Source organism: Euphorbia lathyris, chromosome 8 (assembly GCF_963576675.1).
Source record: "Euphorbia lathyris chromosome 8, ddEupLath1.1, whole genome shotgun sequence".
NCBI classification, from domain to species: Eukaryota; Viridiplantae; Streptophyta; class Magnoliopsida; order Malpighiales; family Euphorbiaceae; genus Euphorbia; species Euphorbia lathyris.
Genome location: NC_088917.1, coordinates 52,249,913 through 52,371,954, shown reverse-complemented (window position 1 = coordinate 52,371,954; position 122,042 = coordinate 52,249,913). Strand labels below are relative to the sequence as shown.

Here is a 122,042-nt window from a genome sequence, read left to right as displayed (position 1 = left end):
CAGACTGATATTGTTGAGGCCCGTTCTGGACACAGACATACAAGGTCACGTGTTGTGACTGCCTCTGTCCGAAGGCCACAGACGGAGCAGATATTGATGGCGGATGCCCAGAGGGCACAGACTGAGGAGATGGCGGATGCTGTGGAGATGGACGGAGATGACTCTATGCCTCCTCAGAGTGCGTCTTCTGTGCGAGTACCTCCTCATACCATACCGAGGGGTCGTGACGGACGTTTTACTTCTACAGCAGGGTCGTCTTCGGGTGAGAAATTTAAATTTAGTTATTATTATGTGATTTATTCGTGATTATTAGAAAATATACGAATATTCTGAAATGAGTTTATTGTAATTTCAGGTAGCAGCAAGCGCTCGAGGAGTGCTGGAGAGGATGACTGGATCGTGAAGACCCCGGTTCCTGGGGGTCCATCTGATGGTCTTGTGATCCCGAGCTTTCTGGGACATATTGCCCATGCTATCTGGAGCGGGCAGGATAGGGGGCCTCCTCAGGTGTCAGACACGCTCAGTATATTATGGGAAGCTGTGTGTATGGTACGGTGGTGCTTCTAAGCAGATCCAGACGCGTACAGAGTCATCTGGATTGTCCCATTTACTAGGTATCATGTATGCCCACATCGATGCGCCCCTGATTACGGCTTTTGTGGAGCGGTGGCAGCTAGACACGTCATCATTCCACATGCCGTTTGGTGAGATGAGCATTATGTTGCATGATGTGTGGCAGATTTTGCGCATCCCCATCGATGGGGCTATGGTGACTGCTGAGGCGAGTATTGAGGAGCTTCAGTCTTGTGTGATGGAGTTGTTTGGTATGACTCGGGAGGAGTTGCAGAAGGGTCACTACTTTAACGGCGATATACGAGCGGCTTCCGTCCTGGAGTATTGTTAAGGAGATCGGATTCCTGATGCACATGTTACAGCTTGGACATTTCTTATGCTCGGTTGCACATTGTTTGTGGACAAGAGTGGTGACCGCATTCGACCTTTCTGTCTGTTGGAGGTACAGGACTCGGTAGCTGGAGCCATTGGTCTCTTGTGGGGCTTAGCTGCACTAGCATATCTATACCGTCATCTAGGTATTTCTAGCAGAGGAGACTGTGGGCAGATCATGGGTTGTCTGACACTGCTTCAGGCATGGATTTATGAGTACTTCCTGTGCTTCAGGCCTCAGCGGGAGGGAGTCACATTGGATCCGAAGCTTCCTAGGGCTTGCATGTGGCCATCTATACCGTTGGAGAAGAGTGATGATCGACTGAGATCATATCGCGTCCAGCTTGATAGATTGACTGCTGATGAGGTACAATTTCAATTTAATTAAATAAACCAAATTCATTACTTGTATTACTTGTATGTTAATGTTGTTGTATACGTCTGTAGGTGATGTGGATGCCGTATGGTCCTGATGCCATTACGGATACCCATAGGACGACATACACCGGATGGATACATGCCGGGGAGATGCCTTCGCCAGCTAGGTTACATGCAGACCATACCCAGACCGATCTTGAGGCCATTGAAGTCCGTACGTCCTTGGTCCAGCTTGAAGTATCGGGTAGAAGTGCCCGCAAACATAGCGGAGGATATTTGGACCTCGTTTCCCGAGGCGGTCGTGCTTGTATTGTCTTGGTTCACTCTAGCACGGACTCATTCGGACTGTGAGGAGCAGTACATGCCGTGGTACTACCTGCATTCACACCCTCAGCTACTGCAGGATATGCCTGCACCCGGACCGACTATTCATACTCGCTCGAACAGCGAAGTGGTAAGTAATTTAAGTTTTAATCAACTTATTTACAATTAGCAAATTATATTAAATGAAATGATATTTATTCATTTTGGGTTATTTCTTTTGCCAGTGGGTTAGCCGTTTCGCTAACTAGGGAGAAGGTGCATTGGAGGCGATGAACCTTCTTGATGAGGATGTTGCGACTGAGTGGAGACAGTCGTACGACCAGATTTTGGATGCTTGGCATTCGGCCAAGTGATTTGTGGTTGTGTTTTAGTACTTTTTATTATAGTTGGACGGTTATGCCTATCTGTATTATGTACTTGGTATTTTAGTACTTTAATTATATAAGTATGTCGTTTATTATTGTTTTTTATCCAGAACATTACAGAATTCAATCAAAATCAACCTGTAACATATATAGAGCTAACTGGATCAATCCAGAACATTACAGAATTCAAACAGAATCAATTCAGACTCAATATGTAACTCGACTCAATAAAACTGTATCAAAACTGTAACAGTAACAATCCAGAACATTACAGAATTCAATCAGAATCAAATTGTAACCTATATAGAGCTAACTGGATCAATCTAGAACATTACAGAATTCAAACAAAATCAATTTAAACTCAACATGTAACTCGACTCAATAAAACTGTATCAAAATTGTAACAGTAACAATCCAGAACATTACAGAATTCAATCAAAATCAACCTGTAACATATATAGAGCTAACTTGATCAATCCAGAACATTACAGAATTCAAACAGAATCAATTCAAACTCAACCTGTAACTCGACTCAACAAAATTGTATCAAAAATGTAATAGTAACAATCCAGAACATTACAGAATTCAATCAGAATCAACCTGTAACATATATAGAGCTAACTGGATCAATCTAAAACATTACAGAATTCAAACAGAATCAATTCAGACTCAACCTGTAACTCGACTCAACAAAACTGTATCAAAACTGTAATAGCAACAATCGAAAACATTAGAAAATTCAATCAGAATCAACCTGTAACATATATAGAGCTAACTAGATCAATCCAGATCATTACAAAATTCAAACAGAATCAATTCAGACTCAACCCGTAACTCGACTCAACAAAATTGTATCAAAACTGTAATAGTAACAATCTAGAACATTACAAAATTCAATCAGAATCAACCTGTAACATATATAGAGCTAACTGGATCAATCTATAATATTACAGAATTCAAACAGAATCAATTCAGCCTCAACTTGTAACTCGACTCAACAAAACTGTATCAAAACTGTAACAGTAACAATCTAGAACATTACAGAATTAAATCGAAATCAACCTGTAACATATATAGAGCTAACTGGATCAATCCAAAACATTACAGAATTCAAACAGAATCAATTCAGACTCAACCTGTAACTCGACTCAACAAAATTGTATCAGTAACAGTCCAGAACATTACAGAATTCAATCAGAATCAAAATGTAACATGTATAGAGCTAACTGGATCAATCCAAAATATTACAGAATTCAAACAGAATCAATTCAGACTCAACCTGTAACTCGACTCAACAAAACTGTAACAGTAACAATCTAGAACATTCTAGAATTCAATCAAAATCAACTTGTAACATATATAGAGCTAACTGGATCAATCCAGAACATTACAGAATTCAATCAGAATCAATTCAGACGCTAAGTGCACCTAAGTTTAACCAATCTTGTCCATTATGCTCTCCTATCAGCATAAATGCGATCCCACCCTTCAATGCTACGATCATGGTGTTGAGTCCAACATTCCAATATAGGGGGACTGGAAAATTAGGAGATAAATTTAAATGAATATACTGGCGACAGTGATTACCCAAATGAGCTATGCAGATCTCTTGTTCTGGTCTTGTAGCAGTGGATGCGGTATATAATGGTAACACAGTACCATAATAGCTAGGTGTAATTCCACCCATGAAATCGAAAAACATTACAGCAGCATTGTACAATGTAGCAATCGGAAACAAGTCATCATAAACGAGCATCCAATGCTCCTACGGACAAGCTCCACCATCCCAACTTATCCTATTAATTGCTGCATCAACACCGTCAACTAACAGATTTTCATACCGAAAACGGTTATCAATTACTTCATTCCTAAGGTTATGCCTAATTGATTGCCACTTATCTTCGGTGCCAAAAATGTAGGTAGAAACAACATGGAAGCCACAATTTCCATCACCGATTACGTCGCAATATGTTTCAACGTAGGGCTTAATGATCCTAATTATTTTGTCAGAATGTACGAAATCATTAACTTCATACGTATTTCCATCTGCATTGAGTGAAATAAGATATTGTAAACCGCACAGAACTTATGTTAAGTGTAAATGAATTAGATATTGCAAAACTATATTACCCTGAGGATGCAAAATTATGGACAGATGATGAAGAGCTTCTCCTACCACTTCTACCACGTCTCATAGACGAACTAATAGAACGAGCACATCCACACCGAGTTTCATTGTACTCTCAGGCACTAGGCATACATTTTGTGGATTTACTTGCCTTGGGTCATCCTCGAACGTTAATTTTTACATCAGGTTCGGTGTAATATGCTTCATCAGGGTGTAGTTGATCATGTATAAGTATTGAAATGTTCCGCAGCAAGGTTGGATCACCTTTAGAGACCTAGTCGACTAAGGATTTAAAATATCTCTGATCCTCCGTCTGACCATGACACCTTTCAGTTTTATGAGTATGACCATAATTAATCAAAAGTGTTCTCCAGAACACATGAACCCTCTCAATACTGATCATCTCGCTAGACTGATAAGCTTGTTTGATCTCGCATGCACATGGTATCGGATGAGAGGTTCTCAATACACAACCACAGAACGCATTCACTTCATGACTCAAACTTCTCATGCGATCTAACTCAACATTGAGCAGTTGCATGCAGTAGTGGGAGACTTTTCATACCATGTAGTTAAAGGGGAATCCGGAGTAAAAGACTCCTTTACGAAGCCTAGACTGCTCAAGCATGTACCTAATAAGAAGATAAACATACTATCAGTTGACTGAGATTACAAATACATGATAAGAATATAAACATCTGCCAGTAGAACATATTGAAAATACCTGATATTAGTTGCCTGGGCTTCTATCTGCTTGTGAACCTTCTGCCATACCATATCCAGGGATCTTGTTGCTGTATTGAGCCATTGCTTCAGACTCGCATGTTCGCTCTCCACACGACAAGAAGTTGTGTTGCCAAATTGTAGGAAATTTTTCATCCAAGCAACAACAAACTTCTCCTTATGCACCAACCACGTCTCCTCAACGTATGAGATAAGAGTTTGGTACCTGCTCATCGAATCCTTCATCTTGCTCAGATTTTCCTCGTACTCCGCAATGGATAAAGATTGAATTATTGTTCTCCATTTTCCATTCTTGAATTTACCGGCAATTGATTTGTCTCCCGTAATTCTGTACACCCAATCTTTTACATCCTTGTTTATATGCCAGGTGCATAGCAAGTGTGATATATGTGGGAAAACCTCCAGAATTGGCATCAACAACCCCAACTCCCTATCACTGACGATAATAGTCGGGTTGAGATCAAACCCAATCAAAACCCTCAGCCGCTGTAGGACCCAACGGTAGCTTCCTTCAGTCTCATCTTTAATGATGGCATATGCGATCTTGAAATTATTATTGCAAGGCATCATCCTAACAATTTCAACAAATGGCATTTTGTACTTGTTGGTTTTGTACGTTGAATCAATGTCGATGTACCAGTAATAAGTCCTGAATAAATCTACTGATTCTGGATGTGCCATAAACACATGTGTAATCACGCCAGAATGAGGATCAGCTTGCCAAGTCTCTACCTTCGAACCCATCATTCCTCATCTTATCCCTATAGTTGTAGACGTGTTTAATTGTTAGGTTGTCTTCGAGATGCTTTTCTTTAACGACTGCTAAAATAGCACAAGGCTTTGCTTGAGCCGAACTCATATCACGAACAATTAATTTAGATGCGGTACTGAGTCCCCTCATCTGCCGACTTTTCTCTGGATACACACGTAACGAATGATTGTGTTGACCAGTTAATCCAGCCTTAGCCTTTATCCCCCAACCAGTAAGGTCTGACCGTTGATAGGCTTTAATCTCAAATTTACACCTACACGCTTTAGTTTTAGTTTTTCGTATTAACCCTGCCTCATCTGTTCTCCCTCTGTAGCGTTCACCCCGTGAACATCTCAATTGCTTTTGCTTTCCACCATGTTTATGCGAAGATATTATAATCTCAAATCCAATTCGAATAGCTACCTGTTTTGCCCAAGTAACAGCATCTTCACACGAAGGGAAAACGGTGTCCGTTATAAAACAGAAACTGTAATCAATGTCGTCAGGTTGCCAATCTTCTAACGGTTCCTGAATATATAAAAAATGCATAATATGTATTAACAATACATGCAAAAATCTTAAAAAATGGAATTCGGGTGCATAATATGTATTAACAATACACGTAAAAATTAAAAAATATAAATTTGGGGCTTATTCGGGCAGCCTGCATGTTAAAAATTACAATTTCGAGCTTATTCGGGCCTCGTATAGGCTAAACGGACAGGCTGCCCCATTAAAAAGCAAAAAACGGGCTAAATTAGGCCTAAACGGGCAGCCTGCCTGTTCCATCATTGGTTGGAACGGGTAGGTCACTCTGCTCGTTCCACGACGGAATGAGCGCAGCGTGCCGCCCACGGGCGGCGCACGCAGCTTGTTTCGCTGGTGGAACGAGCGGCGCATGCCGCTCGTACCGTAGGTCGAACAAGCGGCGCATGCCGCTCGTCCGCAGGCCGAACGGGTAGTTCATCCACTCGGCCTGCGCCGCCCGTTTAGCCTAAATCCTAAAAAAAAAATCAAAATTTAAAAAACGAATTTTTAATTTAAATTTATATCGTAAGATTACCTCGTGTTCGAAATCATGTTCTTCGGGAATGCTCGGGTCCATTTTTGCCAAATTCGGGTTTTTAGGTTTGGGAGAGAACGAGAGAAAAAAAATTTGAGTTTTTGAAAAAAATTAATGAGGAGGGCATAAATGTCCAAAGGGTGCGGTGGATGAAAAAAAAGTTGCGGTATATAGCAATACCCTTTCTTTTCTGTTCTTTTTATACTCTAGTTTCATCCAATCCTTACAAAAAAAAATAAACCCTTCTTATTTATTTGATTTTGGTGATATGATTGATTTGTAAGAGCATCTAGGGCGCCCAAAAGAGTATCAGCTGAGGTGACATGAGGTTTGACAACTTTTAAAAAGTACCTACTATTGGAGTGATTGTGGGTACCAAAGAAAGTTGCCAATTTTTCTTTCTCTCACCTATCTTTTCTAAATACTCTCTCCCTCTTGAAACTCTCCTCTCTCACCTATCTCCTCCATTAACAACTTATCCAAGGCTGCCAACTTCATATTCATAGCTTGAAGTCGCGATACCTCTATCATTGTTTTTCTCTACACCTATATAACCAAAGAAGAATTGAAATTCAAGTAATTAGTTGAGAAGAAGAGTTGAAAATCAAAATAGATTCTCGAATCAAATTTTGATCTGTTTAGGCTGAATGTTATAAAGAATAGGACATTCCCGTATCAACTGTAATTTATGCAATATTGGTTTCAATTTTAAGTGTTATATACGAGATTTCTTGGTTTTTACTTTCTACATGTTAGAGATAGTGCAAACTATTTCTTCCCCTTTTCCCCGACTATTTTAATTTTTAAATTTATATATATGATGTGATTCGATTTGAACACATTCGAATATGATAACATGGAAAATATCATCAGTACACGTGTCGTCATCCTAGACGGTTAGGAATGCGTGGAATATTGGAAGCTATCAGTTTCAACCAACCAACCAACAAGGAATACCATATTTCCTTTGACACGTGGACCAATAGAAAGATCTCCACATCCAACTCGAACTATATCCTGCTAGATTCGTCTAGAATCAAGAAAGTTCAGAACGAATATGATATGAGACTCCTAGGATGGTAATTCCCTATAAATATACCTAAATATCAGATAGTCAATGTACATACCCACATTCTATGCAATTACACTCAATTGCTTAATACTTCATCCTATACATCTCTAACTTAGGCATCGAAGTGGCGTTGGCAGTCAATGGTCCCGTCCTGACCACCTTTATTGTTTAATCTCAGTCACTAGAGAGAACCCTTTAGTCACCGGAGTGTTAGTTCATAGAACCACGAGTAACAAATTGGTGTGGTGAGCGTGGATCGAACTACAAAACAACCATGTCCCAACAATATGAAAACAACTCCATTCATGCTTCCTCCTAACAACCTGACCTCCTTCACAATGCTAGTAATGATCCCATTCCTTTCATTCAGATCATACTAGAGATCGTACGACAAATCAGTATTGTCCTAGGTTCCATTAAGCCTGCTAATAGGGAATGTTTATGGACCGGATCACCAAGAATCTATTTTATACCATGAATGTTATACAATGTCACCAATGAGCAGGCCGAAAATGGTATTTGAGTTGTAGGATAAGTTGGCCACTGCCTAAGAGGCCATCAAGCTGGAAAAAAAAAACAAAGCTCCACTAGGCAGGACATGTACCACATTTGTCCAATAAAAAGTAATATATCTCGGGAATATATTAGAGATGGGGTGAGAGAGAAGCCCCCATAATATACGTCCTCCTACCCCTAAAGAGCCAACTGAATCGATCTCTATCATTCTCATCTTCATACAGAGAAAGTAGTTTGAATGAGTCTTCGGGGATGACCACTCCCCCCTAACGCTTGCATAGGAAAAAGTGGGGAACAAGAAAAAAACCCCATATGGGGGAAAAGAGTTGGGAACTTTCTCCCTTTCCTAATGCACCAAAATGAAAACGTATAATCTCAACGACTTCAAATGATTAAGAATCTCCCCACCACCATAAAACAACAACCAAAAGATCCGACTCCATCGAACGGCCTAGCTAGGAAAAAAACATCATCTCCCAAATCTCATAAAAATCAATGAGAAAACCCCAAGGGAATCCTCCAGCAGTGAAGACCCCAAAGAAAAAAATAAATCCATAGTTGATCTTATCCGAAGAGAAATATGGAGCGCTTTACAAGGCTTGACACTAGGTTTTTTTATACAAGCAGTGACAAACAAAACCACCCATTCTATCCATGCCTTCATAATGAGATAATGACCTAGGGAATAAAATACCCCTCTCTGGAAAGCATGAAAGTCTGACTCCACAAGCCATCTTAAAAGTTACTAGAGACCTCTAGAAACTATTAATACCACTGATGTAGTCACGTGTCATCTTTTCCCAACTACTTTAAGGAAGGTGGCATCACAATGGTATGAGAAAGTTGCTCCCACTGGTGATTGTAGAAACTGGTTCGACATCGACCCACTTAGAGAGGTGATCGATAACTATAATTAGATGTTTCCTACACTATTGTGCCCCGGGGAAGGGGCCAACTATATCAATTCTCCAAGTTGCAAATGGACAAGTTGGGTGAATAATCTTTTTTATGCAGCGGGGATGTTGATATCAGACAAGTATACTTGTCATGGTTTTCTTCTGTTGACAAATTTGGCGGCATCTTCCTTCATTTTAGGCCAGTAGAAAGCACAAAAAATAAAGTTAAAATGAAGAATTCACCTTTAGCGATATCGTAATAGTGACCTTCTCATTCTAAATGAAAGACTCCCTCTTCATCAAGCACTAGAGAGAGAGAGAGAGTATTGGAGTGAATCAAATGTAGCATCTCTATAACCGACCAGTAATTGGGGAAGGACAATATCACATCCACAGACCTCTCATCCTATTCGGTCAAAAAGCAAGGGTCTTCCTAGATTTGGTCTTTCCCAGGATATAAATTCCAATTAGTTTTGAAGTTGAAGCCCTGAGGGTAGGGAATGTTAGGATATTTCAAATTTGGCCGCATCAAGAACCATTTATCATTGAAACCCTTGATGCTATTTAACTTCCCCGTCAGAAGGAAGGACATAAAAAAGGACCTGCTAATATTAGTTTTGGCTTTTTAAACCCCAGTAACAGAAATCCTTGTGCTCCCGGATAACATGCCTCCACTCAACACATTAATGATGGTTTTTGCACAAGGATGCCAATGATTTTGTTGGTATTTATACTCAATACATGTCTTATGGTTTGATCTTTTCACTTGTCGGACCTATTATGGTGGTGCTGGAAAGAGTTTCCATCTAAGCCCTTGTCAGCTGTCACCAAACATTTGGCTGGAGCTATTGGGCCTTCACAAACTCTACTTGGACTCTGATCCCATGCTTTGATGTTTAGTTTCTTTTCACCGTGAACCTTCTTCCTTTTATAGGTTCCCATTTGTCGGGCTTTCGTGGATCCATTTTCTCTGTATCACTTGAAGAAGAATAGAGGTTTGAAGGAATTCTTCTGTCTCAAAGATTCATGAAATTGAAATAAAAAAGAACTTAATATTGCTAAGAAAGTTGTTCAAACTCTTAACTTAGGAGGAAATGACAGGAATCTCGAAAAGAAACAATGAACTACCATAAACAACCCTTTAATAGGCATTCAGATAGGCGAAAGGTTGCCATCAATGAAAGCAATTAAACTCTGACACAACTTGAGAATCGCTAAATCTTCCGCCTACCATTGCTTAGCTTGAAATGTTACACTTACATATTCAAGCTACAAATAGAGTCAAAAGGATGGGCATAATGATGCCTATTAGGGAGACAGTTACATGCCCACCTGCAGTTATGATGTCATCTTGTGTAATGGTCCACCAATTGGAGATCATGCAATACACACCAAAAGACAATATCGTTTTCTTTTCTCTTATGGGGAATAAATGATTAGGTCTTGCAGACACTTCCAAAATGGACGAAGCCCTTAAAAAGCTTTTGTAGCTAGGGGGATCTGATAACATGAGAAATAATATCAATACACATGTCGCCATCATAGATGGTCAGAGACGTCCGAAGCATTGGAAGTCACCAGATTTAACCAACAAGGGATACCGTCTTTTCCTTGACACATGGACTAATAGAACGATCTCCATATCCAACTCAGACTATATCACGTCATATTCGCCTAGAATTAAGGAAGTCGAGAACGGATAAGATACAGCTTACTTAAATTGTCTTCTGATGACTTCTAAGATGACAATTCCCTATAAATACATCTAAATATCACACAGTCAATGTATATATTCACATTCTCTACAATTACTCTTAATTGCTTAATACTTTATTCTATACGTCTCTAAATTATCATCGTGAGATTGCTAGTTAACAGTCTCGTCCTAATCACATTTTCTGTCGTATTCCAGACATTAAAAAAACACTTCAATCACCAAAATATTAGTTTAAAGAACCGTACATATTGGAATCACTCGGTTAAATTAATTGACTTTCGATCCAATTATCAAATCGATTCTGCTTCCAATTTGATTTTTAAAACATTGCTCTTAATACACTTCGAAGGTAGGAACAAATGGTCGGACCCGCGAACGAAATCAAGTTCCAATCTGTCACTGTATTGATACATTAGAACAAATTCCGAAAGCACAACATATTATTATTCGATTTAATGGTTCAGCGATATTCTTTTACGTATTCCATCCAATCATTTCAGCCCACGTACCACTCCACATAAATTAAATGTACACGCCAATGCAGGTGATTCTCCCACCAACTAGAGTATTTCTATTTCACCGTTTTTAAAAGTAGAAAAATTATTCCATGAAAAAAAAGTTGAAAAATTATTAAATCAACTGTTCCACGAAACCGAACATTTCTTTGTGTGAGAAAAGGAAGAGGGCGGAGAATTTTTGGTTTCTAGAGAGATAAAATAAGGCAGCGAGAGGGGGGAAGGAGATGAAGATCACGGCGCTTTTGGTTTTGAAGTGCACGCCGGAGGGATCGGATCCGGTTATTTTAGCAAACGCCTCTGATGTCAGCCATTTCGGATATTTTCAGAGGTCAAGCGTTAAAGAATTCGTTGTTTTTGTCGGTCGTACCGTCGCCAGGCGCACCCCACCCGGCCAACGGCAGTCCGTACAACATGAAGGTGTTCTCTTCTTTTTCTAGTTTTTCCTTTAGGATATTTTACATTTGCTATTTCGAGCTGAATTTCAATTTTTTTTTTTTGTTCTGATTTGTGATGAATATTTGATTCATTGTAACCTTTTTTTGGTAATTTAAAGGATCTAATATTTTGGAGAACTGAATTGCGGTATTTTGCAATGAAAATTGATACTGAAACTGCTGCCTCTTTTTATTTATGCAGAGTACAAAGTCCATGCTTACAACAGAAATGGCCTCTGTGCAGTGGGCTTCATGGATGATCACTATCCTGTGAGGAGTTCATTTTCTCTTCTCAATCAGGTAATTCATTTTTCTCTTGTCCATGGATGCTACTTTTATAGCTTCAGCTATAAGGAATAATATGATATGGTTGAAACGTTGTACTAACTTGACAAAGATACTATTTTCACCATGTAGTTTTTAGTTTCACGTTCCATCGTTGATATTGTAATGGACCTAAAATGTAATGTTTTCAGGTAATAGATGAGTATCAGAAGAACTTTGGTGATTCATGGAAGACATCCCAGACAGATGGAACTCAACCGTGGCCCTATTTGAATGAGGCTTTGACCAAGTTCCAAGTAAGTTGGCCTTATTTTCTCCTCTCGTGGCATTAAGTTTTTGGGAATTGTTATTTGATGTTTTTAGTTAATTTTCTAATTATTGGCTATCAAGTATCCCTTTCCTTAAAGAAATTCTCTTACCATCTCACTCCTTAATTTTCAGGATCCTGCAGAGGCTGATAAATTATTGAAAATTCAGAGGGAATTGGATGAGACAAAGATTATTCTTGTAAGTTTCGTATTGCCGTAATGACATGTAACTTTACACAATTGCATATCTGATTAGTTTTAGGCCTCTACTAAGTTTTAATTGGTTGACCCTCACCATTCACATTTATAGCTAGAAAAACATCTCAATCCCTTGTCTTGATTCTTCTATTATACCTGAATTGCTACTATTAGCGAATTTCTGATTTATGCTGTGGAATAGTAACTTCCTTTATATATATATATATATATATATATATTCCTCTACAAATTCAGATCAATGTTTGAATGGGGAAGCGTTTCAGGTTGTAGATAGTTGATGCTTTGCCATTAAGCTACATGCCAAATGTTAATAGAAAGTTCAGATTTGATCATGTGAATAGCAACATGTTTGAGGCTGTAGATAATTATTGATGCTTTATAGTTCATAGTTACACTAAACCTCGAATATTCTTTACTCTCAAATAAATGAAATATTATGATGACACTAAATGTTTGCTTCCTTATGGATAATATTTTCAATTCGCCGTGTTATTCTATGAAGCACGGACACGGGTGCGGACACGGCAAACGTCATTTTTAGAAAATATGAGACACGGGTGCGGCGGGGACACGACAAATTTCATATAATTAATTATATATATATTAGATATAAAAATATATAAAAAACATGCTAAATCACAAATCGGAATCGTGATGTTAGGAGAAGAACCTAGGAGAAGAATCGCAGCGCATGAGAAGGAAGAGCCCAGTAGAGAAGAAATTGTTTCTGATTATTCCCAAACAAAAACGAAATCGTGATGTTAGGAGAACTGCGATGTACGCATCACAGGGGTTGAAATCGCGATTTAAGCAGGAAAGAGAGAAGACCTAATTCTAATTCGTGCGATAGAGATTATAATTTAGGATTTTTGACAAATTGCATAATTGATCCTTAAATTTTATAAAAAAATTTAAAAAAAAACCCTAATTTTTAACTTTTTTTTACCCTAGCCGTGTCCCCACGTGTCCCCATCCGTGTCCCATTTTCCGGCCGTGTCACCGCCGTGTCCCGCCGTGTCCCCACCGAGTCCGGCGAGTCCGACTCGGCCACGGCGACCCCGGGGAAGAGTCCGTGCTTCATAGGTGTTATTGTTATTGTTATTTCTCTTGTGGGGGTTGAATAACAAGTATTAAGCTAGTCACTCTTGGGTCTAGGATTAGTTTTTTTTCAGATTTATTAGGAAGATGATCTGTTTTGGGATCATATGACGTACATATGCAATTTTTACCTATTTGACAAGCAAAATTGGTGGAAGACGCTGGAGCTAATTTTTTGCAGGCGTATGCTGTTTTCTGAAGAAACGATAATGATAATGATATGAACGCATAATATTCATTTTTTGCAGATTGGTGAGCGTCATATAACACAACACATCCATTGATATGACTAGAGATAAAAGAATTTTTTGTCCTCTCTGATGCTGGGTGTCCATAGATGCTAGCTGCTACTGTGAATAAAAAACTTTTTGATAGATAGCTCTTCTAAGCTTTAACTAGCCTGCTACTGCTCTTCTTTTTTGCTATGAAGTGCATAATATTTGGAATCATTATCTGTAGTTTGCACATTGTCTACTTTTACTTAGCTATTGGTTTTACATGTGCACCACATTAGCCCGTTCGACTATGTTAAGATGATTTATTCTATTGTGTATTTTATTTTTAATGAATTGTTAGGAATGCTGGTGAAATATTTAACTTCAGCTACATGATACAAACTCAGCCATGATTGTCTGAAAACCTTGTTAAAGCCCATTATTAGTATCTAGGTCTGTGATCTCTCTTGGAATTCTTGTCCCATATTTATTGGCTGCTTTTTTTTTGGTTCTTAGATGCATGCTTACCATTATGCCCTCAAATTGTTCATACACCTTGATTTTTTTCTTTTTATTAATTTTTTTTCTGTTGTTTTTTTGGACATCTTGGATGGAAATTTTGGGATACAAGAAGCTATCTGAAATATTTGGGGAGCTTTTTACTTATGTTTCTTTTTTAGCAAATACGCTGAAGCTGCAATAAGTTTTTGCATACATGTATTCTTCTGTATCTATCTGCAGATTGATCAATGTGTTACATATGCCATTTAATAGAATGAGCTTTGGAAATTGGTGCCCTGAAAATTTAGTTATACGGTTTATAAAGTGGAAGGCAGTACTTGTAGTATAATTATTGGAATGCTGCACTCAAATTTGAATGGTTTTTTTTCTTAGTATGAAATTGGGTGTTGTTGAGCCAAAACCCCAGTGTTTCCTTTGGAAATTGGGTTCATCTTCCAATCCATGTGATGATGGATTGTTATTGAAAGGGTCTTTTTGAGTGACTGGCTGCTATGTCTAAAATTAGCTGCTTTGATATGATGCATGGAAGAAGGAAATCAAATCTCAAGCTGAAGGAGTTAATTTAGTTTTAGTTTTTCCTAATTGCTCATATCTGTACTCAGTATTCTAATAAGTTGTTTAGGCTTCAATCCTGTTATGCTTTGTCTCCTGTTTTATCTCTCTAACGTACGTACCCTTTTGTTTGCTATAGCATAAAACAATTGACAGCGTGCTTGCACGAGGCGAGAAACTGGACAGTCTAGTTGAGAAGAGTTCAGATCTGAGTGCTGCATCGCAGGTATCACAACAACTTATGTCTTGCCATTGTTCTTTTAATATTGTAACTTCATCTGAGTGCTGCATCGTACTCATATTTACTTCTTTAGAATCTTCCTTAAGCGTAATGCTGCATTAAATTTGATATATGTTTTACTTGGCCTTATCATCTGTCCATATGCTTTGAGCACATTAGAATTGCTAGGATAGAGAAGTTAATGATGTGCTGAGGTTGTTATTGCTAGAATCTCTGAAAATAATACAACTTCAAGGAGGATATGATAGTGAGTGTTTGAGCATTTACGAAAATCAGAAACATGTCAACTCAATTTGAGTTAAGGTCTGAGTGCTACATCATAGGGTATAAATATTATCTTTATGAAAAAGTTTTGAGAAGTGATAATATAAAATATTTTATGAGTATAAATGAGCTTTGTAGAAAATTATAATATTTTGTTGTAATATATTAAGCTATTCTTTTAAGTTTATCAATTTGAAGAGTCGAGTGAGGTTATCAAACAGCAAGATTGTTGGAAGAAAACATATATGATTCGGAGGGAATGTATGCACGTATATGATATATGTTAATTCGAAGCGGAGGGAGGGATGTTGCTAACACAGCTTGTGGTGGTTGTTTGAATACAGATGTTTTACAAACAGGCGAAGAAAACTAATCAATGTTGTACCATACTGTAATCTGTGATAGCGTGGCGGGTGTGAAGAAGGCGGAGGATAACCAAGTGATTGTAATATGATTTGTCTATGAAAATATCTGTTGTTTTTGGATCAGAACAACCAAAAATGATACACGAATGAATGAATGAATGTCAGCACTGGAGTTCCTAAGTATACTACCATTATTCACTTTAAACGAGAGCATACGTACATGTTTGTTCTATTTGTTCCATTCATTGTGAATACAAGCTAGATGTCGCTTTTAAATAAGTTTTATGCCAAACTTTACAATTGCTCACTTCTTATATAGAGATTTTGATAAATGTCTTCATTTTCCAGTTTGCTGAGCTGCCACTCATGTCCCTACCCAGCTAACAAATAAATTTGAATTTATTCAAATTTAAGTTCTTTTGTGTTTAGTACAATTGGGATATAAATTTTTATATGTTACACTAAAAACAATGGTAAATACTCGTTTGCATGTTAACGACTTGATCTGACTTCATAAGCCGTTTATGTTCGCGCTCTTTGAGACTAAGGTAAGCAGTCACGATGTTCAGGGAATTATTGATAAATACTACTCCGTTCGTTTCATAATAATTGTTGTTTTGAGGAAAAAATTTTGTTTCAAATTATTTGACGTTTTACACTTTTCAATGAGCATTAAATGTGTTTTTTCTAACTTTGTCCTCATATAATAAGAGGAAAGAAATTTGTAGAGAAATTTAAACATTAATTGCAAGAGGTAGTGTTTAACTACTTTTTAAGCTAATTAATAGGTTTCTTAATATTTGTGTAGAAACCTTAAAAGACAATTAAAATGAAACAGATGGAGTATTCCTGAGGTACAGAACAGGAGGGATATGCTTAAGATATCACAAATCGAAATCTTTGTTGGGCTAACTCATAACATCCATATATTATCTTTGGGGCAAATACATAAAAATCCATAAGTAAAAAGACTAATTGGTAACAAAGCTCTGCCACAAGTTAAGATCTGCCAAGTCAAGCCATGTGGATACGCCTCGGAAAAGGTCATACGCCATAAAGGACCTGAGTCTGCCAGGCTGGCATAGACACATCATCCAAGGTAGATTCGCCCATAGCGTCACCAAGCCGTTACCTGCCTCAATCCAAATGAGAGGATAATCCCAAAGCTCATACAAGGTAATATAGAGAGCTGATGGACATCTACGGTTCCTATGAAAGAATCCTTTGTAGAATGTTCTCAACAACCATGAAAGGATCGACATATGACTGGTTCCAATCACTTGTTGTTGGATCTATAGATAGTTGGGAACCGCTGAGTCGGGAGTTTTGTGCAAAATTTGCGGGAAGTATCCCATCCGTCGTATCTAGCCGAAAGTTGTATGACCTTAGGCAAAAAGAAGGTGAATCTCTCCGGGAGTATATTAAAAAGTTCAACAAACCCAGATCACTAATGTTGATGTCAACACAGCTGTAGAGGCCGTGATAAAAAATACAAAATGCGAGAGATTACGAGAAAAGCTGGTAATGCACAAACTTCAAAGCCTCATAGAGTTGATGGGACGATGTAAGAGATTCATGGAGATTGATGACATCAAATGAATCCCGCATTCGTCGGAGAAGAATGAAAAGGGCGAATCCAAAAAGAAGAAAAAAGAAAAAGCTTCTGATCTGCCATCTAGAAAAAAGAGAAATTCAAGAGGAAAACCAACATACACGTCTCTGAACATTCCTAACAAGAGATTCTCTTATGGCTGGAAAAAAACAAGCTTTTTTTTATGATTTAACGGGCAATTTTTTGACTTTATGGTTACTAAAATTGAGTTACTAGAATGGGATTTTATTGCAAAAAAAAGTGTTTACTACTTTACTAATAACAAACAAAAATATTATAGTTATCGGAATCGAATGAAATATGTATTGACAGTATTGTTACTCTTTAGTAGTACGTCATTAATGAACTTACGATTTTTTTTTATTCATTTTATATTGGAGAGTTTTTTTAACAAAAATCAAATACAAGAGAGGAGTTTCATCGCAAATAAAATCAAATTACATTTTTTTTTATCATATACTATAAAATTGAATAAGTTTATGAATTTAATTGCAAAATATTGATATTAAACCCAAATATATATGATAATATCAATTAATGTTGAATTGAGGTTAGATATGCATTAGGATTTTAGACCATTAAGATTATTTTTTGAAGGGATTTTAATTTTTAATATATTTTTTTTATGTAATTAGCCTTAATACTTCTATGATAAATTAATATATATTTTCAAATTCAATAATATTCGATAAAATATTATATATCATGTGCAACGTGTGAATCTTCAACAGGTAGTAATATGCTTGCATGTAATTATAATCTATTAATAGAAAAATAATGTGTCAAAAATTAAAAAAAACTAGAGAGTTAATCAAATTAAAATCCAAAGAGTAAGTCTAGTTAGTCATTTAAGTTGGTAAAATGTACTAAAAAAAAGTCATAAAAGCTTCAACTTAAAGGAAGGGTTTTGGGTATGAACAATTTTTGTTTTGGTTACATGTGTATATGAATAATTGAAGAGATAAACGACAGGAATGGAATGGCCGCTCCAATCCTTGGATTCCATATCCATAGCCATATCCATACAACTAATTCATATATAATTAATTAACAAATATGGTGTGGATCACCTTTCTTCAACTTTTAATTAGGATATGCAAGCACCATTGTTAGACCATGTCTCTCCTTTAAAGCTATATGCAATCACCATATAATAAAACACAAGGTACTTTTATTTTCATAATGATATGATATTATCAACACAAACACATATAGAGTTCATAGAAGCAACCTACATCACAAACAAAGGATAATATATATATATATATATTTACTTTCCAAAAAGTGATTTGATCCACCATTTTCCTTTGGTATCCTTAGGACCTTCTTCTCCTTGTGGCGGTGGATCACTCTGCGGTGTCTTATGCAGCTTGCTCACATCATACCCTTCTTCTTTAGCCTTCTCCACCAGCTGATTATAAATCTCCTCATCCATATGAGTATGCCTGCACAATATCTGACCCAGCAAAACACACCCAATTTATACATTTATATATCACCTGATTTCAGTGTTAAACATAGAGAGTGAGAGAGTGAGGTATATACTTACCCAAAGATAGCTCCTGGTAGGGTTCCCAATCAAAGCATAGCTATAATCATCATCAATATACAAGACCCAATAATCACCAGTGACAGGAATGATGGGTAAAAAAGGAGGAACATAGAATTTGACTTTGAGCTTGGCCTCATCACTTTTAGGATCAGCTTTATATGCAATTCCTTCAATAGAATCTCTTTTCCCATTAGACCATGTCTCGTTAAGAACATCAACAGTAGCACCATCATCTTTTAAGGTATAGGTAGCTCTTGTATTCTCTCCTTTCTTTGGCTGAAAAAATGATGGAAATGAAGCTATTTCATACCATCTTCCCATATACCTCTTTATATCTAATCCCTTTACCACTTCCATTATTCCAAGCTAGTTTTAGTATTATCTTATGTTTTTCACCTGTTGTTGTGTTGAGGATTATATATATATATATATATATGTGCAATAATGTTTGGGTAAGGCGTGGAAGGCTGTGAGCCATACATGTTGTGAATGTGAATTGTAAGATGGAAACAAGACTTAATAATTATATTATGACTGGTGATATATCGCACCATCTGTGATATGATAGCTTTTGGTGATATTCGTTTGCTTGCAAGAGACTAACTTCAAAATCATATGTCGGGTGGTCGACTTCTATAGTGTGGAAAATATAACTTAAATACCATTTATTTGCCGGCTTATAATCAAGTCGAGTTTTGCCCTGTTTAGATTCGGCTTTTCACAAAATTGACGAGTTTAAATTCAACATTATGTTTGTGAACTGTTCACGTGCTTTGTTCGCGAGCAACTCATTAATTCAGTTCATGAAATGAGTTGAAGAAAGTTCTTCCACAACCTATTAATTAATTAAAATATGAATGGATGAAGATTAATTAGTTTTAGTACAATGAAGGAGTTGGATTGGAGGGCATTCCATTTCTAATTAGAGTAAACCCGACTCGAGGTAAACATATTCATTCATTTTTACATTAAGTTTATATTACAGCTTTGTTTACTAATTGTGATTATCCTCAAGTCTTCTCTACAAATTGACTTAGAAATTAGAGCGGGTTCATCGTATAAATTGTCTCCCTTTGACCTTGCTTCTATTCAATTGCAAGTTGACACATGGACTTTTAGGATCCAACCACTTCACATGATAAATGGAGTATATTCTCTAGTGGGACCATTGAAATTTGACATATACCAACTCTATCGTGTATATTTTAGGATGACAGTTCTAGTGAATTAGCACGCCTTCCATATTGGTCCATAGATCTGAGACAGTTATCTTCATTATTACCTGTATTGATTAGTCCATAAATATGTTTTTTTTTATTTATCTGGTATCAACATTCATTGTCAAATATGGTTCTTTATATATATCTGTTATCGACATATTCATTATCAAATTCGAACTGTTTTTTATTTTTTAAGGCGTGGTATAATTATCATATTTTAGCCAAAGATAATAAAAATAATTAAATAGAATAATTATGACAAATAAAGGGATAAAGAAATGGAAGTAGTAGATTTTGTTCTATCAAATTCATCATCAAAGTTTGAATATAACAAAAAAAAATGATGATTAAAGAATAGGCCAAATATAAACATAGTTACAAGTAATTAGAGTTCAAATTTGAGAAATGGAGAATTAAAAATTAACTATAATAGTCTCGTAGTGATTCCTCAAATCATTAAGAACCTCTCCATAATCTCTCATCACCTCTTAGTGTCTCCTTAATTCATTTTTTATTAATAATTTATTATTAAGGAGTCTCTCCTAAATATAACAATAAAAAAAAAGGGCGGCCCGGTCGCATTACGCGTCCCCGCTGAGCGAGGGTCCGGGGAGGGGTCCCACCACAAGGGTGTATTGGGGGCAAGCCTTCCCTTGCCAATTTAATTGGCAAGAGGCCGCTCCTAAGACTCGAACCCGTGACCTCTTAAATATAACAATAATTAATAATTTTAATGATAAACTAATAACAAATAAAAAGTGAATATAAAAAGTATTGTTGAAAATGATAATATTTTAATCACTCTTAAATCACTAATAATAACTATTTATTTATATTATTTTTAATGAGTACACTAACAATCTATTATTTATATTATTCTAACAATCCATTATATTTATAAATGAATTTATATTATTTTTTAAAAAGTACACTAACAATCTCTTAGAAATGCAAAAAAAACTAGAGTTAAGAGTATCTCAATGGAACACGATGACAATCAATGGTCGGAGGTGACTTCACATTGTACAGTGAATTTTAAAACTCGCAACTCCTCTATTTATAGTTATCATGGATTATAATGGATTTGTATGAGTATGAGATAAAATACACATTATATATTTAGTGTTGTTTGATCTTTGCTTAAGTGAAATTCTCTTGGTCTTTTCTTAAAATTGCACCTACTTTGAAGTTAAACTGGAATGCTTTTTGTACATTATTTGACTCAGTTGTGCATCAAATTTATTGTGTTGCTCTTTATTCTTGCTACTGAGATTGCCAAAATCCCATCCATAAACTCATCACAGAAATCAGTAGACAGACAGGTCCTTGGACTCCTCCTTAATATACAGCTGCAATGCAATCACATTGTACAGTTTCGGAGTTAATAGCTTCAAAGTTGTTCTCTCCATTTGGTTGTGTCAAGAATAGAAGTCCAGCACTGATTCTCTATTCTTCTTCATATGCCTCTCCTCTCCTTTGCTGCTATATTTCAGAAATGGACTGATTCACAGCTTGTTATATTATCATTCTTCATTTTGATACCTATAATTGATGTTTAAACATCCACTGCATTGCATTTCAGCTACAACTAAGTAATTGAAGACATCAAGAACCCACAATTTTGCAATTCTATTCTCAAAATTAGACAATAATCAACAATAGACTGCAAAAAATAAAAACAAGCTGACTAGAAACTAACAATAGCAAAACTCCATTACAACTATGGATAAAGCTCTCATTTTTCTTAGGGTACCAAATATTGAATCTTCAGGAGACTAGCTATTACACAAAGCTTAGCTATTCATGTTTTACATTGGATTGGAGTACTATTTTCCCAGAAGTGATTTGATCCACCATATTCCTTTAGTATCCTTAGGACCTTCGTCTCCTTGTGGAGGTGGATCGGTATGTGGAGTCTTATGCAGCTTGCTCACATCATACCCTTCTTCTTTAGCCTTCTCAACCATCTCCTTATAAATCTCTTCATCCATATGATTCTGCCTGCACAATATCTGACCCAACAAAACACAACAAAATTCATCACTATAAATACTTCAACTTTCATAAATATACCCCAATTTTATAAAATTCATTCAACATACCCAAAGATAGCTCCTGCTAGGTTGGCCAATCAAAGCATAGCTATAATCCTGATCAATATACAAGACCCAGTAATCACCAGTGACAGGAATAATGGGTAAAAAAGGAGGAACATAGAATTTAACTTTGAGCTTAGCCTCATCACTATTAGGATCAGCTTTATATGCAGTTCCTTCAATAAACCCTCTTTTACCTGAAGACCATGTCTCATTCAAGACATGGACAGTGCCATCTTCATTTAATGTGTAGGTTGCTCGCGTATTAACTCCATCTTTGGGCTGAAATCTAGATTGAAAGGAAGCTATTTCGTACCATCTTCCCATGTATCGCTTTACATCTAAACACTTCACCACTTCCATTCCCTTCTTCGCTGCCATTTTTTCTGTTTTGATTTGGATTTCTGTAATTAATTGAGGATATGGGTGAGATATATATCCGAGATTTTAGGTGAGACGTGGAAGCCTGTGAGCCTTACATGTTATAGTAAGATGGGAAGTAGGTAGGGGGGTTTCTAGCATCTTCTCATTATGTGATTCCGAAGCAAAAATGCTTGTTAACGAAGAAATGTTTCTTTTTTCTAAATACAATCGAATCAATAGCTTAATGATGTCTCTCTTTCAATTCTTTTATTGAATTTTGACCTAATAAATTCGTCCAAATTACATTAATTCATGTATTTATTTTTAGGAATAAAATTTAAATTATGTACAATGTATTTATATTAAATAAAAAAAAAAATTCTCACTCCGTCTCGTGTGATTTGAATCTATAACCTCCCTAATTATAAGTAAATTCTCAACCATAAGCTAAGAGTTTCATCACAAACCAAAAAAATGAAGGTTGGAACAAAAGTTTAGATTTCTCTTCATCATATTAAAATAATATAAATTTAGGGTTAGACTATACTTATTTTGTTTTTAACAAAATAAGTTTTACTTTGGTTTTTCTACCATTGGATAGTGATGAACTTTGACAAAGTAAGTTCATCCAATGATTGGTAGAAAAAAACAAAGAAAGCATAGAAGGCACCATAAATTTATCTCTATTACTTTCAAGAAAAAATTTATTTTATTTTTACATAATTGAAAATTTAAAGATTTAATTATTATATATTATTCATATAACATTTTAAACAATAATTATGTTTAAAATATTCAACACAATTATAACCAATTTATAAAAATGTCATCAAATAAATCGGTTACATATAAATTAATTATAAATTTTTATTATCAAATTGTCTAAATTATATATTGTGTTCTTAATACAGTCACTAATAACTAGCCAAAAGATATAAATCTGCAATAATTATCAAATCAGTTCATTCAAATATTTCCTCAGGTAGAGGTAACATTAATCTTTTTTGAAAATGTGATGAGGACATTAATCCGTTCATCCCGTCCCATGGGATCGAGTAAGCATTGGAACATTCAAGAGGACCCTATTGTTGAAACACCTTTCCACATGATTTTGATTTGACAAAATTATTTAAGTAAAATTAAATATATTCTAAACACACTAAGTTTAAATACTTTGATTTATTATACTAATGTGTTTGTTCAATGTTGAGTTAAATTGTTTATAAGATATAAAGACTAAAAGGCTTAAAGCCCAAGTCAAACAGATCAAGACCACTCGGCCCGCGTATGCAAAACGCTGCCGTTGTGTACAAAACGCAGCTTAGCAAAAGAAGGATCTAGAAGACCTTCGTTGAACAACTTCGGAACGAAGCTGCTGAGTTGTATCGACAAAGAGTACAAGACAGCAGCTGAGCAAGAACAACTTCCAGACAAAGTATTTCTACTTTGGGTAAAGTTCAGAAGACACAGAAAGCTGTCTAGTTGACCTTACCATAAATGGAGAGACATTCTGCCGGACTGACTAAAAGCTGCTCAGCTCTGATCGAAGACAGAAGATACTTGAATCTGATTGGCCAAGAGCACTGAGCAGGACTGAGTGACAACGACAGGAAGCCGTTTCCCTCCAACGGTTATTTCGAAATTCGAAATGACTGATGCCTCAGACGTCTCTATAAATAGGGCCTTTCAGTTGCTTCATTGCATGCAGAACTTTATCAAGCCATTACGCTGACCAAAATTCTACTCAAAGTTCTGTGAGAAAAAGCAAAGCAAATACTTACACCAAATTCTATATCTTTCATGTAAAAGTCTAGAGTGATTATTCAATCATCTAAGGTGTCTTAGCAATTGTTGTTTAGGACAAATCTTTATCATTTCTAGAGATTAGAAAGGAGAGGTTGAGTACTCGGTTATAGTACTCAGCGAGAGATTAGGAGTGAGTAGAGGTATAGAGGAAGGTACTCTTGTTATACTCAGCTTCTAAGTTGTAAAAGGTTTGATGCTCTACCGTTAAAGAGCTCAGTAGAGAATTCGAAAGCTCGGAACGTGTTCCGGGGACAGGACGTAGGCTTAGAGGCCGAACCTGGATAAATCTGCTGAGTAACATCTCTCTAACCTTAAACTCCTTAATATATATATTGCTTGCTTAAACAAAACTGACCAAGTAAAGAGGTCACGCTGAGTTGTGTTGTATTGAGTATCTGAGTTCAGGAATAGACTCAAGTGCTATCTCCTGACTCAAAGAAAGAAGCTGACTTAGTCACCAGTTGACTAAGCTAGTGTCTTAATTTACTCAGCGCGCTGTGTAATCCTTTTTCAAAGAAAAAGAAGTCAGCCTTAACGTACTAAAATTTTAAATAGTTCCTATCCCCCCCCTTGGAACTAACTTGTTACGTTATAAGGGACCAACAAGTGGTATCAGAGCTTAAAAGCTCACTGTGAAAGGTTTAACTACCTTGAGCTGATCCCCACTATGGCTGAAAATAGCACTCGGTTTCTCCCAGGAAATCTGACAACTCAGATTCTACCTGAGGGTCTGTCCATAACTCGGCCTCCCCTATTCTTCTGGTCTAACTATACCTTCTGGAAGAATAGGATGAAAAATTTCATTCAGGCTACAAATATGAGTGCCTGGCTATCTATAGTCCAAGGCCCATTTGTTCCTGTTGAAACTGTTGATGGCCAAACAGTTGTCAAAGCTGAGGTCAAATGGACAGAAGATGATCTCAAGAAGCTACAAAATCACGCTTCGGCTATAAACATGCTTCATTGTGCGCTAGATGCTGCAGAATATAACAAGATTTCAGGTTGTGAGTCGGCGCAAGAGATCTGGAAGAAGCTGGAGGTCACCTACGAAGGAACCAACAAGGTGAAAGAATCCAAGGTGAACCAGCATATGAGATTGTACGAGCTGTTCGAAATGAACGATGATGAAGGGATCTCAGACATGAATGCAAGATTCACAAACATCATCAACGAGCTCAAGAGACTTGGAAAGATCTTCACTGAGGAAGAACAAGTCAAGAAGATTCTCAGGAGTCTTCCTAAAAGCTGGCAAGCAAAGAAGACAACTGTTGAGGAAGCTCAAGACTTAACCACCTATAAGTATGATGAACTCATCGGCTCACTGCTGACCCATGAGATCTCGATGAAGAATTTCGAGGTAAAGGAAAAGTCTGAAGACAAGAAGCAAAAGTCTCTTGTCATGAAAGCTGACTCCACTGATGGGAGCTCAACAGACGATGAAGAGATGGCTATGTTTACCAGAAAGATGAAAAGGCTGTTCAAAAAGAATGACAAATATTCTAAGAAGCCTTATAAGAAGTTTGATAAGTACAAAGCTGACTCCAGCGACAGCAAGTACAAGAAGGACAGCTCAAAGCCCATAACCTGCTTTGAATGTCATCAAACTGGCCATATCAAGTCAAGATGTCCCTCGCTGAGGAAAGAAAGAAAGAACGGCAAGAAGGCAATGGTGGCAACCTGGAGTGATAGTGATGATTCATCATCATCTGAAGCTGATGCCACTGAGTCAACGAAGATTTGTTTCATGGCTGACGAACTTGCTGAGCCATGTGTTTCTGAGCATGCTGACCCTTCCATTGCATCTGACGATGAGGAACATTCAACTGAGGTAATATCACTACCTTTGCTCAGAAATGAAATGGTTAATGCCCTGAGTGATCTCTACACACTTGTTAAAAAGTGTAATAAAAAGGTTAGAGCACTCAGCAGGCGATGTGACGAGGTTGAGGAGGTAAAACTGAGTGACCTTCGATACCTTCTTCAGGACAACTCAGATTTGCATAGTAACATTGGAATTATGCAAAAGCTTATTTCTGAGGTCCAATCAGATTCTAAGAAACTGAGAAAGGACGTCACATCTATTCAGAACCAACTAAAGGTTCCAAACAAAAGAAATATTCCTCTGAATACTCAGTACCGAAGTACTGGTCAGCAGAGATGGAATCCTCAGCGGAATGTCTAGTGTGACTTCTGTGGGAAGAAAGGACACACCACAAAGGTGTGCTGGCATGCTCAGCACTGGGGTGCTGACCAGTCAGTGAGATATCCTAAACAGAAAGTCAGTTGTGACTTCTGTGGAAATAATGGCCATATTGTCCAAGTATGTCGCCATAAAATAAAATATGATGCTTTACCTGTTGAACCTAATAAGCAAGGACCCAAAAAGAATTGGGTACCTAAAAGCAACTAGTTACATTGCAGGTAAGCCTGAGGTGTGCTGAGAAGTAAAAAATGTGGTATATTGACAGCACATGCTCAAGGCATATGACTGGTGATGAAACTCAGTTCATCACATTTGAGCGTAAACGAGGAGGAAGCGTAAGTTTTGGAGACAACAAAAAGGGTAAGATAGTAGGGTCAGGAACCGTTGGAGGTAATCCTACTATTGAGTCTGTCTCCCTAGTCAGCGGACTCAAATATAACTTACTCAGCGTAGCTCAGCTATGTGATAATGGGAGAAAAGTTATATTTGATGACACTGGATGTAAAATATTCGAGGGTAAGACTAATGAGTTAATCTTAACTGCCCCTCGCATTGATAATGTCTTCATGCTAAACTTAGAGAAAAAGTTTTCAAAAACTGTATGCTTAGTATCAAAGGAAGAAAATTCCTGGCTATGGCACAGGAGACTTGGTTATGTAAGCATGGACCTCCTGGCCAAATTAGCAAGAAAGCAATTGGTTGAGGGACTGCTAGAACTTAAATTTGAAAAAGATCAACTATGCCACGCTTGCCAAGCTGGAAAACAAACCAAACAATCTTTTCATAGCAAAAACATTGTCTCAACTAAGCGTCCATTAGAGTTACTACACTTGGATCTCTTTGGTCCAGTCCAGCCGCTGAGTCTGGGTGGAAGAAGATTTTCCTTGGTCATTGTAGATGACTTTTCTCGGTACACTTGGATCATCTTGCTGAGTAACAAGGATGAGACCTTTGAGACATTTTCAAATTTGGTTAGAAACCTTGAAAATGATAAAGACCTAAAATTGGCTCACATCCGAAGTGATAATGGTGGAGAATTAAAAAACCAACAGTTTGTTGAATTCTGTGAAGCCAGCGGCATTGACCATAATTTTTCTGCTCCTATGACGCCTCAACAAAATGGGGTTGTTGAAAGGAAGAACAGAACCTTGGTTGAAATAGCCAGGACAATGCTGAGTGAGCATAGGCTTCCAAAATACTTTTGGGGAGAAGCTGTTAACACAGCGTGCTATATTCTTAATAGGGCTCTTGTTAGACCTATACTAAAGAAAACCCCCTACGAACTTTGGAAAGGACGAAAGCCCAACATTGGATACTTTCGAGCCTTTGGCTGTAAATGTTTTATTTTAAACACCAAAGATAGCTTAGCTAAGTTTGACTCAAAAGCTGATGAGGCTATCTTTTTAGGCTACGCAACAAACAGCAAAGCATACAGAGTTTTCAATAAACGAACTCAAGTCTTAGAAGAGTCAGTACATGTTGAGTTCGACGAAACTAACCCTGCAGGAAGATATCTGCCGCTGACCGAGGATGATCCACACTCAGTACCCGCTGATCAAGATACAGCTGATGAGTCACTACCTCAAGGGCTGACCAAAGGTAAAAGTGAACCTCAAATTGTTTTCACTGACCAGTCTACACCTGCAGAGATTGTTGAAACACAGACAGCACAAGACATCAATCTACCAAAGGAGATAAGGATACCAAGAGGACACTCAGAGAGTGATATTCTTGATGCCGCTGAGAATACCCTGATGACAAGAAACCAACTCAGGAGATACCTCAGCAATGTAGCCTTCGTCTCAGTTCAGGAACCAAAGAACTTCGTTGATGCTGAGCACGATGAATTATGGATGAGCGCAATGCAAGAGGAACTTGATCAATTCAGAAGAAACGATGTATGGGAGTTAGTGCCACATCCAAGGAGTCAGAAGACCATTGGAACAAGATGGGTCTTCCGCAACAAGCTGGATGAACAAGGAAATGTAGTCAGGAACAAAGCAAGGCTTGTAGCTCAGGGCTACAGTCAGCAAGAAGGTATTGACTACGATGAGACCTTTGCCCCAGTGGCAAGGCTAGAGGCTATTAGAATGTTATGCGCTTATGCAAGTTATATGAACTTTAAGCTGTTTCAAATGGATGTTAAGAGTGCATTCCTTAATGGAGTTATAAACGAGGAAGTTTATGTTAATCAACCTCTAGGGTTTGAGGATCCTAAATTCCCAAACCACGTTTATAAACTCAAAAAGGCTCTGTACGGCCTCAAGCAAGCACCACGTGCTTGGTATGAGAGGCTGACCAGTTTCCTGCTGACTAGAAACTATGTCAGAGGCAAAGCTGATACAACCTTATTCATTAAGAGAAAGGGTAAAGATATCCTGCTGGCTCAAATATATGTTGATGATATTATTTTCGGTGCTACTAATGAGTCAATGTGCAAGGAATTTAGCAAGCAAATGCAGACTGGGTTTGAAATGTCAATGATGGGAGAACTCAACTTCTTCCTTGGACTTCAAATCAAACAAGGGAAAAATGGAATCTTAATCAGTCAAGCTAAATATGCCAAGGAGATATTGAAGAAATATGATCTTGAAAATTGCAAGCCAATATCTAATCCTATGGGCACTGACACTGTCCTTTGTGCTGACGAGAATGGTAAGTCGGTAGACAGCAAATTGTATCGAGGTATGATAGGCTCTCTACTTTACTTAACAGCGAGTAGACCGGACATTCAGTTCTCAGTATGCTACTGTGCTAGATATCAATCTAACCCTAAGGAATCTTATTACATAGCTGTAAAAAGAATCCTTAGATATTTGCAAAGCTCAGTGAACGCAGGTTTATGGTATCCCAACACTCATGATTTTACACTCGTTGGATACACTGACGCTGACTATGGACAAGACAAGCTTGAACGGAAAAGCACCTCTAGAGGATGCCACTTCCTAGGAAGTTGTCTTGTATCCTGGTTCAGCAAGAAGCAGGCGTCAGTAGCCTTGTCTACCACTGAAGCTGAGTACATTGCTGCTGGACACTGTGTTGCTCAAGTCCTATGGATTAAGCAACAGCTTGAAAACTATGGTGTTCAAACAAAGACAATTGAGGTCAAATGTGACAACAAAAGTGCAATTGATCTATCAAAGAACCCAATTCAGCATAGTAGGATGAAGCATGTCAGCATCAGACATCACTTCATTAGAGACCATGTACTCTAGGGTGAGATAAAACTGACCTATGTCCCAACGGATGAGCAGCTAGCGGATATCTTCACAAAGCCACTGGCTCGTGAGCAGTTCAGCATACTGAGAGAAGCCATTGGTATGTTTAATCCTCTTCAGTAAATTCCAGCTCTTAATATATATTCATGCTGAGTGAATTACCATGCTGAATGACTTATGCTATTACTTGCTGAGTGGATAGAAGTATGCTGAGTATTTAATGCTAAATGAATGAATATCATATACTGAGCAAATATTGGCACCGAGTAGTTATCTCAAACCAAGAAATCAATTACTTAATTCATCCGTTTGTGAAAAACTGACCACTCAGAATATAAAACGTTTAGAATTCAAAACGCTGAGTATAAGATCCGTTGTATTTATTGCTAAAGCACGCGAATAGCCACCTAGGATGACGTATGCGCCGAATATGTCATAAAAGCCTGGATCATTGTCGGTTGACAATCCCAAGGTAAAACTGACACATGGATTCGATAAGATCCACCTTTCACAGCTATAAATAATGGGAAAATCCCCATTTTTATCTCTTTACACTTACCGAATTCTCTAGCATAAGCACTTTCTCTCTAAAAACTCTCAAAACTTCCAAACCCCTCTCTGAAACTATGACTAAGATTTCAGTGAACATCTCCGGTGCCGGTCACCCTAAGACCAGTTCCGATGAACCTTCCAGGCACTCTACTCCGCCTGGAACGATTGAGGCCACTACACCAAGCAAAGGCAAAGCTGGCCAAGCCACCTCCTCTAAAGGAAAGTCGACCAAAGTCAGAACCTATTCTAAGGTCTTCGAAAACGTTAGAGAGTGGAAGATTGACCACTCAAGGTGGTTCTCTGAGGCTTTCGTAGAAACCGAGCAACCATTTTGTGAATGGATATCGAAGAATGGGTGGACTGAGCTGTTCTCAATCAGAGATCCAACTTACCCTGACTTAGTAAGGGAATTCTACCATAATCCGAGGGTTGCTGACGATAACCAGGACTACCTAGCAACTGTGGTAAAAGAGAAAACAATTTTTGTCAATCCTACCTACCTTGCCAACTTGCTGAAACTGAAGAATGAAGGAACAAAACTGAGGAGGACTGGTGATCATGAAGGAACTGGGTACTCTGCCACCTTTTGCAAGCCCGCTGGCCACTCTGGAGAAATCTCCAGTTCCTCAATGGGCCAGAATCAAAAGATGGCACACTACCTGCTGACCAATTATATATTCCCAAAGATAAATTGCACCAGCTCAGCAACCAACTTTGAGCAATGCTTCATATGGCATATGCTGACCTACAAGCCCATCAACATGCAAGTTTTCTTAATTGTCGGCTTCCAAAGGAGCACTGGAACTCTAAGGCTGGGCTCACTCATTACCAGAATCCTCATAGACCATCAGATTGACCTATCCGAGGAAACTAAGGCCCAAGGCTCTGAGATCACAGCTGCTGCGCTGTGTGCCCTGAAGTTTAACCAACCGATTAAGAAAGCCAAAGGTGGTGATCAGCCTGCTGAGGAGACTGTCCCAAAGAAGGACATAAGAACAAAGGCTCCAGCTGCCCGTAAAAGGAAAGCTGTTGGGACTCCTTCAAAAGATGCTGAGTCTCCGGCCAAGAAGCTGAAGTCAGTTGCTCAAAAAGGTCAGGAGAGACCTAAGTCAGCTGAGAAGAGAAGCAGGCAAGATGAGCCTGATACAGAAGAAAGAATGGATACTGATGAGCAACCTCTGAAGAAGAAGAAGTCTTCAGAACTGACCCCTATTGATGTTATCCCCACTGACTTCCTTGTTCCTGGTGATTCTCACTTCACACAATGTCAGGGAACTGAAGCTGAGCATCAAGAAGACGATGTGCAACTGGATGATCACTTCATCACACAGGTTGAAGAAGAGCTAGAAGAAGAGGAAGGGAATGATCAACAGGAGGAAGAAGAAAGTGGTCAGGATGACACTGAGGAGACTGCCAGTGAAGAGGAAACTGTTAACCCAACTAATACTGAGTTGGCTGCAGATGAAGAACAAGAACAAACTGACCAGCTCAATGCTGATCAAGAAGAAATTAATTCTCCTCACTCAGTAGAGTCTATCCCAGCTGACACTACACCTCCTCGAAGAAGAAGACTAGTAAATGCAAGTCAAACAACTGTCATTGACCTTCCTGTCCAGAAGCCGGCCAAAGACCCTTCTACACTTAAGCTAAAATTTTTTAGCAAACAAACTTCTTCTTCTCTGCCAACTTCTCTTGAAAAGCAAGCCTCTGTTTCTTCACCACAGGAACAAGCCGACTTGAATGCTTCTGCCAACCCTACAAGCCAAACCGAGCAAGTTCTCGATAATGTTGCTGCTCCAAGCACTGTGCTGACTTAGGAAATTTCTGCCCCTGTCAGCACTGAACCCATTCCGCTTACTTCTGCACAAACAATCATTCCTGTCGATCAATCATCTCTATAAGAGAACCAAGTGCAGATTGAAAACCCCCTTCCAGTCACTGACCATGTCGTCACGGAGAAAAATTCAACTCCTCCATCAACTGGTCACACTGAGGAAACTCGGCAACCTGATGAAGGATCACTCAGCTATCTGCATGCCACCGAGTCTGGTAGACAACTCATCAACTCGGTGCAGTCATTAATCAAAAATCTTCATCAAAATGCTGAACCCTCTGCTGGGTCTACCAACAATGAGTCAACTCAGCTGTCCCAAGTCACTCAGCTTTTGAATGAAGTTAAAGGACTAAAGGATCAGCTAAGTGATATGATCTCAATTCAATCACAACAGCCCAAGCAGGACTCAATAACGAAGCTGGCTGAGCTCCAACTGACAACGGTTCAACATCTCAACACTCTTCAGGGACAATTCCAGACCTTGTCAGCTGCGAACACTCAATATGCAACTTCTGCTGAAGTTAAGATGCTCTTTGACCAGCTTCACACTGAGCAAAACAAGACCAATGATCAGCTGGCTTCCTACTCTCAATGCTCGGTGGAGCAAATTAGCGAAGCAGTTCGTTTACTGAACTTGAATAAGCAAGAGATGGACACTGACCAAATGAAGTAGAATGAGATACTGGTCACTACCCAAAAGACTTTCACCCATGTGCGTCATTACAATATCCAGCGTCAATATTATGACTCAGCCTTGCTGAAGACATTTCATCAAGTTTTTACTGCACTGTCAGATACAATTACTTGGGTGGGTAAGTCTCAAGCCTACATACTGAGCATGCTCAGCGCAGCTGAACTCGGTATACCTCAAGAGGTATTGGATGAAGGCATTGTTGTCTTCGACGGCATAATGAAAGTGCCGACAAGCTTAAGGAGTTGTCCGCCACACTGACCAACGCGGTCTTAACCGACTCCTTTAGAATTCCTCCTCCTCCCGATGCTGACAAAACGGGGGAGAAAGAACAAGCTAGAACTCAGCAGGAGGCTGCTAGAAGTAGTCAGTCTAAGCATAAGAAGAAGAAATAGAAATAGGCTAACTCAGTCTTGTTCTTTACTTTGTAGTTTCTATGTTTCTTTTTGCTTATCTTTTTGCTGAATATGCTGACTACTTTATTTCAATACAATACTTGCATCTTTTATCCAAACTTGAGTTATTTTATATGATGCTGAGTATTATGTTATTATGTATCTTCAAATACATCAACTGTGTTTACTGTTTATAATACTTGTTGATTGTATCCTATGCTGATAAAATGTTTGACACTATCTTGTATGTTTATAAAACACTGTCTCATAAGACCCATTGAACAATAAAATGCTCAGCGCTCTCTGAATGTTAAATCTTCCGCTTAACTCTGAGTAAAATAGAATATATTCCTTGAGCTGACCTATATCTGAAAACTGACCTTAGACTTACTCGATTAAACCTTAAAATGTTTAGAGTAAAACTAAGTCAGTAGCTCAACCCTGACGGGGGAGTCTGCTAAGTAATATTAGGTCAACTATCATGGGGGAGCTCAACACTGAGTTCTTCGCTGAATAGTTTTGCCAACATCAAAATGGGGGAGTTTGTTGAAACACCTTTCCACATGATTTTGATTTGACAAAATTATTTAAGTAAAATTAAATATATTCTAAACACACTAAGTTTAAATGCTTTGATTTATTATACTAATGTGTTTGTTCAATGTTGAGTTAAATTGTTTATAAGACATAAAGACTAAAAGGCTTAAAGCCCAATACGGAAGTCAAAGCCCAAGTCAAACAGATCAAGACCACTCGGCCCGCGTATGCAAAACGCTGCCGTTGTGTACAAAACGCAGCTTAGCAAAAGAAGGATCTAGAAGACCTTCGTTGAACAACTTCGGAATGAAGCTGCTGAGTTGTATCGACAAAGAGTACAAGACAGCAGCTGAGCAAGAACAACTTCCAGACAAAGTATTTCTACTTTGGGTAAAGTTCAGAAGACACAGAAAGCTGTCTAGTTGACCTTACCATAAATGGAGAGACATTCTGCCGGACTGACTAAAAGCTGCTCAGCTCTGATCGAAGACAGAAGATACTTGAATCTGATTGGCCAAGAGCACTGAGCAGGACTGAGTGACAACGACAGGAAGCCGTTTCCCTCCAACGGTTATTTCGAAATTCGAAATGACTGATGCCTCAGACGTCTCTATAAATAGGGCCTTTCAGTTGCTTCATTGCATGCAGAACTTTATCAAGCCATTACGCTGACCAAAATTCTACTCAAAGTTCTGTGAGAAAAAGCAAAGCAAATGCTTACACCAAATTCTATATCTTTCGTGTAAAAGTCTAGAGTGATTATTCAATCATCTAAGGTGTCTTAGCAATTGTTGTTTAGGACAAATCTTTATCATTTCTAGAGATTAGAAAGGAGAGGCTGAGTACTCGGTTATAGTACTCAGTGAGAGATTAGGAGTGAGTAGAGGTATAGAGGAAGGTACTCTTGTTATACTCAGCTTCTAAGTTGTAAAAGGTTTGATGCTCTACCGTTAAAGAGCTTAGTAGAGAATTCGAAAGCTCGGAACGTGTTCCGGGGACAGGACGTAGGCTTAGAGGCCGAACCTGGATAAATCTGCTGAGTAACATCTCTCTAACCTTAAACTCCTTAATATATATATTGCTTGCTTAAACAAAACTGACCAAGTAAAGAGGTCACGCTGAGTTGTGTTGTATTGAGTATCTGAGTTCAGGAATAGACTCAAGTGCTATCTCCTAACTCAAAGAAAGAAGCTGACTTAGTCACCAGTTGACTAAGCTAGTGTCTTAATTTACTCAGCGCGCTGTGTAATCCTTTTTCAAAGAAAAAGAAGTCATCCTTAACGTACTAAAATTTTAAATAGTTCCTATCCCCCCCCCCCCCTTGGAACTAACTTGTTACGTTATAAGGGACCAACACCTATAAGGTTTCGAACGAGTCAGCATGCCTCGGAATAGTGAGATCACCAAACCTATGTCGGAGGTCCCAAGTCTAAAAGGGCCACAAACTGAATAAAGAAGTAATAGGGCTCATACGACGTGTCATGTTATTGACATATGTCGTGTGGGAGGCATCACATCCATGAAGGATAATGATATCTCAATGGAATATGACCCACACGACGTGTGCTTCGAAAGGGAGTTGTAAAGAGAAAGAAAAGAACCCCCCACACGACGTGTGGATGGAAAGATTAGCTCCTGTATCTTTTTTGTTAATTTACACGACGTGTGGCTTATTCAACATGTCGTATGGCTCATCTGGGTTTCAACCTACACGACGTGTCAAACACACAACGTGCCTTGTGTTCAAACTTCGCCAGCAAGTTCTACAAATTCCGCATTAAGTTCTATTTGCTATTTTGCCACTACTTATTTCATGTTTTTCAATTTAGTCTAATTACTAGCTTGCCATTAGATTATTGTAACTATTTTACTCCTAATGCTTTAAGTTATGTTAGTGGTGCATTATAGAGTATTATGTCATTTCTATCCTTGTAGAGGTATAAAGACCTCAATCTTTGTAAAGGATGTAACTTTTATGAATTAAATACATTTTCTCCATTGGAGGCTAAGATTTCAAACCTTCTTAAGTAAATTTCCTTAGCTAGAGAAGAGTTACTTATTTATTAGTTTAAGATTTAAAACTATCAACATCGATTCGAATCCGTATCAAAATGTTAGATGTAAATTTGTACAATTTTTTACATCAGGGGTAAATTTAGACTTCCAAAAAACGATATAATCACACCATTTTTCACGAATACACTTGGATCAATGAGACACTCTCGCTTTCAAATGTAACCGTCGGAGCTAGTGCTCCAATCAAAAGAGGTTTTAAATCCCATGCACATTTTGACCCACATCTTACGTCGTGATTAGCACAATCACATGTGTAGCTTTTGTAACTGTTATTGACTTGTCCATTAAATGATTGTCATGTGGTTCTCTACTCACATTGAGAGAACACAACCTAGGTCTTCTATAAATACAAGGTACACATTACTCAAAAAGTACTCAATTCATTCTATTTGCTAACTTAAGTTAACATACTACTTAATATATCCTTTCTTATCAGTGACATAAGCATCAGAGAGGGGTTACCGATTTCTGACCCCTCTTTGACCACTATCTTATCTTAGACACCTTAATGACTCATCAAGTTTAGTTTAGATTCCCTCATATAAAATTGGTGCAGAGAACATGAATCTGAACAAATTTATGCCATAACCCAACTAAACATCTCCATAATTCCACCAATTTCTGACATTTCTTCTCAGACAACTAGGAATCGGGGTCTAGTGGATGCAAGTGACAATATTATAGAGCATCTCCTAATTACCCTGACGTTATATCAATAAATAAGGGCCTATTTAGGCTTTCTGGATTATGAACAACGAAGGTTCATAGATGGAATAACACAGAAGCTCATCTATAACACATGTTCAATCCACGAATCGATGAACATCCTCTAAGCTAAACATGCAACACAAATAAAGGTTGCTTGTAAAGAGTTAAATGAGGCAAATGAAGCAAACAAATATACAGACAAGCACGATTTCATTGCATGTTCTACCGGACATCACATCCTTTGCACCTACCATGAAATAGATATCCACAAACTTCCACCATGATCCAATTCAAGAAAGGTCAATGGACTGAGAGTTTGAAACTTATCCATATAAAGAGATAACCCGCAATCAGCCATAAAGGGAAAAAAGAACAAAAAAAAAAAAACTAAGAAAATACCTACTAAATCTACCATTATAGACCAATCAAAAAATTTATCGAATAAAGAAAAAAAAGAATGAGTTTATTTTTTGGCTAAAAATCCGGAACAAACCCTTAAAACCTGGATGAAGAAGATGAAAGTTTCTTGAGAACCTCTTGGAGATTGTATACAAGAAATTATACTATTATTTTAACAAGTCGCAATCTTAGCCTAACCGTTTAACACGTATCGCCTATCATATAAATTGGAAACTTTCTCGGTTTTAGGCAATCTATTATTGCTATTATTATGCCTCTCAATCTTAAAAGGTTTTCAATACCTTGAAAGATGGCTTCTATTAACATGCCAGATGTTATTTTCGATTAGGTGATGGGTGTATGAAATCAGACCTTACTACTCGTATCGAATTTTAAGGGTGAGTGCTGACTTAACATTTTGCCTTGGTTTAGTAGGAAGAGAAATCTTCTATATCATCACTTGCGAGTTCTCGAGCAAGAAATTTGGGTCTTATTTTGTTTATATCACTTGCTTATTGGATGAATAAGAATATTAATTCTACTCTAAATAGGATCAATTAAATCCTATATAAAAGCTTATAAGTGTTCAAGATATGCAGAAAATTATCGTTATTAATACTTTCATTGTACAAATTTTTAATTGTTAACCATCTAATTTGTTAAGTCAATTGTCTAACTTTATTATCTGAGCCTTCAAGACGACTAATCGTCCTCTTATTTTACAAGTCATTATATTTTTAATAGATTTAGTTTATAACTTTTAGATTTTTGGTAATTTTGTAATTTTTTATTTTATAATTTTTTCAAATTAACAATATATGAAGGCCATAGGCCCATAACAATGAAATTTGCCAAATTTTCAAAGAAAAAATTACACAGAAATTCATCTTTTAAAAACTATTTATAACTATATTAAATCATAATTTTAAATTTTGTATTTTTAATAAAATCTAAGGATTAGAATTTATAAATCAAAAGTCGTAGAATTTTTTAATTATGATGTAAAATCATAATATATAGAAAATAATGATATATTAAGAATTAATTTTGATAATATGATATAGTTGTAATTTTATACTTAATTATGATATTCATGTATATGATTCGGGATTTGATTTTTTGGGTGTTTTTTTCTGGTAAATAGTTAGTTAAATGTAAATAACTTTGGAGTTTAATCCATTTACAGACCGAATTGAGAAAGATTAGATAAGGTGAAGCTGGGGAAAGGTAAAACCAGTATAACTGCCCCGTACCATCAATGAGTTATGAGTCCACATTAGATCTCTCACTCGCCATATCCGAAGAGAGAAGGAAAGTGAGACTCTTTTCTTAGATTGTTAGAATTAAAGATTTAGATCAACCCACCCCCCTAAAACAATGTCTAGGAGATCAGGCGCTTGCTTGAGATGTTGTTTGGTTATATTTGCTGTTATTTCAGCTCTCGCTGTTGCTGGTCCTTCTCTTTACTGGAGATTTAAGAAATCTATGGGTCTTTCGCCTTCCAAATCTTCTTGTCCTCCTTGCATCTGCGATTGCCCTCCTCCTTTGTCTCTTCTTAAGATTGCTCCTGGTATGTATCTCGGTTGTTTTCTCTCTTCACTTTGATTCATTATGTCTTATTTTCACTGCAATTTTGAGATACTCATTTCATCAATTTGTTGTTTTTTTTAATATATTTCTGTTTGTTTGTAATGTTGGATTCTTTGGTCGAAGTGAAATTATTTGGTTACCGATGTTTTGATCTGTTTATTTATTAAAGTCTCAATTTGAGCTCTATGTAACTAAAAGCTGCTTGGTTTTTGCGTTCTGATGTAGTTTAGCTTTCCAAATCTATTTTTCATATCTGAAAAGGATAACAACTTTTTAGTTCCACTGTTCATTGAAACAGTGAGATCTAGTCTTGTTCTTTTTTTTTTTTTTTTTTTTTAAATCATTACTTGCTTGTGATATAATTTGATGACCCCAATTAAGCTTGCAGCTGTTTTCCCTTTAACTGAAAGATATATCATTCGCTTGGACAGTAAATGTAAATAACCATATTCTGGGTGGACTCCATCCCTGCAGAAAGTAATGCTTGAATGGCCAAAGATTGAATCTTTTCAACCTGTTTCTTAGAAATCTATCAGAGAATCTGTTTTACTATCCAAGAACCCTTGATACTTGCCTCTTTTTAAATGCATTAGCTATAGTTTCTTTTATAAGCTCTTGATGAAATTATGTGATGTATTTGGAAGTCTTGTTGCAACATTAACATAATTGACTAGAGATGGAGATCTCAACTAATGAAAGGTTCTAATTAGGTTTTTTTAGTGATCTCCACATCCAAAGTCCCATCAAATCTTCTTTGTTCCGCTTGTGCTTTCAGAAAATATCTAGACTAACTTGAAGATGAATTTAAATCGCACAGACTTGTAAAAAATGACCATTGCAGTGTTGATACTATCATCTTATTTCTAATGCTATTTGACCTTAATATGCTTCATTACTGTTGCAACTGTGGTTGGTTATAACCTTTGCGCATCATAGCCGCATGCACATATTTTTGGTAGCTTATTTAACAAATCCAAAAAAGTTAATCACCAGCATCCCAGTCTCAATTAATTCAAATCTCAGGCCTGTCCTGCATCCACAGGTACCTTAATGGGAGACCTCTTTTACTTACCTTCTACTTTGACATTTATCTTCTGCTTTATCGATTGCAGTATGGTCCATCAATTGTCGAGCTGGTTTTGTTACTCTTTTATTCATTAATTTCACTTCTTGCTTCTACTTCATGCCATGATTGGTAAATTTATATTGGATGGTGAAACTCAATACTAATGGTTCCTACCTTGAAATGTTGATACAGAGCTCTTGGGAATGTAATGAGAAATTGATCTTCATAGAGATAACTTATCTATTGTAGGATTTACACCCTTGGGAGCCATCACTTTGAATTTCCAATCTATTGCAATTTGCAAACAATATGTTTTGACTACATCTTATGATTATTGAGCCCTGTGTTGTAAATTATTATAATTTAGAGTTGGTCTATGCTCTTAATTATTCTTGATAAACGTATTATGTGCTGCATTCAATGATGCTGCAATTGTTTTAATTGTTAACTTTGGCTGTTATGATACTTATACTAATTGAATCTTTCTTTAGGAGTGGAATAAGACTCAAGATGATTATGATTGTCTCTTTTTCTACTTCCCCTTTTTATTGGCATTTATCCAACGGGATATTACTTTTAGATGAAAGGTTAGGCATAAGATTGGGAATAATCTCCAGGGACCTTAATCGTTTCTTCAGTGTAAACTTTCTTTTGACAATTGATCCGAGATCTAACTTTTCAGCAATTCTAATGTTTTTGGGATATTTCTTTTTTTTTTTTTAAAAATAAAATTATCTCGGTGGAGTGAAGCAACTTCACGAAGGCTGAAGTGTCTAAGAATTTGAACTTGCTTTTGGCATCGTTTTTTAAATCCTACTGCAAAGCAAATCCGTGATAACAACCCATCTGTTCACTGAACTTCTTTACAATACCTTTTTATTTCTTGTTGGTGAGAATTATGCATCTGTTCATGTTGAACGTATGCTTCTTTACTGTTGGTGATGATAGCATGAGTGCTTGTCAAGCTTTTTATGTGGTTTTCATCTTATAATATCTGTTGCTAGTAGGATGGACTACTTAGAGTTTTTTTTTTTTTTTTTATTATTGTTATTCGCTTCTGTATTTATCAGCTCATGCTTTCTACATGGAGTTTGAGTTTTTTTTTTTATTATTATTATTGTTATTATTATGCTAATTTATATTGTTTTGATTTTGTATTTTGGTTTGCAGGGTTGGCCAATCTCTCAGTCTCAGGTTAGAACTTATTCTCTCAATTTGTGTTTCCAAGTAATATGACAGAGTAGTTGCATAGACATAATTTGAACTAGATGCTCGCTCTAGTTGACAAGGTTCACATAACATAAGCATTCTGTAGCAGAAAGTGGAGCCTGTTTTATCATTAATAGTAAATCATGGTTTAAAAAAATGGATTATCTTATCTATGCTTGGATAAGCTTGTTGACTAGTTTCAGAAAACGTATGATATGGCAGATTGTGGAAGTAATGACCCGGAACTTAAAAGGGAGATGGAGAAGCAGTTTGTTGATCTTTTAACAGAAGAGTTGAAATTGCAAGAGGCAGTTGCTGAAGAACATTCGCATCATATGAATGTGACATTTGGTGAAGCAAAGAGAGTGGCTTCCCAATACCAAAGAGAAGCAGAAAAATGTAATGCAGCTACAGAAACATGCGAAGAAGCAAGAGAGCATGCAGAGGCCTTGATGATTAGGGAGAGAAAAGTTACAACGTTGTGGGAGCGACGGGCTCGCCAAATGGGTTGGGAAGGAGAGTAGTTAACTAGTTTTTGCTTCATTGATTTGAACTAATGAAAATGGTATTTATGGAGAATGCAACCAAAATGATTGTCTTCTCTTCTCTTCTCTTCTCTCTCTCAACCGCGGTTTTTACTTGTAATTGACATGTTATAGATCCATCTTTCATACAGCAACATTATTCACATATGGTAATACAAATTATCTTCACTTTTGGATCCTGGTCTCATGTTTTACTAAAGGTCTAATCCATTCTAGCTTATGAAATATCAATTGTCCCTTAAGTTTTTTAGAACATCCTTTTACCTTATAATTGGAACAAGAAGAAAAGATTTTAGATAAGTTGAAACAGGAAATGATTTATAAGTCTATAGGTCATTTTGAAGCAAGTTCAATAATAAAGGAGTCGGTTGGCTTTTTTTTGAACATGTATACGTGGGTTAGATATTCATTTCGTCAGGTTTAATGACTAATTTATTATTTAATTGTTTATTTTCTATGAAATACTTCACGTGCTTTTTAGTCGGGGCTTCTACCATTACCATAAGTGTATAAATCTGAATATTTTATTTCATTCCTTTCAATTTCTTTCTCTTGTTAACTCTGTCATACACATTGAAAATCAAAGGAACAAATAAGAAAATTAATGAACAAACGGTTGAATTAGTCCTTAAAGTTAGGTATAAAAGGTCAATTTAACCCAAATTAATCTTTAGGTATCAACTTAGTCTTTATAATTACGTGAATAGTTAAATTAACCTATAATCAAATCAGCCCTAAAATTTAATAATTTAATCATGTTTACATTTTAATACTTAAAATATATTTTTTCTACTTAAAAACTATTAAGGACTGAATTGATACCCAAAGTTTGATTTGGACTAAATTGACCCTTCGTGCCAACTTTGAGGGTCAATTTAAACATTTATTCGAAAATCAATATTGGAAACTAAAAATGAAAATGAATGTTGGTGATATGCGAATAGTTGGTCCGAAACAATGTAGTTGCATATTGATGAAATGTGATATCCAATACATTGAATGTGATTCACATTTAGGTGTCTGTATCGCATTTCTATGTTTACAATTTAGGTGTTTGTACCGCATTTCAATGTTTACGGTTTAGGTGTTTGTATCACATTTCTAAGTCTGGAAACCACCGAAATGGATCAGTCCTCCTTCGTTTTCTATCTTCGTCATCTGCCTCATAGATACTTGATGGGACATTGTCAACTCGTACACTTGTTTCAGTACCAACTTTATCAATGGGTTGTGTCTGAGGTACAAATGTATCTCCAACATCAACATAAGTACCCCACGTATCTCCAACATCACCATGTTCGGCGTTATAAGTACCCCATATATCTTCATGTGTCATTTGATCAACAATTGGATCACTACTTTCAAAGTCTGACATATAGTTTGGATGTGCATTGTCTTGCAGAAGGTTACTCGTCTCAACATTCTTTTCCTTACAACATCATGGAAATTGTGCATCTATTGTTTGGCGTATGAAATCAACATATAGTGGCATCATATGACTCAGATTCAGCGAACAATAGTCTATGAAGCATTACACATCATTTGGTAACACGGATCTAAATACATAAATCAATTTCTGCTTCAGATTTGTAAAAAAAAATGTGAAATAATGGTACTAACTACTAAGAAGTTTTTTTTGTTTTTTTTTTTGAGGAAACACTCGAAGCTTTCATTATAGCATAGAACTAAAATCTGAAAACAGAACAGACTCCAAGAGATGCGGAATAACAAAAGAAATAAATGGATTAGTATTGGAACAAGCACTTCTAGCTAGAGTATGAGCTGCTTTATTCGCTAACCTTGGACAACAAAAAAAACACTTTAAAATCAGTTTAGACACCAATTGAGTATCCAAATATGGTAAAAAGAAGGCGACATTCAATTGAGAAATAGGAAACACCAAATAATAATATTGTCGTCTCCTCCTCCATCCAAATTTTTGTTAGGAAATGAGATAAACAAGAGAGGGTATTTCTGACAAATTATCCAAAACAAAGCTATGACAGGAAAGTGTGGAACCCACATTACACAATAATAATAAGTCCACCGCCACCAAATTGACTTTCCTTCCTCAAACTCAAACAAAGTGCAAAAGCGGTCAAATAAAAATGTGATTTTTCACGCGCTTCCTTTCATGACTTTCAAAGTTGATGCCCTCTGGATTTCTTTTTACTTTTAATTTTTGTTTTTATAATGTTTGAACAAATTATTATTATTATTATTATTATTTTATTAGTATTTCAGATCTTACACCAATTAAAGATACCAACTTGGCCGGGTTTCGATCTAATCCATTCCTCATTAAGCAGATAGATCCAGAAAACTGTCATAAAAGAAAAAGCTTTTTTCTGTGTTTTTGGGGTCTCATCAAAGCTTGAGTCTTTATTATGTTTTCATGATTTTTCTTTGAAGCTTCTTCGACTAAAAGTGGGATATTCAATTTCTATATTTATCAAATCAAATATTTGGATTTTGTCTATTAATGGAAAATTCAAGAGGCAGAAGAGTCGATAAGAGGGGTTATGAGCAGACTGTTGAAGATGATTCTGATCATTTGCCTGATTCAAAGAAGCCAAAGATGCCAGCTTTAGCAAGGTTCGTCTTTCTATGCTCCATTTTTTATGGTTTATTTTACTAATTAACCATCACATTGACTTTCCAAAACTTGGTTTCAATTTGAACTACCTCACCTGGATCGGTTTCTTATAAATGTCTCATCTACTTGTGAATGCTAAAAACCTTTCATGCTTATGCTTCTGGATCTCTTCTCCATACTAGTTGAAATCACAGTTTCACTATTTCAACTATAAATTTCGTGACATGACACATTGTTAATAGATTAGACATCCGGATAGGGCCTCTAGTTGCTTAAAGAGTGACTAATCAACCTCAAATTAGGATCATAGTGCAGTGCAATGTTAGAATTAGGCATGATTTCAGACTCAAACTGCCAGAATTTAGGGTATGTTAATGATGATCCTAATTCAATTCAAGTTCAAGCCTAGTCTTCAAATTACACTTGGAATCGTGTTTTGAGCTCCCAGAAAGAGTCTTTTCAATTTGATGTAATTGCTTACTTATTTTCATTTTCTTTTGCCTCATCTAGTATTTTGTGCAAGTGTTGTGCTGCGTCTGGAGTTCATGAGTCCATTTGAATGATGTATGAATTAATCTATATGCAGTGTTATTGTGGAAGCATTGAAGGTGGATAGTTTGCAAAGACTTTGCTCATCTTTGGAGCCTTTGTTCCGCAGAATTGTGAGTCATAAATTCTGGTTTTCTTGTACCTTATATCGAATCGATCTGGGATGTAACTAAGTGACAAAAAATAGAGGTTTTTATTGTATGAGATCTTCAATAGGGTATATATATGCTTCTGTTTATTTACTTTTTTGTATTACATGTATGTCATCTAGAAATAGCTCGGTGAAAGTTATGGATAATATTCAATCTTATTTTTGTTCCAGAAGTTGCTCCTTATATGAGTTTGAAATCGTAAATGGATACACAGGTTAGCGAAGAAGTGGAGCGCGCTTTGACAAAAATGGGTCATGCTAAATTGGCTGCAAGGTAAGTTTGCTAACAGTTGATGTCCAGTTGCATACGAACAATAATTATATCTTTCTCAATCGATGACTGATTAGTCTGATGATGAGAATAAGCTTGTTAGTGAAGCAAAGAAAGTGAGAAAGTATAATACTTTGTAAATATTTCTATGTAGCATTCTATATCACGAAATATTTGACATTGCGTATTCAATTTATCCTGGCAGATCACCTCAAAAGATACAAGGACCTGAAGGAAAAAATTTACAACTTCATTTCAGAACAAGGATGCCTCCACATCTATTCACAGGTGGGAAGGTCGATGGGGAGCAAGGAGCAGCCATTCATGTTGTCCTGATTGATGCTACCTCAGGTTGCGTTGTGCAAACCGGACCAGAATCAGGAGCCAAACTGAATGTAGTGGTCCTTGAAGGTGACTTCAATGAGGAAGCTGAGGAAGATTGGACGTTAGAACACTTTGAAAGTCATGAGGTGAAAGAGCGAGAAGGGAAGAGGCCTCTGCTGACCGGGGAACTACAGGTGACTCTCAAAGAAGGGGTAGGAACTCTTGGAGATCTTACTTTCACTGATAATTCTAGCTGGATAAGGAGCAGAAAATTCAGGCTTGGTGTTAAGGTTGGACCTGGATATTGTGAAGGTATTCGCGTTCGTGAGGCTAAAACAGAGGCATTTGCTGTTAAGGATCATCGAGGAGAATGTGAGTTTTCTAGAGATTATTGTTTGTGACTCATAAGCTAACCGCTGTTCACTAGTATCTACTTGAGAAGGATGACTATGATACCATGTTATGGAACCAATTGAACTAAAAGCTTGAGCTGATAGTTAAAGGTCCACTTCATATTAATATCTAACACTTACCAACATTTCCCGTGTAATTTGCAGTATACAAGAAACACTACCCGCCAGCTTTACATGATGAAGTTTGGAGATTGGACAGAATAGCTAAGGATGGAGCTCTTCACAAAAAATTGGTGAAGTCTCACGTAGTAACAGTTGAAGATTTTCTCCGCCTTCTTGTCAGGGATCAACAAAAATTGAGAAATGTACTTATCTGCTCTTGCTTTGCTAGCAATTCCTCAGAAACATATTCCTTCCACTTCATATTAATTCTTTCTGTATTGATATTATCACATTTCTGTTTTTGACAATATAGATCCTAGGAAGCGGAATGTCCAATAGAATGTGGGAGAATACTGTGGAGCATGCTAAGACATGTGTACTGGGAGGAAAGCTTTACGTTTACTATGCAGATGCTCTTCATAGCACCGGTGTTGTTTTCAACCATATTTATGAACTCGGCGGCCTTATTTTTGATGGCCAGTTCCTCTCCTTGGAATCTCTGAACCACAATCAAAAGGTTGGTTTGCAGCGTTCAGAAATTCTGGATACATGACATATAGTTAGCATATCGGACATTTAGATATATGTTCCTCTTCAGATGCAAACAATTTGTTGGGAGGAAATTCCAAATCATTGAGCTCTTGTTTATATGTTCAAGAAACCTTAATGTCTAATCAGCGTCCTATTAAATCTGCTTCTATTGCTGGAGTCTCATTGTACCATGTCTCAGTTACTTTAGTTTACAGCTTGTGCTGGTACTTTATGTTCTTTCACTTGGCACGGCTTTGGTTGGATGAGCTCCCGAATTTTTGAATTTTTGCATTATCCATCCATCCATCCATCAGTAGAATTAAAATAACTGATTTATGTTGTATTTTATCTGCAGATAACAGTTGATTCTCTAGTGAAACAAGCATATGAGAATTGGCATCAAGTGGTTGAATATGACAGCAAAGTCTTAAGCTCCCTTACTGGTAGTAAGAATGGAAAAGGAACTAGAGTTGCACCAGTATTACACAACTACGAGACGAATCACTATATTACGAGTAACCAGAGTAGGGAGCAGCAGCAGCAGTATATCTCATCACAACCAGTTCCAAGTACCCAAAATGTAAATAACCACCCATTAGCTCCTCAGTTGATTGAGTTTCCGTTCATTAGGTCTGAACATGAAACAACTATGCCGCAAGCATCAATACATGGGGGCATGGATATGATGCAGATAGGAACTCCAGGAGTTGGAGGTGCATATTATTCAGGAGACTGGAGTAGGCCAAGAAGTGGGCAGGGATTAGAAGACTTTTTCTCAGAAGAAATCCGGGTGAGAAGTTCGGAAATGTTAGAGAGTGATGACATGCAGAGACTGCTAAAAACATTTAATATGGGAATGGGGAATGGTATTAACCATTCTGATGAAGCTTGTTACTCATACAGCATACAAGCATATGAACCTTCTCAGGTTCATCAAGGATTTGTGCAGGAACGCGGTAGGGGATCGGGAAAAGCTGTTGTAGGATGGTTGAAACTGAAAGCAGCTTTGAGATGGGGTATATTTGTAAGGAAGAGAGCTGCAGAGAGAAGAGCTCAGCTAGTTGAGCTTGATTAAGATCAATGTTTAAATCTAATTTCACCTTACTGATGTTGTAGATGCATTTGAAATTTTCACTTCTTTTGATTGTTTCAAGACAAGAATGAGTTTTTTTTATTATTATTATTATTTGTAAATGGGATGCATCAAATAATTTATGATAGTTTAAATGATTTTGCTGCAGTTTATAACAGGGTCCAAATCATTCACTTTTGATGATATATATATATATATGATATGATTACAGCAAAATTTGAACACTGCACAATCTTTATTTATCAAAATTATGGTTTATATCCAACTTGCTTTACATATATAGGTAGATTCACATGAAACAGGAATTCAAATAAGAGAAAAGTTGTAAAATTTGTACTCCATTTATCAACAGGAATATACTGAAAATGTGGAAAGAATCATGAATTCCCGCTATTGGAATAAACTAAAGAACAGAAAATATCTAACATAGCTAGGTGGGGGGGAGAGAAAGGAAGGGATATAAATGCAGAAGAAACTACAAAATGATGGATGAAAATTCCTCCACAAGACTCATGGCTCTGTGTCTCTATAAAACTCCAACGGCAGAAAATTCTTACAAACAAGATCCAAGTGAGTAAGCATCATATCCGAATTCTCCATCCATTACTATTGTTTCGTTTTGCTCCTGCTGCAAATACAGTTAGCAAATCTCACAGAATGTCCAAAACCTTAGATTTTCAGAACAATAAGCAAAACATTAATCTTGCAGCAATATCAATATGAAAAGTTTTTTCAGGCATAGGATTGAAGTCAGTTGAAGCTCTGGAATTCAAACCAATCTCACTAACAGTTACAACTATAGCTCAATAAACTGTCACAAGGTTCATCGTTATTTAGCCATAATGTAAAAGAGAGAATCAAGAAACAAATCTAGCCACAACTCACGTTTACATAATTATATGTAGTTCAATATTTCATAGTTTATCTCTGGAACTTCCTATCACTTCAAAAAAATGAAAAATATCAAGTAGGATAAAGAAATAACTAAGTGTACTCATTGAATTGCCTACTAAAAAGAGACCATTAATTCAATCTTCTAGAACCGATCAAGTAGTTAGGAACTTTGAAGCAAGAAGAATAGCAAATTAGATTGACAAATGAACTTAGTGCCACCTATCTTAAAAAAACTGAAGAACAATTCTACCTTATTCAGAGCAAAATGAAGATATTGCAAACATGGCAAAGTAAATCATGTTTCACACCTGTTTAATCATTGGATTCATCATGTCATCCAGAGAGTCGTAGTTATTTTGGCCAAAACCATTCTGAGACTTTGTTGGCTCCAACAGATAATCCTCATTGGATCTCATTTTTGGTTGCAGAGCAGATCTCTCAACTTCATTATGCTGATAAATGGAAGCATCAACATTGTTTAACTGCCCAACTAAAGATGCCTCATACTTCATTCTAAGGTCCAAACTCCGACTCATCGAACCTGCAACACCACTGCCAGAAACAAGAGACCTAATGGTGTTGAATGAATTAGGGTCAAGATCGTGGCTATGTTCATGCCACCGCTGCCTTGAATTGTAATCCAAATTCTGAACTACATTATCCATCATGCCCGGATGTCCTTGAATATCTACTGTTGATTCCAAAGGAACAATAAGAACACTGGAAGAAGGTAAATCAGTTGGACTGTTACCGATGTGAGAGCTTGTAGTTGACATATTTTCTCTTAGAGACAAAGGATCTGTTGGAAATTTTGATAATTGTACTGCAATATGCCAGTCATCATTGGATGTACTATGATCCAGAAAATTTGATGAACCATGGATATTGACATCGTAAGCCTCCCGGTTCAATGACGGCACACTTAGAGAAGATTGAGTTGCAAATGCTCCCTGATTTTGTTGTGGGTTTACTTCTAGCATCAGAGGAGGGTTACTTGAGGAACCGGACACGGTAGTCACTCTGGCATCAGAGAAGTTAGTTGGGAGTGCAAAGCCTGATGCATGATCATTAGGACTAAACTCTCCAATGTAGCTATTGGACTTTCCGTGCAACTGGTTGGGATCCAGAGATGATGGAAGACCATGAAAGACATTTGCACCTTGGCTTGGAGGCAAAACTGGCTGAATCTTTCTGAGCGTATCAACAGAATTACTCAAGTTTTGGGAATAACCTGGCTGAAGAAGACCAGAAGAAGCTATACCCCGCAAAGTTAAACTAGAAGGAGAGTTTAATCTACCAAGCATATTCCCTGGTGGATATGATGATATAGATGTACTTGCAAGCCTTCCTGGCCCACTCAGGGTGCGAAAATCTCCAAAACCATCTAGCGTCGCCATGTGCAAGTAAGAGGAATCTGCACCTCCAAAAGCGGCAACCATATTGACTTGCTGGGATGATAGGCAACCGATTCTTTTAAGGTAAAGCCTGTATTTCTGCAATTTAAGCAAAACAGTAAGCTTCCTAGACACTCTCGGACCCAAATTCTTTGAATTGTCATAGATTCATACCTAAATTATGCATTTGCAATATTCACATATATAACCAGTGTTATCATTAATGCTAAACCTTTTAAAATGCAAATGGTCGTATACTGCTGGAGCCTATGTATGAAAAAGAAAAAATAAAGTTGTTCCAGGGCAATGAGATTCTGAAAGATTCTAAGGACCAAATGGGAAAATTACAACCTGCAGATGGCTTGCCACATTTTCCCTTGTAAGGCCCTCAACATTCATCAGATCAAGAATTTTCTTTGGAACAGCCTCTGTAAAAGATAGAATGAAATATTTTAAATGCTAATTAAAAGAGATGTAAAATAGCAACAAATTCAGGAAAAACTCACTTTCAAGACCCAAATGATTAACAGCTGTAACAAACTTCTTATGCAGCTCTACAGACCAGACAACTCGGGGCTTCTTCTGAGAGCCAGGATCCTCATTCTCATCCTCTTCACGTTCTTCTTCCTCATCTTCATCTTGGTCCTTCCGTTTACGATTACCTTTACAGATTTGATCTCCACTATCACTTGGTGTCAATCCTTGTCCACCTTCTCCTGCATCTTCTCGAGGCTTGTCCTGGTTGGAGGTCCTGTTCGGGTCCTTGGGATGCAATTTTTTTCTCCTTATCACATGCTGCCATATATTCTGGAGTTCCTCAATTCTAACAGGCTTGAGCAAATAGTCAACAGCACCATGTGTAACCCCCTTATAGACAAGATCTTTGTCACTGTGAGCTGATAACACTGTAAACATAGCCACAATCATACATCCATTAATTTAAAGTAGATTCTGGCAATGTACAACAAAAATTAAAAGGAAAGTCTGCAATTTAATGATATTGATATAGTAATTGGGGTTTTGCTTACTTATGACGGGTAGGTCCATTTCAAGCCCGACGAGTTCAAGTAGCTTGAAGCCATCCATGTTAGGCATATTAACATCACTGATAACAAGGTCATAGTTGTTTTTGTTTTCCCTTAGCATTTTGAGAGCTTGTACAGCTTGATTAGTAGTTGTAACTGAAAAGAACCATTAAATGACAGGTAAGAAAAGAATCAAACTCAAAAAGCTCAAAAAACCATATCCTATAATTAGGAATCAATTTGTAGTAATTGCTGCTAACACAGAAAACCTGAGCCACTGGAATTAGATTGTAATGGCTACCAGAAACAAGCAAGTAACTACATATAAAATATGAAAATCAGACATCAATACCAAAATTGCTAATAATACAAGAAAATTGGAAACCCCCAAATGAATTTCAGCCATGGACATTGTACCCTAAACTAATAAAACAGGGGATTCATGTTTAACAGGCATGAATTGCAGCAAGAATCAACTAGGGAGAGAGAGAGAGAGAGGAAATTGCTAAAATAACAGAGAATTGAATGAAACTGAAACCTACCATGGTAGTGGCATTTCCTTAATAGATTCTCCAAAACTATGAGGCAAATAGGATCATCATCAACAGCTAAGACACGCATACCCAGTGGAAACCTATCTTCATTCACTGAACTGATTCCACTTTGATCCTCTACAATCATGACGAATCAAAACACAAGATGAGAAAATGAAACAATGAACAAAACCAGAGAGAGATTACAGAGGCAAACAAATTTTTGAAAAGCAGTGACTTTTTCCCCTAAAAATAGACTGAACTTAGACTTGAAAAAATAGGGGACTCTCTCTCTCTCTCTCTCTAAACTCTGTATTTGTCTTTTCCCTTCTTCCTAACAGAACAGAACAGAACACCAAAGCCAAAGTCTTTTTCTTTTTCTCGCATTGTAATCATTCTTAAATAATAAAAATGGGACCTTTCCTCGTTTCTCTCTCTTCTGTTAATATTAAAATCAATCCTCAATAATTATATTAATTTCCATGGATGTTTATTAATCTCTTCTGTTATTTCTTTAAAAAAAAAGGAAAAACAATCTCTTATATAGTAAAGCTTTTATAAATAAATATTTTTGAAATCTGAAATTTTATTATATTATATGAGGTTATTAATTTATAAAAAATTTATTTTGTATACTATATTTTTTAAATTAAATAATTAATTTTTTTATTTTAATCTATTATTTGCTTCAAACTGAGAAAAATATGTCGAATGTAGTCTCTAAAAAGTTAAAGTTGAAATTGAATTCATTTCTTTATTAAAAAAGAAATAGTTGACTATTGATACATATTCTAGAAAAGCATAAAATTTAAAATAAAAATTATTTGAGAAGCGTTATTTTATGAATTATATATATAATTTTTATACATATTTAATATTTAATGAATTATTATTGTATATTTTTAATGGACCTCAATGAATTTTTTAAAAATTATTATTTTATACATTTAGTGAGGTTATTATTTTATCCCCACCAATTCAAGTTGAGATCGAAAGAAAATTATTATTTAAATTGTTTATTTAATCTCTACCATTCTTCAAAAAATAATAATAATAATCTCTTCTCTTATACCTATATTTTAGGGATAAACTGCAACAATAGTCTTAATTTTGATATTCAATACTTAACCATATAATTATATTTCTTAAATTAGATCAATATTACTTATAATATTTAAAAATTGGATCAATTTTCACTTCTTATTAATCAATTATTTTGTATAGGCATGAATATCTTATTATTTCATTTCAACATGCGTTATATTATCACTCATCAATAACATATAAAAATTATATATACACATAAAAAAAATTATATCGTGTTCTGTATTAGATCAAAGACATATATGTATTATGAGAATTTTTTTGAACTTTGAAAAAAGTCATGTGTGTACACATATATTTGATTTGTTAATTATGAGTGATAATATGATGATGCATCGGTGAAGACAAAATTTACGAGATTCTAAATTACACAGAGTATAATTAGAGTAAAATTGATTTAACTTGCCAACGATATAAATATAATTGTATTGTTTATGATATTAGGTGTAAAATTTGACTTAGCTCTCAATATTGAGAGTATTTTTTTCACTTTAACTTTATATTTAAGGTCTTTAAATTATGTTTTTTTTAATCGTCTTTAAATTTTGTTTTAACGAACTATTTAGTGCTTTCATTTTTTTATTTTGTATAAAACTTGTATTTTGATTTTCAATTTTAATTAGAATATTTTTAATTAAGTTTGTATATTAAATGTGCATCCGCATTGCTATATATTAGCTAGAAAAAAATAAATAAAAAATTATTGTTTATTTTCTTTAAATTTTTAATTCTCTTTTTTTGGTTATTTAATATAATATATATAAAATAATATTAAATATTATTATAAATTGTAATAAAAAAATTGAAACAAAATTTATTTTTTTATTTTATTGATAAAGGTTATTCAAGAAAAAAAATAACATTTCTAATTTTATATGTTTCTATTTTTTATTTTTTTACAATTTTAAAAATATTTTTCTTCTTATGTCACTAAATTCATTAAAGTTCTATGTAAAACAATAAACAAATTAGGAGATGATCCCTTCAAAAAATGTAAAGAGTTTTGAAGAGTAATTAGATAAATTGTAAAAAAATAAAAAAGAATTGTATCATTTTAAATTTAATTTCCTTATTAATTTAATAAAAATGACTAAAGAAACAATATAACTGACTGATGTAATATTGAAAACATAAAATAAAATTAGTAACCTCGGAAGAAATGATAATCTGTATATGATGTGCACCAACACTACATGGACACTGTCTTCCTCAATCTGGACCGTTAATTTTCCTTTAATAATCTGAGTAAAAGAGTTGTTGTGTGGCCCACAAAATTTGTATATTAATGATTGTTCCCATCACACACACACAATTGTGATTTTGATGTAAATTTTGTAGAGTGATTATGTGATGATGAAGTGATTGTAAAAATAAAAATAAATTCCAGGAGAATCTCATAGTAATTTATTAACAATTAATTATCCAAAATTGACAATTATTGACAGCAATAATTGTTTTAAGGGAAAATTACAAAACTAAGTCAAATGGGAGGCCCATTTACATATTTAACCCATTTACTCAACCTATTACATATCTAGACTCATTTTGTGTGACTTTCCAAAAATACCCCCAATATTTACGCGCGGCTCGCCCCATCCCGTCTGACTTCGCATATTCCATACTATGCGAAGTCTGCGAAGTAAATGTTTGGGTTTGCTTGATGAATTTAGTTCGCATATGCGAAGCCTGGATGTGTTTTGAAGCTAATTCGCGAAGTGGTATATAACAAAAAAGGGCAAACAACAACGGATTCTAACATTAAAATCATAACATTATCAAAATTTACAACAAGATTGCCACAATAACGACATTCAAATCATAACATTATCAAAATTTACAACAAGATTGCCACAATGAACTCTACTAACATTATCAAAATTTACAACAAGATTGCCACAATAACGACATTCAAATCATAACATTATCAAAATCTACTAACAAGATTGGCACCATGGGATGGACGTGTCCCATGGTGCACCCCGAGATTGACACAACCTCTCCTAACGAATCATTTCAGGAGTGAATGTGTCAATCTTGGGGAAGTTCATCCCTATACAGGAAGGAAAATCATCTTCCCTGCAGCTCAGTACGCCGCCTTCCAGAAAGGGATGTTACGTATTCAACCATCTACAGAAAAAATTAACCGTGTTAGTTATGAAAAAGGACGATTTTGGATTCGCGAAATGAAAATTAGCGAAGCATGCGAATGTAAATGTGCAGGGGAAGAGGTGATTTTATTTCGCATAACGATTTTTTCGCGAAGTCTGCGAGGTCTGAAATGTGACTATCTACGTCGCATAACGATTTTTTCGCGAAGTCTGAGAGGTCTGAAACGTAAGGATCTATTCGCAGACTTCGCGAACTAATAGATTCGCGAGGAAGATCCATACGTTTCAGACTCTTTCTCTTCACAGAACGTCGCGAAATCATCAATACACGAAGTAGATCATCACTTTCCAGGCTCGTTCTCTTCGCAAAGCTTAGCGAAACCATCGATTGCGAAGTGAATTCATGATAAAACGCAGAAAAAAAAACAGATACTTATATTTTTCGCCCCTTTCACCCCCAAAAGCGACAATAACAATATGATAACATGGGAAGAACGAAGGAAATAACGTAGAAAAACCATTTCTTTGATGGTAACAAGAAGAAAGAAACCAAGCAACGAACATGAAGATGAAAAACCATGGCTTCGTTTTCTAGGGTTCGGAAGTTGCAGAATCAAGAGATGAAAAGAGGAAAATGAGAAATTCATTGTGATTTTGACGAAATGGTGCAGATTTCGTGCAATTTAAAGGAAGAAAGGAAGATCAAAAGTTTTGAAATCATTAATGCAGGAGCAACTTTTCGCATAACCAAGGAGATAGGGGGGAGCGGTGATTCGCGAAGATAGGGGGGAAGTGGGAAGGTTGGGGGTATTTTTGGAAAGTCACACAAAATGAGTCTAGATATGTAATAGGTTGAGTAAATGGGTTAAATATGTAAATAGCCTTCCCATTTGACCTAGTTTTGTAATTTTCTCTTGTTTTAATTGATTTTGGAAAAGCTTGTGAGTAGAGGTTGTTGATCTTGAGACAACTGTCTCTAAAAAGAAATTATACTATTTACTTCAATTGAAAACTTCCTAATCTCTCCTAATCAAATTCAATCCTTTAAATTAAGGAACATGTTTAGATTTCTAATTTCAGGGTGCAATATCATGGCTTAAAAAGGCATCAATATATTCATGTTTATCCAAGTATTTGAAAATGTCAATTATATTCCTATTTTCCTGTACATATATTGGAAAGACATATTTATCTATTTTTTAATACATTTTATTTTACATATCAGTATCAACAATTCTTCTGAATTTAATAATCTAAATGTACCATTTATATTATCATATTATTTTATTTCATTTTATGAAAATGCTTGATCTACCACGGTTTGGATTTTTTGACTTCCGTGTTTGGAACATTTGGCATAAGTTCTATTCACAGTACCAGCATAGTGTTATTAACAATCAGTAGTTTTTTTTATAGATCTCGGTCATTCACAATTAGATATAGATTTAAATGAATATAGGATAAAGATTTAAAGTACTTATATTTAATAAATTTAAAATTTAATAATGAATGACTAAATTAATCTGGTCATTTAAGATTGATATGAACACTATTTGACAATACAATTTCCAAGTATAGTTATAATTTAATCATAAAAAAAGGCACGATACTCCTTCATTAAATTACAAAGAGAGTAATTTTTGTTGTGACAGTTATTTTCTCTTATTTGAATCATTCAAATGACTAAAAATAGAAAGATAAGAGGTAATTAAATTTAAAAGAAAGAAAATATTGAAAATAGAAACAAAAACATATCAGAAGGGTACCACGTGTTATATTGAATGGCTATGGTTCGGATTCTCCAAAATGAAAACGACATGTCGGTGGTAGGTTTCACGGATTAAGCTGGGTTAAACACCAATTTGATACTATTTAAAAAAATTACTCCTAATATACTATTGGTTAGAAAATAATTCTTATTTTAAAACTATGGTTAAAAAAAATTCTCGTTATGGTGTAATATGAATTTTTCATTTGTTTAATTACTCGTTATAGCGCTATAAGCGTCGTAGTGAGTATCTGTTGCAGGAATCCCTCCGGCAACTTTTGAGAGGTGTGAACCCGTTATCCAAAACTGATTTTCTTTTAATTATTTATATTAAAAACAGTAAAAATTAAATTATTTTTTATATTTAATATTGATTAAAAATTAATTTTAAAAATTAGATATTAATTTTTAATAAATTATTATAAATCATGATTCAATAGGTATGATTATAATTATTAAAATCGTATCTGTTAAATTATTATTAACTGTAATTTTAAACCTTCCAAATATCAATTATGTTTAAAATATTTAGTGCATTACTAACAAAATTTCTGTTAAAATGTTAAAACTAAACCTACTACATATATATAAGTTAATCACAATTTTTTTTTATCAAACTGTCTAAAATATTTTACTCTATTATTACTATAATTACAGAAAACATTGGAAACATTAAAGTTATAATTATTAAAATCGTACTTGTCATACTTGTTGCTGCTGCACCAGAACTGATAAATACAGTGCCATCATCCTCCTTCAACCAACGTTCGTCTCCTAGCACATTCGAACAATGCATCGATGCCTTGAGAGAAGCATCCCAAGTACGAACAATCTCATCCTCCTTGCCTTGAAAGAAAATGTCATAGTGTCTATCCAGATGTTCAATAAGTGCACAAATGAAGCAGAAGGTCGGAAGCTTCTCATATCTAAAAACGTAGGTTAACCATTCACCCCCTTCTCTTCTAACTTTCTTTTCTCGCTGAAGTGGTTTCCGAATATCAATGCATACTCAAATCCTAAGAAAACACAACTCATGATTCCATTTATTCTGAGGATCCAATGCCATGAATGACCCGATAAAATTCCCTAACGCCTAAGCCATTGCCTCTGAGAACAGTCCCGGTGTGAGGCCATAGACTTGAACCCAGAAGTTAACATGAGTCATTGGAGCTTCAGAAGGGACTTCGCCCTCCTTGAGTGTATACAACATTAGCAAATGATTATCAAAAGACTATTATCAACAACCCATTTAAGGTCGTAAGGATGGAAAAAACGGAATAACATGAGCTTCCCTCCAAGTTCAGTGATCGCTATACCCTTCCTCGGCCTCCATATACATGCCATACGATGCTTGAAAATCTGAAAGTTGAAATTTCCGTCTGTAGCCAACGAACCAACCAGGCGCAACTTATACTCCACTGCTGCAGATCCCTCCACTATACTCGCAAACTCGAAGCTGTCATTGACTATAGTTAGTTGCAATGGCGGAAGATTCAAGAGGCAAGGGAGGGCCATGGCCCTCCCTGGAAAAAAAAATGTCAAAAAAAATCAGCTTATATATATTATATATTTCTATTTATGTATTTAGAATTTATACAATTAATCATTTATTTATATTTAATTTATAAGGCAAACCATTTATATATGGTATCTAGTAATAATGTAGGGTCCCACTCTTTTATCAGCCGCAAACAAACACTTAAAGAATCAAAAAAAAAATTAAAATATAGTTTATTTCCCTAATCACCTCTACTTTACCTTTTTCTTACTTTTGCTTTCTAATTTTGAATTCTCTTCCTTTGGAGTACAACAAGAAGTGTGCCTCTCGAATCTTTCGCCTCTCTGGACCGCCTGTGCGAGATGTAAGCAGTTTTGCTTCTTCAGTTCTTCTTCTCAACAGGTTTCTTTAATTGTTCTACTTCCATTCTTTTTTATTATTATCAATTTTGTATAATCTGAAATTGAGGGGTAAATCAATATAAAACCTAAATTGAATGTGCTATTGTTATTTAGGAGTTGATTCAATGTGCTAAAACCGCCGAGCATCACTTTAATCTTAAAAACGCATTATTATTTTGAATGGTGTATGGATAGTTTACCCTTTCTAAATTTTTGTTTAATTATTTAAATAGAATTTTTGTTTTTTATATTTCATTGTTTGATATGGCCCCCTTAATTTTATATTCAAGTTCCGCCATTGGTTAGTTGCTGAAGTTGTTCTTCCATAGCCGCGTCAATCAACCCAAATCGTCTAACCAATCTAAGAAGAGAGTCGAGCAGACCGAAACCCAAGCCTTCGAATCAGATAGAGATTGGAGTCACGCTATAAAAAAAAACCTAGCCGTCAACAACCGAAGAAGAAGCTCCCTCAAAAGGAGAAGGCGCTCTCAAGAGGAGTTGTTCCTCTATTTTGTATTTATTTATTTTATTCCTACAAAGAATATGTTTATGTTTATAAAAAAACTACGTACATAAAATTTATGTATTTCCATACAAAACTTAGAAATTTAAGAAATTTTTTTTTGTAGGTAAGAAATTTATAGTTTATTTTGGTAGATAATAAATTATTTTTTAAGGTAGTTTTATATAAAAATTAAGGGTTAATTAGAAAAAAAAACTCTTGTGGTTTTACTGGTTTGCAGATTGATTATTGTAGTAGTTTTCTTTGCAAAAACCGATTGTGTTTGCTCCGTTAGCAAATAAAGGATTTTCACCTAGTCTCATCTGTTTTGCTGACGTGACATGGGAAAATTTAGTTTATTAGTTTCATTAAAAAAAATTAATTTTAATTTTTATACACAATGTAAAAGTATTATTGTTAACAGTTGAGTTTATTGATTTCAACATCCTACCATGTATATAATTTACATTTGATAAGGTTTATGTGTGTATTTTGTAGGGTTGTAAATGATTCGAACCGAGCTGGAACCTATGTAGGTTCGGTATAGGCTCGTTAATAACTCGAATTTGTTAGAAATGGACAGGGTTACAGAAAAAACAATCGCAAATTGAAACATGAAACAAATTATGCCGTGGCGGAAGCCACTACCTTGAAAGCGATTTCGGCAGACCGATGTGCAATCTGAAATCCGGTTGCTCCCCAAGGTTAACATAAAGACCTTCGAACTTGTGCACTCAAAGTCGAAGATAATGGAACAGGAAGAGTGTTTAATTTCCCAGAAAGATTGTGAAGAGAAAAGATTAAAAACTGTATCTTCTTCAAAGCTGAAAACTTGTATTTATAAGCTTGAAAAAATATGAACGTTAGAACGTGGAGGCAAAACAGGAGAAAAATCAGGATCCGTTTTTTACTAAATAAATTATTGAAGAAAACTTCAAAGTAGTGAAATGGATATTGTGAAGAAAATCAAAAAATAAAATTAAAATTCGGGTTCAGTCCAGTCGGGACGGGTGGGCGTCGCGCGAGCGTGTGGTATATTTGCTAAAACCCACTAAACATAATTTAGAGGCTTATAAAGCCCAACTCTTTATATACCCTTGGAAACTTTGATAAGTTTCCAATGTGACATAGAAAAAGAGCTCCTAAGAGAAAATCATAATTTACAAATATACCTACACATATCAAAGCCATTTTCTAACAATCCCTTAAAATAAGTCAAAGCCATTTCCCACAATCCCCCATAAATGGCTTTATAAAAAATATTTTTAAAAGAGTAAAAAGAAGATATTTTCTGGGCAAAAAAGAATAGGATAAGGTTATGGAAAACTTAAGTATCAATTTCTTTCGATTGAATTGATATGTAGTGAGGTGAGGCAACAGAGTGACGTTTTAGAAGTGAATTGCTCTTGAACTTCTAAAACTTCATCCGAGACCCCCACAACACGTAAAAAACCTTAAAAACTTTTGTTGTTCTGCGATAAAAGATTACAACGCTTTTGAAGGCCATGCGCATACCTTGGGTCTTATGAGTGCTTTAGAAAGACTGCCCAAGTCTTTCATAGAAAGCGGCCCATCTCCACACTCAAGTAGGTGATCTCAAAATGAGATCATTAAGAGTTTCTCATAACTCAAACTTCAAAAACATCCATCAAGTCCATGATCATGAACCACCATTTCACGGGCTATGGATTACACACGCACTATTATTTGCCATAGGAATGGGAGAAGTATAGTGCATACTAAGGACAATATGGTTTCGTTTGACCACGAGTGGTGTCCACCATATTTCCTTTAATCAATGGGCTTTAGCCCGATTCCCCCCGACGACTCAAGTACAACTCTTCTAGGTAACCCTTTGGTAAAAGGATCTGCTAAATTCTTTTCCGACCTCACATAATCTAAGGCAATTACCCCATTCTTCAAGAGTTGTTTCATTATTCCACGTCTAATATGAATAGGTCTTCTCTTTCCATTGTAGACACTATTCTTTGCAGTACTAATAGCTGCCTGTGAATCACAATGCATTGAGATAGGCGCAGAAGAATTCCCCCACAATGGAACATATGCTACTAGAGTCCTCAACCATTCTGCTTCTTGACTAGCCAGTTCAAGAGCTGTAAATTCAGATTCCATGGTTGATCGAGCAATACAGGTTTGCTTGGATGATTTCCAAGACACTGCACCACCACCTAGAACAAAGACATAACCATTGGTGGAACTCACCTTATCATTGTTAGACACTCAATTTGCATCAGTATATCCTTCTAAAACAGCAAGAAATTTAATAAAGTGCAAACAATAATTCATGGTACCTCTCAAGTATTTCAGTAAATGAAAAAGTGCACTCCAATGTTCATTATTGGGATAGTGAGTATATCTACTCAATCTACTAACTACATAGGCTATGTCAGGTCTAGTATGGTTCATTAGGAACATTACACTACCTATGATCTTAGCATATTCCTCTTGGAAGACACTATTTCCTCCCTTATTACTTGTTAAATTTACGCTAGGATCATAAGGAGTTCTAGCTGGAACTACATCAAAACTGATAAACTTTTTCAACAGTTTTTCAACATAATATGACTGTCCTAATGAGAACCCATTTTCTGTTTTAGTAATTTTGATGCCAATAATTACATTTGCTTCTCCCATGTCTTTCATGTCAAAGTGAGAATATAGAAAAGATTTTGTGTCATTAACCATATCTAAGCTTGCCCCTAAGATAAGCATGTCATCGGCATATAATCACATAATTCGAATCACAAGACTTAGAATAGACACATGTATCCAATCCATTAACCACATACCCATTGGAAAGTAAAACATCGTTAAAGTTTTCACACCATTGCTTTGGTGCTTGTTTCAACCCATAGAGTGATTTTCTCAATTTGCACACTTTGTCCTCATGTCCAGGTACGACGTGTCCTTTTGGTTGATGTACATAGATCTCCTCTTCTAAATCCCCATTTAGAAATGCCATCTTTACATCCATTTGATGTATCACAAGGTTGTGAATTGCTGCAATTGCAATTAGAACTCTAATAGTAGAGATTTTAGTAACAGGAGAATAAGTATCAAAATAGTCAATTCCTTTTTTTGAATATACCCCACTACAACTAGTCTAGCCTTAAATTTTTCAATGGATCCGTTAGGCCTCAATTTTCGTTTAAATATCCATTTACACCTTATAGGTCTAGATCCTTTTAGCAGATCAACTAGTTCCCATATATGGTTGACCATAATAGAATCTAGTTCACTTTTGATAGTTTCTTTCCAAAAGTTAGCATCTATAAGTAATAGCTTCTTTATACGTTTTTGGATCTTCTTCTATTAGATAGGCAGACATAATCTCATTAGTTATGGTATCTGGATTTTCTAATAGAAAGGTTGAAATAAAATCTGGTCCAAAACATTAATAATATGCATATTTTCCAACTTTTTAATGGAAGCAAAATTTACGTGTCCTAATCTACCATGCCACAGATCAATGGATTCACTCAAGTAAACAGAAGCAGAGGTACTTGCATTAATTCCAACAGAGGCAGTGTTCAAAATAAAAAGGCCATCATCTAGGTACCCTTTTCCCACAAAAGTCTCATTCCTAGTGAGAATAACCTTATCAGCCTCAAAAATAATTTTCAAACCAGTCTTATTTAACAAACTACCAGAAATAAGATTTCTACGAAGAGCAGGCACATACAGCACATTGTTTGAAGACAGGATTTTTCCAAAAGTTAACTTAATTAAAACTGTTCCTTTACCAATAACACCAGCAACATCCTCAAAGTGATGAAACATTGAGCATAAGTGCCTTGTAGCTCTAGTGTCCAGCACCCAGTCCGTTTTGTTTTCCACCAGATTAGATTCAACCACAACAGCAACAATAATGTCTTCATTTTCCACCAGATTGGATTGTGGAGCAGCTCTGTTGTTTGGATTTTGATTGGTGTTCTGTTAGTTCTTCCTTTGGTAGCACTGAAATATCTTGTGGCAAGGTTTACCACACACAAAGCATTCAACCTTCCTCTTCTGAATTCTTCCATTCTTCTTGAAAGGCTTGTTCTGGTTTGAGCCTTTCTGGAATTTTCTTGATTATCCTTTGGTCCTCTCTTTTGGCACCACATCAGATTCAACAATATTAGCATTAATTGAAATAAATTTTGAGGAAAGTTGCTTATCTTTCATTCTATTTGCTTCTTCAGTTCTCATGTGGCTGACAAGCTGCTGGATACTGAAGTCTTTTTTTCTTGTGTTTTAGGTGGTTTCTGAAATCACTCCAGGAAGGAGGAAATTTTTCCAGAAGGACATTGACTTGCAGCAGATCAGACATAGTCATGCCTTCACCCAGAACTTCAGTAACAAGATTCTCGTATTCATGAATCTGGTCAATGATGGGTTTTTCACCAACCATTTGATAATTCAGCCATCTACCAACCACATACTTACGTTTACCAACATCATCAAACCCATATTTTTCTTTCAGGGTATCCCAAATTTCTTTGGCAGATTTTTTATTGACAAAAATATCGAACAGTGGGTTCGACATATGATTCAGGAGATGACCCCTAACAGTTTTGTTGTCTTTTTCATATTTTACAGACTGTGTCATACTGTTGAACAATCAGAGACATGGCAGGGCCATTTGGGTCAGAGGGTGGATCCTGTACAATAATATAGTCCAGTTCGAGTTGTTCAAAAAATATAAGGATTTTCCGTGACCATCGTTTGTAATTGAGACCGTCTAAAGGCTCAAGTTTTGAGAGATCGGGAAGGGATTTCGCAATCAGAGAAGACATAATTAAGAAACAGAACTCCCTTTCAATTTGTTAGAAACGAACATGGTTACAGAAAAAACAATCGCAAATTGAAACAGGAAATGAACTGTGTCGTGGAGGAAGCCACTGTCTTGATTTCGGCAGACCGAGGTGCAATCTGAAATCTGGTCGCTCCCCAAGGTTAATATAAAGACATTCGAACTTGTGCACTCAAAGTCGAAGATAATGGAACAACAAGAGTGTTTAATTGCCCAGAAGATTGTGAAGAGAAAAGATTAAAAAATGTATCTTCATCAAAGCTGAAAACTTGTATTTATAAGCTTGAAAAAAATAAGAATGTTAGAACGTGTATATGAACGTTAGAACGTGGAGGTAGAACAGGAGAAAAATCAGGATCCGTTTTTTACTAAATAAATTATTGAAGAAAACTTCAAAGGAGTGGAACGGATATTGTGAAGAAAATTAAAAAATAAAATGCGGGCTCAGTCAAGTCGGAAGTCGCGCGAAAGAATGAGCGAGCGCGCGCGTGTGGTATATTTGCTAAAACCCACTAAACACAATTTAGAGGCTTATAAAGCCCAACTCTTTATATACCTTTGGAAACTTTGATAAGTTTCCAATGTGGGATAGAAAAAGAGCTCCTAAGAGCAAATTAAAATTTACAAATATACTCACACATATCAAAGCCATTTTCTCACAATCTGTTACAATAAGTCAAAGCCATTTCTCACAGAGTTGAACCCTCTTAAATCGGGCTTTTATCGAGTTTTAATCAAATTCATCATACATGCATAAAATAAGTAGCGTATGAGACAAAAAGCTTTATAACACTTCACATGAGTATAAAATATTAAAAAAATAATCATATATTATGGCCGAGATTCGAGAATAGTAGATACTATTCGTGGTTGGAGAAACACAAACTCAAGAAAAATTTAAAGGCAAAAAGCATCATTAGGCCTCTGATCTTTTATTTTTTGGTTCATTAAGCCCTTGATCTTTTATTTGGATATATTAAGCCCCTGATCATTTATTTTTGGTCTCATTAAGCCCTTGATGACCAAATTAGTAAGTTGTGAACATCTAATTCTGTTAAAAAATGCGTTATTAATTTCATCTGTAGTTGAAATTATTAAAAAATATATTTTTTACAGTTTGAATTAAAGTTTGTACAGTTTTTCTATAGACACGTTACACATCCAAAACTGCTTTCAAACAGTTCAAAAATACAAATTTCGAATGCAGGTACAATGAATAACAGTCTGTTAACCGAATTTTATGTTCAAAATTACTTTTTTTGGTTATCAAGGGCTTAATGAGACCAAAAATAAATGATCAGGAGCTTAATGTATCCAAATAAAAGATCAAGGGTTTAATAAACTAAAAAATGAAAGATCATGGATCTAATGATGCTTTTTGCCAAATTTAAAACAATGAAATATATATTACACTTTGAAATGTAGTTTTTTTTTTTTTAATCAAAACTTAATTTTATAGCTAAAGGCAAATGCGAAAGTTTTTTGTATCATTTTTTTATGGGTTAAATATTAAGTGAGTTGTGAATTGTGATGAAAAATTTAAAACGATCATATATAATAAAAAAAAAACTAATGAAATACATATAGCAATTAAAAATTAATCGAGCGTGTTTGTGAGTTTTGGAACCAAACCTAAGGAAGGCTCCCTTGATCGGGATTGAGTGGGATTTTGTTATGTATTTGATGTGGTTAATATGGAATTCTAAAATGAGATGTTGATCAAATTCAGAAGCAGGGGCCCTTCCGGCCGCCGGAACCACCATAGTCACAAGTAGTTTCGGCTCCCCCTAATATTAGTCTATATAGACTCTATGTAGTAATATTTCATTGTTTAAAGGTAGATTAGATGGTTAAAACACTTGCTTCTTTTTGAAAGGTCCTAGGTTCAGTTCCTTCAACCTCAATTTATTTTAGAAAGTGTTTATTTATTTAAATTTTATTTTTCAATAATTATAAAACTATGTACCATTATTTATTTATTTATTTTCATAGCGCTTTTGAACTCATTTTTATTATGTATTTTCCATTAAAAAAATTAATTTCTTATTTTTGAGACTAAAACAACTTAATTTCTAAATTAAATTTTAAAACTAAAAATAAAAAAATAAAAAAATATTATAATTTTTTTTAGAAACTAGCATTTAACTCATGTAAAAATGTTATAATTTATCCAATTACGTGTTAGGTTTGTCCAAAATTCAAAATTTCAATAGTTTGGACCTATTAGGTACTTCCTAAATCCAAATTTCTAATTTTTTTGGCCTATTAGGTCTTTATAAATCAAAATTTCTTTTTTTTTTTTGCATGTTGGCATTTCTAAATCCAAATTTCTAATTTTTTTGGCCTGTTAGCCTCCATAAATCTAAATTTCTAATTTTTTTTTTCTTTTGCCTGATAGGCCATTTGAAATCAAATTTTTTAAATTTTTTTTACATGTTCAGCCCTCTCTAAATCCAATTTTTTTTACATGTTATAACTATTAAACGAAATCTAACTTAATTTTGAGAAATTGTACATTAATACTTAAAATTGGTGTTTGACCATTCAAATTATAACATGCATATATACAAAAAAAATTAAGCAAGTTCGATTTAGTAAAAAAAAAAATTCCCGAACGTACGTGTAAAATCAGCCCCCCAACCGAGTAATCATGTATTCGCTATAGATAACATTCACATCACATTAAAGGGTTGGATTCTTCTTCCATATAGATAACATTCACATCACACAGCTCCTAAGGAGCCTATAAAAAAGAAGAACGTGCTGAAGGATAACATGCGAAAAATTGAAGATTCAAATAGATAAAAAAAAAACTACATTAATGAAAGTCTATGAAAGATTTACTGCATAAAATAACAAAAACATTGTATTTGTTACTCATATTATAACAAATACATCTTATTACAATATGAGTAATAAATGAAACCCTATCAAGTGACCTAGCATTTGGGTACTTAACTAGGATACTTTTCACGAAACTGATGTTCATTAAAATTTATCATCATTAGTTTCATTATAATAGGCTCTATTATAGAAACCATTACGATTGACTCGTATTTCCTAAATATAATACATGTTATTTGTTATGAGCTCTTATATAATAAATACCCCTTTATAAGTACCCTTGTTTTTTCAGTTACAAATGACGATTTCTCCAACAGTGTTATTAGCATATACAGGTAAAATCCGAGGACGAATTTTCTTTAAGTTCGGTTGAAAGGTCTTATTATACCATCCATTACATGAATATTTAGAACAGAAAAATCAAGAGTCTTCTTGGATGGAAGTCAGAGAAGATTAAATAATGAAAGAGGAGGTGACAGAAGGGAAAAATACTTAACGCGTCAAATCTCGCCAATTTAATGGAACTTAAAATGAATTTTTTTAAGTTCCAATTAACTTTTAAAATCCTTCTTTTTCCACAATGTTAGATAAATGGTTTAAAATCTAATCACTGCCACATAGTTGATGGGCTTTATTGTATTTGTTTTTGTAATTCCTATAAATATCATTTCATCAAATGTTGAAATTAAATAGAGGTATAGTAGTTTATTTTATTTTATTTTACTTTTCTCTAAGCTCTTTGGGCTTTGTCCTTATCCTCAAATTTGGGTAGTCTTTGAGAATCAACAAGTTTGGATAGTCAATCTGTTAAGTGGATATTCTGAGAACCAGATTGAACCTATATTTATTTCCTCTTCAATCTTGGCATTCTAGTGTGAATCAACAAAATTGAAAGGTTTTTTATTATCATAATTTCCTCTTCGATCTATATTATCATAATGGTCTATTTCATAGTTGATAGAAGAAGGCAGACAGAAAGTAAAAGGCAAAGCAAAAGGAAATTGGTCAAAACTGAAAAAGTAAAGAAAAGTAGCTTATGTATTTGCTTTCCCCAAACTGATGGCAGATTTTACAAACAACACCTCTAATATTAAATTATGCTACACAACCCACCCCTTTATCTCATCCATTTCCCTTGCTGCATCCTTTCCTTCCCTTCCCAGACATAACTACAGAATCACCCTCCTCTCTCTACTTTTTTTTTTGTCTCAACATCATCATACAAATGAACTCTGTAATTCCTTTCACTGCAACAAGATGCTCTAATCTTGATCATTGCTTAAATTTTTATTAATCAACTACACTTGAGTAGCTGTGGCTAGCTTTTTCCATCTTAAGCACTTGTTCTGTTTTACGTCGATGCTGCTGTTGCTGCTATTAGTAGATGACGACTGACTTGTAGCTTTTGTCAGGGAGATTTTCTCCATTGCATTTATGAACTTTCTCAAGTGTTTTATATATTCCGGATATGTTTCCAGGTTGCAATGCCCACCTCCTTTTACCCATAAAGGGTCATATTTCTCCTTCGCAAGTTCCCACAGCCTCTTCCCGTGAGACCAACTTACTATGTCATCATTTGTTCCCTGCAAAATGCTTTCACAACAAATATTACTTACTAGCTATTATCACAATGCACAACTAACATTCATTTTCAATTCAACTAAGTCAATTGCAGCAAAATGCATCTTTGGTCCTTGACTTTGGTTTGGTGTAATGCATGTATTTGACCCTTAGACCTTTTATTTGACACATTGCAAAATGTCTAGGATTGAGCCTTTATCATAGCTCCATTGCGTGAGATTCACATGCTGTTCAAAAATATGGCATCAGGGTTACAGAATATCGATTTTGCCAAGGTCAACGACCAAATGTTCAAAAATAACTGCAAATCACACACGGTTCTAGCCAATAAGGATCCAGTGAAGACATTTTGCAAGGTTAGAGGCCATAAAATGGCGTTTTCCAATCAATTAGTCACTTGTAAAACAACTGTATTTTGACAATGATCAGTTAATATGCAACACTATGATACTCAAATACACTATCAGGAAAACAAAAGATTGTTCCTAGTTCTCTAAAACATAGACAGGCAGAAATATATGTTAATATAGCAATCTCATGACAATATCACTAAGAGATGTAAACTATAAAAAAGATATAATGACATTGTTATGCAAACTTCAGTTAGAAGGATGAGATAGTGACCAAATCAATGAAGGGGGGGAACTTACATGTATGACCAGAACTGGACAAGAGACTTGCCGTATTTTGTCTATATTCTGTAAAAAATGTAGAGCCAATTCTCCAATTAAAACCGGGAAAAAGATAGGAGAGAGCAGGGATTTGAGGTTGAAGTTTAGTAAAGTTGAAAACAGACCTTATAAATGTCAAACCAAAATGTCATCTTGACAGGATACAAGACCCTTATGCCTGAAAGGATTGCACTATGAAGAACAACACCTCTCAACTTCTGTAAACGAGAAGCTAAATGCAGGGTAGGTCCACTTCCAACAGATTGGCCATACAATATCAATTCATCTGGCTTAACTTCATATTCCTTCTTCAAACAATCATACACAGCCTCTATGTCATGATATGTGTTGAACTCTGATGGCTATAAGTATAAACAAATTAATTTAATTACAGAACTAATGTTGATTTCTTGCTATCATTACCATTTTTCACACAAAAAGGATCCAGATTGTCTTTACCTTGCCCGAAGATGCTCCATATCCTGAATAATCATAGCTGAAACATAGCAAAAAGATCTAATAAGCATAATAGTATTCCCAAATTCATAAATTCAGTTTTAACAAATAACAGTCAATTGTATGCCAATGGAACTTTACAAAAAAAAAAATCATTTAGAAATGAAAACAAAACCCTCATAACATCAACAGATTTAGCACAGAAAAAACAAGGAGAAAGTATGAAGTAGCAAACGGTGGCAAAGATGCAGACAGATACCAAAATACATTAGGACAGCCACAGGAATGTTTGGTCTATGATCAAAGGCTTCAATATGAAATTAATTTGTCTTGATGTTCTATTCAAATTGTAGATCATAAATGTGAAGAAGGAAAAACAACAAATGATTATAAAATCGACAGCATTATCAAATTAAGACTCAGAATACAGATAGATTGGCCCATGTTCTTAAAGCCTTTCAATCAATAAAACTTACCCAAATGATGGCACCAACATATGCAAACAGAGAGAGAGGAGATGAAAAGAGGAAGAAGGGATTTAAAACAAAAAAAAAAAACAAATATGAAAGCACAAAGATTTAGAATGAGAAAAGGGGAAAAAAGGTACCACATAATATTGACCCTCAAATGAGCTCTAAGCTCAATGAAGAGCTCATGCATTTGGCCAAGATCAGCAGCGTTTCCATGGGAGTACAAGACGGTAAACCTGGCAAAAGGGTGTTTCCAAAGCGTGGCAACAATTTTATTCCCGACCTTAGTCTCTAATAAATGGACATCCATATTCTTATCAGCTGAAACCCCAGGCATGTACAGCGTTCCATCTTCATCTTCGGTTACATCATAGGTTGGAGGGTCTGGAGGAAAGAAGGCGAATTTTGCAGCCACATTTGACGTTACATTCCCCATTAATTTACCCACTCTGAGAAAAATTCAGAAACACAAAGCAACCAAACCGAATTGAGAGATTTAAATAAATGAAAAAGTAGAAATTGGTTAATGTGAAGGATCCGATCTAAGAGGGTGGAGGTGCTGGGAAAGGAGATGGAGGAACAGATATCCAGAAATAAATCAAAACTATGGAATTTTATGGGACAAATGAGAGAGAAAGGAATGTGTTTATTTAATTTTAATAAAATTTGTTTGTTTTGAAAAGTTTCTATTTTTGAGTCCTTTCGTTTCGATTCGAGTAGTTCAACAAAAGTACACATTTGACCTTCTCGTATTCAATGCAACTATAATAACAACTTTATCTAATTATATTACAAATAAAAAAACCTATTTTGAATTGTCAAAAATATAATTTTAAATACAAATAAAATAACTCATTTTATTAATTCAATGTTTATAATTAACTAATTTAACAAATAAAAGTTTAATGTGAAAAAAAGTAAATAATTAAAAATCTAATATGTAATAATAGAGGGAAAATTACAAATGGATATAATTGATTCATTTACCTATTTAAACTAGCGATAAGGTAAGGTTTTTAGGGAAGTATTAATTTAGGCTCAACGTTCAAAATAGCACCAATATAGGTTTAACGTTTACAACATAATATCAATATATGCTTAACGTTTACAATATAGCATCAATTTAGGCCTCACGTACAAAATAGCACAAATATAGGCTTAACGTTTACAAAATAATACGAATTTAAGCTTAACGTTTACACAATATATCAAATTTAAGCTAAACGTCACAATTAAATTAACCATATTATATTCTTTTCCTATTAACTTTATATGTTATTTTTTTGTTTAATTCTATTTTCTTATTTATTATAATAAATTAATTAGTATTATTGTTCATTAAGATCTTATATTTGTTTTTCATCAACCATTCCATGACTCCTAAATTCCATGACTCGTGTAATATATGCAAACTAAAAGTAATTGAATATCCATAATATTTCGAACACTGACATGTATCAATATTATTTTAATTAGTGTTCGAAATATTGTGGATATTCAATTAATTTTAATTTGCATATATTACATGAGCAATGAAATTTAGTAGTCATGGAATCATTGATGAAAAACAAGTATAAGATCTTAATGGGCAAGAATATTAATTAATTGTATTATAATAAACAGTAATATAGAACTAAATAAAAAGATAACATATAAAGTTAATGGAGAAAAAATATAATATGATTAATTTAATTATGACGTTTAACTGAAATTGTATATATTTTGTAAATGTTAAGCTTAAATTCGTATTATTTTGTAAACGTTAAGTCTATATTGGTGCTATTTTGTACGTGGGGCTTAAATTGATATTATATTGTAAACGTTAAGCCTAATTTGATATTATGTTGTAAACGTTAAGCCTATATTGGTGCTATTTTGAACGTTGAGCCTAAATTGGTACTTCCTCAATAATCTTAGACCTATTTTGGTACCTTATCCTTTTAAACTAATTACAACATATACTAAACTAGACACTTTCAAAGTTCACTTTTTCAAAATACTCTTAGTATATATATTATCACTTAACATTTCTGGCTACACATTATTTGTGGATAAATTACATACGTGGTGTACAACTTTTACCTGTTTTCACACTTTGATGTACAACCAAAAAAATTTCACACTAAAGTGTATATTCTTCTGGTAACCTTCCACTAAAGTATACGACCGGTAAAAATGACCGGTCAATGTTGTCACGTCAGTATTTTGACCACTTTAAAAGTAAAAAATTCACACATCTAATATGAAATTACTAAAATACCCTCATCCATTCCAAATTGAAAAAAAGTAGAACTCACTCCCTCTCTTCCTTCATTTTCTGTATCTCATCTCTCTCTCTTCTCATTTCTCTCTCTAACTCTTCTCTCTCTCTCTAAAAGCTTTCAATCACTCTATGTAATAAAAAGACAACCCAACTCTATTATAACTGGGTTTTTTTCCAGATTCGATGTTTTGGGTATTAATCGATCCGAAATTCCAGATTAAGTTAAAAACCCAATAGAAATTTGCATGGAAGCTCTTTTTTGGTATGATTTGGGTATTAAACGATCCAAAATTGCAGATAAAGAATATTTGGTATGGATGGGGATTAAACGATTGGAAATTGCAGTCGAAGAAGTTTTAGGTATGGCTGGACATTAAACGATTAGAATTTGCAAACTTTGGATATAATTTGGGTATGGTTGGGCATTAACTAATCGGAAATCGCAAATAAAGAATATTTTGATTCTCTTGAAAAACTTATCAAATTTTGCTTAGTAGGACTTAGTTCTTCAAATTATATATACCCAAAAGCTTTCAATCTCTCTATGTATTGGCGGTTAATCGGCAAACAAGATTTTTTGCTTCTAATTTTTTTTCTATTTCCCCCGGCTCAGGAGAACGAAATAGAAAGAGAGAGATCGAAAGCTTTTAGAGAGAAAGAGAAGAGTTAGAGAGAGAAATGGAAAGATAGAGAGAGAAAATGGAGAGAGATAGTGGGTTCTACTTTTTTTTTTCAATTTGGAAGGAATGAGGGTATTTTAGTAATTCCATATTAGAAGTGTGAATTTTTTACTTTTGGAGTGGTTAAAATGTTAACGTGGCAACGTTGACTTGCGTTTACTGGTCATTTTTACCGGCTGTACACTTTAGTGGGAGGTCACCAAAAGGTTGTACACTTTAGTGTGAAATTTTTTTGGTTGTACACCAAAGTGTGAAAACAGGTAAAAATTGTACACCACGTATATAATTTACCCCATTATTTGTGCGAACAACAACTGCGAAACATTATTTGTGCAATTTGTTCCTCTTACTTGTGCGATTATTGTTGCGGTTTTTATGCGATTCAATGATAAATGTCAAAAATAATGTAAGTTTTAATCTCCTTGCAAATTTGTGGTTTAGTTTAGGATTTTGGTTTGATTTAGGGTTTACTGGTTTAGGGTTTAGGATGCGATTTAGGATTTACTGATTTAGCGTATGCATTGGAAATAAGTTTTAGAAATCATCTTATTTATGCATGAAGATGTTTTCGTAGTCAGGAGAACCCTTCTGCGGTGGAAGTAACTGCGGAGGAAATTCATATCAGTCAATTGAATTTCCTCTGCAGTTGTTTACACTGCAGAAGGGTTCTCCTGATTGCGAAAACAATTTAGTAGATTACTTTTGCACTACGAATGGATTGCAGAAACTATGAAGACATTTATCTCCACAGTTTAGTGATCTGTTTTTGCAATTGCAAAATGTTTTAAGCTTATTTGATTTCGTAGTGAGAAGGATTTTATTAATATCGAAGTAGTTTTGTTTTCTTGTTTTTTTACACTAAAATACCTTTTTTTGTTTAATAATGTGAAGGATTGTAAGAAGAGAAAAAGAGTACTTCTTGATAATAGTATTAAAAGCATAAAATTCAAGTATCCATTCAGTTTGAATAAAAAAGGCATCAATCACGATGAAGGCTGACATTGAGATAATGAAGAAAGTCAATAATAAATTGTCAAAAAAGCAAGTGAAATTGTTTAAGAGGACTTCTTTTAGACATTTGGTGGATATGAAAGTATGCACATTATCTATTCTCATACGATATAGTGTAATAAGTAGAGAGATTACTCCAGAAAACCCAAAACGTAGAGAGATGTGGTCCAACATCAAAGGAGTTGAACTCAAATTTGGAGATTGGAAGTTCGAACTGATCACCGGATTGAGATTTGGGGATACAAAGACAATTTTGCAAAGGATGAGTCTATTAAAGAAGAAGAATAGATTGAGAGACATATACTTTGGAGGAAGACAGAGCTTAACACAAGCTTTCGACAACACAAATTGGCATAACAAAGAAGACAATGATGCAGTATTCATGGCGATGTTGTATGTTATACATAAGATCTTCTACACTACTGATCCATCTCATTCGGTGGATAATAATATCATCAACCTCGCTAATTTTCTCAAGCTTTTTGATGAGTTTCTATGGGGAGTAATTGCTTGGGAGCAGACTTATAGGACCATGCAAAGGGTTATAACTGGTTTGTCCATAAAAGAAAAGTTTGAGAAATCCAGTCAAGAGAAGATTGATAGTGACGTATCATATCAACTAATTGGGTTAGCACAAGCATTCCAGGTATGATTATATATATATATATATATATATATATAGTTGATTTTATATTTGTATCAACATATTTAAATTGAATTGAACTTTTTGTACATGTTTGAATACTCGAGGTCACGTAAATTCTATCTCAAAAAAGAAAGTAACGTCCTCCCACGCCTGAGTAGATGGATAACTATGAAAAACCCAATATTCAAAGAAGCAACAGAAGTTTTCGCTGCAAGTAAAAAAGGATGCGTATATGAAGCGGTTTTGCTCACATGGACCTTAATGACCATGTAAAATTTGGTCATTCACTATTAGATCTAGGCTTATTAGAATCCTAGGACAGTGATTCAAATCATCGTAAGGCTTAAATTTAATAAACCTAGATCTAACGGTGAATAACCAAATTCATTTAGTCATTAAGGTCTATGTGAACATTGCTGGTATATGAAAACCTTTAATATGTGTTTTATCCAGCTTATGCTATGGGTTACAATTTGATAGTTGGATATTTTGTTTTGTGGTCATTTGAAGCTCTAGAATCTCAGTGGAGAAAAATAAAAAAATCTTGTTTCTGGTATAAGTCACTCCATGACTATATCGACGGTCATGCGGATGCGATAGATCTTGATAGTTTATTTAAGAATTATGAGATCGTGGAAGAAAGAAGAAGATGAGATAAAGATGGAGGAGGAGGAGGTGAAGAAGAAGAGGAAGACCAATAAGAGGATGGGGAAGAGAAGAGGAAGAACAAGAACAAGAAGAGAAGTATGAAGAATGAAGATGTAGATGAGAAGGGTGTAGAAGGAGAAGAGGATGGAAAAGGAGGTGCGCAAATAAAGCTGAAAGAAGATCAAAAGGAAAAGTTACGACTTCATATACTCAAGCTGAAGGCAAAGGTTAGGGTGGAGGTTGTTCCAGAGTTGATGGAAAACATGAGCGGAGAGTTGATGAGAGAGTGAGCTTTTTAACTCACTATAATTAGGTTTAGCTTGTTATGCTTTATTATTATTATTATAATATTAGAAATTGAATATGTATGCTTATATATTAAACATATGTGTTAACCTAACTCATTAACCTTACCACGCTTCATATTTGTCATTAGCGAATTATTTGGCTCATGTCAAATTTCCTACAATATATATATACCGTAGAAACTTAATTAAAGTATTTTGATTGAAAATGAAAAACTAAAAGACAAATTTATATTTATATAACTAAGAATAATTTTGTATTTTCATATATAAAAATAAATAGAACCATTAAAGAGCTTAGTGAGATAAAATTAAATAGAGTCTCCAAGAAACTATCAGTTAACTCTCTAAAAGTAATACAAACAATTTGCTCTTAGTTACTTAATATATTAAACTACATGTCATCTACAACAATACATATCATACTCACTTCTTAATAAAAAAAAAAAATTATTACTAAAATTATTATTCAGAATTATGTTTACGAATAGAGAAAGAAGATATATTATTTAATAATAAATTATTAGTAAAGAATAAAATAACCAGGGTCGTTTCTGACCTTTTGTAGACCTGAGGCGAGGGAATAAGTTTGGGCCTTTTAATACAAAATTTTTAAAAGTAATTTTTTTTAAAAGTTAAATTAGAAGTTGTCGGTCATCCAAACTAGGTTGACACCCCTAAATACCTAGGTGTAATTTAAAAATGTGCTAAGCAAAATCAATATTTTTAAGAATACAACTTCAAATTATGTTAAACAAAATCAAAATTAATCTAAACCACTAAAGAACGGTCTCTATATTGATATTCTTCATTTTCTAACTCTTTTCCAAAGTGGAAGACCATCTTATGTTAACCTTCAACTACACCATTTGCTTAAGTCAACAAAGAACCCTAAACACAAATTAGGCAAAAAAAAACACCAAACACAAAGAAATCCTAGGCACGTCCACATTACTGAGCACAAAAGCTTCTATCACTCTTATTCCATACAATGCAGAGATAATAATATGCACTATATAGTTATCACTCTTATCGGCACTAGTTTTAACTTAGTTAACATCAAGCACTAAAAAAAGTTAAAACTCCATGAGTATTGATATGAAATGCCAATAATTCAGGTTTAAATTATACATAATCTGTAGTCAAGAATGACAAAATGTTCCCAAAAAAGAAAGAGCATGTACAGAACACTCGAAAAATTATCTTATTCTAGGCGGCTGTCTTCAAGACTTCAAACACAACTCTAGAGAAACCATGTATCGAAATGATAATCTTGTGTGCCTACAATACAAAACATCAATTTATTTTACCATGTTACATAAATTATATGAAGTAGCCTTACTACAAACTAAATGCTTTTAAGTAGCCTTACTACAAACTAAATGCTTTTATTAGCCTTAATTTAATATAAAGTAATAGCTTGTAAGATATTACTCAGCACAAAAATTTCTAAAGGACATAAAAACCAATCGGCTAAATTATCCCTTCTGCATAACATAAACACCAAACACAAAGAAAACCTAAGCACGTTGGCTACGGATCCGCCAGGCCAATTGGATGTGTTTAAACATGTCAGCCAAATAAGCAATCTGCAGCCTCTTGAAGTGCAAGCACCGCATGGCTCTGGAACCTCAAATCATTCTGCCATAAATCAACAAAAACATACGAACATACTCATCACCAACAGGTTTCCCCAATTTATTAACTATTCATAACAAAAAAAAATTGATTATTGACTTTCAAATCTTGAGCAATTTCATGAACAAGCCGTTGGAATGGCAATTTGTGGATCAAAAGCTCATTGCTCTTTTGATATTTTCTGATTTCTCTGGTAATTTCATTAAACAAAAAAAGAATCCATCAGATTTATGATTAGATCGGGATTGATTATAATAGAAGAATTAAAGTTACGGGAATCGCATACCGGAGAGCCACAGCTCTAGGGCAATAGGTTTTTTTACTCCTCCATTAGAAGAAGAAGATTTTGGGAAGAAAGCATGTGGCGTCTCTGTCTATCCTTCTCCTCTTCAACAACGTATACGGTGTAGTTAGGTTAATATGTTTTAATAAAAAATTTTAATATATATATACTGAATAAAAAAAAATTTGGGGCCCTTTTGATTTAAGGCCCAGGACCGGCCCTGAAAATAACGAGAGGAGAGAGGAGGAAACTGAGATTCTTAATGATTTGAAAAGGAATTAAGTAAGAATCTTTTAAAATTAAATTTTATCCTATTATATTACTCAATGCGTTCCCGAATAATATTACTAATCTCGTCAGCTCGAATGGTTACCATGAGTATATCTTAATTTTTTTTTTCAAAAAACAAAATAATGTCTTCAATAGAAGGACTAATCAAGTTTTTTTTTTTCGCATTACACCTATTTAAGTCTCCAAAATAAAATTTCAAAATCAATTAGGACTCTAAACAATCAAAATCATTAATCAGGTCTCTAAACTAAGTAAAACCATCAATTGAGTCATCATCATATCCTAAAATCAGAAACTGCGACTATTTGATCTAAACTGTAATAATATATATATTGGTTTAAAATGGGTTTAGGGAAGAGTAAAACTGTTCAACCGAATGATTTTCGATAAAACATCAATTGATGATTTTTATTTAAAATGTGAACTCAATTGATGATTTTTTGTTAGTTCAAACATAATTAATGATTTTAATAGTTTAAGACCTTAATTGATTTTAAAATCTTAGTTTAAGAAACCAAATGAGTACAACCAAATGAGTACTACAGTAAAGCCCCTCTATTTTGTTATAAAAAAATTCAATCTCAACTTGATAATAACCTTTGTGACCAAACTCTATTTAGTAATAACCTCATAATTGTTGTATAAGTGTATACCTCAGCAGGGGTTTTGTTGTATATATACTTTTATATGTATACTATTCAAAAGTATAGTAATAATATTTTTATCCATTTATTAGGTAATGGAAAGGAAAGAGAGGGCATAAAATTGGTCAAAGGCTGCAGGGGAATGTCAGTGTCATTTTTGGACATTACATTACATGTAACTCTTCAATTTGCACTTGCTTCGTTTTACTAAAAGATAAAACCTACTAACTCACTTGTATTGTATCATCTCCAAATGGGCACAAATTAATGCAATGGAAGCACCACTGTTCCACTAAATTTCCTGCCTAAACTTTTTTACTTTCTTTCTTTTTTATGAATATCTTTTTCTCCCTTTTAAGTTTACATCTATTTTGCGTTTTGTAATTTATACTTTTTTTCTAATTTTATTTGTTTGTAATCTTTTAATTAATATTATTTTTTTTGTAATAATTCAAATTGATTTATTCGCATAAACTATAAATTTTGATTTTAAAATATAGTATATTTGAAAAATAATTCACCTAAAGAGTATCTAATAAGTTTAGAACTAATTAATTAAATAAATTTTATCTTATAAAATATATATATATATATATATATATATAATTTATTATTTATTCTCTTAAATTTTATTCTCATTTTCTTTTTTAGTTACAATATTTTCAGTATTATAAATGGTAGTAATATTTTTTCAAAATCCTATTTTCTAATTATTATTTTCAAAGTTCATTAGTTTATACTTTTATAATTTTGTATTATAAAGCTATTGGGTTGATGAATTCAAATTCAAGTTTGTTTCTTATTGAAAACTTGAACATCATGTGATAGTCAACAAAATGATCATATCCATCAACCTATCAATTTCTATATGTACAGTAAAATTAAGAAATTAATCAACGAGGTAACATTTGGGAAACAGTTAAACTGTTTACAGAGCAAAAATCTTGACCAGAATCTCTACTATCTTCACCAATTGAAAATGCTGGTCTTTTAGGAGAAGCAATACTATCAACACTTCCATTTTTTAGCATCAAATAAACTTCCAACATTGATGGTCTATCCTTTGGACTTTCTTGTACACATAACAATGCTACTTTTAGGCACATTAAGATTTTACACCCACAAAATGTGTCATCTAACACCGAATCAACAAACTCCAATCCGTTACCTGACCTCCACAGTTCGTATGCCTGTCATGTCACAACACTATGAATAAGCATTATTTTGAGGGGAAAATCTGAAATGAACTTACGTATTCTAAAAGGTTGAGATCTTCGCTTGAACCATAACAAAGTGAATGTTTCTTGCCACTTATGATCTGCAAAAGTACAACTCCGAAGCTATAAACATCGTATTTGGTCGAATAAACGCCTCGTTTCACATATTCAGGAGGCACATAACCACTGCATGATTATGAATTATGGTTAGCTGATGAACTAGCATGTAACTCTATATTTACTTCAGCAACCTGGGGTGTAATTCCCTTACTATGTTCCAACAATCTGGGCTGTTTTGGCCTCGGTGTTTTCCTTGTAGAAAATTCTTGCTATTCCAAAATCTGAAATCCTTGGCTTCATTTGATCATCCAATAAAATATTACTAGCTTTAATATCTCTGTGAATGATTTTGAAATTAGAGTATTCTTGGAGATACAGAAGTCCTTGGGCAATCCCTTCGATGATGTGAAGGCGTTTTTCCCAGTTTAACTTCAGTCTTCTTTGGCAGTCTAGTTCAAAAACAGAAGCATGTTGTGTTTGTTAGTGTAGTGGACATAAATAAACTAAATATGTTAATGAACATTATATGATATGATTATTATACCAAATAGGTAAAAGTCGAGGCTTTTGTTTGGCATGTATTCATAGACGAGCATTTTTTCTGCCTTTTCAGTGCAATATCCCAAAAGCCTCACTAGATTAACATGTTGCAGCTTTGCAGTTAATTTCACCTCATTTTCAAACTCTTTGACTCCTTGGTTTGATGTTTTTGAGAGTCTCTTAACTGCTATTTCCTCTCCCCTTTTCAATTTTCCCTGCCAAACCCCAACACCTATACTTAGAACAAACTAATTTACATTTTTTTATGCTACAAAATTGATTCAAGTACCTTGTATACAGGTCCATATCCACCCTCTCCAAGTCTATTTTTGCAGGAAAACTTGCTTGTGGCTGCTTTGATTTCGGAAAAAGTGAATACTCGAAGATTAGGAGCATTCTGTTCTTGATGTTCATTCATTTCTCTACTAGATCCAATTTCCGGGCTTTCAACTCTATCCAACTCCAATTTTCCTGAATCATAACATTAAAGAGAGGGACAAAAAGTTATGAAAATTTTCATAAACAACACCATAAACATTAAAACGTACTTTTACCTTTTGATTTGAGCATTCTGTATCTCACAAAGTAAGCCAAGACGCCAACAATGAGCACAAGGATAACCGTTGCAATTGGAACTGAAATCTTAACCCAAAATTGCTTCTTCTTCTTCTTCTTCTTCTTGTCTTCATCATCTTCTTCTCCGACCTTATAAGCTGTCTGAGAAAGTTTCCAGTTATCATCGTTTGCGAGTTGAAAAGCATAGTAACCGCGTAATCCTTTAGCCTTGGCATATGAAACTTTAGCCCTAATAGCCTCAACATCATCAAAATTGACCCATAGTGATTTGATGACAAAGTAATTAACACAATATGTAGAATTATAGTATGAAGACACTCCATAACCATAACCGGAAATGAATGACCTAATCGCCTTGTAGCCTACAGAACCATCCGGATTCATACCTGGACCGGATGCTGCTACACCAACTTCAACTGAATTATAGTATGAACTCGCTAGTTTCCATGCATAACCATGATAAGGCAACCCCAAAACCACCATGTTCACCGGAAATCCTTTTTCTATCCAAGCCCTTATACCGGAATCTGTATCAACATGGCCTGAAACAGGATCATACAAAGCAGCATGATTACCTGTAACATTGTCTGTTAAAGGCAAATGATAATCAAACGCTACGAAATTCGCCCAATCTAAGTTTCTCCTCATGGAATCAACTGGAAAACTGGCGGTCCCTACAGCCGGGATGCGATAAATAGCCATGGTGAGGAGTAACGGTGGAAGATGAGTTGCCTCGGAGTCGGAATTGATAGCAGCTCGCCATTCATCTAACAGAATTCCAATGTTATTCATATCGGAAGTAGTATTAGGCCAAAGCCAGCAGAGATCGAGACCGGCAAAGCCATAAACCCTGGCGGTTTCAATTGAAGAAGCGATGAAAGATTTCCTATGAGAAAGGTGAGTTACCATTGAAGAGAAGATAGAGTAGTTTCCATTGTAGGCAAGGCCTATGGATAAAAGTGTAACGAGTGATGGATTCTTGGACTTAAGTGTGGGTGTGAAGGAAGAAGCAGTTGATTGATCGGAGAAGGAAAGACGGTAAGTAGAAGAGTTAATAGCAGCAAATGCATAAGATGAGTGAAAATACTAGAATCGATAGTTGATGCAGGGAGATTTGAAACAGAATCATAGTAGGCAGATTTGATCCAGCTGGTTTCTGCATCTATGAGTGTAAATGTAATTGCAAGGAAGATAACTGGCAGGGGAAGAAACTGTTTGCTACTCATCGAATGAACGTATCTATGTGAAAGAAACACAAGGTCAATAGCTTTTTATAATTTCAACAACATTCAACTTTATTATTATTAAATAAAATTCTTATGCCCACCCTCAAATATTTTTCTTTATGAACAAATATTTCCTGGTAAGATTATAATGGAAGTGGAACCAATCTTTTGAAGAAATTTGGATATAGATTCATTTTTCAAACACGTCAAGAAGAATGCTATTTCTGAGAAACCAATAAAGATGCCTAACATCAGTCGTAAACGTGATAACAATTGTAGTGTAAAATACATCCGTGGCTGGATTTTATTCATTTTTACAGTAAAATTAATAATCAAAATGTAAAATAAAAGTCACTGATTTGTTAAGTTAAAGCTATTAAACTTTAATCAATGCATCAAAATGATCATTCAAGATTTTAAAATAAAAAATATTCAAGAATTGATAATATTTTAAGTAATTTTAATTCTTCAAAATTTTGGGTTTAAGGTCATTTAGAGCAATTCTAATGGGAATGATTGATGAGATGGAAAGTGCTTGAAAGAGTGTCTTACATTAAACTAACAATGGTTGCTTAGCTTTTTATGGCAATGTTGCCACTTTTTCTTCTTCTAATATTTAAGGCTATTTATTTTGGCCGCGTATATGATATCTAGGCTCCAAGGGAGATGTAAGAAAAATTACCGACTTGACTTTTTTTTTTTTTTTTTTTAAACCACCAACTTGACTTAGTGTGAACGACTTGGAAAATATAATTGAGGACATGTATAGTTAGGTTCCATTAAATACTTTGCAGAATGGGGCATATCTTAACTAAACCCTTTGCATGAGCTCGATGTGAACTTGTATAGTCTGGAGAGGCTGGCATTGCTTGTTTTGTCTGGTTCAACAATATGGCTTATCCTAGTAAGTTTTACGGGCCTACTGACCCCAAAGCTTCTCAAGCTCAAAGTTAGAGATCACAAATACAGTTGGAGATCAGTAAGCTAAAAGCTTTATTTTAAAATAATAATAATAATAATAATAATAATAATAAAGCTCTAGTAAGGTCAGATTACAGGAAGAGCACAGGTCAGTATTCTTCACAAGTTCCTTTCCCGTCAGGATAGGGCTAAAGTAGCTTTCTTTGTACCCAAAGAGTGGGTGATTCAGAGTTGTCTCTTGCCTTTATAAATTCAAGTAATTTTCAATTGACTAGGAGATTATATGTACGTATAATTAAGGTTGAGCATAAGCCAAACAGTATATACATATATAATCCTCATACACAAGAGCTTAATGTTAATATTTATAATAATTTCAACATAATAAAGAATATGTTTAAGCATCCGAAATTGATCACAAAACCAGCCAAGTCATAACAGGCTGATTCCATCATGACGCTATTTACGGCATTCGAATAATACCTGCTCCTCTTCAACTGAGCTCATATCTCCTGTTACACAAACCCAAGTTTCTGTAATTTTCTCAACTTTTTCTTCATCTATCTCAACTAAAGTAAACGCCCTTCGTGTGCCTCTAGACTGTCCTGTGAACTGTGAGGTTTCACTATTTGAGGATCTTTGTTCGTCCTCATTTCTTTTAACTCTAGGAACAATCGCCCCATTCAGGTATATAATCTTGTCATCACCAACTACAATCATCTGTCGCTCCCCATTTCCATAAGCCAGCTCTTTATGCATGTGACCAAACACGACCAGTGGGATATTCAATTCAGTACTCTCTTTTAGGTGTCCAATGGCTTGTGCTAGATCTGTATAAAAGGATGTTCATATAAACATGATATAATTCAAATTGGCCCCTAACCTTTTTTTTCTAATGTTACCTTCAACATTTTTACTCTAGCTCGGTTTTGCCTGTCTCAAAGGATTCAGTTGGTAATTACCAACAAAGTCCGGTCCGTTAGTAATTTCAGTCTATATTTATTTGCACAGGGGTAAAATTGAACTAGGGGAAAAATGATGAGGGATATTGGAAAAAGAAAACGTTATAGGTTAATTTGAAACTCCGCAAAAACATTGAAGGAAATTTTGCACCATAACCCTAACCACACAACAAATGGTTTCCATGCCTTGACACAATGGACCAACTTGGTAAATTTACAAAGCAGAGATAGTAATGACCAAAAAAGCACCTGAAAAAATGCATGTGCATATACAGACATGCATAAAAAGAAAAAAATACCTGGATCACCATGATCCCCACCTCCAATACCCCAATCTTTTCCGCAGATGTCATTCAAGTTAGAACCAAGACCTGAAAATGGAACCAAATGGAGATCAATATATGAATTTGTCCCAAACAGCTAGTTGGCAAGTAATTTTGGCCAACTAATTTACCTGTTGGCCCGTTATGTGCAAGAAATATAACCAAATGGTCTTTTGGAGTGCCCACAGCAGCATTAGAGATTCTCCTGGCACTTACATTCATGTCTTGGACTCCATATCTGAGAACATTCTAAATGGTAATAGATATGGTATTAAATATTTTGTAATTAGAACATCAAACTAATGACTAAGCATGAGAAGGATTAAACAATGTAGGGACAGTCAACAATATGAATAACAAAGGCATGTGAAATATGAAGCTATCTGGAAATTTCTTTATCTATTTAGGTAAATTGAAATAAAAGAACGATTGGCATGGTTATGTGAATCCTATGCGTTTGCCTCAAACAATACAAACCTTACAGATAAAAGCTCTTTCCGAAATAGCTGCTGACCGCCACAAGAAAATGGCCGTCCACCAACAATGCTAAGTTTTAATGTGGGAAAATCCAAACGCCCATAACCTACATGCTCTTCACCAAGACTGGAAAATTCCAAAAAGCGCGTGTTGTAATCAGTAGTTAAAATTCCTCTACACTCCACTTTATTTATGACGATTAGATGCTTGAATCGAATCACCGTAAAAAGCTCTACATCATCCTACCCTTAGATTATGTATCATAAGCACATACGCCAATTGCTAATATCAGAAATGATTAAATGTGATGCTGCCACACCACCACAGGCCTGACTATCATAAGACTTTGAAAAACATGTATCAATTCCTATCCATATTCAAAAAAAGTAAAAAAGAGAATTTGTTGATGGAATGAAGCGATAATTCAATGAGAAAATAGTGTATTGTAAAAGGGAAGGGATGACTTCTAGAAACACCACATATAATAGTGTACTATCCAGTCTCCAATTCTTCACAGATTCAGTATCTCAATATGTAAGAGGCAGATACACTGATCACATACATAATAAAATAAATGAAGGAAAGCATGACGCCAATGTGATTAATGCTGACATTTCAACCAAATGAGCAATAGAGATCTTAAGATATAAGAAGGGAAGTAAAACTTTTTTTCAAATTCTTAAACATCTAACAAAATGATAGAAAAGATGTATAAAAGGCATCATCCAGAAATTTGGCATTCTAGCAGTAAGATAAGCTCACCATTCCAGTTGAAGTTGAACACCATCCTTCTTCCTAACATTCAACAAAGAAGACAATTATAAGGACTCAATTTAACTTGCTTGCTATGCTCATGTCAACATACTTAATGATGCAAAATTCAGATACTCTTGTAAAGTCTAAGCTAGCTGCTTGTAATTTATTACAAGCATATAGTGTACGAAACCACACACACAATAAGAACTACACTTAAATAGGATTCAAATATTATTCAGAAAATCTTGTTCTTTCTTTTTTATATATATAAATATTCAATACTGAAACACAGTTTAATTTTCATGTGTTCCAGTCAGCAGAAATTTAAAGACATGAAATATAAAGCAAAACTAAAACATAATCTTGCAATTTGCATAGAATCCAATAAGAAGATCAACTGTTGAAGAGGGTATTCGTGTCTGGACTTACTTCTGCGAGAACCTTTTAGTGCTCCACGAATCATGATTTCCCAAAATAACTGCTTTGGGAAATTTAAGCTCTGCAACACTCTGGACAAGCTGGACATTCTCATTACCAAAATCACCTAAAATGAGCCGAATGAGAGGGAAGGACAGGAAAAAAAATTAAAAAAATATAGGGAAATGAAAGACTGGCTAACTGGACTAGAATCAACAATTTTACTTGAAATAATGGACATACTCAGAATCGCTAGACCGAGGCCCGTCTAGGCTAATTTTCCATGTCATCTTTTTTTACTAACAATAATGAGCATGTCTATGATGCAGCATACATGTGCTAATAAATGGTAATATTTAATAAAGAGAAAAACATGGAGTCCTGAATGGGTCCAGATACTTCAGTATTTAACTCACTAATTATAAACAAGAAGATGGAGATAACATAGATAGGAAGTAAACAAAAGCCAATGACATCAGATAGGTCAAGGAGAGAGAGGAAAACCTGCCTGTAAAAAGCACCAAATCCGGCTGCAATGCCATTTAAGAAAAATTAGATATGTAGATGATGTTTGAAGTTGCAAAATATTGACAATAATTATGAAAAATGTTTAAGGAAGTTTTTATACTGGATAGATATATTGTTTTGTCGCTAAGTATACAATATCTGGATATTGTTTAAATCTATTTATATAATGTGTAATTTAGGTGGATTTACTTTTGAATCCGCATGTGAAAGGTAAAAGAATTCTCAGGTGACACTTTTGCTCCAAAGAACAAACTCCAAGCAAGCTGTAATAAGGTTAACATCATTCTTATTGAGTTTTTAGGGATTGTCTAATATATTATAGCCAAAACCTGTGTTCAGCAACTTCTGTAGGTGTGTGTTTGACAGAAGCTTGCATAATTTTAGTAGTGCCTCAATCATAAAACAAAACAAGCAATGGAAACTTCTATTAATAGCTGTTCTTTCCTGGATTTATAAACAAGTATGGAAAACTTGACATGAGTACATCCACGTTCTTGTTCCTTTCCCTTTTTTTCCATTTTACACTTTTCCTTGTATTTGAATGTCATACCTAAGATTTTCTGTTTGGTTGTCAGTTATGCATAAATATGAGAATATAACAACATAATTGAAGTAACAGTTTGATTGATAACTCACCCACAGACCACACCACTGCTAAACAGCCAGAGCCGCAAAAACAAGGGTAGTTACTGAAAAATGAAGAAAGCTTCATATGCTTGTAGCCTTGCAAATTACAGTGAAGTGATCAATACAAACCTTACATAAATTTTTGGCCAAGTGGCAGCTTAGAGATCTCATGCTCTCTCTGTCTCTGGCTAAACCCTAAGATATAAAGTCTGAGCTTCTTATTCAAAATCCAAATTATGTTGTTGTCATTGACTTCAATTGTCGCATGATACTAGATTCCGCTGCCAACCTTAGAAACCGCTACTTGAACCTAATGCTAGATATTTTAAGAGATGCATTCTTACAGAAATTCTTTTACAAGAATCAACAAAAGAACTCAGAACCAGTCTCAAGATCAAGTCCAATATTCAGTAAAACCTAATATGAATAATATGGCTCAAGCCCCACAAATCCATGAAAAGTATAGCTTAAAGAATCAACCTTGCATTTGGTTCATTCATATCACCTTCAATGTACAATTAGTAACTGATAGAGAACGACATATCTATAAGAGTGCATATATTTGTACCAATATATTCAAGCAGGTCATCTTTCATCCTATCATGAACTCACATTGTCTCTAGTTCCATCAGAAAATTGTTAATAGTTTGTAAGAAACAATAATTTTAAAAAAAAACATTTCTTTTTTTTTTTTTGTATATGCTAAAGCAGGCATACAAGAATTGCATATTCCATTAGGCTTACAAAATATTTAGTGGTTTCTGATACTTTAGAGAACGCTTCTCCTCTTGAGGGAGCCGCAGAACAGGCTTGGTCACTTGTTAATAATTCCCAAACTCATTCTTAGCAATATCATATAAGTTCATTTTCGCATAGATACCTAAAAAATTTCCTAAGACGATGACCCATATTTCAAGGCAGTATCAAACATTGTTCATTTACAGTTTCAAGACCTAAATCTTGTCATTAGCATGGTTTTTTTTGTTCTTTCTTTCTTTTTCCAGATTATAAATCCATTGGTTGCTGACATATTCAATCTATGTTGCACTGAAACTCTTAGTCACTAGCGTTTCCGCTTTACATGCCCTTTTCCATTTCTTTTCTGTTCCGTTACCATTACCGTTTCCGTTTCCTAGCTATATTTTTATAGAAACATCATTCCCCGGTGTCCAATTCAGTATAAGTTTCCCTTTCCATGCAACATAGTATTCAATACAACATGATTCAAATAGAAGACTACTATACAAGGATTATACTTCAATTGCCAAGAAAATAAACGAAGTACCTGCAAAAGTTGAAGAGCTTTTGTATCTTCTTCAAGACTCCAATCATCATGCTTTGACCAACACCAACAAACAAACAAAAAAAGCCCCGGATATATAGATTAAATGCCCATAATTTATGGAAAATAGTATACCAATAAACAAGTAAGGCTGTTAAGCGAAAGCAGAGCTAGGTTTTGTAGAATGGAACAAATGCTTCAAAAGTGAATAGAGAGTAGACTGCAGAGAGTTACTCACGACGTCTCCGACGACGACTATTCGAGCCGAGGCCGCCATTGAAGAGAAATAAGAGGTGCTACTGCTGGACTTGGAGGAGAAAAAGAGGCGAGGAGCAGAAGGCGATACAGAAAAGAAAGTGGGCGCGTAGGGTAACGCGCTTAAGCTTGACATAATATGACCTCCTCCCCTTATTTTAGGGGCAACAGGAGTCTCCCCTGCCGAGAAACGAACATGACCGAGTCGGAGGCTGTCCAGTGTCTTATGGGTCTCATCTAGGGAGTTAACGAGACCGAGCCCAGTAGGAGATTGCTGTATTTGAGTAACTGGCCGAGGATTGGTTCAATTGATTGATTGGGTTCAACAAATGGATTCGATTTCGAATTGATTAAACCAATCACGTGATAAATAATATATATAATAAAATTCCTTTTTTTTTTTTTTGAAACAGAATGGTAGATTAATGAGTCAAAATTTGGTAAAAGTTTAGCATTACAGATGAAAAGAAACTCGAGATAGAATGAAAAACAGTGGGACAAGTATTGAAACGTGTGGCTTGAGCCATAGCATGGGCTAACCCGTTAGCTTGTCGCCCGATAAACTTGACTGAGTAAGAGTCGTTGGATTGAAGGAAGCTCTTGCACTGCGAAATCAGATCCCCGAACTCCGATTGATCATGTTCGTTAGAATTGACAGCATTTACCACTGATAGGGGGTCCGATTCAAATACTACATTGGCAAGATCCTATGAAGAAATCCATATCATTGCTTCCAGCAACGCAGTAGCCTCCCTTTCTCTGACAGCGGGACAGTGTCTGAATTTCACTGATCGTCCGCTTAAGAACCTACCCTGATAGTTCCGAAGCACTGCCCCAGCTCCCATGCTGCCGTCTTCCGCAAAGAAACCTGCATCAACACAGCACGATAATTTATCCAGAGGCGGGGCGTGCCATAACGTGTAGTGTGGGGCAGCAGGTTGCGTCGTGCTGGAGTTAGAAACAGTACTGACTCGGAGCTGTTGCGCTTGTAGCCAGTCGAATAGAACAGTCTGCGCAACAAAATGAATCTGGGAGCTATTGACTGTTGTTTGGTTCCAGAGTCTGTCATTTCTAAAGTGCCAGATGCTCCACAGTAGGGTGAGAAAATGGTCAATAACAACTGCAGTCGATGAGCCTAAGATGATTGTGAGAAAATCCCGGAAACTATCCGCTCTCACAGTCGTCTGGCTGATCTGATTATGTAAGTGAGCAAGCCTCCATACCTCTTTTAACATTGGGCATTCAGTGAACAGATGTTAGGCATCTTCCCAGGTGCCACCACACAGAACGCATCCGCTGTCAACAGGGATACCGCGATTGATGAGGTTAATTCTGGTGGGGAGGCAGTTTTGGTATAGCTTCCATCCAAAGTAGCGCACCTTCGGCGGTACGGAGGCATTCCATAGGCGCTTCTATTCCCCAGTAACGTGGTGTCTATCCGAACCTTCTAAAGATTGAGCCAAACGGTAGCCACTCTTTACCGTGTAAATGCCCTTGGCTTCGTCGTGCCAAATAATAGTGTCGGGGCGATCGGTTCGTCTTGACGTCAATTTCTCCATCTCGCTGACATCGCGACTGGTGAATAGCTCCTCAATCAGTTCCATATCCCATTCTGCAGTGTTGGGTATGAATAAATCGCAGACCTTAAGATTATCCAGCCCGCTGATTTTTGGTGTAGTGACCTGATGGTTCGTAGCATCCCACAACCATTTATTATCCCAAACATTAATATTGCGCCCATCTCCCAATTTCCAGCGTATACCTTCTTTCAAAACAAGTTGAGAACACCATACACTCCGCCATATGTAACTCGGTGAGTGACCCAAGTTGGCACTCAGAAAATCCCCTTTGGGATAATATTTGGCTTTGAAAACTCTACTAGCAAGAGAAGTGGGATCTGTAAGGAGACGCCACCCTTGTTTTCCCAACATTGCTAGGTTGAAGGCCGTGAAATTCCTGAAGTTGAGCCCACCAAACGATTTTGGAGAGCAAAGACGGTCCCATGCCATCCACTTTAGTCCACGGGCCCCTGTGCTTTTATTACCCCACCAGAAGGAGTTCAGCATTTTTTGTAGCTCATCGGCAGTAGAAGACGGGAGCAGAAAAACGCTCATGAAATAGACAGGTATGGCCTGCTCGACAGTTCTGATAAGGGTAGCACGGCCAGCTTTGGATAAATGCTTTCCCCGCCATTGTTGAATGCGCTGCCACAGGCGGTTCCTGAATTGACTGAAGATAGCTCTCTTTTTCCTCCCAACAAGAGTGGGTAAACCAAGATATTTGCCAGTGTTAATCGGATTAAATACTCCCAAGATGTGAGAGATCCCAAGGGCCAGTTCCGGAGCTACATTCCTGCTGCATGTAATACCAGATTTTGTAAAGTTAATGGCTTGTCCAGACGCCCGCTCATAATATTCCAGAAGTTGTTTCATCGCTCTTGCCTCAGAAATATCAGCCTGAAAAAATAGAAAAGCGTCATCTGCAAACAGGAGGTGAGAGATAGAGGGTGCTCCCCTGGATATTCTGCAGCCATGGATGAGACCTCGAGATTCAGCTCAACACATATTAAAAAGAGGTATGGGGATAATGGCTCTCCCTGTCTCAACCCTCGTTGCGGAGTGATGGGGCCAACCAGCTGACCATTAAGCTTGATCATGTACTGAACTGAAGAGACACAGAGCATAACCAGTCGAACCCATTTCTCAACAAATCCCAATTTAAGCATAATCTCCTTCAGGTAATTCCAATCCACCCTGTCATATGCCTTACTCATATCTACTTTTAAAGCAGTATGGCCTGCTTTCTTGGCAACATTTCGGTTCAGGCTATGGATGATTTCAAAGGCAATTAAGACATTATCATGGATTGAGCGGCCTTTGATGAATGCAGATTGAGTCTCGAAAATAACAGCAGGCAATATAGATTTGAGGCGATTAGACATGGCTTTTGAGATGATTTTAAACAGGACATTGCATAAAGCAATTGGCCTAAAATCCTTCATGTCAATAGGATTTTCACATTTAGGGATCAAGGAGATAATAATATCATTAAGGCCGGATGGGAAATTACCTTGATCGATCCATGTGGTTCCCGCTTCATAAATTTCATCTCCAATCAGGTCCCAGAACTGCTGAAAAAACCTCGGGTTAAAGCCATCGGGTCCCGACGCCTTGTCCGGATGCATTTCAAAAAGTGCAGTGCGAAACTCTGCTTTAGTAAATGAAGCCAAGAGTAGTTCATTATCGTCATCAGAGATCTGTGGGGTAACCAACGAAACAACCTCGTGCCAATCACTGTTACTGCTAGAGAATACCTCAGAGAAGTAATCCTTTGCGATATGACTGAGCCCCTCTTCATCAGAAATCCACACACCATCAGCTCGTTGCAATTTGCTAATCTGATTCTGTTTCCGTCTTCTGTTGGCAAAGGAGTGGAAGAAACGTGTATTTAGATCGCCATTTTGGAGCCAATGCGCCTTAGAGCGCTGACGCCAGTGATCCTCTTCCTTTAATAACAGTTGAATAAGAGCTTTCCTAACGGTATCATACGCTTCTGCTTCCGCCTCAGTTGTACCATGCCTGAGTTGCTCAAGACGTCTGCGGAGCTCACAACTTTCACAGTGGAACTGAATATTTCTGCTACGGCCCCAACGACCCAACGCTTCGGCCAGAGAATCCAGTTTCAGGTCTACGCACTGCTGGTTTGCTGTCAACCAGGCAGCCGTCACGACCTCTCGGCAATCCGTCTCACGCAGCCACTTCAGCTCGAATTTAAATGTACACAAATGTCGAGTATGGAGCAGATTATCAGTTTGTAAAATGATCGGAGAATGGTCTGAAGATGGAGCTAAAGAGTTATAGCTGAAATGGTTCGAAAACCTGACAGACCAATCCGTATTGCACAAGCATCTATTAAGCTGCTCCTGGACTTCATTAGTCTTCCCCCTATGGCGGATCCAGGTGAACGGGTATCCCATTAGCTGAATATCAGTCAGACCACAGTCATTTATAGTGTTACGGAATCCCCTAAAGCACCACTCCGGGTGTTCGACAAGCCCCTTTTTATCACTGTCATAAAGGAGATCATTGAAATCTCCCATAATCATCCAAGGTAACGGAGAGGCGGCAGCAAGGTTACGAAGAATATTCCACGAGACCTTTCATCTAGCTCTCTCCGGGCAGCCGTAGAAGCCTGTCAGCCTCTAATTACCCGCAGTTGCATCAACAACTTGAAGATCGATATGATTAATTGAGAAGGTAAGTAAAGAACATAAATTTGCTTTTCGCCAAAAAGCACAAAGGCCACCACTTCTACCAACGCAATCAACGGAGAAATAACCTTCAAAGCCAATTTTATTCCGAATAGAAACAATACGGGAATTACAAACAAGAGTCTCAAACAAAAAGATAACATCAGGTTTTTGAGCTCGAATAAGCTCACATAAAATAGGAACTGCTCGGGCGTTGCCAAGGCCTTGACAGTTCCAGCTCAGAATCCTCATTTGTCCTTGCAGACCTGGTCCGCCAGATCCACTACAGATGCTATCTTGTGGTCAACTAGTGAACTGTCAAGCGTAGCTGATGATGTTCCCTGTGTGTTGCCATGGTCTACCTCCATATTCTGGATAATTACCTCCTGAACTGATTCCGGTAATTTTGTAGAGTGCGGAACCTCCTCTCCCCTCCTCCGCTTCCTCTCATCTGATACTTCCAAACCTATCGGTGGTGTTGAATCTGAACCTGCCCCAGCTGAATTCTGTCCTGTCTCAAAAATGCTTACACCAAAATTACGGGTTAGGTGCACCAGGTTCTGCCGAGGAGCTGTAATCGGCTGAAGGATAGCTCGGGGTCCAGAGGAAGTACCTCCTTCGATGCTTTTTTGCTGTGGGGGAATATCGTTCTCATCCTTGAGCCAATGTTCACCGCCTAACAGGTTCTGGAGTCTAGCAGGAGCCCTTAGGGATACATCCCAAAGTCTGATAATATTCTCTTCCTTCTCTTGAAAGTAAATATCACAGTGATGATCCAGGTGGCCTATTAAATCGCATATAAAGGAGAAAGTAGGAAGTTTTTCATACCGGAATGCACACGTTAGCCAATCTCCCCCTGCACTGCGGACTTTCTTTTCTCGTTGGAGGGGCTTGCGTATGTCAATCATAACTCTGATGCGCAGATAGCAGTGATCACCGATAAACCATGTATTTGTACCCAGAAATTCACATTGATCAAGGGGGCTGAAGCTAGGGTGTCTCCCTCCTGTAAATCATGCAGAATGAGCAGGTGGTTGTCGAACGTCCACGGGCAATTCTCTATCACCCATTTCAGATCATGTGGATGGTAGAAACGAAAAAGCATAAGTTTGCCCCCTAATTCAGTGATTGTTAGACCCTTACCCGGCCTCCAGATGCTTGTCATTCGGTGTTTGAAGATGGTGAAATTGAAGTTTCGATCCGTTAACAGTGTTCCCACAAGACATAGGCGGTAATCCTCGACCTCCGGAGAGTCTCCAGCATCTCCGAACTCAAAGCCGTCGTCGACGATGGAGAGGTTTTGCATTTGTTCTTCCATAGCAGCGTTGCCCTAGCCGATCGCAGAGGTGGAAATGTGAAGGACTCTTATTCAAGAGAGAGCTCTCAAGAGGAGCAGCGCAAACCACAATAATAAAATTCCTTTTATTAAATATAAAATATATATGTAAATATAATATAATGTTTATTTTTTCATTTGATTTAAATTATAAAATCTACTGGATTTTTAAATTTTTTTTATATAAATTTAAAATTTAAGTAGTAAATAAAAAGATTATTATATTTTAAATTTAAATTAATTTTTAAATAATATTTATTGAAATATAAAAAATATTAAATAATATTTTAAATTTGTAATGTTTAGTATTAGTATAATATATAAATTTATATTGTTGATAATAGTCACAAGTTTAAAGGTTAGTTTGATGGTAATACATATATAACAGTTATTTGGTGGTCTAAGTTCAAATCCCTCAAATGGACCAATCGAGTCCCATTTTCACAATAATGGTGTGTATTCTTGTAACGACTCGATCCGGAGTAGGTGGTCTCGGGGAGGAGCTTGGAATGAATTTCTACTTTTGAGTTGGAAAATGGGAAAGAAAATGACTTTTTGACTTTTTAATTACCAACCTTTGATTTTTTTTTTTGGGACAGAAATGCCCTTTAAGGTCGCGTGGATTTTTTTTTTCTACATCATCACAATATAATGGTTTTTTAGAAAAGAAATGCCCTTTAAGATCGCGTGGGGTTTTTTTTTTTTTTTTACTATCATCAAAATATAATGATGTTTCTTATTTAGATTGTTATTACTACTAACGGTTTCAATCACATGATATTTGTTTGCAAATTTTTAAACCACAATTTAGGTTTGAGTAACCACAAAAATTATTTTTATACTTTTCCTTATTAATTATTCCACTAAATACATAATCTAATTATATATATTAATTATATTTATATATTAAAAAATTTATATTTATATATAATTATATTGACTAATTTTATATATATTTAATATAATAATATAGATACTAATTATCTCTATAATATAATTAAATCTAATATAACTGTATTTTATATTTAGAATTTTGTTAATGATTAAAATGAATTTCTTACATGTCCAATATGTATTAGTTGTATTCTTATTAATTGGCTCAAATTTAGTCTGATTAAATTGATCTGAGCTGAGTTGTAATATACAAACTCTGTCTGCTTCGATATATATATATATATAGCTTCCCTAAAGATTAATTAAATCTGAATTAATCTAACAAAACTTTCCTTTGTTGTGATTCTGTAGGTTCACCAAATATTAACAATGGTTCTGAATCTGACTTTTCAGTCCAAAAGTCGTAAGCGGATTCTAGCAAGCCATTATAGTTACCCAAATTAGATCAATGTCACGTATAAGTTAACTTACGCGTACTGTAACATTGTATGATCGTTTGCTTCGTGATATCTGGTCCAACACGAGGTATGGTACTGTCACCCCCATTTTGTGCTCAGAAGTTCCTTGATGTCTAAGTTATTGGTTAGTTGAGTAATAAGAACTCTTAATATCTCATTTGGATGTGGTCACACACTTTTCAGTTTCACTAATCAATTGATATTTGTTCTCCTTTAAGGAGAGTAGCAAATCCCTCACTTTACTCATAGTCCTCATCACGATTTAGAGCATACCCAACTATACAATCTTTCACTTTACTCATAGTCCTCGGTACGATCTAGAGCATACCCAACTGTACCTATACTTGGCACCCTTTTACGAGCTCGTCAGGCGTACGTCAAGAAAGAATGAATTTATACTTTTGATTGCCTTTTACCAATCTGATTTCGTTGGATTTGAGATGGAAAAGAGGGGTGTGAACAGATAAATATCTAGAGCATACCCAACTGTACCTATACTTGGCACCCTTTTACGAGCTCGTCAGGCGTACGTCAAGAAAGAATGAATTTATACTTTTGATTGCCTTTTACCAATCTGATTTCGTTGGATTTGAGATGGAAACGAGGGGTGTGAAGAGATAAATAGGTTAGGGTAGTAATGTTTGAATAAATGACTTTTTTATTTTTCAATTACCAACTTTTGCTTTTTTTTTTTCCAGGCAGAAAGGCTTTCCAAGTTCATATGTGTTTTTTTGCCATGTCATCAAAATATAACGTCGTTTCTCATTTGGACTGTTATTGCTAATGGTTTCAATCACATGGTACATATTTACAAATTTTTAAACCACATAATTTATATTTGAAAACCAATATAACCACAAGGTTTGTTTTTGTACCTTTCTCTATAAATTATCCCACTAAATATAATTACATACCTAATCTAATAATCTAATTATAATTATATATATTAGTTATATTTATATATATATAATTATATTCACTAATTATATGTATATATATATTTATATTTAATATAATAATATACATATTAATTATTCCTTTAATAAATTATATCTAATATAGCTATATTTGGAATTTTTATTTTAGTGATTAAAATAAATTTTTCACATATCTAATATGTATTAGTTGTAATCTCTCAATAACCAACTCAAATTTAATCTTATTTAATTCATCCGATTAGTTGAGCTATAATAGACATCTCTCTCTTATATATATATATATATATATATATATATATATATATATATATCAAACTTTCCTACAGATTAATTAAGTTTGAATTAATCTAGGCATATATCAAAGTGAATCAGATTTCACGTTGTTTATTATAATGAAATCAGGTCTGAAAATAATAGAGTTCTACATATAGAAAGACCAATGACACGTCCACCATGAATCTTTCTAGAGCGGATTGATCCAGTCCCGTATTAAGCTACATCAACACATACCTACATCCATATCTTACTGTATAAGTATTGCAGTCATATGTTCAACACTACTGCACAGATATTGAACATATAGGCCTTCGGTTTTGTTCATTCCCATGAATAGAACAGGTCTCAGATAGATTAATGATTAACAATCAATGGATACTTCATTCAGGTTTATAGCACAAGATATAAATAGAATGAATTAATGTCATTATTCATGTAACACTTATACAATGTATTCTAACAATATACATAATGTTCAATACAAAGCATAGAACAAATGCCTAAGAACTAGGGCACATCAACAATCTCCCACTTGACCTAGGTCCAAGTAGGCATTGCCCTAATTCCTATAGATCTAAAGTGACCATCATCCTTTGTCTGAGGAAGCGCCTTGGTCAAAGGATCAGCGACATTGTCCTCTATGTCAACCCTCTCTAATTATATTTCACCTCTATTACGATTTCTCGAATGTAGTGAAATTTCATGAGCATGTGTTTGGATCCCTTATGTGATTTGGGCTCTTTAGCTTGTGCGATGGCCCCATTATTGTCACAGAACACCATGACTGGGGTTAAGATAGTGGGGATTACTCCCAAGTTAGTTATGAATTTCTTGACCTAGATAGCTTCCTTCGCAGCATCTCCTGCAGCAATGTACTCAACTTCCATTGTAGAATCTGCAATAATCGATTGCTTTGTTGACCTCCAACTAACGGCACCACCGTTCAGGAGAAAAACGTATCCAGACTATGACTGGAATTCATCTTGATCAATCTGAAAACTTGCATCAGTGTAGCCCAATATTTCCAGCTATTATTGTCCTCCAAACACTAGAAATGCAACCTTTGTTCAGTTATAAGGTACTTTAAGATTGCGTTAACTAATGTCTAGTGCTCCTCGTCGGGATCTGACTAGTCATGCTTAATGCAAAAGCAACATCAGGTCTCGTACATAACATGGAATACATAACAGATCTTATAGTTGATGCATAAAGAATATTTTGCATATATGTTCCATGTCCTTTTTGGCCTTGAGACACTGCTTCTTACTCAGTTTCAACCCATGGCGCATAGGAAAGAATCTCTTCTTTGCTTTGTCTATGTATGAGGCTTGACTCAAACCCAAAAGTCGTCGGGATCTATCTCTATAGATCATGATCCCTAATATTGTTTCAACTTCTCTAAGGTATTTCATTGCGAATCATTTATTCAACCACTGCTTGATGCCTTGATTGATTCTGGCAGCTCCAATGAGAGTTGACTTCCAATTTTGACAGTGTGGCTCTCCGTGATTAAGAAATCAAGAACCGGTTCAATAGGTTATGGGTTGTATCCACACATGTCCTCTAGGGTGTCCTCAACTACCAGAGTTGTTCGAGGGTGAGTGGTATGTTGGTCCCGTGTAACATAGTAGGATTAGTTCCAAGAGGGGGGGTTAGGAATTAATGTAACTTTTTCGCTTAATAATGCTGACTTAATTAAATGTTTGACGATTTAACTCAGCTTTAGGTCAGCAAGGCTGAGTGGGGTGTGAGACAGCTTTAATCAGATATTGACTAGAGCTATTTCAATTGTGAGTTGGGGAAGTAACACTTTAGGCCAGCTTCCAACTCAGCACTCTAATTACTCAGCGTCGGCTTGTACAAATTATTTACCGAGCAATTTAAGCAAGCAACACATACATAAACATATATATCAAGAGAAAGGGTTAGAGATTACTTAGCAGACTCATCCTGGTTCGGCCTCACCGCCTACGTCCAGTCCCCAGAATCCCTCCGGGCTTTTTCAATCCACTACTGAGCTCTTTAAAGGTAGAGCACAAACCATTTACAATAGCAACTGAGTATGCAAAAGTACCATCCTTTATTCGTCTACTCAATCCTATCTGCCACTAAGCACTATAACCGAGTATTCATATTTTCTCTACCACTGAGTACTATAACCGAGTACTCAGCTTCACTCTTCTAACCTTTACAATTGATACATGATTGTTCTCACAAAACGAAGAACATTTTAGATGAATAAAATTCACTCTAGACTTTTACACAATGATTGGAATTGGGTGTAAGAACTTGCTTTTTCTATTCAGACAGCTTCTCTTTTGGATTTTTGACTTAGTGAAGATTTTGCTTGTCTGTATCTCTCTTGTATGTGTTCGGCAATAATCCAAGTGATGAACTTGTCCATTTATAGTGAATTCTGAAGCTTCAATGATTTGAAAATCCGACATAGCCGTTGAGAAGAACGGTCTTCTTCGTCATCATGTGGTCAGCTTCCAGAACCGCAGGCCAATCCTGTCTTCTGATTTGCGCAGGAGCCAGGTTTGCCAGTTTCATCTTCTTGCGCCAGGTTTGTCTTCTTGCCAAACGCTAGATGGTCCATGCTTCTCGAAAATTTCCTTGAAATGGATTTCCAAGGCTTCTGAAATGTGTCAAACTTTGTCTCACAAGTTGACGGATAATTGGACACTGACTTGATTATCACTCAGCTTGACTTAGCGGCGTCTTGAATCTTGCTCATCTTGACTTCGCAGCTTCGCCTTCAAGCTTTCCTGAAGAAGACATTTCTTTTGTAACGCTAAGTTGTGTTCCACTCAGCTTCTGCTGTGTGCCTTGCTCATGCTGACTTTGTTCTGTCTTTCTTTTAGAGACTTTAAGTTCCTGTTCTCGTTAGTTAATATACTCAACATTGAATAACCACATTAGTACAATTAAATCAAAGCACTTAAATTTAATTGTTTTAATCATGGGATTAACTTAAATAATTTTGTCAAATCAAAATCATGTGGAAAGGTGTTTCAACAAACTCCCCCATTTTGATGTTGGTAAAAGTATTTAATCAAGGAACTCAGTGTTGAGCATCCCTCATGATTTTTAACTTTTTTATTCTTCTGAAATTACTCCCCCGTAAGGGTTGAATTTGTTGACTTAGTTCAACTCTAAACCTTCTAAGATCTAATTGAGTGAATCTAAGACTTGTGTCCACTGACTTAGTTCAATTCTAAACCTTCTAAGATTTAATCGAAAAGAGCCTAAGGTCAGTTTCCGAAGAAGGTCAATACTTGGAACATTCAGACATTTACTCAGTTTTGATACTCAGTTTAATTCAGGTATTAGAGTTGGGTTCTGGTATCAGAGTTAGATTCAAATATCAGAGTTGGGGTATACTGAGTGTATTTTACTTGGTAAATTTTTATGTTCACAAGTTTTAAGTTGTTGTTCAATGAGTTTGTATGAGACAGATCAGCATATGAACACAGCAAGTAAGCATCGCATATATAAAGACAGTTTGGATAAATGATGCTTATATATAGAAATACTCAGCTCAACAAGAACATGCCATTAAAAACATAAGTTACAAGCTAAGACTATAGACTATTGCTAGTTCTATTTCTTGATATTGGCTTGAACTTGATTTGACTTGGATTTGGTTTGGCTCGTCTTCGCTGTTCGTTGTTACTGAGTATGGGTGCTCGGGACAGCAAAAGTTGAGCCAGGAGGCTTCTGCTAAGTTCCGGCAGCTGGCTGCTTAGCCTTATCTTTCTCCCCTGTTTTCTACTGAGTTCCAGCAGCTTACTTAGCTTGATCTTTCTCCCCCGTTTTGCCAGCATCATTAGATTGAAGGGAAGGAGCATAGAACTTCCCTTGTTGAACAGCACGAGTCAAGATGGATGAATAATGTTGCATGTGACCCGTACTTTCTCTAAGACCCTTAAAGACCTGCACGCCATCGGCCATACTTAAAGCATGGATTTTAATATTGGCGCTGAGCATGCTGAGTAGGTACTCAAGTGACTTCCCAATCCAAGTAATTGAGTCCGTCATTCGTGCATAGGATTGATAGTACATCCTGAGTAGTGCAGAATCATACGAATGATGCTGAGTATTAATGTGCCGTACATGCGCAAGTGTTGACCTGGTGCACTGCAAAATGTCATTAGTCTTGACCTGGTCAGTGTCCATTTCTTCTTTGCTCAAGTTGAGTAGGCGTATAGCCTCACCGATTTGTTCTGTGGAGCATTGAGAAGAGGAGGAGATAAGTTCACGAGCCCCGATTAGCTCGGCGGACAGCTGGGAGAAATGCTAAGTGACCTCAACAGAAGTTGCAGATGATGAGTTCGCAGCAGTTAGGGCGTTGATTTTCCCTTCCATTGAGTTCATATGATTAACCATCATCAACTGAAGTTCGGCCAGCTTGACCATGAATTCTTGTTTGGGCTGCTGAGAGACTAGAGAAGTCATGACACTCATCAGCTCCTTGAGACCTTTGAGTTCGGTCAAAAGTTGCGTGACGGAGGAAAATTGAGTAGGCTCAGCAGGATTGGACCCAGCAGCATCGGCTTGAGACTGATGAATCTCTTGAAGTAGAGTTTGAGCAGAGTGGATGATTCTTCTTCCTAACTCAAAAGCATCCAAATAAGTATAAGGATCATCAGTGTTGTGCTCAGTGGCCGTTTTCTGGTTAGCGACAGCAGGTGGAGAATTTTGGTGCTGCCCAGAAGTAGAGGTGCCAGCCTGGTCAGCTGCTGCACTTTTGTTGAGGCCAGCAGCAGGAGCGGTCTAATTTTCTAACTGCTTAGTAGAAGAAGGAATTGGTTGCTCAGCAGTGTTATTTACCTGCTCAGGGTCAGTCTGAAGTTGAGTTGAGTCTTGAGATTGAGGCAACTTAGAGCTGTCTTTAGCAGGTGGATTTTCCTTGGCTAACTCATGATGTTGAGCAGCTGGAACATCGAGCACTTGCTTAGTGGAAGGTTGAGCAGTCGGCAGAAGTTGGACCCTTAGTGGCTTGTTCCTCAGCTTGAGAAACAGAGACTTGTTTTTCCTTTACTTGGTCCGGAGTGGGCTCAGTGATGGTGGTGAAGAATTGGAACTGGAGCCCGGTCAAGTCTATGATTGGGTCCCTTAGTGGTGATTCATCCAGCAGATCTATAACGCTGGGCTTTTGAGCTTTGCGTTTGAAACGCTTGTCCGCACTGCCCTTTGGAGTTTTGGTTGGAGGAGAAGGGTCAGCGGCAGGGGAGTCAGGTGACTCGGAAGAGAAGTTGAGTCCTAAGTCAGCATGAAGGTTCTCCTCAACCTTGTCCTTCATTGGAGACTTAGCTCCTTGCTCATTAGCTTGCTCAGCAGCAGCTGTGTTGCTCAGCTCAGCATACCCCATCTTATCAGCTTGAGGCTGTTCGTCAGTGTAGCCTTCCTCTTCTTCCTGATCACACGGTGTCTTTTCTAGATCGATTTCTTGAGCTCGCAGGAAGTGATAGTCTTTGGGAATGACGAAGTCAATGGGTTGGCTTCCAACGGTGTCATCCCAGAGGTCTTCTTCCTCTTTAGGGGTTGCTCAAGAGTCTCCTCACTCTCTTCTTCAGGGTCAACTCTTTCCTTCCTTTTCTCTGCTGACTCTGCCTTCTTCTGCACTGACTCAGCGTGTGCAGTTTTCTTTCCACCAACCACCACCCTGATTTTCTTGGCAGTCTTGTTAATCTCTTTGGCTAGTGGGGTTGAGGATTGGTCAGCTTTTCTTTTTCTTTCCTGCCTAGTTCGCTCAGCAGGTTATGTGTCAACCACAACTCTCTTTCCTTTCCAGGATAACTCAGCATGTCCTTCATCCATATCATCCTCAGCAGGTTCTTCTTCAACAACAGCCCCTTTTCCTTTCTTAGGCTTGATAGGCTGACTATGGGCCAGACCGAGTAGGATGCCCATAGTGATCTCAGTACCTATCACACTGATTTCTTCCTTTAAGCTGACCTTATGATCATGTAGAATTTTAGTGATGAGAGAACCCATCCTTAGGATCCCAGTGCTGCGTTGGAAAGCTCCAATGAGAAAGACAGGCATGTTGAGCGGCTTGTAGTTCAACATGTGCCAGATGAAGCACTGCTCAAAGTTTGAGGCTGAGGAGGAGGCATTGACCTTAGGAAACAGGTAGTTGGTCAGAAGGTAGTGTGCGTGCCTTTGAGACTGACCCATGTTAGTACTGTAGATTTCACCGCTATGGTTCTTGGGTTTACAGAACTCAGCTATGTACTTAACCCGCTTATAATCATTTGTGCAACACAGTTCTGCACCTTCTGCTTTAAGCTTTAGCAGGGTAGCAAGGTAAGAGGGGGTGATGGTGATGTCCTTATTTTTAACCGTGGTGACTAAATGGTCATCCTCGTCCTCAGCAACCTTTAGGTTTGCGTAGAACTCCTTCACCAGTTGTGGGTAAGTAGTTCCAGGGAGAGAGAACAGGTCAGTCCACTCATTCTTTGATATCAAGTCGCAGAACGGTTTCTCAGCTTCGACGAAGCTCTTAGAAAACCATCGGGAGTGGTAGACTTTTAGGCCTTTTATACTGTTGAAGACCTTGAAGAACTTATTTTCTTTAGGTTGTTTGTTCTTCTTCTTTTGCTTCGAAGGAGTCGTTTGGTCAGTGTGAGGGTTTTCACCGAGGATGCCGACCTCGGGCATAACTTGGTCATACTGACCATGTATCTGTTCTTGAGACTCTGAGGAAGTCTCGGTGTATTCCTGCTCAGCATGAGAGGCTGGATTAATGTCTGAGCGGTTGTCGTCGTAGTTTTCGCTGGAGTTGTTCTAGGAATCGCTCGACATGGTGTTCTTAAGGATTTTAAGAAATGCAGAAGATTTGGAAATTGAGAGAGAGAGAGAGAGATCGAGTGCGAAATGTTTCAAGCGTAAAGAGGAGTTAGTGGGAAATCATCCACTATTTATAGCCGGTGCGTGTTGATCTGATAGGTCGGAATGGCGGTTCGTTCTTGAATAGATCAACGACAGTTATCTCTGGCATTAATGACACATTCGGCGTATGGTTTTCTAATCATTACGCTTACATCATCCTAGGTGGCTACTTAAATACGCGTGCAAGCATTAAACTTCACAATTTGTCTTACTCAGCATCTAGGATACTAAACGTTTGGTGTTCTGAGTGCTCAGTTTAGGGATTCATATTATGTGAAGTAACTCAGCATTTAGTAATCACTCAATATATATATAGCAACTCAGCATATAGTGATTTCATAGCATTCAGTTTTACTCAGCATATGATAGTTACTCAACATGTAATGATCACTCGGCATATAATAATCACTCAATGTTCATTTATCTCAGATATTTATTAAAGAGGATTAGACATACTGATAGCTTCCTTTAGTATGCTGAACTGCTCACGAGCCAATGGCTTCATGAAGATATTTGCAAGCTGTTCACCTATTGGGACATAGGTCAGCTTGATCTCACCCTTGAGTACATGATCTCTGATGAAGTGATGCCTTATGCTGACATGCTTCATCCTGGTGTGTTTGATTGGATTTTTAAATAAGTCAATGGCACTTTTGTTGTCACATTTGACTTCAATTGTTTTGGTTTGAACTCCATAATCATCCAGCTGTTGCTTGATCCATTGGACTTGTGCAACACAGCTTCCAGCAGCAATGTACTCAGCTTCAGTTGTTGACAGGGAAAATGACGACTGCTTCTTACTGAACCAAGACACTAGACAACTTCCAAGGAATTGACATCCTCCTGAAGTGCTTTTCCGCTCAAGCTTGTCTCGTCCATAGTCAGCGTCAGTGTATCCAACGAGTGTGAAATCATTTGTGTTTGGATACCATAAACATGCATTCACTGAGCTTTGCAAATATCTAAGGATTCTTTTTACAGCTATGTAATGAGATTCCTTAGGGTCAGCTTGATATCTTGCGCAGTAACATACTGAGTACTGAATATCTAGCCTACTTACCGTTAGATAGAGTAGAGAGTCGATCATACCTCGATACAATTTGCTATCTACTGACTTACATTTTTCATCAGCACAGAGCACCGTGTCAGTACCCATTGGGGTAGATATTGGCTTACTATTTTCCATATCAAATTTCTTCAATATCTCCTTAGCATACTTAGTCTGACTAATGAAGATGTCATTCTTGCCTTGTTTGATTTGAAGTCCAAGGAAGAAGTCGAGTTCTCCCATTATTGACATTTCAAACTCAGTTTGCATCTGTTTGCTAAATTCCTTGCACATAGACTCATTAGTAGCAACAAAGATAATATCATCTACATATATTTGTGCCAACAGGGTATCTTTACCCTTTTTCTTAATGAATAAGGTTGTATCAGCTTTTCCCCTAACATAGTCTCTGGTCAGTAGAAAACTGCTCAGCCTTTCGTACCAAGCAAACGGTGCTTGTTTCAGGCCGTACAGAGCCTTTTTGAGTTTATAAACATGGTTTCGAAAATTTTGGATCCTCAAACCCTAGAGGCTGACTAACATAAACCTCTTCATTTATAACTCCATTAAGAAATGCACTTTTAACATCCATTTGGAACAATTTAAAGTTCATAAAACTAGCATATGCACACAAGATTCTTATTGCTTCTAATCTAGCTACGGGTGCAAAGGTCTCACCATAGTCAATACCTTCCTGCTGACTGTAACCTTGAGCTACAAGTCTGGCTTTGTTCCTGACTACGTTTCCCTGTTCATCTAGCTTGTTCTGAAATACCCATTTTGTTCCTATGGTCTTTTGATTCTTTGGTTTAGGCACTAAATCCCATACTTCGTTTCTCTTGAATTGATCAAGTTCCTCTTGTATAGAGTTTATCCAGAATTCATCGTGCTCAGCTTCTGAAAAGTTTTTCGGTTCAAGAACTGAGACGAATGCAACATTACCGAGATATCTCCTGAGTTGATTTCTGGTCATTAGGGTGTTCTCAGCAGCATCAAGAATGGACTTCTCTGAGTTTCCTCTTGGAACCTTGATCTCTTTTGGTAGTGTGGAGTTTTTAGGAGTTGGTGTTTCAACAATCTCTACAGGATTATATTGGTCAGCAAAGATAATTTCTGGTTCATTTTTACCTTTGGTCAGTCCTTGAGGTAGTGACTTAGTGGCTCCATTTTGGTCAGCGGAAGCTGAGCATGGGTCATCTTCGGTAGGCTGACTTATCTCCCCTGCAAGGTCAGTTTCATCGAACTGAATATGTACAGACTCTTCTACGACCTGAGTTCGTTTATTAAACACCCTATATGCTTTGCTGTTTGTTGAGTACCCTAGAAAGATAGCTTCATCAGCTTTAGAATCAAATTTAGCAAGGTTGTCTTTAGTATTTAAAATAAAACATTTGCAACCAAAGGCACGAAAATAACCAATGTTGGGTTTTCGTCCTTTCCAAATTTCGTAGGGGTTTTTCTTAAGTATAGGTCTAACTAAAGCCCTATTGAGTATGTAGCAAGCTGTGTTGACAGTTTCACCCCAGAAATACTTTGGAAGCTTATTCTCACTCAGCATTGTCCTAGCTATTTCAACTAAGGTTATGTTCTTCCTTTCAACTATCCCATTTTGTTGAGGAGTTCTAGGAGCAGAAAAATTGTGGTCAATGTCGCTGACTTCACAGAATTCATCAAACTGTTGGTTTTTGAATTCGCCGCTATTATCACTTCGGATTTGAGCTAATTTTAGGTCTTTGTCATTTTCAAGTTTTCTAATTAGTGTTTAGAACATCTCAAAAGCTTCATCCTTGCTACTCAGCAGGATGACCCAAGTATACCGAGAAAATTCATCTACAATGACCAAGGAAAATCTCTTACCACCCAAGCTCGGCGGCTGGACTGGTCCGAAAAGATCCAAATGTAGTAACTCTAATGGACGCTTGGTTGAGACTACATTTTTACTTTGAAAAGACTTTTTGGTTTGTTTACCTTGCTGACAAGCATTGCATAATTGATCCTTCTCAAATCTAAGTTTGGGCAAACCCTCAACTAATTGCTTTCTTGCTAGTTTGGCTAGGAGGTCCATGCTTACATGACCAAGTCTCCTATTCCATAGCCATGAGTTATCTTCCTTTGACACTAAGCATATATTCTTTGAAAACTTCTTTTCTAAGTTTAGCATGAAAACATTTTCTACACGAGGGGCAGTTAAAATCAATTCATTTGTTTTCCCTCGAGTATTCTACACTCAGTGGCATCAAATATAACCTTTCTACCGCTGTCACACAGCTGAGCTACGCTCAATAGGTTATATTTAAGACCCCTGACTAGGGAGACTGACTCAATAGTAGGATTACCACCAACGATACCTGACCCTACTATCTTTCCCTTTTTGTTGTCTCCAAAACTTACGTTTCCTCCTCGTTTATGCATAAGTGTAATGAACTCAGTTTCATCACCAGTCATATGCCTCGAGCATGCGCTGTCAATGTACCATAGCTTTGACTTCTCCGCGCACCTCAGGCTCACCTGCAATGTAACTAGTTGTCTTTAGGTACCCAAATCTTTTTGGGTCCTTGTTTGTTAGAGCTAACAGGTGATACATCATATTTAATTTTGTGACGACATATATTTATAATGTGGCCATCTTTCCCACAAAAGTCACAATGAACTACCCTTTGAGGGTATTTCCATTTTTGGTCAGCACGATGGTGCTGAGTGTACCAACACACTTTTATAGAGTGTCCTCTCTTTCCACAATAGTCACACTGACTGTTCTGCTGAGTGTGCCGTCTTTGCTGACTAGTACCTGAATACTCAGCTTTTGGATAGAACCTTTTTCTTAGCCGATAAACTCAACTGGTTCTATATGGATGTGATGTCCTTTCTCAACTTTTTAGAGTCAGATTGAACTTCAGAGACAAACCAGTGCATGATTTTCAAGTTTTCATCTTGCCTGGTATTGTCTTGGAGCAGATGTCGGAGGTCACTCAGTTTGACCTCTTCAATCTCATTACACCGCCTGCTGAGTGCTCGTATTTTCTTATTACACTTTTTGATCAGTGTATAGAGATCACTCAGGGCATTAACCATTTCATTTCTGAGTAAAGAAAGAGATGTTACCTCATTGGAGTGTTCCTCATGGTCAGACCCATCGGATAGGTCAGCTTGCTCAGATCGGCAGTTGTCAGCAGATTCGTCAGCCATGAAACATATGTTTGCTGACTCAGTGTCATCAGCTTCTAATGAGGTTGACTCATCACTATCACTCCATGTGGCCACCATTGCCTTTCTACTACCTTTCTTTTCTTTCTTCAGAGTAGGACAGCTTGATTTGATGTGCCCAGCTTGATGGCATTCGAAAAAAGTAATAGGCTTGGAGCTGTCCCTCTTGTGTCTACTGTCGCTAGACTCAGCTTTGTATTTATCGCTTCTTTTAAATGGCCTTTTGCTGTTCTTGTCATTTTTTCTAAACAGCTTCTTCATCTTCCTGGTAAACATGGCCATCTCCTCATCATCTGATAAGTCAGCTTCCGTTGAGTCAGCTTTCATGATAAGAGATTTTCGCTTATTGTCCTCAGTCTTTTCTTTGGCCTCAAAATTTTTCATGGAGATCTCATGGGTCAGCAGAGATCCGATGAGCTCATCGTACTTGTACGTGGTCAGGTCCTGAGCTTCTTCTACGGCAGTCTTCTTTGCTTGCCAGCTCTTTGGAAGACTTCTTAGAATCTGCTTCACTTGTTCTTCTTCAGTGAAATTCTTGCCGAGTCTTTTAAGCTCATTTATGATGTTGGTGAATCTTGAGTTCATCTCAGAGATGTCTTCATTTTCGTTCATCTTAAACAGTTCGTATAGTCTCATTTGTTGATTCACCTTGGACTCCTTCATAGGTCACTTCCAGCTTCTTCCAAATTTCTTGTGCTGACTCACAACCTGAAATTTTGTTGTACTCTGCAGCATCTAACACACAGTGAAACATATTGATAGCCGAAGCATTATTTTGTAATTTTTTAAGGTCATCATCTGACCACTTATCCTCACTTTTGACGGACTTTACACTATCAATAGTTTCATAGGGAACAAACGGGCCTTTGACTATAGCTAGCCATGCACTCATGTTTGTTGCCTGAATAAAGTTTTTCATCCTGTTCTTCCAGAATGTATAATTTGACCCGAAGAACAGTGGAGGCCGACTAATAGATAATCCCTTGGGGAGTATCTGTGTTGTTTGATTTCCTGGAAGGAAACGAGTGTTGTTCTCAGCCATTACAGGGATCAGCTCAAGAAAGTTTTATCTTGAATAGTGAGCTACTAAGCTCTGATACCATTTATTGGTCCCGTGTAACGTAGTAGGATTAGTTCCAAGGGGGGGTTAGGAACTAATGTAACTTTTTCGCTTAATAATGCTGACTTAATTAAATGTTTGATGATTTAACTCAGCTTTAGGTCAGCAAGGCTGAGTGAGGTGTGAGACAGCTTTAATCAGATACTGACTAGAGTTGTTTCAATTGTGAGTTGGGGAAGTAACACTTTAGGTCAGCTTCCAACTCCACACTCTGATTACTCAGCGTCGGCTTGTACAAATTATTTACTGAGCAATTTAAGCAAGCAACACATACATAAACATATATATCAAGAGAAAGGGTTAGAGATTACTCAGCAGACTTATCTTGGTTCGGCCTCACCGCCTACGTCCAGTCCCCAGAATCCCTCCGGGCTTTTTCAATCCACTACTGAGCTCTTTAAAGGTAGAGCACAAACCGTTTACAATAGCAACTGAGTATGCAAGAGTACCGTCCTCTATTTGTCTACTCAATCCTATCTACCACTGAACACTATAACCGAGTATTCAGATTTTCTCTACCACTGAGTACTATAACCGAGTACTCAGCTTCACTCTTTTAACCTTTACAATTGATACAGGATTGTTCTCACAAAACGAAGAACACTTTAGATGAATAAAATTCACTCTAGACTTTTACACAATGATTAGAATTGGGTGTAAGAACTTGCTTTTTCTATTCAGACAGCTTCTCTGTGAGGCCACTAATGCAAATCCAACATTTGTGAGGCCAAAAGCCTCAACACAACTTAAGGGTGCTGTTAAGCAGGGATATTTCCAATGTGGAATGGAAGGTCACTTTAAGAGAAATTGCCCAATCTTTTTGAAAAGTTTAGAGAAGGGTAAGGGTGCAGCTTCTGCATCAGGTATTTCTCTTAATAATTATTTAAATGTTGATTTAAATAATGATCTTTCATATAACTCATCTAATGCCTGGATTTTAGACACTGGAGCAACTTCTCATATTTGTTCCTATGTTCAGGATCTGGCAAATAGAAGGTTGTTGGAAGATGGTGAAGTGGAACTCACACTGGGAGATGGTGCAAGGGTTGCAGCCAGGGCAGTGGGAGATATTTCACTTCTGTTAGATCATCATGTTTTGTTATTGAAAGATGTATTGTATATACCAGGAGCATATAAAAATGTAATATCTGTATCTAGTTTGACAAAAAGGAATTATGAATTTCGATTTTGTAATAAAGCTTGTACAGTATATTTTGATAATGTTATTATCGGTTCTGGTGTTTTACATCGTGGTTTATTTTATGTTGATAAAAATATACCAAATAACAAAAATAAAAATAAGCAAGTTTTGCTTGGCAACCTAAAAGAGATGAACAATAATTCCACAGATAAACAATCAGAATTTAATTCAAAATATTTATGGCATCTCCGTCTAGGACATATTTCTAGTAATAGACTCACTAAGTTGGATAAGATGGGAATTTTGAATCTAAATTTTCAATCTGATTATTCAACATGTGAATCATGTTTACAGGGAAAAATGACTAGAAAACCATTTGTGGGACAAATGAAGAGAGCCAATGAAATATTAGAATTAATACATTCTGATGTTTGCGGGCCATTTAGTGAAATAGCTCGTGGAGGTTATCACTACTTCGTAACCTTTATTGATGATAAATCAAGATATGTTTATTTATCTTTAATGAAATACAAATATGAAGTTTTTGAAAAATTCAAAGAATTCAAAGCCGAAGTAGAAAATCAAATTGGGAAAAATATTAAATCACTAAGGTCGGATCGAGGTGGTGAATATACGAGTACTGAATTTGATGATTTCCTCAAGGAAAATGGAATTACCTCTGAACTCACTCCTCCTTACACACCACAGCTAAATGGAGTGTTTGAAAGGAGGAATCAGACTTTGTTGGACATGGTTCGATCGATGATGAGTTACACTGATTTGCCTATCTCATTCTGGGGATATGCAATTGAGACATCACTTTACATTCTCAACCGTGTTCCTTCTAAATCTGTTTCTACCACACCATATGAAATATGGGCTGGAAGGGCACCAAATTTAAATCATGTTAAAATTTGGGGTTGCCCTGCTTATATAAAAAAGCAGAAAACAGAAAAATTAGAGGAACGGTCTACTAAAGGCCGATTTGTTGGATACCCTAAATCAAAAGGATCTATGGGTTATTATTTCTATCTCCCTGATGAACAAATTGTTACTATCAGTAGAGATGCCATTTTTCTTGAGAAAAAGTTTCTGCAAGAAGGTGGTAAAGGTAGAAAGATTTTATTGGATGAGGAATCATCTAATAAAGAAATCCAACATGCTGAACCAATACAAATTGATCAGCCAGATGAGCCTACCAAAACGACAGATATCATCAATCCAACTCTTAGGAGGTTTGAAAGGGTTTCACATCCTCCTAATAGGTATGGTTTAATTACTGACCATGAACAAGAGTTATTTGTTTTTGGTAGTACTGACCATCCTGATGATCCAGTTACTTATGAAGAAGCAGTATGTGATACTGAATCTTCTAAGTGGTTAGAAGCAATGCAAAGTGAGATTGATTCCATGTATAAGAATGAAGTTTGGGAACTTGTTACCCCACCTGAAGGAATTGTTCCTATAGGTTGCAAGTGGGTATTCAAACGCAAACTGAATTCTGAAGGAATTGTGGATACTTATAAAGTAAGGCTTGTGGCGAAAGGTTATCGCCAACGAGAGGGAATTGATTTTGAAGAAACATTCTCTCCTGTAGCTATGTTTAAAAGTATTCGAATAATCTTATCTATTGCAACACACTTTGATTTTGAGATTTGGCAAATGGATGTTAAAACTGCATTTCTCAATGGATTTCTTGAAGAAGAAATCTACATGGAACAACCGAAGGGTTTTATATCCAAGGAAAGTTCTCAAGTGTGTAAGCTTAAGAGATCCATTTATGGACTTAAGCAAGCTTCAAGGAGTTGGAATAAAAGATTTGATGAAGCCATACAGGGTTATGAGTTTGTCAAAAATCTTGATGAGCCTTGTGTTTACAAGAAGGTTAGTGGGAGAGCTATCACTTTCCTTGTCTTGTATGTTGATGATATTCTGTTAATTGGGAATGACATTGGTATGTTAACTAATGTTAAGGTCTGGTTATCCTCTACCTTCTCTATGAAAGATTTGGGAGAAGCCGCCTATATTCTTGGAATTAAGCTTTATAGAAATAGAGCTAAAAGAATATTAGGGCTATCTCAAAAACTCTATTTGGAGAAAATTCTAAAGAGATTTAGAATGGAAGACTCCAAAAGAGGATTGATACCTGTTAGACATGGTTTGCAACTCTCCACGGAGCAATCACCTAAGACTCCAGCGGAGAGAGCAGAAATGGCTAAGATTCCTTATGCTTCTGCTATAGGAAGTCTAATGTATGCTATGTTGTGTACAAGGCCAGACATTGCATTTGCTGTCAGTCTAGCAAGCAAATATCAATCAAATCCAGGTATGGCTCACTGGATTGCTGTTAAGGCTATCTTTAAGTACTTAAGAAGAACTAAAGATATGATCTTAACATATGGAGGAGGTGATCTGTTAATTCAAGGCTTTACAGATTCTAGCTTTCAATCAGATAAGGAGAAGCTTATATCCACTTTAGGATATGTGTTTACATGTAATGGAGCTGCAGTTGTTTGGAAGAGTTCTAAACAAGATACTGTAGCTGATTCCACTACTGAGGCTGAATATATTGCTGCCTCAAGTGCCGCTAAAGAAGCAGTGTGGTTGAAGAACTTTATGACCGAACTTGGTGTGGTTCTTTCTATTGTTAGTCCAATCCCTTTGTATTGTGATAACAATGGACCGATTGCACAATCAAAGGAACCAAGGTCTCACAAGAACTTCAAACACGTGCTTAGGCGGTATCACTTAATCAGAGAGATTGTTGGACGAGGAGATATCTCGGTGCAGAAAATAGCATCAGCTGATAATCCAGCTGATCCCTTTACTAAGCCAATGACTCAGTCACAGTTAGACCGTCATCTTGAGAAGATAGGTCTTAAATATTGTACTGAATGGCTCTAGTGCTAGTGGGAGATTGTAAGTGTTGTATGCCCTAGGCCATTCCTTTTGTATATTTTACAGTGTGAATTTTGTATCCAAATGGCAGTTAATAAAATATGTATTCATGTGTAATTATTTGTATTGTTTAATTACTTAATGAATATATATATTAGTCCAAAGATTATTTACAAAGAGATAATATTATTAAGAGTTAATAATAATGAGATATATTTCTTTGGTGAAATAATAATCTTAAATGTTCATAGTCGGTGGATAATGAATTGGACATTCATCTATCCTTAGATTATTACCTCTGTTTATTTTCTTGATTAGTATGAGATATTAATCGGAAACAGAAAATCTCATTCTGTTTGATATGATGATATCAGAATAAATATGTGGACATTCAAAGAGGTGAATGGTCAAACTGTGACGTTAGATAATAACTGCACAAAGGTTTACTCCTAGTCAACATAATTATTATCTAGGTCATAATAGTGCATATAGTCCTTTGACTTGAGGAAACTTAGTTGTTCTTGCGCAAGTAATTATAGTTTGTTCCTGCTTTGTACTGGGATCTTAATTCTAGTAATCCGGCAGTGAATCGCCATAGTTAGTTGTGTAGTGTAACAAGAGTTTTCTAATAGAGGATTCATTACTCTAAGTAAATAGAGATAAATTATAAGATAGTTATTGATTGGTTTTTTGATGGAATGAGTTCCTGGCCAGGACAATAAGACTCGTCTTATGAGATAAGTATCAAGGAATGGTTCCTTGATGTGAGTCTTATTTTATCAAAGACTTAATCAATATTTCTTAGTATCTTGACGATTAGAGCTTGACACTTTGTGGCTCTAGTCAAGATCGGGATTTTTAATGAAAGGACTTTAGTGCATGGAAATTATGATCGATGGTTCATAATTAGTTTAATTATGAGTTTACTTCAAGTAATTTCATTCTTTAATTGGGACGTCATGGCGCAGTGTGTTAGCTGGAGATCATGACCTTTAGAGGACTATAAGTATATATAAGCTAAGCTTATATAGGATACACTTGTAGCACAAGGAATTGGATTCCTAACATAATTAATAAGTGTTAATATTATGCCTCTAATGCCAGTTAAAGATGAACCTAGAAAGTCACACACATACAAGTTGTTTGTATCAAGCTTTAGTTAAATTGATTAATTAAAAGTGTTTTAATTAATTGATTGACACAATTGAATATGTCAATGGGATTGACAAAACATTCTAACATTATTTGATATTCAATTGGGGAAATTATAAATTATTATTCTTGCTCAATTTAAATTGATGGTTTTTTCAAATACAATAGTCAAGTGTTGACTGTTAGAATAAAGGATATAATAGTAATTAATTAAGTTGTTAATTAATTATTATTATATATTATATATTAATAATAATAATATAATTAATTAATTATTAATTAATTATTATTATATTAATATTTAATATTATATTATTATTTTATATATATATATATATATATATATATATATATAATAACTAGGACGTGTCCTAGTGCATGCTTTATTTCAATCCACCTAGATTGAAACAAAGTATACATATATATCAAATTTTGATATATATGTATACATACGAAAATAAGAACAGGAGATACGATTTTTGCGGTTCAGAAAAATCGGATCCGGAATCAGTTTTCGATTTTGAGCAAGATTAATCAATTTCTTCGAAACTTGATCTATTCGACTTAGTGGACTAACTAGAGGCTTCACCACTAGAGAAGCTTTAATACCCGATTGGAATTTACAAGAGGTATTTTTCCAATCTTGTAGTATAAATATCAATTTGATTATTGAAGAACTTAATGATCTTGGTTAAGGATTTGATGTCAGACATCGGATGTTTGACTGTTTATCAGAGTGATTGGATCACACTGATTGTTTGTTTAGGGAAATTTTTTGAAATTCATCTCCTAAATACCAACATGTTTCCGCTTCAAATCCTTCAGAACCGACACTTCAATGTCAGAGAGTTCGACCAGTGGGAAGGTACCCTTTTGGAGCTTACTCTAGTTGCACTTTATTGCCTCGAAAGCTTTCCAAGTCAAAAGGTTGACTGAGCTACCTGTGTCCACCAAAGTTCTGTGTATATTGAAGTATGTGATTGTTAGTGTGACCACCAAGGCTTCAGAGTGGGGGGGTGCAGAGAGGCGGTTGGACGGTGAGACATTCTTCAGCAGTCTTTTTTCTTTCTTTTTTTCTAGAGGGGCTACCCTTAGATTAAGTTGGTGCTCCTTCCCAAATGACGTGGATTTACCCTTGATAGTGGGGTCTTTTGGGGTCCTTCTGCTTGGGTGGGAGCTCACAAGGTCTTTAGTGGTTGTCCACTTGATACTCTGGGAGGGGCTCCTTACTCGAGGAGTTTGTTAATCTCCTACAAGTGACTGTAGTTCTCGATTGCGTGCCTAGAGGACTTGTGATATTTGCAATGTAGCTTTTCGTCCGTTCAGGGCTTGGGTGATTTATCCAAGGAGGATGCATTGTGCGGTTGCATGGGCTTATGGGGCAGTGGTTCCGCAACTCTGTACGATTAGTGCACGTCTCGGTCAGGTGAATGGCTTGACTTGGCGGTGCCATGGGAGCCTACCTATTCTTCCTCTCATCGTGGGCGGTAAGGCATAGGGCCATCATCCCTTCTGGGCTTGCCAGCCTCATTCGAGTTAACAAATTGCCTCTTTTTCAATAGTGTCATGGGCTACCTCCAGGTTGAGGCATTTGACTTGGGAGGTCAGGTGATGAAACCTATAAAGGAAATTTCTAAAGGGATCTGTTGGCCTTTGTCATAGATAATTCAAATCTAAGTTGATTATCCTGACTCTGGCCGCAATCGCGAAGTAGGAGAGAAAAAGATCCTTCAGTAGGTCAAATGAGTCGTTTGTACCATTCTTGCGCTCTTCCGGGTAGGGTAGTGGGAAAGAATTTGCACATGATTTCCTTGTCCTTTGAATACAAGTTTCTGGTGCTTATAAACGAGGCAACATGGTCGTTGGGGTCTTCGCTGCCGGAGTAGACAGCTAGTATAGGCCAATCCCTAGCAAATTAGGTGTCGATAATGCGGCGCATAAGGAGGGTTTTTCTAGGTCATTATGCCATTTTCCCTTTCACATGACACAATGTACATGACAGACATTTGTTTTCGTGTCGTCTGAATATTTTTCGTGATAGTATTTTAACATTATGTCATCTGAATGCGTAATAAAAAACGCGCTCGATTCTCATATGACATTACGATTACACACTAATGTCATCCAAAGAAAACGCGCGTTTTCGTTAAATTTGATGCGCTCAACAGATGACACCTCTATTAAATGAATGTCATTGTATGCCGAAAATAAAAAAGCGGCAAATGAAATTTCACTTACGCGGCCATATACCAAATTTTAGGCGCTCGATCGTTTGACTGAAATTTCAGCTAATATATAAACGCTCTCTCTAATCCCAAACCCCAGTTTAGGTTACGCAAGCTTCATCCCTCTCACCCCTCTCTATCTCCATGGTTGATTTCAACATGCAATCACTGGGAGTGAGCTCGAAACATGGTACTAGTAAGCCATATTTTCTTCGTTCCTAAATGTATTAGAGTTTCATTGTTCCTTACTCTATCTTTTCCTCATCTGATTTACTTTTGTGTATATCGATTTTAGCAGCTGGAATAAGGATCTAGTGATTTTCAGACCTATCGTTGAAAGGTTTAGATCTCTCGCTTAGCTACACTGATTTTATTGTATTCAGGTTCACTGCTGAAAAGCTTGGGTCTTTATCTTTTTTAACCTAGGGCAATACAGTGCCTGATGCTGAAGATGGTATGAACCCATCTGATTCCTTTTTATTTGAACATAATATTTGCAGGAATAGTAAGAATGCTTCAGTACATGAGAAGGCTGACTGAAGATATTGTCAATCGGTTCATGACTTTAGCATATGAGAAGATTTTTTTAACTTAATGAATATATATTAATGTTATGTTGGTTTGAACTGATTGGTTGCATGCATGATGTTGTTGTGGGTGGTGCTGCTGAGATATGTTTACAATATATCTTTCACTTGGCTTGTTATCTGAATGAGTATGTGCATGTATATGAAGCATGTTGGCTTGTTCATGCTTGATGTTCTGCTTAGGAAGCTAGAAGCGATTGAGTATGTGTATATGTATGCGTATGTGTATGATGTACTGTTTAGGAACCTAGAACTCATTGATTTAGGAAACTATACTGATTTAGTATATATATATTATTATGTGGGTTTGAACTGAATGATTACATATATGTATGATGTTGTGGGTGATGATGAAATGATTGGTATGAACTGATTGGTTAGATATAACTATTTAGGAAGCTATGACTCATAGAGTTTATGTATGAATGATCATTAAGCATGTGGCTGGTTAAGCATACTCTAAAGCTTTGAATGTTCATTGTGATTGGCAATACTCTTACACCTATGAGGTATACTGCTAGAAGTGATTGAGTATGTGTATGTGTATGCGTATGAAACATGTTTATGTTTGATGTTCTATTTAAGAAGCTAGACTGATTGAGTATGTGTACGAATGTTCATTTGGGCATGTAGCTGATTAGTTACATGTATGATGTTGTTGTGATTGGCCATACTCTTATGCTATGAATGTTCATTGAGTGAAATAATATTCATGCCTACAACATATGGTTTGTGAAGCATAGTCATATCATACACTTCATCACCATACTCCTTTTTATTTGAACATGAGACTGATAAGTAAGGAATAAGTTGTCTTGAATAAGTAAGGAATAGACATGCACGAATAAGTTGTCTACTTGTTATAGCATGTTCACTTGAATATACATATGTCTACTTGAATAAGTTGTCTACTTATTATAGCATATTAGACATACTCTTAAAGCTGAAAATGTTATGAACTCAACTGACTCCTTTTTATTTGAACATGAGTTATGCTGATAAGTAAGGAATAAGTTGTCTTGAATAAGTAAGGAATAGACATGCACGAATAAGTTGTCTACTTGTTATAGCATGTTCACTTGAATATACATATGTCTACTTGAATAAGTTGTCTACTTGTTATATCATGTTAGGCATACTCTTAAAGCTGAAAATGTTATGAACTCAACCGACTCCTTTTTATTTGAACATGAGTTATGCTGATAAGTAAGGATTCTGAATGCAATTCATTTACAATATACCTACCACTTGGCTTGTTATCTGTTTTAAAACCATTCGGAATGGTGATGGGTTTTCGATGCTATCAACATAAGTTAGTCTCTGTTCTTTATCGCTGAAAAAAACTGAACTTAACTGAACTTAATTGAATTGAACTGGACTAAACTGAATTGAACTGAACTGAATGCTACTGAATACCGAACTGAACTGAATTTAACTGAATGCTACTGAACTTAACCGAACTAAACAATAATGATGATATTAGACTTTAAAATAATTTTAATGATAATATTAGACATTAATGAACTTATAATAATAATAATAATAATAATAATAATAATAATGTTTCTAATAAATTTAATAATATCAATAATAAATAAATATATTATTAAAGATAAAATTAAATTGAATATCAAATAAAATCTTGGCTCGATAAAAGCCTATGAAATTAAATAAAAATGAGTCTAATTTAAATTAAAAATACAAATTACATACAAACACAAATTTACATATAATTTAAAGCCTATAAAATTAAATACAAATTTTCATATGAATACAAACTCTTAACTTTTTATTCTAATTAAGGGTTAAAGTGCAAAAATACCCCTAACGTTTTGGGTCAGGAGTATTTTACCCCTAACGTCTAAAATGTTGCAATTTTATCCATAACATTGATAAATTCGGTAAATTTGAGAAATAATTCATAATATGGATGCAATTCCTAATTTTTATATATGGATGCATACTTTAGTTTTAATTTTTTTATTAAACGATATATACTTTAATAAACTATCATTTCTTGACTTTTATCTAATTTATAGATAATGATAAACTATAAATAATAATAATAATAATAATAATAATGATAAATTATAGATAAATAATAATAATAATTTTAATAAATTATATATAAATAATTATAATATAATAAATAATGATAAATTACTGAATACTGAAACTGAATGCTGAACTGAACTGAACTGAATTGAACTGATTGTTACTGAAATTAAGTGATAAAGAACAGGGCCTTAAGTGGTTACAGCATCACAAACTTTATCACCATGCTCATTTTTCAACGAGTACAATCCAAGTGGCAAGTATATTGTAAAGGGTTATTTATGTGCATTGTTATTAATTGATTGGTTGAATACCTTAATCATGCTTCAAGTATTAAAAGAACATTGTAAAAGGGTCATTGAGCATGTATGAAGCATGTATTAAAGGGTAAATTTAGGCTAATTGCATGTACTGATATGGATTCCAAATGATAAGATATATTTTGATTGGATAGAATATACATACATATACATACAAACTGAATAGCAAGCTCTACGTAAAGGGTTATGTATGTGCATTGGTCATACTCTTACTATTTTCTTTTCACTCGGCTTGTTATCGTAACAACAACATTCAACATGGTGATAGGTTTATAATGCATTCAACACAAAGGGAGTCCCTTGTGGTGACAGCATCATAAACCTCATTACCAAGTTCATTGTTCAACGAGTACAACCCAAGTGGAAGGAACATTGTAAAATGGTCAGTTTAGTCTACTTGCATATACATACGAACTGAATAACAAGCTCTACGTTATATTGCAAAGGGGAGGGGGGGTTGAGTGTTGCCTTTTGATTCTTCACCAAATTCCAAATCTCATTTCTCTTACTCAAGATAGTTTAGGAAATTTGGAATTTAAAGGAGAACCTCATCATCTGCCCCTCATATCCACTTTGCATACTCCTCAGTCCATATCCGGACGAGCCCCTCAAACTCTTCCTTGTTATTGCGGTATTGCTCAGCAACTGCTTCTTGCCCAGGATATGAGTCCTCACTGTGGGGCTGGAGAAATAGATCATATAGGTGCCACAGACACTACAAAATACATAGAATAATTAGATCAAAAATATGATGTTGTGTGTTTATCAAATGAAATAGATAAATGGTTGCATTATACCACGGCAGTGGATAAGTGATGGGTATTAAGGATACAGGGAAGACAAATCAACCCCTGAGGAGCCACGTTAGGATGATATATCCTATTCCAGAAGCAAAACTGAGAATAAGAGGAGACATTTATTAGTGTACGTTTATATGTCATGTATGTGATTATATCTTACTGATATGAGTTAATATTACTCTTGCAGGACTGTTTGGGAAATCCGGAAGGTAGCTGATTCTGATTTCAAATACACCCCTTTCATATGAGGTGTATTGGGGGCCTTTCATTCTGATCGACCATATGAAGAAGTTACCATTGAGAGGACCTGTATGTTATCATCCAAGAAGAATCATTAGAAATACACAGAAGAAACCAGGAAGAGTTATAGAACAACTATGGATTGACATACGTACCATCGATAGCCAAAAGCCACTCTGGGTTCTCCATGTACAATTTCTCCAAGTCAGCAATTATCTCTTGTGGAGTTTCAACAAGGGGATCCATTGTTACAGCGTAAGTTTTCTGGGTTGTTGAAGGTATGGATTCTGAACGCGTATGATGCATGTTGGGCTTTTTTGGAGACTAATAAAATAGGCCCAACTGAAGCAATGGGCCCAACTGCATCGATCCAACTGGGTTTCAGACGGTTAGGGTTTCTTGAGGAGTATAAATGTAACCTCTTTCTCTATAATCTCTATCTCTTTCATTATAGTGAAATATCCTGACTTGGTAGTGCCCCCAGACGTAGTCATTCATATTGAGTGGCGAACTGGGTTAACAATTCTTGTGTGTTTGCTTATTTTTCGTTTATCGTAATTGCATTTATTCCTAACAATGCATATATTTATAGTGATATGATTGTGGTAAGTGAAAGGCCGTGAAAGGGGAAGGGTCGGTAATTACTGAGTTTAGGGTTGTGTGTAATATTAATGATCTGCTTTGGCTTTTGCAGATACCAAGACCTTTGGGATTATAGGCCTAATTATTACTCCAAGATATGGATTGACGTTCAAGATATTGGTATGAATATTGGTTTCCAATAAAATTAAAACCATTGATATACAGAATTTCATGTTCATATTTTAGTATGTTTTAGTATACCGATAAAAACCAGAAATTCAAACGAAAAAGAAGGTAAAAAGTGACATTTTAATTTTTAAAAATGTCCTCTAAATAATAATAAAAAGACATTAAAATAAAGAGTAAATAATTTATTAGTCCCCTAGTTTTTATCTAACACATTGTTTAGTCCTCCTATTTTGAAAAACACATTATAAGGTCCCTAGCTTTTACCAATATTAACCCTTTGGTCTTTTTGTCTAGTTTTTTTAGACTTATAACCGTTATATTTTAGCATAAATAGACATATATAAAATAACATAGTAACATGGTCAACTTGTATTGTATTGTGGTTGTCCTAAAATCTAAGATATGTTCAGTTAAAAATATAAAAAAATAGATAAAAGGACCACAAGGTTAATATTGGTAAAAGATATGGACCTTAAAATGTGTTTTTCAAAATAGGGGGACTAAACAGTGTGTTAGGTAAAAACTATGGAACTAATAAATTATTTACCCTGAAATAAACGTCTCTGTCATCTGAAAAAAATCCTTTGACATGATTGATTAAGACCTATGCCATTTAAACAGGCTATAACGGCAGAAATTATTATACGAACTGTCATCTCAAATTCAATATGTCAATTTTCCACACGTTAACCTGGCGGTTTTAATTATTAGAATGTCATGTGATGACATTAAAGGTGACGGCAGTAAGATGACAGTAAGAAAATAGACTAATGTCATGTGTGATGACGAAACATGAGAGAACCTGACCGTCGTCTAAAGGTGCAATAGACGGCAGCGAGCCCCGTGACAGATTTATATCTCGCGGAACGACGGTTTTTAACCGTCGTCTGAAGAGGGTTTTGGCGTAGTACGTGATGTTTCCCCCATAACTCCGCCTAGGGATGCTTCTCGAGGAACCGCTGGATCTTGGATTCTAGTAACTCGTCGACGTCCTGCGAGTCCATGACAGGTGGTGCCGGATTTTGCGGTGACTGCATAGGTTGAGGGATTAAGCCGATGGGCTACAGTGGCATCAACGGAGATCATACAAGATGCGCTACGGGAGGAGTGACTCCGACGGGCAAGGTTGGGCTATTGTAGTTGGTGCATAGGCATTCGATATTGTAGGTT

At 36.0% G+C, this 122,042-nt stretch overlaps 8 protein-coding genes and 1 pseudogene across 13 annotated transcripts; 3 read left to right on the top strand and 6 right to left on the bottom strand.

Annotated features, from left to right (window-relative positions):
• The first annotated feature begins 11,519 nt into the window (after positions 1 to 11,519).
• LOC136202832 (VAMP-like protein YKT61) lies at positions 11,520 to 16,152 on the top strand. Its single transcript, XM_065993751.1, has 6 exons — positions 11,520 to 11,834; positions 12,054 to 12,151; positions 12,328 to 12,432; positions 12,578 to 12,643; positions 15,190 to 15,276; positions 15,900 to 16,152. The coding sequence occupies exons 1-6, from the start codon at positions 11,642 to 11,644 to the stop codon at positions 15,948 to 15,950; spliced, it is 600 nt and encodes a 199-aa protein (XP_065849823.1). The 5' UTR covers positions 11,520 to 11,641; the 3' UTR covers positions 15,951 to 16,152.
• Positions 16,153 to 18,683: 2,531 nt separating this feature from the next.
• Positions 18,684 to 19,475, bottom strand: LOC136203301 (temperature-induced lipocalin-1-like). Its single transcript, XM_065994422.1, has 2 exons — positions 19,082 to 19,475; positions 18,684 to 18,988 (listed from the first exon to the last, which is right to left on the bottom strand). The coding sequence occupies exons 1-2, from the start codon at positions 19,439 to 19,441 to the stop codon at positions 18,803 to 18,805; spliced, it is 546 nt and encodes a 181-aa protein (XP_065850494.1). The 5' UTR covers positions 19,442 to 19,475; the 3' UTR covers positions 18,684 to 18,802.
• Positions 19,476 to 21,912: 2,437 nt separating this feature from the next.
• LOC136203300 (temperature-induced lipocalin-1-like) lies at positions 21,913 to 22,854 on the bottom strand. Its single transcript, XM_065994421.1, has 2 exons — positions 22,407 to 22,854; positions 21,913 to 22,316 (listed from the first exon to the last, which is right to left on the bottom strand). The coding sequence occupies exons 1-2, from the start codon at positions 22,779 to 22,781 to the stop codon at positions 22,131 to 22,133; spliced, it is 561 nt and encodes a 186-aa protein (XP_065850493.1). The 5' UTR covers positions 22,782 to 22,854; the 3' UTR covers positions 21,913 to 22,130.
• Positions 22,855 to 38,417: 15,563 nt separating this feature from the next.
• Positions 38,418 to 41,771, top strand: LOC136202930 (uncharacterized). The gene is made up of 3 exons (XM_065993927.1): positions 38,418 to 38,752; positions 41,009 to 41,032; positions 41,270 to 41,771. The coding sequence occupies exons 1-3, from the start codon at positions 38,560 to 38,562 to the stop codon at positions 41,569 to 41,571; spliced, it is 519 nt and encodes a 172-aa protein (XP_065849999.1). The 5' UTR covers positions 38,418 to 38,559; the 3' UTR covers positions 41,572 to 41,771.
• A 1,954-nt stretch (positions 41,772 to 43,725) lies between these two features.
• Positions 43,726 to 47,723, top strand: LOC136203344 (calmodulin-binding protein 60 E-like). 2 transcript variants are annotated; one of them, XM_065994470.1, is made up of 7 exons: positions 43,726 to 44,187; positions 44,775 to 44,850; positions 45,104 to 45,162; positions 45,365 to 45,855; positions 46,041 to 46,201; positions 46,312 to 46,515; positions 46,885 to 47,723. In XM_065994470.1, the coding sequence occupies exons 1-7, from the start codon at positions 44,075 to 44,077 to the stop codon at positions 47,602 to 47,604; spliced, it is 1,824 nt and encodes a 607-aa protein (XP_065850542.1). In that variant the 5' UTR covers positions 43,726 to 44,074; the 3' UTR covers positions 47,605 to 47,723. The 2 variants fall into 2 exon arrangements, with proteins under 2 accessions (XP_065850542.1, XP_065850543.1); XM_065994471.1 differs by lacking the exon at positions 44,775 to 44,850 and having other exon boundaries at positions 44,069 to 44,187.
• Positions 47,724 to 47,844: 121 nt separating this feature from the next.
• On the bottom strand, positions 47,845 to 51,838 carry LOC136203343 (two-component response regulator ARR12-like). Of its 2 annotated transcripts, none has more exons than XM_065994468.1 (6): positions 51,478 to 51,838; positions 50,939 to 51,091; positions 50,417 to 50,815; positions 50,262 to 50,338; positions 48,825 to 50,009; positions 47,845 to 48,250 (listed from the first exon to the last, which is right to left on the bottom strand). In XM_065994468.1, the coding sequence occupies exons 1-6, from the start codon at positions 51,614 to 51,616 to the stop codon at positions 48,176 to 48,178; spliced, it is 2,028 nt and encodes a 675-aa protein (XP_065850540.1). In that variant the 5' UTR covers positions 51,617 to 51,838; the 3' UTR covers positions 47,845 to 48,175. The 2 variants fall into 2 exon arrangements, with proteins under 2 accessions (XP_065850540.1, XP_065850541.1); XM_065994469.1 differs by having other exon boundaries at positions 47,845 to 48,247.
• Positions 51,839 to 67,529: 15,691 nt separating this feature from the next.
• Positions 67,530 to 70,350, bottom strand: LOC136203804 (uncharacterized). Its single transcript, XM_065995039.1, has 5 exons — positions 69,825 to 70,350; positions 69,221 to 69,257; positions 68,887 to 69,123; positions 68,741 to 68,788; positions 67,530 to 68,092 (listed from the first exon to the last, which is right to left on the bottom strand). The coding sequence occupies exons 1-5, from the start codon at positions 70,121 to 70,123 to the stop codon at positions 67,808 to 67,810; spliced, it is 906 nt and encodes a 301-aa protein (XP_065851111.1). The 5' UTR covers positions 70,124 to 70,350; the 3' UTR covers positions 67,530 to 67,807.
• Positions 70,351 to 78,918: 8,568 nt separating this feature from the next.
• Positions 78,919 to 81,856, bottom strand: LOC136203516 (receptor-like serine/threonine-protein kinase SD1-6; annotated as a pseudogene).
• Positions 81,857 to 82,937: 1,081 nt separating this feature from the next.
• LOC136202543 (uncharacterized) lies at positions 82,938 to 88,529 on the bottom strand. 4 transcript variants are annotated; one of them, XM_065993233.1, is made up of 10 exons: positions 88,247 to 88,528; positions 86,861 to 88,062; positions 86,736 to 86,788; positions 86,080 to 86,659; positions 85,584 to 85,698; positions 85,161 to 85,193; positions 84,399 to 84,524; positions 84,053 to 84,159; positions 83,898 to 83,969; positions 82,938 to 83,466 (listed from the first exon to the last, which is right to left on the bottom strand). In XM_065993233.1, exons 4-10 carry the CDS (start codon positions 86,111 to 86,113, stop codon positions 83,096 to 83,098), a joined length of 858 nt encoding a protein of 285 aa, XP_065849305.1. In that variant the 5' UTR covers positions 86,114 to 86,659; positions 86,736 to 86,788; positions 86,861 to 88,062; positions 88,247 to 88,528; the 3' UTR covers positions 82,938 to 83,095. The 4 variants fall into 4 exon arrangements, with proteins under 4 accessions (XP_065849305.1, XP_065849303.1, XP_065849304.1 ...); XM_065993231.1 differs by lacking the exon at positions 86,736 to 86,788 and having other exon boundaries at positions 86,076 to 86,101; positions 88,012 to 88,062; positions 88,247 to 88,529; XM_065993232.1 differs by having other exon boundaries at positions 86,080 to 87,036; positions 88,012 to 88,062.
• Between the last annotated feature and the right edge of the window lie 33,513 nt (positions 88,530 to 122,042).

What these genes read in the sequence shown, in the direction of transcription:
- LOC136202832 (XM_065993751.1), top strand. Translation starts at nt 11,642, where the DNA reads ATGAAGATCACGGCGCTTTTGGTTTTGAAGTGCACGCCGGAGGGATCG. An exon ending in CATTTTCTCTTCTCAATCAG is followed by an intron (nt 12,152 to 12,327) that starts GTAATTCATTTT and finishes TAATGTTTTCAG; the next exon opens with GTAATAGATGAGTATCAGAA. An exon ending in AGGCTTTGACCAAGTTCCAA is followed by an intron (nt 12,433 to 12,577) that starts GTAAGTTGGCCT and finishes CTTAATTTTCAG; the next exon opens with GATCCTGCAGAGGCTGATAA.
- LOC136203301 (XM_065994422.1), bottom strand. Translation starts at nt 19,441, where the DNA reads ATGGAAGTGGTAAAGGGATTAGATATAAAGAGGTATATGGGAAGATGG. An exon ending in CTACCAGGAGCTATCTTTGG is followed by an intron (nt 18,989 to 19,081) that starts GTAAGTATATAC and finishes TTGCTGGGTCAG; the next exon opens with ATATTGTGCAGGCATACTCA.
- LOC136203300 (XM_065994421.1), bottom strand. Translation starts at nt 22,781, where the DNA reads ATGGCAGCGAAGAAGGGAATGGAAGTGGTGAAGTGTTTAGATGTAAAG. An exon ending in CTAGCAGGAGCTATCTTTGG is followed by an intron (nt 22,317 to 22,406) that starts GTATGTTGAATG and finishes TTGTTGGGTCAG; the next exon opens with ATATTGTGCAGGCAGAATCA.
- LOC136202930 (XM_065993927.1), top strand. Translation starts at nt 38,560, where the DNA reads ATGTCTAGGAGATCAGGCGCTTGCTTGAGATGTTGTTTGGTTATATTT. An exon ending in TCTTCTTAAGATTGCTCCTG is followed by an intron (nt 38,753 to 41,008) that starts GTATGTATCTCG and finishes TTTGGTTTGCAG; the next exon opens with GGTTGGCCAATCTCTCAGTC. An exon ending in GGCCAATCTCTCAGTCTCAG is followed by an intron (nt 41,033 to 41,269) that starts GTTAGAACTTAT and finishes ATGATATGGCAG; the next exon opens with ATTGTGGAAGTAATGACCCG.
- LOC136203344 (XM_065994470.1), top strand. Translation starts at nt 44,075, where the DNA reads ATGGAAAATTCAAGAGGCAGAAGAGTCGATAAGAGGGGTTATGAGCAG. An exon ending in AAGATGCCAGCTTTAGCAAG is followed by an intron (nt 44,188 to 44,774) that starts GTTCGTCTTTCT and finishes ATCTATATGCAG; the next exon opens with TGTTATTGTGGAAGCATTGA. An exon ending in ATCAACAAAAATTGAGAAAT is followed by an intron (nt 46,202 to 46,311) that starts GTACTTATCTGC and finishes TTGACAATATAG; the next exon opens with ATCCTAGGAAGCGGAATGTC.
- LOC136203343 (XM_065994468.1), bottom strand. Translation starts at nt 51,616, where the DNA reads ATGATTGTAGAGGATCAAAGTGGAATCAGTTCAGTGAATGAAGATAGG. An exon ending in AATGGACCTACCCGTCATAA is followed by an intron (nt 50,816 to 50,938) that starts GTAAGCAAAACC and finishes CTATGTTTACAG; the next exon opens with TGTTATCAGCTCACAGTGAC. An exon ending in TGAATCCAATGATTAAACAG is followed by an intron (nt 48,251 to 48,824) that starts GTGTGAAACATG and finishes CTGTATTTGCAG; the next exon opens with CAGGAGCAAAACGAAACAAT.
- LOC136203804 (XM_065995039.1), bottom strand. Translation starts at nt 70,123, where the DNA reads ATGGGGAATGTAACGTCAAATGTGGCTGCAAAATTCGCCTTCTTTCCT. An exon ending in TTGAGGGTCAATATTATGTG is followed by an intron (nt 69,258 to 69,824) that starts GTACCTTTTTTC and finishes GCTATGTTTCAG; the next exon opens with CTATGATTATTCAGGATATG. An exon ending in TTTGGTTTGACATTTATAAG is followed by an intron (nt 68,789 to 68,886) that starts GTCTGTTTTCAA and finishes CATTTTTTACAG; the next exon opens with AATATAGACAAAATACGGCA.
- LOC136202543 (XM_065993230.1), bottom strand. Translation starts at nt 88,399, where the DNA reads ATGTCAAGCTTAAGCGCGTTACCCTACGCGCCCACTTTCTTTTCTGTA. An exon ending in ACTAAAAGGTTCTCGCAGAA is followed by an intron (nt 85,194 to 85,583) that starts GTAAGTCCAGAC and finishes GTTGAATGTTAG; the next exon opens with GAAGAAGGATGGTGTTCAAC. An exon ending in TGGGGATCATGGTGATCCAG is followed by an intron (nt 83,467 to 83,897) that starts GTATTTTTTTCT and finishes CCTTTTATACAG; the next exon opens with ATCTAGCACAAGCCATTGGA.